The sequence below is a fragment of the Chrysoperla carnea genome, chromosome 2, assembly GCF_905475395.1.
Source record: "Chrysoperla carnea chromosome 2, inChrCarn1.1, whole genome shotgun sequence".
NCBI classification, from domain to species: domain Eukaryota; kingdom Metazoa; phylum Arthropoda; class Insecta; order Neuroptera; family Chrysopidae; genus Chrysoperla; species Chrysoperla carnea.
The window spans coordinates 91,946,137-92,063,546 of NC_058338.1; the positions used below are offsets into that span (position 1 = coordinate 91,946,137).

The following is a 117,410-nucleotide window of genomic DNA, read 5'->3' on the forward strand; positions in this document are numbered from 1 at the left end:
CTTCATGCATATACCATGCTCTATACCAGCCTATCACAACTATTAATTACATTAATTTGTATCGTGACGGCGGGAATCGAACTCGTTACCCTGGGTATACCGTGAAGGGAATTGGTTTCGCTGTTACCAACTGAGCCACTAGGGGTGGCTAATTGGGCAAAAATATGATAAAATTTTCTATTGCTTCACCATAACATACATAATACCACATCCCCGTAATAATATTAAACAGTAGGTTAGGTTAGGTTATATTGGCTGTCCACGAAGGACACACTTAGGCTATAGAGCCCATTGTGATACAATATATGTGTTTTACCACCTTTCCGCTGATAATTTCATTTATCAGATCCTCAATTTCAGAGGCTGAGTACACCTCCTTCATGTATATACCATGCACTACACCAGCCTATCACAACTATAATTAAATTATTTTTGTGGCGACGGCGAGAATGGAACCCACTACCCTATGCATACCGCGGACGGAATCGGTTACGCCTTAACCAACTGAGCTGATATTATTAAACAGTAATTAAGATTTAAAACTTTTGTCTGTTTTAATGTGTACCTATTTAATAATATAACATGTACACACATATGTAAGGGGTACGCTTATGACATATAATATCAATAGACAAAATAGTTAAGGTATTTATTCGTTTTAATAATTTTTTTTTCAGTGTAATTTCATAATTTTTATATGCAATAAAAAAATTAATTCATTTGTTAATTTTTATGTATTTTATATGTTTTTTAAACTGCATAATATGTTTGTTGTTTTTATAGGTAGGTAGTTTTACACAGGTATATATGAAATAGTTTTGGCACGTTTATTTTATTCTTTTTTTTTGCTAATACTTTCTAAATATTTGCAAAGTAAAAACTCGAATCTATGCTAGTATTGCTGCACTTTGAGAGTTTCAAAGACAGAACTCTGTTTCACACGAGACTGATAATTATATTGGTTTTATCTCAGTCTTACCTAGGAGCCGTTCAGAGACGCTATGAAAGTCTCGTTTAAATATTTATAGAAATAGGAAGACACAAATTATCGAGATAGAAGATACAAATCAGGCTCGTGTGCACGGGAGGGGTTTCGGGAGTTAAAACCCCTTCCATTGAGAATTTGTCCACATAAATTTTGAATTATCAATATAGTTCTGCAAATACATCTATTTATGAGACTTTTCCCATTGACGAATCTTATATCCATGCATATTTTGAGCTCGGTACATTCTTTGACTTTGTCTTTGAGTCGAGTAGTTCAAACAGATTACCTGGATCTTGGCGAGGCTATCGAACTGGCTGATGCTGCGAAACATATTTTGATTGAAAGAAGAAGAAACGCTGGAGAAGAATTAAGGAAAATTTTCAAAATAATGAGCGATGTTTGTGATGTATATGACATAGAAGTGCAGAAGCCAAGCTTCGCGTCATAACAGACTGATTCAGTTGAAGATTGTAGATCGATTTTTGAATCATCGCAATATTTTATCAAATATAACTTGTTTCTTTCTTAATAAAATCAAAAAATTTGGTCGAAGTTCAACTTTAGCGAAAACGTATTGCCGGATGGAATGCCAAAAATTCACTCAAAGCACTCCATATTTGCAATAAAGATGCAATTCCGAATGTCTACAAATTGCTTCGTGTTCTGGCAGTTTTGCCAGTGATAAAAGCGATGCTCGTTTTCAACGTTGCGTCGTCTCAAAACATACCTTATATCGACAATGTCTGAATATCGGCTAAACGGTTGAGTCCTCGCTCAATATACATCACGCTGTAGAGGTCGATGCAAACAGAATTTTGAAAAAGTTTTTTTCTGTATCTTTTAGAAATAACTTATTGAAAAATAGTGACCGACATTTTGACGTAATTAAATGTACTCTTTCTCGAAAAAAGAATTTCTTGTTTTTATTGACTTTATGATCTAACATGGTGAATAAAAGTTTGAACCCATCCCTTGGATAATTATTGTGCACGGGGATGATACAAACTATCGAGATTTTTCGATATCGACAGTAAACTCCAGATAAATCTCGCCTTGTCTCGCCTTTTTTATAACCCTGTTATGTTATCTAACCCAAATTGATCAATTCAATATTGTTTATGTTCGTTTACTAACATTTAACTTTGAAAGAAAATTATTTTCCATTTGTTTTTCTAAAATCGGGTTGTTTATAGAAAATGCTCAATGGATTTTTTTTCTTAAACGCACAACTGGTTCTCTTGCCATCAATAATCCCAAATTAGGGCTTTTGTATAGTTACCTATAGTTCTCCAAGTCCCAAACATTTTCAGCAATCTGCTTTTTTGCTCTTTGTGGTCCTTAAGATTGTTTTCTGAAACAGGTCTATTTAGGAATCCATTTAGATAAGTCTTATTCTTTAGATACAGTGAAATCTTAATAACTCGAACCTCAAGGGAAATACAAAAATTTTGAGTTAATGAGTTTTCGACTTAAGTAGTAGTTCGAGATTTAGAGAATTTAATTGATAAATTTCGACTTAGAAGAACTACACTGTAAAAAAAATACTGGATTGAAGTAATCACGTGATGTTCTTATAACAAGTAAATATTATATTTATCGTTTAAAAAGAATATATACCCTTTAAAAAAATTGCAAAAAATCGTGAAAATTTTTTTGTTTCCAATTTCGAAAAAAGTTTGTTTATAAGATAATTTTGACCCAAAAACTATTGAGTAAAATCGGATTCATTGGATGACTGTACAGTAAGGTTTTGATATATCCACCAAAATCGGATATTGCAATATCCCATAAAATGAATTTTATCAAATTCTAAAACAAAATATTTTACTTGATTTTTTCAATTTTTCCTAAGGGAATCTTTTTTTTTTTTGATTTCGATAAAACTTACTCTAGAAGGTAATTTTGACCCAAAAACTACAAAATTCGGGTTGATTTGATGTTTGGGCCATTATGTTTTAAGATATCGACCAAAATCGCTCCGAATATGACAATATCTCAGAAGCTATGCATCCAATCGTAAAATAAACTCAATTCTTGTATTTTTTAAACGAGTTCGTCGTTTAAATTTCTCTCATCCAAGCTTTAACTATTAAGATCCTAAATTGAAACTTTCATTAGTTGCATTGAATACCGTCTACTGGAAATCAAGACAATTGATCAACAATAAAGCAAAATCGACGGTTGTTCATTATCCTTCAATACTTTTCCTTGCGAGTTGAGTTTTGGAGTATAAATCCGATATATTCGATCTCAATAAACTCTCAGATTTATCTCTCTTTTCAAGGACAAGAAGACTGATAAAGCTGTAGTTACTTTTGAAGTATTACTGACAATACTTTAAAAAGTAGGTCTCATATTTGTCGGCTATAAATCGGATGGTATTTTAGTCAACGATATAGTTTTTGCTGCGATAAAATTAATTAGATATAAGGATAGGTTAGTTTATATTGGCTATCCACGAAGGACACACTTAAGCTATAGAGCCCATTGTGATACCATAAATGTGTTTTACCACCTTTTCCTCTGATCATTTCATTTATCAGCTCCTCAAATATTTCGAGAGGCTGAGTGCATCTCCTCATGCATATACCATGCACTACACCAGCCCATCACAACTATTAATTAAATTAATTTTGGCTGTGACGGCGGGAATCGAACTCGCTACCCTAGGATAAGAAATCAAATATACATCAGAAATAAGATATATAAAACAACTTTCAGCAATATTTCTTAATATTGACGTGATTTTTAACTGACTTCAAACAAAAAAGGAGGAGGTTATCAATTCGATTGTATTTTTTTTTATGTGTTGGCTCAGAACTTTCGACTGAATGAACCGATTTTGATGATCTATTTGAAAGATGGTGCTTCCTGATTGATTCCATTTCATTTTGGTACAGTTCTGACAACGCCATTCATGAGAAAACCATAAAAGTCTTAAATTTGCATTAAGTATGCACAACAAGAGGACGAATAACTCAATATCACGCGAACCGATTTCGATGATTGTTTTTTTAGTGAAAAATTAGTTAGTGTATTCATAAAAAATCACAAAATAAAAAACACTTTTAACAGAAAGAAAACCGACTTCAAAAGAAAAACTTTTCCAAAACAAAATAGTATGCACTAGAAAGAAAAAAACACAACGATAATATAATGTAATTAAAATTATTGTTATTTTTGGAGTCGGTATCAGCCAACTTCATGTAGCAAACTGTTCTGCCAGAGTTGTGTTCTTGGCTGACACCGACTCCTAAAATAACAATAATTATAACTAAACTATATTATCGTTATTTTTTTAGTTTTTAGTGCATATAAATTGTTTTGGAGATTGTGCATATAAATTCGTTAAAAGTTTTTCTTTTGAAGTCGGTTTTCTATTTGTTAAAAGTTTTTTTTTATTTTCACATGAATTACCATAAATAAATATCTAAATAAGATTCCCAAATTCTGTTAGTGATTCAAACAAGATTTAAAAGGCTTGTTTAAATCAATATCTCTTTTGTTCTTTGTACATATAAATAATAATAATAATGTTATAACCATTCATGGTATAAACATTTGTTTATATTTTTTATAGTACACAAAACACAGTACAGTATGTATGACACAAATTCTTGAAACGTGAGCATGAAAGGGTTAATTATTCAAAAAAAATTAAAATCATTTTTTCAAGACAAGAATCACAATTACAAAAAATGTATTTAGAAAGTAAGAAGTATATAATAATACAAAAATATATATATATTCAATACTGTGTGTTACAGAACTTTCACTGTTCAATTAAAAGATGAATTTTTATTTTCTTTAATAAAATATATATGATCTTATAATATTTCGATTTTTGCCCCAATTTTCTAGATCAGTTTTTTGTATTTTATAAATACGTATTTCGACTACCAAGTAGTCATCATCAGTATGAATTAGCTGATACTGACGGACTGACCGCACGGTGCAATACGCCACCAAATTAGCAACGAGTAACATACACAATAAGAGTAATTACGACGTAACGTACTGACGATGACTACTTGAGAGTCAAAATACGTATTTATAAAATACAAAAAATTGATCTAAGAAATTGGGGCAAAAATCGAAATTTATTTCGAAATATCCTGATCCTGTATCATAACAAAAGATATAATATCATAATAAGGCATGCTGGATCATAATAGGGGATTCTACTATGTTTGCAAAAGTACTTCAAAATGTTGTTTTTCCTAATAAAAAGCCACAAAAAATATATTTTGACAAAATAAACACGCCATAAAATTAAATCTTGCCATAAAATTAAATTAAATTTCATTTATTCTCGTAAAAACGCTGTCAGCCATTTTGATGACGTAATATTGGTAAAAACAACAGTCGTGTACGTAATTATTATATGTATAAATAAAGTTGATGGTAACATAACCTATAATTACTATGAAAGCCATCAACAAATTAGTAATTAACGCATATTATTTTTGCCTAAATGATGTCACATCATGGTGGCTCGTGTTTCAGTTCACGTGATATACAGATTAAAAATTCCGATGTGCTTTTATGACTCAAAATTAGAATATTTAAGTATATTTCTACATAAATTTTAATTTTTGTCAAATTTCATAATTTATTTTTACTACCGAAAGTACTTAATTAATGATCCAGTACCATAAGAGATCATGGAAGATGGTCTATCATACTTTTAATTTCAAAACTATAACTAAGTTATGTTTAGCTAATTTAAGCAAGTTTAAGGCTGGACATACACGTAACGTAAATCGGGCCGGTTGACCTGTACAGGTCAGCTGTACAGATAAACCGTAGCGTTTGTTCTATCCATTGCAACCATACCTATGCAGGCGACCGGTGAAGAATCGAAATTCGATTCTTACTACCGGCACAGGTGAAGGTACCTAACCGTTTGTGTGAGTGGTCAGGCAAACCTATACGGCCATAAGGTTTGCTCTGGCTAGATGCTTGGTAACAAGCCACAGGCAGAAGTCACGTCATTTTTGTATTTTTCTCGGCTTAGTAGAAATCTTCTTATTCACCACAGTGTTCTAGCCTGTGCTCTATACCTGTCCCGTATACCTGCGCAGATTTAACTGTACAGGTATACTGTAACGTGTATACTCAACTTAAAAGCTTGATTGATACATTTTTCTTGCAACATACACTCTTGCGAAGATTAGACTCGGAACAAACTAGACAAATATGTCTAGGTCGTCTAGGATACTATTTTACTTTACCATCACTTATTTCTATAAAATTCAGGTAGAGAATAAGAGTCCTTTGTAGAAAAATTTAACTTGTGTAGTTTGCTCAAGCTGGAGTTCTTTAGAAAAGCCTGTTCACAGAGTTTAAAATTCGATGAAGAGCAGTTCGATGACAAGTCTAGACTTAGTAGAAAGACATCATCATACTTTGAAACTATGTTGTCGATTTATTCATCTTACTCATTGCCACTGCAATATATTGTATATAATTTCAAGATTTCTTAATCCGTCTTAATTAACTTTTAAAAGTCGTTTTATTGGATATTTCGCCATTTCAAGTAGAATATTTCCTTATGTAGCTTGCTAGGCGTAGCTAAATTAGCCAGACCGTCGACTTGGCCACTGATTCGTACACCTAATTTTGTTTTCTGCCGCCAGCAGGCATCACATGGGAAACTCCTTGTATTTTAAACTGCACTGTATTCACAATTTCACAACCCTAATGTAGACTTAAACTAACATCTTGAAATGCTTTGTTCAAGCAAGCATAACACAAGTTCAGTTAAAGCTCAAAACCATGGAATACTATTTTCATGCCTTGCATATGAGCCTTAACTATCGCCATTCATTGCTATGTACTTATTCACAGGTTGTACTAACTTTAGGACAATCTAGATTTAGTATAAATCAGATATCTACACAATCAGGATGTTAGAAAATAGTTTGGCTTTTATTTCGAATGTAAAATTTTCGAATCCAGAAGTACTTTTTTAAAACCATTAAAACTACTCAATTTCATATTTCCATTGCGACAAATTAATTTTTTTAATGAGAAAGTGAGATGAGAGTCGTACATTTCTTTCAATGACATGCTTTTGATTCTGTCCAGCTCATTACAGTTTAACCTTCGTAGACATCTTTAATTACGGGTAACAAACGAAAAGTTTTAATTCTCTCTCTATCTCTCTCCTCGAGAAAAGATGGTATCACAATAGACCTTCTGGCCTAAATGTGGCCTTTTCTCTCCTCTATTTTCATACAAAAAAATATCTTAAATTTTCGTTTCATAAATAACACTTTGAGCTTTCAAAAAATTGTTTATTTTATTTTAATCGATGATAACGAAATAAAAACAAAGTTCTTTGACATGATATACAGTAGAATCTCGATAACTTAAACCTCGGTAACATAAAAACCTCTGTTACTTCAAAAAATACTATGTTCCCTTCCCATCAGAGCCCAAAACCTCTATAACTTAAAATACGCAACCTCTATAACTTAAATAAATAATCTCTGTATAGGCCCTCAGTAACTACATAGAAACATGTACATACCTCTATATTAACTAGGGTACATAGAAACATGTACATACCTCTATATTAACCTTTACCTAACATAGCACTTGATAACTTAAAACCTCTATAACTTAAAATATTTTGTGTTTCCCTTGGACTTTAACTTATCGAGATTCTACTGTATTTTAGATTTTAGAAGATGACACATAAAATTTCTTACAAACAAAATACCAACCTTTTTTTAAATCAATAAAAAACAAAAACTCTTAATTCACAACAACGTAAATCCAAAACGAAGACACCCGCAAAACGTTAATAAATTTTAAGTTGACCTTCATTCAAATTAACATAAAAAACTTGATTATTACAAGGTATCAGAACATCATCACACTAGAAAAGCAAAAACAAGCAAGAAGTTTACACCATTCACAAAAAAACTGAACACCAAAAAAAAAACTCTGTTTTAGAAACTACACCGCCGCGAGTAAGATTATTTTTTTCAATTGTTGCGCGACGAATAAACAAGTTACTTTATAAAGTAAAGAAGATGGTTGATATGTTATTTCTTCTTAGCAAAGCGAAGAAGAGGTATTCATTATTATTATACACAACTGAGTATTCACACATACAAAAATAAGAATATCGATGTGACTGCTTGTCCAGTCACAACACAACTAAACATTCTTTACTTGTTGATGAAATTCGGTAACAGTCGTTAAATTTCGTCAACTCTCTAATAGATTTTTTTTTCACTACTATTCTTTTTTTTTGTATGTCTTTTGTTTTAAAGTTATTTTTATTAGTTTTATGTAAATGACGTTTGTGTGATTGTATTAATTTTTTGCTGAGCTTAAGAAGAAGAAGAAGAAATCTCATCAAATTTTTCTCACAGCACATTTTTAAGAGAAATTTGAATGAAAACTTACTTTATTATATGGGTTAATAAAAAAAAGTGTATTTTTATGATGATAAACTTTCGTGTATATGTTTAACTTCTTCATTGTCATTAATGTGTTAACATGAATCGTTTTGTATTTGAGAGTCGGTGTTAGTATAACAACAATTTTGAGGTCAACTAATGAAAGTAATTAAAAGAATGAAATTTAAACAAAGAAGTGATGAACAAAGAACAATTTTTGAATAGTTTATTTACTAAGGGAAAAATATTAATTTTATAGTTAAGTGCAGGTTTTTCCGTGCTTTTAGAGTCTTACATACGGACACATTAGAGAGAAAAATTTACCTTTATCAATGCCTTGTAAAAGGGTAATCGGAAAAAGTTACCCGGAAAAATAGATCGAAAAAATGGACCGAAAATTTTATAGACTCTTAAAATTTTATAGTATTGTTGTAATTAAGTGCTAAACGGCCAGGATCGTGAAACTGTCTAATTAATAAACGAAAGCCTCGAATTTCGCAAAACGACGGATCAAAAAATCAAGTCTCTCTAAAAATAGGACGAATACCTAATCAGGTATAAACTAAGCGGGGTAATTAAGTAATCATATATAAGCGGGGAAGAAAAAATCATTTCTTATTTTATTTTTTGATAACTCTTTATTGTTTTAATTACGAGTTGGTTGGGTTGAGTTTGTCGACAATAGAGGAGTTGGTTGGATTCTAAAGTTTTCAACTCTTGCGTGGGACACTATTGCATAAATTTTTTTCGGTCTGTCTTTTCCGAGTCTACTTTTTCCGGTCTTTTTTCCTAAATTCTTGTAAAAGGCATAGAATAATTTGAAAAACGTTTATACATCAAACATGCCGGCTATCCTATTTAGGCAATGAAAATAAACTGGCTGAATCAACAGACTAAAATTAAATTGACAGTTAGAAATCAATTCACAGCCTTTCCTAAGTGTACTTACCAAGTGTGTATAGACTGTAGATAGAATAAATTGAGCTGGGATATGCTTAGCCTGATGAATAATTTTCTAAATTTGAATTATACTTATGGCATATTGTACATGTGGAGTTTGTTGGTAAAAATACTACAGATTTATATCAAATTTGGACGTATCCAATCGATCTAAAACATTAATAAATATAGTAAAAACTGTTTATAACCCTAAGGGGTTGTATAAGTGAGGCGAACAAAAGCAAAAATGCTAGCGAAACAAAGGAAAAATACTACAGATTGCAATCAAATTAGGACATACATCATCATTGGATCTAAGACATTCTTCAACACATTAATTGTTTCTTCAACAAATTAACAGTTTGTTGCTCCACGGGATTGCATAAGTGAGACGAACAAAAATAAAAATGTTCGCGAAGGAAAACAAAAATAATACAGATTGTAATTCATTTTGAACGTGTGTCATTATTCTATCCAAGATATATATCAGCACATTAATAATAGTTTACCTATACCCCTACGGGGTTGCATAAGTGAGACAAACACCAGAATGCTGGCGAAGGAGTGGAAAAATATTACAGATTGTAATCAAATTCGGGCATATATCGGTCAAAGGAATTCATCAAAGAGTATAGGATGGAGGAGAAGCAGCCCATAAGGGCTAATGTAAAATCGCAGTATACGAGTTTCAGCGCCTCTACCGAGCAAGACTTTCGAACTTAATAGTTTATAGTCAACCCCGCAAAATAGTGAAACTTAATAGTAGCCCCCGCAAAGGCCAACAAACTTAATAGCTGATCGCTACAGACTCCAGATGTCACGTATAATTATAATTCTGCGTTGATTGTAATCCAATTCGGACGTATCATTCGATCTAAGACATTCATCAACACATTAATAACTGTTCATAGCCTTATGTGGTTGTATAAGTGGGACAAGCAAAAACAAACTGCTAGCTAAAGGAGTTGATAAAATGGATCTACCTGTGAGAGTAAATCTGTAGTTATTTTAAGAATCAAACACTCCTGGACTCTTTTTACAATAATATTAGCATCTTCGTCAACACAAATATATAAATGAGTTAGTCGAAGAAACTTGAGAATTTTTTTAAGTAAACAGTATTTACATCAAGGCATATAATTATCACGAGTATGGCAGAATACTTGCGTTAGGCAATGCATCTAAGTGAGAGGTATCATATACATGTATTGGAGGTTCGATATGCATTGAGATAGTTGTAAGACGCTCGGAGAGTGGGAGTTTCTTAGTTGAATAGATGAACTACAACAGATAAGCCACGATACAAGTCACTTTTGCAATTTCATATAACATCTATAATAACCTCTTACTTAGATACATTGCTTAACGCATATACTCTGTCATACTCGTGATATTTACATGCCTAGATGTAAATCGAACATTCTGTATAGAAAGTTTCTCGTTAAAATTATGTTTGCCGTACACAATTTCCACTGTAAATAAAGTTCGTCAATCGATTCTAAAATATTAATCAATAAATCAATATATATTGTATGTATACATCTCCCAGTAAAACAAGTTGTAATTATTAATATTAATAATAATATAAATGTTATATGTATGAATTGAAAATTTATTTAAATCACAATATATAAACAGTATAAATATTATAATGAAGACATTATTAAATTTTACTTTTATCTTTTAACAAATTATCTTTACTGATGATGGAATAGAGCATCGGACTACATTTTTCTTATCACTTCAGATGAAGAATTCTCACTTCACGAATAGAAAAGTGAAGTTGGTTTTTAAACATTTTAACTAGTATGCAAGGTATGAACATTTAAAATTCCTAATTAAACAAAGAGGAAGATACCCACTAGTGACGTCATATGTGGGTATTGCCATAGAGATTACATATAAAACTTTATTTGCTAAAAGTAGATGGGGAACCTTTGAATGCAATCTTTGATTGCTTCTAACTTCTTTGTTTTTTAATCAATTTTAATTTCTCTTGCAAATTTTGTCATGGTTTCAAGTCTAGTTTTACATTTGTATGGGTAATATGGCCAATTCGACAACAGGATTATCCCCTATTATACAATTTTAGTTTTCGCTTAGTCGTTTAGACTGGAAAAACAGAGAAGAGAAAGTTTAAATGTTATCAAGGTGTATCAAAATGCAGCACTTTCGCCAATGGCCATAGAGAAAAAGTTTGGTAGATTCGTCAAAAAGAAGCCATTCACGAAGTTTAAAATATTTATTCTTCATTTAACATAAAGGGTACGGGTGTCACCAGAGGGGGTAGGTAGAGGAAGCTGTCTCCCTCTAGAGTTCCCTCTAGAGGGAAAAAATTTTTTCCCTTCAGAAAATAGTATTTTATCAAAACACGAAATTCCATTTTTTCCATTTTTTTCACAATAACAAAAGTTGCTTCACAAAAGACGCTCTATCTCACAAACTAATTGACTTACAGACGTCAAATTTTGACACGAATCATTTGAAGGTTGGTACTATATAAAAATAATATGCATTTAATACTAGCGACGCCATCTATGTGTCAGACCGGGGACTTATCAGCCAACCTGTTAGATCTAATTTTGAAATAAAAAATAAATTTTGCGTTTTTTCTCCTATATTTTTACTTGAATATACCTAGAATTCATACTTTTCCCATTCTCCGTAAATAAACTTGCCCCCCTCTTTGCTATCGACTGGCGACGCCCTTGAAAAAGTGTGCTCTCCCGCGAATTATAATTGAAACTAAAGATTGTCCACATTTTAATGTACTTCTTACATTAATATTTATATATAAAATTATATTGTGGGTGTAAAAGAAAGATTCTTCTCGCATAGACTACACATAACACCAAACAATATACAATGTATATATCTATTGATATCTAACATATCTATAATGAAAAGCAGTTTAAGACAGTTATATTATTAAAATATTAAATATTAATATTAATAATAATATTATACAGTAGAGAAATCAATATTTCATTTAATATAGAGACAATTATATTATAATATTAAAAATAATATGTGTAATGGTATAAATATAAGTTGAAATCTCATACATTGAATCAATAAAATACAGGTTGATGACAAATTGACGAAAAAAACTTAATATAGAAGACTTAAAGATAGTACAAGATCCGAATTAAGGTCGACCTTCACGCATCTGTTTGCCGAATGAAAGTTATTTTTTATGAAATGTAAAAAATTTACAAATATCCCTGTAGTGGGTTGCCTAAAAAATATGGTCAAGATAACTTTTAATAAAAATATCAAAACTTGGAAAGCTTGTAAGCTTTTGACTGATATTTTGTGGACAATCATATAGCACCGTATTTGCAATAAAATTATGTTTATTTAGATATGCGAGTCAATGAATTAACAGATGAACATAATTATTATTCACAACCTGTATAAATCCGATAATCGTGAAAGAAAAGAGGCAGACAACATAGCTGCTGCATATTCTTTCTGGTTTTTACTTTCGAGTAGATCAAAATTCGTTAGATATGCAAAAATTTTACTCTTGATATTTTCACTAAAAGTAGTCTTGACCACATTTTTTAGGCAACCCATTGCATGGATATTTGTAAACATTTTATATTTCATAAAAAATATCTTTCATTCGGTAAACAGATGGGTGAAGGTCGATTCGAATTGGGATCTTAGACTAAGAGAAATAAAAATACTTTTTAAAGAACAAGCTTTTATTGTACTAAAAAGTAGGAAATAATCACTCTTGATTCCTATGAATCAATCACTCATTCATGACTATTTAAAAAAGCTTAAAGCGTTCAATTTTGAAATATCAACGTGGGATCTGTAACAAATTGAATTGAGTTAATTTGACATTATTTCGAGTCGATTGGTGAAAATTCCATCTTTCTAGCATGTATAGAACAGAAAATCGTTATTTTTGGGTGGTTTTTCACGCGCTCTCTTAACAATTAACAATCAAGCACTTAAAATGTAGCTAGACTAAAAATTTTTGCTTGATGTTGTTGAGTAAGCTTTACACTACAAATAAAAATTGTATACATATTAAAAGTCTGATTTTTTCATAAACTTTTTGGGGAATGAAAATCGTAAAACTTGTGTTTTTTCAAATTTTACGAATTTTTTACTCGAAAACTGAAGGGTTTAGAAAAAAATATCTAGGAACAATTTGTGTTAATTTTAACCTCAATTATACGAAAACACTTTTTCCCAAGCCGATTCGGTCAATATTATATATTTGTTTAAAAAACGGAAACCTGCACTTTTGCGTTCAAAAGAATTTTTTAAACGGGATCCTGGATTTTACCGAATCTATAAAGGAATAAGGAAGATAAGTATGGACAGAAGAAAACATGTTGGAATAAGACATTTCATTTTCTCAGACAAAAATGTATAGATATTATATCGATTAAATTGTTCGATTCTGGAGACCAATTAACAGGTCGATTACGTTAACTCATAAATTTTCATAACAAGTGAAATTTATAAAATTTTAAAAACCCTTGACAAATTTTTCGGTTACGGAACCCTAAACTCGCACTTGAAACATATCTAGGAACACTCTCTATTAAATTATTTTTTAATCTTAGAGACTTCTCCAAACTGATCCGATTTTGAAGATAATGGTCTATTTTTTAGTTGTTCCGGGTACGGAGCCCTAAACTCGAATAACTAATAACACTCTCCATTAAATTACCTTTCAAATGAAACAAAAAAATCAAAATCCGTTCATCAGTTTATGCGCTACGATGCCACAGACAGGCAGGCAGACAGACACACATGCATAGCGATCAAACTTAGGTATAACCCTCTTTTTTGATTCGTTTCATTATGAAATGGCAAAACCAAACTAAACACAAAACAATTATCTGCCATCAAATCGTTTATTAAATAAAAGAGTGCGGCCTTTTCATAGATGTGAACCTCTAATAAAAACATCCTTTATACATATAAAAATAAAGAAGAAATAATCAGAATGAATACCGGTAATTTATACAATGTGGACATGGACACCTTACCATATGTGTAGGTTCATATATCATAAAAACTTTGGGTTTTTTTATTTTAAAATAAAAATAATAATACATATTAAATATTAAATATATGAAGAAGAAAGTTCAATGATCGTAACAACGACGAACCCATATGAAATCATACGTATAAATATCACTCACTATATCACTATGTTCAATATCAAATCCTGATTATAAATAAATAGCTATGGTCTCATATTTTAGATTAGGTAGATTTCATGCTTTTGTGTCAATCCTATCACTATACTCCCTTTTTAACCGACTTCAAGCAAAAAAGGAGGAGGTTATCAATTCGACTGTATTTTTTATTTATTTTTTTTTTTTATGTTTGTTACCGCAGAACTTTTGACTGGGTGAACCGATTTTGATGATTCTTTATCTATTTGAAAGTTAGTGCTTCCCGTGTGGTTAAATTTGCGTTAAGTATGCACGACAAGAGGACGAATAACTCAATATCACGCCAACCGATTTCGATGATTCTTTTTTTAGTGATAAATTAGTTAGTGCACTTCAGATTCACTAAAAATCTCAAAATAAAAAAAACTTTTAACAAAAAGAAAACCGACAACAAAAGATAAATTTTTCCAAAATATATTAATATGCACTAAAAAGTAAGAAATAACGATAATATAATGTAGTTAAAATTATTGTTATTTTTGGAGTCGGTGTCAGCCAAGGAAACAACTCTGACAGAACAGTTTGCTACATTAGCTTGGCTGACACCGACTCCAAAAATAACAATAATTTTAACTACATTATATTATCGTTATTTCTTACTTTTTAGTGCATATTAATATATTTTGGAAAAATTTATCCTTTGAAGTCGGTTTTCTTTTTGTTAAAAGTTTTTTTTATTATACTCTGTATATCCAACTTAATTTAGCTCTAGTAAGTTTCAAGAATTAAACACATAAGTGAAAGCTAACGAAAAATAAACATAGCAACTGAAAAGAATGTCCCAAAATTAGGAGGTTTCAAAAATAATTCCAATAAGATTGGATCAATCTTACCTGTGTTGTCAAAAAAATCGAATTTTTTAACTTTAAACGTCATCAGAATCCAAAAAATTTAGCTTTGCTCTATCACATTCAAATTTTATCCAATTTTTATAAGCCAGATATGTAATCATACTAAATTCCTGATCTATGAATTAAGCACAAAAGAGATAGATAGGAAAAGGCCGACATCACAGCTGGATAGCATCAAATTTGGCTGTGTTATCAAAAAAATTGAATTTTTAAACTTTATAACGTTATCAGAATCCAAAAAATATAATTTTGTTCTATCACATCCAAATTTTATCCAATTTTGTTAAACTTAGTATGTGTAATCCTACTAAATTTGGGTCATACTTTTCAAATATGTGATCAAAATTAACTTAGCTCTAATAGGTTTCAAGAATGTGGAATCGTGGTCCCGGAATTTAATACATGATTAATAGCTGGCGAAAAAATGGTATCACAAGAATGGCCAAAATTAGTGATTTTCAAAAAAAATTCTAATAAGATCGGATCAAATTTGCCTTTGATATCAAAAAAATCGAATTTTGAACTTTATGACGTCATCATCATAATTCAAAAAAATTAGTTTTGCTCGATCAGTGCCTAGTTTGTAGAACAATCCATATACATTTTCGCTAGTTATTCAGGGTCAATAATACGCTATCATGATACAACATTACCTTGCTCTTTTCGTTAATCTGATAATTAGTACGAACATATACAAGCATATACTGGGTGTTCCAAACCACCCGTCCAGGCTGATTATTCTGAATAGTTTTTAAAAAAAATTGAAACGAAAAAACACGTATCAAATATTTTTTGAAACTCTATCTAACCATACCAAAAACATGGGTACATAGTACATACCAAAACACCCTCCACCCTCAACCCCTGTTAGGGGTAGGGGGTGTAACTTGAAAAAATCAAATGGAAACCCCTATTTTTTTCTGCAGATTTGGATTCTTCAGAAGAAAAGACATTAACATTTTGTCTAAGAAATTTTTCCCGATTTTCGGTAGATCGCGCTACAATCGACAAAAATCGTTCTTTTAGATTTGGCATAAGAATTGCGCCGTTCAATGACAAAAATCAAAACGAAAAAGTAAAAAAAAATAAAAACACAAACACACAGAACCAAAACAAAAACAAAACAAAAGCAACACAAAAGTTAGAAATTCAACGAAAATAAAAGAGAAGCGAAAATGTCGAATTGCGGTAATTGAGGTAAACCACTAGACAATTGGGAGGATACTAAATAAAGCTCTTAGAAAGAATTAGATATGAATCATTTTAGATTTAATTTTTTTTCAGACTTTCCAAAATTAAAAAAAAAACATTTTTACAAAAATAATTTTTCTAAATCATAATAAAATATGAAAAACAAAACAGAATAGTCTTTTCTTCAAATAAAACAAAAACAAAATTGAAAATAACTATTCTCGACTCAAAAAACTTTTCTCGCCTTCACTTGAACTGCAATTCTAATGCCAAATCTAAAAGAACGATTTTTGTCGATTGTAGCGTGATCTACCGAAAATCGGGAAAAATTTCTTAGACAAAATGTTTGTCTTTTCTTCTGAAGAATTCAAATCTGCAGAAAAAAATAGGGGTTACCATTTGATTTTTTCAAGTTACACCCCCTACCCCTAACAGGGGTTGATGGTGGAGGGTGTTTTTGGTATGGTTAGATAGAGTTTCAAAAAATATTTGATACGCGTTTTTTCGTTTCAATTTTTTTTGAAAACTATTCAGAATAATCAGCCTGGACGGGTGGTTTGGACACCCAGTATAAACCATAGAAAAAAAATACTATAAAAAGATATTTCACGTATGATTTAGAAGAAATACCATTTATGGGTAAAACCAGTTTCTGGTCGGTGCTGTAAAATTTACCTTTGTGATGCTATGTTTATTACAATAATAAGTCTACATATTGAGTTGATTGTCGTGTCATTTTAAATATGAGTTTCACACCTAATTATCTGGTCTTATATGGTATTCACACTTTTCCCTTAATTTTTACTTCGATAGACTACTGTCTACCATATATATAATGTCGGTGTAATATAATTGTAATGTTTGAAATGGAAATTTAGATTTTTTGAATTTCTGAATTATTCTGAAAAATTTAATAAAAAATTCGATTTTAAAATATATAGTCGCAGAAACGAAACAGTAAAAACGGGCAACGTTCGAAAAATTTGATTAGTAAGACGGATTTAAATGCGGTTTTGTAGTACATTCGATTCGGTAGAGTTTCAGGAAACTATATGACCTAATTTGATTTATAAGAAATTAAAAATATGCAATTTTCGTAATGGGCCAGGAGCCACCAATCCTGAAAGTTCCGTGATACGGATTCTAATATTTTTAATAAAAAATAAAAGTTAACATTTAGACGAACAAAATTTGCTCTGTCGACGCTTTTCCATATTAATTTGTATAGTATATAGCTGAATGAAAACTTAAGGAAGAGACCAGAGGTAGAAGAAAGACTCTAAAAAAATGCGCAATACTTTCGGCAGTTTGTAAGCACGCTACCAAGATAATTATGAATGTGATATTAAAACGCGTGAAATGACAAAAAAAAAAGGTTTCCGTGATAATAGATAAATTTTACCGCATATCACACCATTCAAATAGGTATTCGTGACATTTTCAGCTAAAAATCATTGGTCGGCCGGATTTTTTTCTTGATGAACATAATATTTCGTACAAAATTCTATATGAAATTGATCAAAATCCGTTATGACGGAAAAAAATTATGGAAATTTAATAAATACATAATTTATTTAAAATATTTCCGGCCAATCAAATCCACGCCAACCAAGCAAACCTTGTTCGTCTAAGTGTTAACTTTTATTTTTTATTAAAAATATTAGAACCCGTAATCACGGAGCTTTCAGGATTGGTGGCTCCTCGCTTATAAATAATATGTATGCATTTTATAATTGCATTTTAAGTTTTCCCAAAGATTAAATTCACAATTCGGTTAATAGTGATGAAAATGATTTCAAACTTGTTACACGGAAGTTTACGAATATCGTGACAGAATTGGTCTCCAAAGTACCTGGTGCAAAGGGTGAACGGTATCCTCGTCGTTTCCTGGAGTTTTCCGGAAATTCGTTATAATCAGTCCAAACTTGTTTTTCGAAGGTTTTTGAGGTCGCTGAACACGAATATCGCGATAAAATTGGTTTCCGAGGTACCTGGTGCCCAGAGTGAACGGTATCCTTATACAAAGTTATGATCAAAATCACTCTCGAGGCACCAGGTACCTTGGGGACAGGTTCTGCCTCGATATTCGAGTTCAGCGGCCTCAAAAATCTCCGAATTGACTTTATGGCCTGATATGATGAAGTGTTGGTGGCATCCCCCTCCCGAGCTTGGATGATTCCTGTACATGGGCCTGAACATTGGGTAATATCAATAATGTTTAAGCGATTATAAAATAGTAATTGAACTTTTATAAAGTTGCAATGAACAGCAAAATACATAAATAATTTTAAAAAAATAATAATAATAATAATGAATAAATTTACAATAAATTATAATGGAATCCAAGTCAAGCCGGTGAAAATATGATGTTAAAAGTATATTTATAAAGTTACCAATCAGACAAGCAAGTATGTACCTATAAGAAATATCTACTTACCTACCTAGTGCATCAGAGAAGAGCATACACAATCATCTTCAGAGTTTACTAAGTTAGTTTACATAGTAGTACTAGTAAAGAGTAGTAATCTGCAACAAGTAATGTAGGTAATTGGCACAAAACATGGTATTATTTTATTATCTTTCAATATACACTACTTTAAAGTAGTCCATATACGTTTAATTTTTTGTCCGGATTGTATCTGTTTATAATCTAAGAGACAGACAGGTATTAGGCAGGGTTCGAGGATATATATCAATGGATATATATCATGATATATAATATCCGATATATATCACGTGAATTTTTATGATATATATCAATACAAAAATGATTTTAAAAAATTTAATATTATTTAGTAATTTTTGGCGTTTGTTACCGTAATTTTTCTTTCCAAATTTTGATGGCATTGGAGTTAAAACCTACTAATACTAAGTTCAAATCGTGTCGTGTCAGAAAAAGTTCGTTACTAAAGAGTAAGTTTAAGTAAGATTCAGAATCGAAAGATGATTTAGCTTTATCTTCCTTGCAGTCAAACCAAGTACAGTCATGAAACGACAATTTTTTTTTTTTTTTTTTTGATAATTAACAGTTTATTACGAAGATGACTGATTTGATAATTAAAAGACTGATTATACTCTAGAGTTATTATTTGTAATGTTTATTATTTTGTTGCCTAAGTGTAGGTATGACCATTGACTGATAACAATTTATAAAATTGTTTTTTGTTTTAAAGTTGATTAATATTTATAAAAGTTTTATTATTTTTAATTGATTTTGCCTGATCTAGAAGAATATTTTATGTTTTGGTTTCATTTGTCTGATTTGAAGTGCCTAAGTAAATAAAACCATTAAAACATTTTAGTTTTTTTTTAATATCAAAATTTTGATATATATCGGATATATATCAAAAATATCCGATATTTTGATATTTAAAATAAATATCGGATATTTTCGAACCCTGGTATTAGGTCGATCTTTACCCATCTGATAACAAGATGAGACATATTAAAAAGAATACTTTAATTGACTATGTGTGTATAGGTACTAAGCATGTGTACTGTTGCTTTCCATATAGTACACAACATTTTTACAATATTGTACGGAGACAAACACCTTAATAAACAATAAATAGGAGATAATCCTGATGTCGAATTGGAAATATTACCCATACAAATGTAAAACTAGACTTGATACTGTAGCGGACTTAACGTAATCAAATTTGTGTAATAAAAAATTGAAGTGTTTACACTCAAATAATTATACGAATTTTTATTGTTAAGCTTTTTTACTACATACAAATATAATAACACAATAAGATCACAATACTTTTGTTTTAATGTAATGGAGATAAATGATAAAACTTCTGTAGTTAACTTGAAGAGTCTGTATTGTAATCTGTGTCGACGGTATCGCACACTGCTGTTTATATAGTTACAATCCATTGTTAACATACCGTCTAGCAAATTCTAGAACTGTCACGTATGTTCTATTGCATATATCTTACTTGTAATTGTTACCATACAGTCTAGCAAATTCTAGAACTATCACGTTTTGAACTGTTTAGAGTCCATTTGTTTTTAATATAGTACTGTATGTGTGTGTTAATTGTTAACACCACAATACCATGACAAAATTTGAACGTGAAATTAAAATTGATTAAAAAACGAAGAAGTTATAAGCAATCAAATATTATTGCATTCAAAGGTTGCCCATCTCCTTTTAGCAAAACAAAGTTTTATATGTAATCTCTATGACGATAACCATGTATGACGTCACTAGTAAATATCTTCCTCTTTGTTTAACTAGGAATATTAAACGTTCATATCTTGCATACTAGTAAAAATTTTTAAAAACTAACTACACTTTTCTATACGTGGAGTGAGAATTCTTCATCTGAAGTGATAAAAAGATTTAGTCCTACGGTACATGTTAAAGTTGGCTTAAAAAATTAATAAATAGGCAACTTTTATTATGTATATGTTATACATTATAAAATTGTGTTTTTCATATAGTACAAGAGACAGTATAAGGTCGAACTTCATTCATCTGATAACCACATGAGATATATTTTTAATGAAATTTTATTGATTTATTAACACGCCTATCATAGTTTTTCAATCCAAAACTGTTCATGGTTATTTTTAATTTAAATTTTTTCCATAAACGTTTGTTTTCAGGTAAGCCTATATTATTATTGTCATAATTAACTTTACTTATTCTTCTTCTGATACCAATTTCGATTGGTTAACACATCGGTGTAGTTACCTGAATTGACTTACCTGTTCATATGCGATGAACAGATCTACACCGATCAGTTAACAAATCCAAATTGGTACCGCAAGAAAGATAATTTAATTACGAACACAATGGTATAGGCTTGCCTGGAAAAAACCGTTCATAGAAAAATTTATTATAATAAATTTAATTAAAAATAGCCATAAACATTTTCCGGTAGAAAAACTATGACAGGAGTGTTTAAAAATCAATAAAATTTCCTGAAATCGATTTTGAAATTTTATTATATTTTTTCAAAGGGAAAGACGATAGAAAAAATTGCCAAAAATCAAGAATTTCGTGTTCAATTTCTATTAAAAAATGAGCTGTATTTGACGATTAGAAACATATTTAAACTTACTTTCTGATATATAGTCCAAAATTCCTTGTGAAAATTGGACAAATCGATTTGGTACTCTAGAAGGAATAGTATTTTCTCGTCTATTTGCTTGATCTTTAAAAACTAGATACCAAAAATGAAAACAGAATAAAAAATACTAAGTGTATAGACCACTTGTTATTATTCACTGATTATAATAAATACGTATACATGTAGGTATACGACATTTAGTTACAAGTTAACGTACGTGCAGAATTAAAAAAGACATTTTGAAGATGATTATTGCACTTTGTGCTATTTTGCATAAACATTGTAATATAATTTAACTTGGTTTGAATTAATGAGTATATATTGAACTGTTATTTACCAAACTTGAACAAGTGAAAACAAACAATTGACTTAGTTAATTGTTGAAATATCCTGTATAAAAAGTGTTGAATATCAGTGCTTGCATTATTTTTTTTATAAATTAGAAGAGTTTAAAAATTGTAAAAATTTTCGAAAATATAATCTAGATTTTAATTTTTTTTCAAAAATATTTCACAAAAACACTAGTTTAAGCTACCTGCAAATTTTCAACTCCCTATCTTTTATAGTTTTGGAGAAAATGAATATCAAAGTTTTGTCTTAGTTTACGCCTTCGCGAGTAAACAGTGACGTATACGAAAAAATGTTGAGAACAAAAGTTGTTTATTTTTTTATATGGAACATTTTTTATATTTAAACTCTTATTTAATCGCTATCGGTTTCAAGGGTCCTACCCCTTCGGATCCAAGACCTTGACTCTTTTGCTCATTTACGAACTCAAACTCTCTTTTTACGTCTTGAGCCATTATGTATTTAAATATATGTCTTCAGTACGCTAAAAAAATGTCAGCTCGATATCTATTTTCGTTTTTGAGTGTGTGTGTTCACAAACGGACAGACAGACAGACGTACAACCAGAAATGGACTCTTTAGATGATTTTATGAACATCTATACCAAAATTATTGGTAGCATGAATACTTTTTGAGCGTTACAAACTTGGGACAAAACTAAGTATACCTTGGTATATAATACATATATACAGGGCATAAAAATAATATATGTGTTTTCTATAGAAACTACTTCTTGCGTAAATTTTGGGACACCCTTTAAAAGACAAGAACTAACTTTTATTATGTAAAATTTTCCTAATAACACAAGCTTCTAGCATTATTCGTTTAATTCAATGCAATATTACTTACCTGTTTGTTATACAAATTGCCTATATTCTATTACCAAGAATAATTATGCATCAAATGTCTAGTTTTCAAATCTATCAAAATTCATTCAACTGTAGCTTCTGAATTTATTGGACTGATTTTTTTTTTTTGTAAATGCCTGTATTTCATCGTTGAGAGCAAGTGTACGCTATAGCAACATTTCATTTATCTACCCTTAGGTTTGTAATTTCATAAAATGGCTCTGTATACGATGAAAGTTAACAAAAAAGTTTCAGAGATATCTACATCTACCATAAATCTTTTATGACGTTCTCAAAAAATCACCTTTTCTTAGGATCATCGTGTATATGGATTATTAATGCCCTTTATAAGCAAGGAAATTTAAATTTAAAGATTTGAGTTGTTAAAGTTTACGTTTTTAAACATGTAAATCCTACATTCAAATGTTTTTAAAGGTATGCTTTATAATGCAACAAGACGATTTTATTTATGATTATTTTGGAAAATTAATATTCATTAGTTAAATGCATGACAAATATTTTCGTATATAGAAAATTATAACAAGCGGCACTGGTTTTTCCATAAAATATATTTAAAGTAATGAAATGAATGGCATTTGTGTCTTATTTCTTTTATAAGTGATTTTCTCTAAATATTTAGGCATCAATATTTCAAAAACTATGGTATATATTGAAAAATTGTACTCTTAATTTTCGTCTAGTTTTCCCAAGTTCTAACAGAATCCAATTTTAATTTCTGTACGGCATTTATGTTATTCGCTTCGAATATTTATGTAAAGTATCCAGCATAATATTCGATGGTACAAGGGTGAGACACCAAGGAGTGTGACAATCATATTTTCAACTGTACTCATCTGTACCACGCAAAACTGACGCCATGGTTCTTAAACTTACTTTTACATATAGGATCATCTTTTACAACATGATTCTTGGCAGAGCATTTCACTCAAAAAATTTCAGCATGGGCTTGTAGTCTACAAGTAATGTAATAAAATTTAGTAACGCAGATAATTGCAGAACCTTAAAAATATCAACGTCTGGGAAATTGATAGAAAAATAAAACAATTTTATATTAAATGGATTAAAAATCATTATATTTTCGTAAAAAATGTAATTTATAAATAATATTACTTTAAATAATTAAAATTAATCTATTTTAAAAACACTTTTTAAAAGTTATAAAATTTGAGACGTTAACATCATTGAGCTTATGTTTGTAAATGTTCAGCGTGCGTCAAAGAATCAACCAAAAAGAAAAGCGGTTAGAGCCAATGATTTAATTTATAATCGTTATTAATTGAGCATCGTTTTTCTTACTGGTTGAAATTCGCCGCGATGAACAAACTAAATATCTACTAAACAAGCACATTAAAATTAAAATTAAATTGAAACTATGATTCTGATGAAGATGGAAATAGCGATAAATTTGGTGCAACTAATTTGGTATCTTTAAAATAAGCGTGTATTACAGCATCGCGAGCTGAGACCCGTATTAATGGATCGTATGTTAATAATTTCTGAAATAAACACAAAATAATTTAGTCATATTATTTAAAAAGAAATCTCAAAAAAAATTTTAATTCAAACATTGGCGGATTTAATGATGATGCCGCTCTGGATCTACGACATTGCAGGGCACCTTTTTTTAGCAAATACAGGACTACCATTGAATGTTTTTTAGTCCTTGAACCAAAAAAAGAAGTTTGACCGCTTTGTGTGTCCGTCTGTCTGTGGCATCGTAGCGCCTAATCAGATGAACCGATTTTGATTTATAAATTATTTTAAATAGGCAATGATCTTCAAAATCGGTTCAGTTTGATCTAAGGAAAAGCTCTAAGGAAAAAATAATTTAAGGGGTTATAACCAGTTGCGAGGGGTTATAATCCAAAAATCATCCTTTAAGGGGTTATATAAAGTTGCGACGCAAAAAAACACGAGTTGTTTTTGGGAAGACCATGTATTTTACATAAATATAAAAAACGTATACATATAGGACATTTCTTTAATTTTAAGATCCCGTTGCCCGATTTCAAATTTGATATGGTACTTCTCCTGTAGGCGATCTCCTGGAGATCCTCCAAAAAAAGGTGTCCGGTGATGAACACCATATCGCTGATTTCGATTATTTAAAATAAAAAAATCCAGAAAATTTCTTCAGTCGCTAGATGAATACAGGTATTCATCGAAAGAGTAGTCAAAATTACGATTTTTAACAAAATGGTGGCAACCAAAAAAAAAAAATTCAAAATTCTTCCAAATATTTCTTTATCGATCGAGCCGTTTCGGAGAAATATTGCTCACCGACTTTGAAAACGATGTTTCGATCAAAACGCATTTTAAGTTTCAAAAGACGTTTACAATCAGTTAAAAATTTTTTTTAATTCGTTTATCTGTGTGAATTTTGCTCGGAACAACTTGAAATTTTCAGAGAATATACTAAAATATATGTATATATATTCCGAGAATTCAAAAAAAGAAAAAATTGATTATTTGAAAATTCTAACTGGATATAACCCCTTAATGGAAAGTGTTCTGATATGTTTCAAATGCTTGATCGGATGTTTTTTTTTAATTTTATAAACACTTGTTTTAGTATTCGTAAATCGGCATGGTGCCCTTCCCCTTGCATCACGTCCTTCTCCTATATGCCTCTACGTATTTTTTTTCTTAGTAAATCAACGTGACTCTTCTAAATAACCTAAACTTTTTAAATTTCAGTCTTAAATGTTGCGGCCCTAGGTATGTTTCTAAGTCTAAATCCTCCTCTGTTCAAGCATCTGTTAAAAAAACGCCCGGCATCACAATTAAAATATACTTACAAGGCACAAATCAATTCCCTGTTCATCTAACAATGGTAAAATATCATTCATTTTTCTTCGCGGCCATTTTGGAAACATTGCTTTATAATTAGATAATTGCGTTACACCCGGCCAAATAGCTTCATCTGGTGTGCCCAATGTACGAAATATTCGAAACAATTGATCAATTTCTGAATCGCCCGGAAACAATGGACGTTTTGTAAGCATTTCAGCAAAAATACAACCCAATCCCCAAATATCCACTGCTGACGTATAAAATTTACTACCCAATAAAATTTCTGGTGGTCTATACCATAAAGTAACCACTTCTTGAGTGTAACTTCGCACCGGTAAACCAAAACTTCTTGCTAATCCAAAATCAGCAATTTTAATATAGCCTTGACGGTCTACAAGTAAATTTTGTGGTTTAAGGTCTCGATGTAGCACGCGACGAACATGGCAAAAAGATAACCCGTCTAATAACTGCCGTAAATAGCTCTGAAAGAAATAAATCCAATTATTTAGGAAGATATTACAAATAAAATTTTTTTTAAATATTCATACCTTAACTAAAGAGGGTTCTAAAAGAATTTTCGAAGTATCCATTAATTTTTTTAAATCCATATCTAAAAATTCGAAAACTAAGTACAATTTCCGATTAGCAATTAAAACATCTAACAATCGAACAACGCCAGGATGTTTTAATTCTTTTAATAATGAGATCTCTCGAATTGCAGTTGATGGTACTCCTTCTGATTCTCTAATTAGACAAAAAAAAATACTTCATTTGAATTTGCATTTTTGTATTATTATTACATAAACGAGTGGAGGGGGAACAAGTAATTTTTTTAATAGTCATGAAAATTGGATTCATCAATTTGGGAAAATCATTGGTTTAAGGAATCAAATATTGAAATATAAGCGAGAAAAACGCATATTATGTAAGAAATGAATCCTATAATTAAATTCCTAATCCTAATTGAATCCTAATTAAGTTAAATTTTAACTTCCTAGTTTATTAGGAAGTTATTATTGTAATGGGTCCGATCATAAAAATTGCGGTTTTCAACATACTTTAAAATTTCCAAGTAGAAATAGCAACACAACTTAATTTGGAGAAGATGTTTATGGGTGTGTTTTAGAAAAAAATGTATCTGATATATACTCTAATTCAAAATAAACGCAAAACTTAAGCCATTCTAAGTGCTAATACTATGTAGTTCGCATATAATGTTATAGTTATGACACTTAGAATGGTAAAACACGTGCAGTTTTGTGACACAGAGGTATCATCTTAATTTATTTAGCCAGTACTATCAAAATCAATCCTGCAATTAAAAAACTAAACTACGTTTAGCTTTTTGCGATGTGGTGCTGCTTTTGGAAGTTTTATTCCAGATGGCAGCAAGGCTTACACTGACCACGTGACCTAATTTGACGCTCAACCTCGGCGACAAGCGCCAACATGAAAATACACATTAAAACCTATTTTGATTCACACTTTATAACATTAAGAAGCTCAACCACTCCGAAACACGTAATTTTTATAATAAAATTAAAATATATTATATATTTTTCATGAAAATTGTTAATATATCAAAAGGTATCAAATTACTTTGAAATATAAAATATTCTTAAAACAGTGAAGTGACTATTAATAATTAATTATTTAAATGTAAATTGATATTTTAATGGAATTGCGTTCTTAATTTGTTATTCTACTTATATTATACAGTGTGTCGCATTTAAGATGAAGACAACCTCATATTTTCGTTATTTATTGGAATATCGATTTTCAATTTTGATGGTGAATTATGTTATAACTTGACAATTAAGATGAAGAGAATAAAATTTTCCGATGTCTGGAGTAATTAGAAATATCGAAAATTTTGTTTAATTATTAAGCTTTCGATATTTCGAAAACCAAGGCAGATATCGAAAAATTTTATTCATATTTTTCGTCTACATTCATGAAGTTATAACAAAATTCATCACCAAAGTTGAAAATAAGGTACAAATAATTTCAACTCTAAATCTAAAATTACCTTGGTGCTCGTACTACCTTAAGAGGGCAACTTAATCAATTGTTAAAGTAGCTTGGTTTTTTTGGGTATTCTAATTTTTCGTCAAAATATTGCCCAATTGAGTGTCGAATATTCGAAAAATCCGATTTGATAGTTTTCTGTTTGATAATTTTGACAGACAAAATAATTTGAAAAAGTTTGTTTTGTTTGTCCGTTTAGTTGAAAATCGAAAACCGACATAAATTTTATTAAAAATGCAATCCCGAAAAATAGCAAAAGCACTAAATTACAAAAATGCTGGAAAATTGTACAACAAATTTCGGATGAAGAACATACTTAGTGAATTTGAAAGCATATATATGAAAATAGCAATGAAAAGACCAGAATTTAGCAACTACTTTCTTAGTTTCATAATAGTCATTTTCAAACCATAATCGGAGGTACAAAAACGTAAATTTCTTCAAGCGGCGTTTAAAATTATTTTTATTCAACACCTTAAGATAGTTTTCTAGTGGAAATTGAAAATAAAACTATCTGATAAATATATTATAATCGTGAAAGTTTGGATGGACGGATTGATGGATGTTTGTCACTCAATAACGCCAGAACGGATCTTTTTTGGCATAGAGATAGATTATAGTCTAGAATAGCACATACGCTATCCCGGTAAAATTTATAATTCCCGTGGGAGGCTTGTTTTAATTTTTCAAAGTGTAAAGGATCGACATGCATATTTAGTGATCGTTTATCAGAAAATGCCATAGACTAATTATATCCCGGAAAAATGCACGGTTCATATGGAATAGCATACAGGAACGGTTTTTTTTAAGTTTTTTTTTAAAGTTCGTTAAATAGAGTAACTTTTCTCAAAAAGGCTTCATTAATTTACACAGTAATGCTAAAAATTATCAAAATCTCTTTTAATCGCGGTAACACCGCGGGGCTATATGATTTTGGAACTTATTTAAAACCGAGTACATTAATATCATCACAGAATTCAACTCTATCCATGAATCAGACATTGGCTGTGTTGGGCTGAACCGCGCGCGTCGCTATGGAGGGTTTCGGCGCTAGCTGCACGCAGACATACAAATACACTGCAAATGACGAAAACGAAAAGCATTTTTATTTAAATATATTTCAGGTTCATTGAACTTAAACGTGGGTCACCAGAAATATTTCCTGGTTTAAATCCAAAATTTTTTTCATTTTTTATTTGTACAGCTCAGTTTTATAATTTTGTCCTGTTTAAATATGTTTTATTAAGATACAAATGGCAAAAAAATTATGGGTTTATTACTTTCGACTTTCGCCCGAACCTTTCCAAGAAATAAATCATCAAATAAAAAAGATACATTTTAGAAGTATGAATTTTCAGACCGCTCTCCAGAAAGTAAATAAGTTAGCATACCAAATTTTGTTCACAAAGATTTACGAATGAACTAATTGAAATAATATGAATTAAGGAAAAGCTTACCTCAAAATTATTAAAATGTTAAGCAGAATTGGAAGCGGTAAGGCAAAATAAGCTGAATCATGTGGTGCTACGATTACAAAACAACGCATCACCCCATAATACAACTAATTAGACCACCCTGTTAGTGAAAAGCGCAGAAAAATGTAAATATTAAATAACTTAATGGAAATGTTAAAGCCGAAAAAAAAGTTAATCTTGGGTAGAAAATAACAAAAAAAAAAAATTTTATAAATTAGTTGAGTTATGTGATAACAAATTAACAATAAAACCATCCCCTTAATTAACGCACAATCGAAAAAATATAATGAAATTTTAGTTTACCGCTAAAAAATTTTTACCACTTACGTTTCTAATCGAATTCGTTTTAACGCTACATTTTTGCCAGTTTTTTTATCCCTAGCTTTGTACACAACACCATAAGTTCCTTCACCAATTTTTTCTACTCGTAAATATTTCTCCATTTAAAATAAATTTTCAAAATAAAAAAATTTTTCATTCAAGTTACAGAATCAAGATAGGCTGCCCACTTCACAACTGCAATTACGATATGTAAAACACAGGCCATCGTAGTTTTAAAGGGCGGGAGTTTACTGTTTTATTGTGAACACATAACAAAACTCAACAAAAAACAATACTCGAATATTCGAATTATATTTTCTATATTATTGAACTCAATATCGATAGTAAAACCGTTGTATTTTAATAAAATTTCATGACGTTTCGTTATTAATACCCAAACAATTCTCTTTTTGTAGCTTCATTGATTTTTTTTTAATAACTTTAAGTTGGTACTCTCTGAATTTTAACCACTTGTCATCTTTTTAAAATGGGATAGCAAATGAAATGTGGGGTAAAGAAAAGCAACGGTACATGTTAAAAACAAATTTAAAGCTATGTTTACACGTTGCAACAACTTTTAAATTTCTAGATTTCATTTGTTTTCTTTGTTTTTTAAAATTCACCGTCATTTGTTTTTTTTTTAAACTCTTTCATTTGTTTTTTTTTTTCATTCAAAATCACCGTCATTTGTTTATTTAACGAATTTTATTTAAAAAAAAAAAAAAATGAATAATTAATTATTCGAAAGTAATTTCTTAATTACATAGCTATTACTCGGCCATTTTCTAAGTAAACACTAACTAGCCGTTTTGTACCTAAGTGTTCGCATTTCTTAAATACGTGTATAGAGAGCATGTAACATATTTCTGAGTAGAAATAGTGGTCGCAATAAACAGGTCGACAATTTTGTAAAAGAGTGAGAGATCATTTCATTGTGTGTTAAAGTGTAAACGAAGATGGTCATATATTATTGAAATGATTTTCTAAATGGTGAAATAAACTTCCCTAAATATATTCGTAAATTAGATCAAATCAAGTCCGGCATATTTGATCATTAAATTATTTTTTTTTAAATTTCTAATTTATTCTTTCAATTTAATTACGTTTTGAATCTCGTTTTCACCGTTAGTTTGTGTATTTTTAAGAAGTTTCTAACGCCATTTTTGTACAAAAAAAAAAAACATCTCACATTCCTCGAATTTATTTTGAAATTTGGTAAGTTATTTATGGTTATCAAAATTTAATTGATTTTTTGGATTTTGAATTTTAAAATGGCATGGCATATTGGATTTTTTTTTCGTAATTAGTTTAATGATTCGTTAATATTTTAATACAGTTAATTGGGCACGTTTTTTGCCAACTTTCTAGTACAGTTTTATCATGACTCTTTTTATCTGGCTCATATAGGAAGTATTTTTTATGCCAATTTCTAATTTCATTTTGCTGAATAGTTTTGTTAATTTGCTAATTTAATTTTAATCGATATTATATTTAAACAATTCTAATTGGATTTTCCCAAAATTTCTTTTTATCTATGTGAAATTTTTCTGGGGAAGGAGTTTCGCTTATGGAATTATGTGTCCTACTCTCTCTAGCTAATTGACATGCTTACGAATTAAATTAGAAACTATCATGAGTTTGGTTTTGTGCTATTTAACTACAAGCAGACGTAGAATATTGAATTTACGATAGTACTCCATGTTTTTTTTTTTGTGGATTTCAAAATTTTGGAAGTGTTGTTTTTTTTTTTTGGAGGATTTGATTTGTTATTTTTCTTACATTCCAGAATAATTTATTAAGAAATGGCTGGCGAACAATTTTCATTAAGTTGGAATGAATTTCATAAAAATTTAAGTGTTGGTTTTATAAATTTATTTGAAGATTCCTCACTTGTGGATGTGACTTTAGCCGTGGATGGTCGTAAAATACAAGCACATAAAGTTGTGTTATCCGTATGCAGTCCATATTTTAAAGAATTATTTAATGAGAATCCGTGTCAACATCCAATTGTATTTTTAAAAGATGTTAATTTTTCAATTTTACAAAATTTACTCAAATTTATGTATCAAGGGGAAGTCAATGTCTCACAAGAAGAGCTAGCCGATTTTATAAAAACTGCTGAAGAATTACAAATTAAGGGCCTTACAGGAACTGGGAATAATGATACGGTATGTACATATTTTATTTTTATTTCTTATTTGCAGGATTACAAAATCCGAGACAACTGATTTTCGAGGCTAACTTTTTTTTGGAATTTTACATAATGACGATAAATCGTTGCTTAACTTTAGAAATTTTTCAATTTGATGATTGGTAGAAGAAAAATTAATCCGGTTTTTGTATTTTTAGGTCAAAATTACATTTTTTTCAAATTCCATATCCAAATGTTTAAATTATTTTTTTCTAAGTGGTATTTTAGAAATTCGAGAAATTTTTTTCAAAAATTCAATACAAAGGATAATTTTGACCAAAAATTATACCCCTTTCAGGACCTACTATAAAATTTTTTTATCCTATTACTGTGGATCTTGAAGGGGATATATTATAACAAAATACATAAATATAATTCATTTGTTAATTTCACGCATTTTCTAGATAACGCACTTTGCAGTTTCTAAGATAACGCCCAAAATTCCGAACAAAAAGTGATTTATCCTATTTATTAGAAAACATTTGTCCTCATTTAGTTAGAACTTTCGTTGACTTTTGGGTCTGAGTTACTCTTATAATTTCTATTTTTGGGGGTTGAAAAAATTAGTTTTTTACAAAACACATTTTTTTTCTCGACTTTCCAGCTTTAAAATTGCCCGAGATATGCCATTTTTAAAATGGGACATTTTTTGCTCATTCAATCCGATGAAAAACGACCCATCTTGTAAACCGTTCGAAATAGAACATAAGTTTAAATATAAAAGTTATTTCTTATAAAAATATAAGTAATTTTTATTTGAAACATTTTTTCGTAAAATACCACTGTTTCGAAAGTGTTTTCCTGAATATTGTTTCGTTTTTTCAAGAATGGTTCACAAGACCACTATTTGAAGCTGCCTGCAAATTTTCAAGTCTCTATCATTTAAAGTTTTGTCCTAATTTGCGCCCCCAAGGGTAAACAGTGATGTTTACGGAAAAATGTCGCAAACAAAAGTTGTTTATTTTCTTATAAGGAATAACTCTTACATTTAAACTTTCGTTCTATCTCTAACGGTTTACAAGATGGGTCTTTTTGATTTGATTTGATGGCATATTTCGGTCAATTTTTAAGCTAGAATGTCGAAAAAAACAAAAATAGGCAAAATTACTTCAGCTAGAACTTATTTGAACCTTTTGTTATTTCATGCGTATTTTTTTTTTTGTAATTTGTAAAAAATTGTTCATTTTAATCCTCCAAAAAGGGGGTTAAAATGTTTTGGTATGAAGTTTTTACTCTCAAAAATTGTACCTGTTAAAATTCTGATTAACTGTCATTTTTAAAAAGATATTCTTTCAATTTTCACATTTGGCTTAAATTTTAATTATACTCGCGCCCCCTTTTTAATGGTACTTAAATAAAAAAATTTCTTTTTTTGCAGGGGCAAAGTCCTCGATACATTCCACCCAAGTACAAACAAGAATTCAATCCATACCATCCATATAACAACTCAAATCGGCACAATAATCGTATGGTAAATCCAAACAGATATAAACCATTACTCCCAAATAACAGTAATCTACCCAGAAGAACATTGCCATCAATGTTTCATCGTAATTTAAATAAAGGCACCAAATTTCAAGTGGTCAATACACCGCCAGAAATTAAACGACAGTGTGCGGATGTCTCAAATTTGGAATTAAGAAATCAACAACAACTTCAGCAACAACAATTACAGGTAAATTATATTTCAAATTCGCTACAAATCTTATATCCAAATTTTAGGGAATGTTAAGATACTATATCCGATGTGTCGGAACTCTAACGAATCCGTTAGATTTGCGAAAAATAGCTTTAAACAAATTTGTTAACTTTCAACTTTAAACAAAAGTTGAAGTCGACATCATTGTGGTTTAAATCGAAGCGTATTAACGGCAATATTACCCGAAAAGAATTTCATAACATTCGGTCGAGTCGTTTACTATTTATTATGCTGGGGAGTTATTCGTGTGGACCTCAAGGGTCGCACTAGACCCTACTAACGGCTTATTTTATACGTACACGTTGGTAAACACACTAATTTAAGGTTCATAACTCGAGACCCAGAATTGATTGCTTCACAGAACACTACCACAGAATTTGCCTTTGTGTTATTCTGGAGCAGCCCTATTGATACCCCTTCTTTATTTGGTAAATTTTTTTTTCCAAAATATACCAACTATTTTTGACAAACCCTGCGAATTCAGTAGAAATTCGATACGTAATACAAAGTTTTTAACGCCTGTAGCTCCGAAGAAGAACTTTTCCAACTACATGGTCCCTAGACCAATATTCTTGTTTCGGTATATCCTATCACCTCCTACAATATTGACTATTTATTCTGAAACACTCAGTAGATACAGAGAAGTAATTCCTATCTAGATGAAGCAAGTCTAAAAACCACTAGGAGCTTAATAATGCCTAACTGAGGTATTATGGCTTATTTATTTTTATTTATATTTATTTATTTGGGATTTAGGAAAAAATGGACTCAAAAAGACGACAGTACGACAATACAGTCTCATGACAGTATGATCTTCTTATGGCTGTTGATCCGGGCGTGCCAACTGTGGCATAACCAAATGTTACTAGATTTAAATTTGGTTTTTTCTGGGTTTATATTTTCCAGGACTATTTTTCCCGATTACCGTTTATTCGCTCTATAGAATCTAATTGAGGTACCTTTCAAAATTGAAGAAATACTTTATTCTAAAAAATAGGAGCGTAATTTTGTACCTTTTTCAACAAAATACATCCCTTGCTCCAAAATTGTCCTGATAATTTGATAATTTAATAAACAATTACAGGAATTAAGGAATCAGCAACAACAGAGGAATAATGAAAGGAACGAAGATCAACAAAGTAATGAACCAACACCCACACACACACCGACACCCACTCCAACACTTACTAATAATGATGCATCATCGAATGAAGACATGGTCGTGAATGTGAAACCAGAACCACAAGATTACGATATGGACGATATACCTGTAAAAAATGATGATTCTTTTCCAGCGGATGAAACATTTGAAGATTCTATGGACGAACCTCAAGCTGGAACGAGTATGGACGTGAAAGTGGAAGGACAAGATGCTGTATCACAAGGTTAGAATTTTTTTTTATTTTATTTTTTTTTAAATATGTAGTTTATTTCTGTAAATCATTATCGACTTAGGACGTATTTCGTAGATACACGCAGCAATAAAAAAATTTTATGTTACTATTTTGCCTATATTTAAAAATGAAAATTAAATTTATTTTGATAATAGTTCCCGAGAAATTCCAAATTTTGTGTTTTTGTCTTCCGTTTGATAACTGAGAGTTGCAACCCACCACCAACTGGTGAAAATAATTTGTACTTATTAAAAACAGAAAGTGAACTCGTTTTCAGTAGTTAAAATTTAGACTGCCAGGTGACAGTACTTGCACTTACAATTTTTAAAGGCCAATCAAAACATTCAAACTCAAATCATATAAATCTCGCCAACAGGCAATAATACATCATACTAATTAAAACAGGAAGTGGGTCCGATCCGTTGTCAGTAGTTCCAATTTAGAGTACCAGGTTACTTACCATAAATCAATAAACGTCAATTTATTTCAATTCTTTACGTTTGCCTATTTGCGAAAAAGAGGATATTAGATGCACAGCTGGACCTTACAACATAATAAACCTCAATTAAAAATTAAATCTGCTATAATTTGCGCTACGTATGGAGTACAGACGTCAAGCAGGAACTAATCAAAATATACAGGGTGTTTCTTGTTTTTTAAGTTTACATATGCTTGAAATTCGATAAATTTAATCGAGGAACTGTGATTCAAAACTGACAAACATTAAATGTAACACTTTTTTCCTTATTAGTATGATTTTTCAAATAATTATATTCTACTATTCCCGTCTGTGCTGTTCGATAAAACAACAAAAACAATTTTATCTAATGATTATTACATAAAATTTGTATTATTTATCGATTTCGATACAGAAATAAACTCATATTTTTATTATTTATACTTCTTCTTTCTTTCTTTTTTTTTTTGAAATTATTTGTTATTAATCTGCAATATCTTTATCGATAGAAATTAGTCACTATTTAAAAATGTGTTTAAAATTATCATAGTTTATGTTATGTGTGGATTGAAGCGATTCTTTCTGGAACATTTTGAATTTGTAAAAATTAAAAAACCTATATTTTGCTATATTCCACCTATTTACAATGATTTCGATATATGTTTCGTCCATTTCGGTCATTATCAACCCTGTAAGATAGGTTCTAAAAGTAGGGTTTTGCCCTAAAATAATAAAATCGACGAGTTTGTTAACAAAAGAAGGATAAGTGACGGCATATGAAGTTATAACACAATAATCTTTGTATTTAAAATTGAAGTTGTCCAGCAAAGCAAGTGGTTCTCACTCTCAGCTAGTACTTTATATTTATAAATATAGACCCAGCACTAAAGTACGTTAAGCTGAGCGCAAAATATATAATAATATCAAAAATTGTCCAACGTACAAAAAAATTTTTTGGTTTTGTAATAAATGTAAATACGATTGAAGGCAAAAGAAACTCTGATTTTCGCAACCTTTGACTTCGAATATCAAGGGGCGCGCACACTTGTCTATATGTGACTTTTGTACAATCAAAATAAAGGTTTGTACAAAAATTCAGCTTTTTCCGCCGACAATGAAAAATAGACTTTATTTCCTGGAGGGTGATTCGCCGGTAATAAATATAAATAAATTAGTAGATAATTAACGAGACATATTATTATATCAAAAAACAATACTTTGGGTATCTTCCCGATCAATTCAGAGAGTAATTAATTAATTAAAAATAAACTAAATACATATCCTGTTATGCGGATGGTTATGTTATTTAGTTTATTTTTAATTAATATTTACTCTCTTAATTTATCGTTAAGCTATCCAAATTTCGGATCGGTATCTACTAATTTATTTGTTCTTATTACTGGTGAGTCACCCTCCTTAAGCTGTTAAAATAAATCACCTAATAACAAACAGTCGATTTTTGAAACACATTTTTAAATGGTTAATTAAATGAATCATTAAACAAACATATAAAAACGAACCAAATATCGTCCTTAAACATTTTTATATGATTTTTAAGTCACCATTAAATTTTATAAACAGCCCGTAAGCTAGAAATATTTTAAATTCCTCAACTACCTGGCAAATGTTGTAGATCAGATCAGAACCATAATCTTTTAAATAATTTCCAATCCTTCGAGTGGTACTGGAGGGTTTTCAGCCCCCCCTCTCAAAATTGAATACTTTTATAGAGAATAGCTTCCTCCGGTACCTCTCGTGGGAATAATCTATAAAGCTATACTCATCACAGGTCTTAGGTCATTAATATTTTACTACAACTTTGAGGGGAAGAGCTCGAAACGAGTATCACTCCGGGATTGCAAATCATATGAAAAGTGTGATTTTGATCTGTTTAAGAACATATGCCCAAGCCAGGTTTTTGAAAGCTGATGCTGTTTGGTGTCATTAGCTCACGGGCTATAACTCAAAAGAATTAAGCAAAAAATGCATTCGTTTCATAACACCTAAGCTTAATTTTTTAATTTGATCTCCAAAAATAACAAATAATTTCATAAAAAATATTTTTTTTTAAATACACAATGCACGTAGTTTTTGTTTTTATTTTTTTGTTTTTGAAAAGAAAAATACACCAAATATATTACAAAAAATATATTTTTTCTATTAGAATTCTTTTTATATTACTCGTATTTTTGTAATGTGTTGTTTTCTCTGTTACTTTTGTCTCAATAATATTCGGCCACTAATTTTTAAAAACTCGGGTTTTCTTAAAAAAAAATGCAACAAAGTTTTTGTTTAATGAAATAAAGTGAAACGATTTTGTGAGGGCTTCAAAAAAGTGATCCAAGAAATTAATTTAAATCTTTAAAATAAATAAAAAAACATTAGTAGGTAAGTATAAATATAAAATATTAATTTTTGTGACAATAAGCTCCATTTTTTTTATTTTTTGTTGTTTTTTTTAAATACTTTTCCCATTGTAAAACAGTGGCGGCCGTATTTTTTTTTAAATGAAATTATTTTTATTATTTATTTTTGAAAAACAAATTGGTGTAAAGTCATTAATTACGTTGCATTTGTATTGTTTTTATGATTAATTTATTTTTATATTTTTAAATTAAGTATTTTATTTATATGTAAGCCGTCACTGTTTTGATTATACTCCCTTTTTCGTTTTTTTTTTTCGATGATCGTGTTTGATTTCTGACAGGTACGAAATTTTAGGTATATTTTATCATTGAAAAATTAAGGGAAACAAAGCGCTCGTTTATAATAGTGGTAGTTTCTTTTCTAGGCTAGCAGAAAACGAAGAAAATCTGAAAAGCTAGCGATTTGCTATTCTAATATATATGAGCGCTAAGAAAACATTTTATGATACGAAATTATTCCAAATTACGCGACAAGACAATTCCATCCAACAATTTTCCCTGAAATTTTATCGTATTTTAGAATCAATCGCGTTCGTGAATATATGAATTTATGTAATATTTTCGAAAAATAGTGAACTTATTGTGTTTTCGGAACAACGAAAAAACACGGTTTGGTTTTTTGATTTAATGGGGTACATCTACCGGATTTTGATAATCAATTCGCAAAATTTTGGGAGAAAGTTAATTAGGAAGTTTTCCGGTTCTGAAACGTTCCACACGACCTTCCGCAAATGGTTTTTTGATAATTTATCTCTACATTATTTTCTTTAGTGACGCTTTCTTGAATATCTCTGCTTCTATTGATCGGATGAACCTGAACTATGAAATAACCTCAAATTCTTAAGTAACCGGTGGCACTATCTAAAAGTACATATTAAGACCCGCAATATAAAAAAAAAGTTAAAATCCGATAATTTGCTTGAACTGTACGAACTGTTGAAGGAAAATTCGTTTTTCTCAAAATTGAGGCTATGTATCGAGCTTAAATTTACCACACTTTCTTATGATTATAAGTTACATTTTTTTCCAGAATTTTAATTCAATTCCTTCATTTTTCGAAAAGTTATCAGAGAAAGTTAAAAATATGAGGTTACTGCAGTTTTCTTGTGATTTTGAGGTTATTTTGCTATGTTCGGGGTTTGATAGCAGGCAAGATCAATGCAAAAATTCATAACAAACACTTTTTTTTTATTCGCCCTAAACCGATCAATAGGTGCAGAGATATTCAAGAAAACGTCACAAACGAAAGCAAGCTAGACATAAATTGTGGAAAACTTCTTTTCTCTGTTTTTTAAAACGATAGAAATCTCTTTAAAAAAATTAGCCTTTTTTCAAAATTTTTTTTTTATGATTACCACACTATTAATGGAATTACTGACTTGAAACTAAATTAACAAAGTATCGAAAACAAAAAAAAAAACAGTTGTATCCGACTAATTTCGGATGTATGAGCACGGAAGTGGGGACACAAATTAAAAAAATTTATTTCTTTCAATTTTGATGGTGAATTGTGTTATAACTTGACAATAACTAAGACGAAAAGTAAGAATACAATTTTTCGATATTTGAAGTCGTTTTCAAAAAATCGAGAATTGAAAATTTGTTTTAATTATTTAGCTTTCGATATTTCGAAAATCAAGATATATATCGAAAAAATTTTATTATTATTTTTCGTCTAAAATTCATAATCAAAGTTGAAAATAAGGTACAAATAATTTCACCACAAGTCTAAACTTGTCTTGGCGCTCGTACTACCTTAAACTTTAAAAAATTAATAAAAAAGTAATTATTTTTTATTTAACAAAACTGAAAAATCAGTTTTTTCTAATTGGCTTACTACATTTTTTTGACAATTTTTATTTTTATAATATATGAAAATTTTTTGTTTGTTTATATTTTGATTGGGAGCACAATTTTTATAAAAAAAAAATAAATAAATAAAATATTAAACAATTGATTTAAATAATTTGTGTAAAAAATTAAATTTTGATTTCAGATGAAGTATATTTCATACGAAGTTTACGTGGTACACCAATGCTGGTGGTGGGTGATTATACATTCAGCAGGAATAAACGAACAAAATCCAGGACATATTGGGTGTGTTGTAAATCAGAGACCAGTAAATGTAAAGTATCGTGTATAATACAGGATAATGGTATTATACGAATGCCACGCGGACAAGTACATAATCATCCGAATGATTTTGAGAAAATTATCAACAGTGAAATTATGAATGTTTCATATCATGATATATCTGCTATTTTTACACATCAATAAAACTTTGGAAAAACTTATTTTTTTATATATATACTTTTCTATTTACGGGAGCAAAATTTATTTATAAATGATTAGAAAAGGCCTTTTCATCTATTTTTTTTTTTAAATATATTATAAAAGGGTAATTCAGTAATATTTCACGTAATATAAGCAGCTTACATTATTTATTTTGAAGTTCAAGAGAAGTGAAGGCTATAACTCGATGTTTTTTATCAGCCTTTACTTATAAACCCAACGAAGCGGGGGGATATTAAGCTAGTTTGAGTATAATTATCAAAAATGACGCATATTGTTATTATATTCGCATCTTCCAGTCTTCAATTCCAAATTCGCCGAGCGATGTTCTTGAAAACTTGATTTTTAATTCAAATTCCTGAATGAATTCGTTCTTGAAAACTGAACTTTCATTAAAATTCCTGATTTAAAACCACTGAGTATTTAAAAGAGGGTAATTAAGTAATATTTCACGTAATATAAGCAGCTTACATAATTTATTTATTTTGAAGTTTAAGTTCTCTAACCTACAAAAAGATCGATTAATTGCTTTATACGTTTACTTAATATTGTGAGATAAAAAAAATAAAACGTGCCTTAAAATAGAGTCTATTTTTTACAGTTGTAAATTTTTTTTTTATATGGAACTTTAATGCTAAGAAAGACTCTATCTAGTGATAGAAAAAATAACTATATATGTTATTCCGCATAGATATATAATATTTAACAGAAATGTTGTATACAATGTTGTATATTTGTGCAAATCTTTAAAACTGTAAATCTCGATAGCTTTGATAAATCTCATAAGTATAGTGAGAGAATAAAAATGGGAAGTAAAAAATGCTTAACTGAAAGCAAGTTTAAAAACTTAAAACTTCAAATATGATACATCTTTTGCCTTTTCATTCAATGAAAAATCTCCTGACTCAAACAAATATGGTTAACATTTTTTTTTCATTACGTGGCGCATACATCTTGCCGTTAAAATCCTATAGAACATGACCACTTTTATTCAATATGGTCCTTTGCAATTTATTTGGACTAGTTTTTGAATACAACATCAATCAATTGACCAAAACAAAATGTGCCCTTTTCTTGATTTGGTAACTATCCGAAACAAAAGCTAATCGATGAAAAGGCCTTTATTTTATCTCGTTCAAATTCCGATTCAAAAAAATTTTGTACGATATGACCAGCGGATATATAATCCGTTGATTTTTATTTAGCTTAAATCGATGTTCAATTTGGCCTAACATTAATTTTTTTTTATAGACGACTGAATATATATTCTTGAGCTTTTAACAAAACTCGAAAAAATTTATGCCTTAATAATGCTTTTATATCGTTATTTATTCTTAGTGTCAAAAATCGTTTTGGATAAACCTAATTTTGCTAAAAAAAATAAATGTGTCACATGTGCCTTTATTGAAAAAATTATAATAAAAAACTGTCAATATCGAAACTTAAAAATGATGTTAAGATAACAAATTCGATGTGTTAAATATAATTATTCTAAGATGAAAATCTATTTTTGTAATTTCTTAAGGTAGTATGGCTGTATCGAGACGGGAAACAATTTAGTCAAATCGGCAATCATTTTTTAATTTTTTTTTGCAACAAATGATAAAAAAGGTATAATGAATTAATATAACAAATACAGTGAAACCTGGTTAAGTGAGACATCAAGGAACCTATCTAAAACCTGTCATAAATAAATATCTGTCGAGAGGTGCGATTATTAAATAAAATAACGTATTATCAAATTAAATATTGCTGCTACAAAAATTATAAATAACGATCCTTCACGCGAAATGTTGTGCCTTTTCTTTAATCATTGGTCCTCTTGCCGGAACGTTTTTGTTACGAAGTTGCTTGACCCATCTTAATTTCAGGATATTCTGATACTGGTATACTACCTTAACATCAATTTAAAATTGAAATCCAAAATAAAACCTTTTTAGTGCGCTATCGAACAAAGATTATAAAATGAGTGGTCAGTTTATTAAAGTTTTTTCTTATTTAATTTAATCAATCGTTAATTTTTCTATCTAGTAACACAGGTCTCGATACGAATATATATATTGTTAATATTGATAGAAGAAATTCTCTCTTATAGGCCCTAAAATCTTAGAGCTCCAATGAGAAATATTTTTCTTCCATAATCGTTTTTTCACCCATCTAACATAGGTGGTTAATTTAAATTACAAAAGAATTTAAACATTCAAAATCAGTTATAACGACATTGAAGTAAAACCTGTAATTATGGTCGTTATATGCAAATATGTGCATATATTGGACAACTTGACCGTTTAGTATTCCATTTTGACTTTTGACGACCTGATTTTTCATTAGAAACATCTGTTTTTCATAAGAGACTCTATAGAGACATTTATAAGGAAGATTCCCACCAAATTGCAAAGAATCGTTCGAGTAGAACTTGAGATATCATGTCAACCACTTCCAAAATTTTAGTTTCAAGAACGTGTTTTAAGTTTGAGAGACAATTCCGGCAGTGGAACTCGGATAATAATGTTACTCACTTTGGATTAATCGGCTATCCCAAATCCATTCATTGGTCCTTCTTCTTCTTCATATGCAATGGCTTGCAAAGTTATTTCTGTAAACCGAGCTGTGCATTACTCTCTTAATTTATCGTTAAGTTATCCAAATTTCGGATCGGTATCTACTAATTTATTTGTTCTTATTACTGGTGAGTCACCCTCCTTAAGCTGTTAAAATAAATCACCTAATAACAAACAGTCGATTTTTGAAACACATTTTTAAATGGTTAATTAAATGAATCATTAAACAAACATATAAAAACGAATCAAATGTCGCCCTTAACATTAAAGAAAAAAATAAATAAATACCTGTATATCGCTAGATGGCCTGTTAAAGTCATCAACTAGTATCATTCGTTTGTTTACAGGAACTTTGCCATCCAAAGTTGCACATTTAATACCTTTTGAGACTAAATGTTCTTCAATAATTTTTCAACATACTTGTCCATTGTGATACAACAATTGCCTTTTCACCTTTAGCTAGGGCAGTTTGTTTTTAGTTTATCAATAACGATATTAACTTTTGAACTGGGTTAATTAGTGTGAAAGATAGGATTGTTTGCTGGCAGCAGCATTTAGATTATTGCTTTCCCCAGCAGCTGGATCAACACTTTCATTTTGGGTATCTTCTTCTCCATCATTAATGTCCATTTTTTCTAATTGTGTAACAAGCTTCTTCATTTTCAATCATCTAAGAGAATATATAATTCATTATATTTCAAGAAATTAAATACTGCCTTCTTTTGAAGCAGCAGAAGAGCTTCGAGGGTTTATATAGGCAAAAATGTTTAAAGCGTGTATTAGTCGTTGTAAGCGGATATATATAACCGATAATACAATAACCACTATAACCGATATATCATTTTATCTAATGTTTTTATAGACTGTTGTATATTTAATATATTTATATCTAGATTCAGTTGTTACCTTGCCAATTCGACCTAGTAAGCGATGTCGTTCGACGTAATCAGCGATTTGTTACTATAAGCGATGTCGTTATAACGAATTTTGACTGGTAATTGTAAATATAAAAACCTACGTTATTATTATTATTTTTTTACGATTTCTTTTTTGTTTTGTTACCGTAAAATAGAATTCGTGGCGATTTTTATTCTATTTAAAAAAAAAATAATAATTTTATTTAAATAAGTATGTTCTAAATACGGGGCTAGAATTTATTATGGCAAATAATCTTAAAATAAATAAAGCAAATCAAATATTTTTATAAAAATTATATTAAATTCAAAAAAAAAAATACATTTTTTTATTAAACATTTTTGTAGATTTTAAAAATTATTAATTGTTAAGAAAAAAAATTATATATATAAATAATTATTCGTCAAAGAATCTATTTTGTGTACAGCTTAATATTAATTTTTTAGATTTTAAGATAATTGTTATCCATTTTCAAAAATATCAATAATTTATTTTGTGTCTATTTACGAATTAATAATTTCTTTTTTATTATTACTAACTGAGCGCAATTGTCTTCTTTTAAATCCTCAGTTAGGTTGTTAAAATACTTGAACGGTGATACTTCAGACATCTACAACTTCAATTGAAATCAGAACACTTGTCGGATGATGGGCGCTTGTGCAATGTCAGCTATTTTTTAATTCACAATAAGTGAAATTTACAAAATTTAAAAAACCCCCGACAAATTTTCTGGTACAGAATCCTAATCCCTTTTCCTCAGATGCTTCTCCAAACTGGAATGATTTTCGAGGATCATGGTCTATATTTTAGTTGTTCCGGGTACGGAACCCTAAACTCGCACTTGAAACATAGCTAAGAACGCTCTCCATTAAATTACATTGCAAACGAAAAAAATAAAATCAAATCGGTTCATCCGTTTACGTTCTACGATGCCACAGACAGACAGACAGGGACACATACAAAGCGATCAAACTTATAACACCGCTTTTTTTGGTTCGGGGGTTAAAAATGTCGTATATTGCCTATGAGTTAAATATTTGACAGACATCTTCCGACTTCAATTCAAAATTCACCGAACGACGTTCTTGAAAACTTGATTTTAATTAAAATTCCTTATTTAATTCGTTCTTGAAAACTGGACTTTAATTAAAATTCCTGATTTAATAACCACTGAGTATGTAAAAGAGGATAATTAAGTAATATTTCACGTAATATAAGCAGCTTACATAATTTATTTATTTTTGAAGAAAGATCTCTAACCTACAAAAGGTCGATTAAAATTGCTTTATACGTTTACTTAATATTGTGAGACAAAAAAAGAAAACGTGCCTTAAAACAGAGTCTATTTTTTACAATTGTAAATTTTTTTTATATGAGACTAATGCTAAGAAAGACTATCTAGCGATAGAAAAAATAACTATATATGTTATTTCTCATAGATATATAATATTTAACAGAAATGTTGTTTACAATGTTGTATATTATATATATACAAACGTATATAAAATAGGTGGTGTGCCAATGTGCAAATCTTTAAAAACTGTAAATTTCGATTTAAATTTCCATAAATCCTTAAAGTATATTAAGGAAGTAAAAAGCTTTACAGAAGGCAAGTTTTAAAACTTAAAATTTCAATTATGATACATCTTTTGACTTTTCATTCAATGAAAAATCTCCTGATTCAAACAAATATGGTTTACATTTTTTTTTTACTCGTGGCGCTGTGACATCTTGGCGTTAAAGTCTCATAGAACTTGACCACTTTTTGATAACATGTATATGACAATAATTGTTATTACAATTTTGATTGGTTATTTTTTTTGGAATTGATTGTCGAGGCTTCAGGTTTGCAAAGGAAAAGTAATTTTAATTTCATAGAAATAATATGGAATAATAATTTAAAATTGTCTTTTTGATAGATCGTTTATCTCAGTAATGATTCGCTAAACGAAAAGTGCTAAAATGCTGTTTTTTATTAATTTTTATTTACCTTCAAAATTATACGAATAAAATTATAATCAATCAAAATTTATAGAAAATAATATTTTTTAATAAATTGTAATTTTGTACAAACAGAAGCAGTAGACGTTAACCTTAAACAACGACGAAAAATAAAACGTGAATTTTCCTCCCTCACTACTTCTGTGTTTTTAATACTTTTTTAGAGTATCGAATATTACCGATAAATTAGTTAAACAAAAAAAATTATATATTTAATTATTAAAACGTTATGTTATAAATAAAAAATTACTTTAAAAATTAATAAATTAACAAATTGTTTTTTATTTTTGATTATTTATTTCAATATTTAAACAAGTTGTAATTTTTAATAATTGCTGATCTCAATCATAATTTCGGCAATTTTCGAACAAAATTTTATATTATACGGGGTAATTAAAAAATTTATTTATAATATCAAGAGAGTACATTTTAATATTAAAAATACGTTAATTGTTTAAAAAAATTTCTTCGAAATTTTGTAAATAAATTGGGTAGTTTCAAGTTAATAAAAATTACCCCAACTTGTTGTTAATAACTTTAAAAAAATGAACTTTTAATGTTTTTATATATATTTGAAAAAAATATTTGATTATGACAAAAAATTCTTTTGAATAGAATTGAGACACATTTAAAATTCTTTTAAATTTCATTTCACAATCTCTTATTAAAAAAAGTTTTTCCTCCTTTTCAACAAAATCATTTATTGTATTTTTTCTGAGCATAGCTAAATAACATTAAAATCTCAAGAAAACCGCAGTAGCCTCATATTTTCAACTTTTTCTGAACTTTTCCAAAAGTGAAGAAGGAATTGAGTTGAAATTATGGAAATAAATGTCACTTATGGTCATAAAAAAGTGCGGTAAATTTTAGCCCTATACGTAACCTCAATTTTGAGAACAATATGTTCAGGGTTCGATAGCAAGCAAGGTGGATACAAAAATTCATAGCAGGTAATCTTTTTATTTTATTCGCCTCAATCTGATAAATAAAAGCAGAGATATTCAAGAAAACGTCATCCAACAAAACAATGTAAAGATAAATTGTCCCAAAACCTTTTCTCTGTTTTTTACAACAAAAGAAACAATTTTTTTTTTTTTTAAATTAGTCTTCTTCCAAATTTTTCCTAATTGATTATCAAATTTCGGTAGATTTACCTCATTAAAATTTTTTTATCAATACAAAAAAATTTCTTTTTACCGACTACGATTTCTTATAACTTTTTTCATTCGCTCACAGATGGCGAGACTATAATTCACAATATACCTTAAACAAATATATCAGAAATTTAGATTTGAAAATTTTAATTCCACAAAAATAATTTATAAATATATTAAGAAAAGTTTATGTATTGTTTCAATAATATTAAAAAGAATTTTTTGTAGTACTAATATCTTGAATAAGCGCTAAGGGAATAAATATTTTTTATAAAAATTAATAATTTTATACAATTTTTAAGTGGTCTTGATATAATTTATTTTATTTTTAGTTAACGGTTTAGTTATTAATAATTATTAAAACGAAAAAAATTATTATTTTTTTTCTTTGTTAATTTTTTTAAATTTTCAACGATTTATATAATAAAATTTATTTTTTTATTTAGTATATGTTTATTGTTATGATTTATTTTACATTTTTTAATTTGTATCCCTGAGAAAAGTTTATTTAGAGTAGTTCGATGCCGTAAATTGAAAATGATACCACAGATGTAAAATTTTATTTATCAATTAATAATCCTTTTATGTTTTTTGTGAAAAATTCATATCGATTCTCAGAACGTTTTTGGAGAATTTAACCATCAAAGTCAGTTACCAAAAAAAGTTTTTCATTTTATTCGCAGTTCTTAATTTTGGTTTGATTTTAAAGCTTAAAACTTGAGAAAAATTAATAAAAGTTTTATGTAAATGGTAAAACATTTTTAAAAGCACTTATTGGCAAAAAAATCAACATTTATTACGACTTCTTCATGTACCATCATGTAAAAAGGGCTGTTTTTAATAATTAATTTATCGTAAACCGTAAAGAGAAGCGACTTGTAATTTATACAGAAGGTGTATTAAATACTCATTAATTGACACACAAAATTTCAGTTTTATGGTATTACTTTCGTTTTGATATCGAAACACCTTAATTCAATAATTCCGAACATGTTATATTTCCAATTTAACCATAAATTTTGTAGATCTTAAAAAAACCACAAGTGCTCTGATTGTAATAAAATTTAGCGCCTTCGATTATCTTTCGTCGAATCCGATGCTATTTTATTCGTTAAAAATTATCGAATTAATTTTTTTTTTAAGCGAAGATTAAAGTTTTATTATCGTAGATCTGATTTTAACGCGTACTGTTAAATTTATTCGAATTAGAAATATATGGTGAAACTTTTTTTATAAGAAATTTATCGATCAAAATATTTCTTAAATCGCCGTCCAAAATATGTGTTCTTTTATGATTATATAAAAACAATTTCCTAACAATAAAATTATGTCTTCCATATTCCATGGTTTCAAAATTTCAATATTTATCATAGTTTCCTTCATAATCGAACAGATTTATTAATATATTCGAAAAATTTGTTATTATTATTTGATTTTTTATTCATAAAAAAGGAAGTAACATCCAGAAAATTTATATTTCAGTTGTTGCTTACTCTAAAAGAAGTTAGAATAATGCGTCTTTATCTTTAAATATTAGAACAAGTAAAAAGCCTCAAATATTTGTGAAATAGGCTAATAAAGCCTTTTTGAAACACTCCCCGAAGTTTTTGGGATAATTACGCTAAAAAAATAAAACTCCTCACTTTTATTTGTAAGTTTGTCTGGTCTCAGGCGATGTTTTTGGTATAATTCGCCCGCCCCGATTGGTAATGACGATTAAAATTTTGACCCACTCCTCGTTTTACCAAGAATCGATGCTAAAGGGTTCACCTCGTAGTCTTGGTGAAACACTACGAATTCTAGACTGCCCCAATAAATAATTAAATTTTAGGAAATATCAACAATTTAAGAAAAGTTTTAAGACGTTAAATTTGTTGAAATTCACCTCCTCCCTCGTAAATCCGCGCTACGCTTAGTAATATCAACCCTCCCCCTGTTTGTGTGACTATTTTTGTTGTTTGGTTTATTTATAATGCGAAAACTGAGTCTGCAACTGACTCAGACGCATAAATAACTGATTTTGCTAAATTAGTTAAATGTTTTTCTTTTTTTTTTATACTCATATGTTGTGCATATCCTGACTTGACTAAAAATGGCGTCGTTATTCCAACTCTTACTAGAGAAAGGAAAGTAATTGTCTGAAGTTTTATTAACGAATATAATTTTATTCTCTGTTATAAAATCCTAATAATGATTGTAACGAATTGTAATATTTAATTTATATTAAAAATTTGTAATCTTTTATAATTTGTAAATGGTTGTATTTTTGAATAAAAAAATTATTTAAGTTATTTTTTTAAAAAGAAAATAAAAAACTAATTGAAACTTATAAAAATCCTTTTTATTTATTATTTTGAGTAATCTTTTTTAAATATTTCTTGCGTCTGTGAGTCTCTAGGAATAGTATTCAAGGAAAAAAAGTAGTCAAATATTTGCTGATGGTGTATTACTTACTAACTTACTTCTATTCGTAGCGAAATCACTATATACAGTGGAACTTGGTTCAGTGGGACCTGAATTAATGAGAATACTCCATAACTGGAACTCATGCTGAGGTCCCAAAACTTTGGCACTTAATTACCTCTGTTAGTGAGACGAAGCAAATCTCTATATCTAAAATTGGATCTTTCGATTTTATCGTCATAATTAACTCTACTACTAAGGCAGCGAGCGATTTTATATGAATTAACCCCTGTAACTGTGAACAGAGATAACATCGTTTTGTTTGTTTACTTACTTATTCTTATTCTACTCGCAAATTCCGCACTTAACTAATTTTGAGTCTTAATGACATTTTTCCCAGTTTTAGTTTTTACTATCTATACGGATGCTTATTTGAAAAATGCCGAAACGAAGGCTCAAATCGTTATCAGTACGTGAAAAACTGCAGTTAATATTCGTTTATGCATGTGGGAAGATACTCGGTGAAGTCTGTGTCGAATTTATTGTGCGAAAAATTACTCTTTGTAGAATAATTCAGAATAAAGATAAAATTTAATCACAATGTTCTGAAGGATAAGGAAAACTAAAACGTGTGCGTTTATCAGAATATCCTGAACTTGAATAGTGTTTGCTAACATGGGTCAAGCACCTTCTTTACAAAAACGTTTCGGTAAGTGGACCGATGATTAAAGAAAAGTCACAAGATTTGGGGCGAAGGCTCGGTATTCATAATTTTTGTAGCAGCAATGATATTGATAATACGTTTTATTTAATAATCACACCTCTATAACTGAAATAACCTGTATTCTGACCTCAATTAATGGAACCCTCTGTATATGAGACATAATTTATTTATACCTGACGTTTCACTTAACAAGGTTCCACTGTATAAGAGATTTCTACAAAGAATAACTTTTTTTTTGTAAACCTTATAATAAAAAGTTTTCCATATGTGGCCAAGTTAAGAAGCATCCTGTATATTTCATATAAAACTGTCTTAATAAGAATATAATATACTTAAAAATATATAAAAGCTGGAAAATTTTATGTAGAGAAATATGTATGTGACATCTGAGATATCTGGTGAAAAATATTATTATATTTTAAGAAAATGTTTTTACAACACTTAAGTTTTTATTTCAAAGATAAGTAGTTTTTTTTTTTTTCGTATTTTTATGTACATTTTTTTCCTACACATTTTATGTCTTTACTAGAAACAGTTAAGACAAAATGGTTGGTATTTTAATATTTCTATTTACAGAAATTTTACCATCAATATCATATTCAAGAACGCCACGTGGAAATCCACGTTTAGTTGTCAACGGTTTTGTATACGTTGTTAAAGGCAACTATGGTATGACAACATTTTGGACATGTCAAAAACGTGGCTACGGGTGTCGTGTTTCATGCAGTACTAAAAATGGTGCATTACGAATGAAATCTGGTCAAAGGCATAATCATCCACCGCCTGATCTTATCTAAATCTAAATCTATATTTAGTTTTTTTTTTTTTTTGTATATAATTTATTTTTTTTGTATAATAATTAATTTATTAATAAAAATAATATTAATATTAATTAATCTAATTCTAATCTATTTAATCGCCTATCGAAATCTACGCACAAGCCTATATGCTTCTAATTTAATTTCACTTTGGAGCATAATTCACTTCACTCGATTAATCAACTAAATGGCAGATCTAAAACTTATATATACTCAAGAAGAAAATAATTTAGAACCAGAAAAATAACACTTATTTTGATAGTTCCATTTTACGCAACGCCTCGAAGCGCATTCTCTTAAAACACTCTAAAAGGTGTTTATCTTCAAATAAGCCTCCATAAACGTCGTCACAATTGCTACTGTGGTCAAAATTGAATTATCGGCCTGCAAGAACCACAAATTAATCCACAATTCTGGCCCTTTTTTATTAGTTTTCTCAATCAAGCTCGTCTGAATTTTTGAGAAACTTTATCGTATTTTTAGCCCCGCTTTTTTAACGCTTTGTATGACATTTAGCCTTGTTTTCTTATAAATCTGATTCATTTTTAGTCTTTTCTAACATTTGGAACGAACTTTCTCTCGAAAAACAAATTTGGGGGGCGAAATTAACTAAACCAATCCGTATATTCTGGATATTGGAGAGATGGATAAAACCAAGGTCTGTAAACAAAAAAGTTAGATTCATTCCCATTTTCCCAATCGGTCGTACAGGCGAGGTCTATTACCCATATTTGACCGCCTTTTCCAAGATGGCGGTGAAGGGGTTTATTTCCCGAATACGCAAAATCAGATTTAAAGTCTCCAAACAACCCCCTATTGAATAAATGAAAAAAAAATGTAGTGTCATAAACTTTTGAATGACTCCTTACCCACCCCTAAAAAATTTTAACGGGCTTTAAAGTATATCGTTTTACAGCATTAACCGTAGTTTGAGAAATAGTTTTGTTTGTTTTACAGTTTTCATTTCGAAAACAAAAAGTGTAATTAAAATTTTTTTGAAATATTTTGTGAAATTCCGACACACAAGATTTGTTGCATGTTTTCTAAATTATCCTAAAAGTTGAGTAATTTTAGATAAAATTCTGTATTTTTTTTTTAAATTAAAATTTATAATTTGAAAGCAAAAGTATATAAAAAATATTTTATTTGTTTCAGACAATTCATCACCATATTTAATAAAAACTTCGAAAGGTTTCTCACGTTTAATAGTTGAAGGATATGCATTTAGTATTAAAAGTCGTTACAATACAACAATCTTTTGGAATTGCTGCAATAAAGGACGTGGTTGTAAAGTTACATGTTCCACGAAAAATGGTATGTTACGCATGAAATATGGACAGGAGCATACGCATCCACCGAATGCGCATGAACAATAATTTAAAAAAATTTTTCCCTCCATAAAGAAAAATTCAAACACAATCAACAATATTTTGTAAAAAGAAAATGCTGTTCCAAAATAACTCAGGAGGTAAAAATAAAGAAAAAAATAAAAATAAAAACTTCAATATTATTCGTCATTGTGTTAAATAAAAAAAATTATTTTATTTTGTTTGGTTCAATAAAATTATAGAGAATGGTTATAAAATCGGCAAAATTGATGAAAACAGTTTTTAGTTTTTAAGTTATGATTGTATTTACTTCAGAATTTGTCATAAATAAAATTGGAAAAGGATTGACATTAATTTCCTTACTCTTGGACAAAGAGTATTCATACCGACATTATGAGGCAATTTTAAAACGAAAAAAGTCGAGAATATGCTTATCTAAAATCGACAACATACACCGGCTGCGGCAGGCAGTGCCATAGGTACGGTTGCAAGGCTATCTGCTCCACCCAAAGCGAGGCGTAAATATTTATGGCCGCATTCAGTCTCCGTAAATTCTTCAATATAGCTAAACGTTGTTCTAAAAAGATAATCTTCCCAGAGCTCTGACTGCGGCAAACAGACAACCTAGTAAGCGATCTCTAAGTGCAGACGTACAATTCGAATATCCCCTTACTAAAAGTTTCATAAAAAGAGATCTGCTTCAGTATGAAAATGGCGATGTTCGACGGCTTTTTCTAAAAAGAGAATTCATTAAATCTATATACATTTGGAAGAGAGTCCATTAAATCTATATACACGTTACTTTTATTCCAGCTTGGAATTATTTCTATATGCCTTCACGCCGGGAGGCTCCTATAACATTCGAGAATGTTTTAGAAAGATATTTAAGGGGTGTTCTGGTCTAGAAGCCTAAATTGTAGGCATTTTTCAAACTAAGTTTAAAAAAAAATTGAAAAACATTTTTGCAGCCAATTTTTTCATATTATATTAATTGACATTTTAAAAATACAAAATGAAAATTGTAAAAAAAAGTAAAGATGTCGTTATCGTCTGAACTTCGGTCAAAAAAAAGGAAAATTTACAAAATGGTGTCAAAATGAAAAAGAAAAAAATTCATTTTAACCCCTTTTTTACATTTTGGATTTATTTAAAATAGAACTGGACAGAGGAACTCGGATAATAATATTACCCACTTTGGATTAATCAGCCATCCTAGATCCATACATTGGGTCTTCTTCTACTTCATATGCAATGTTTTGTGATTTCTGCTAACCGAGCTGTTTTGCATTCTTTTGAAGCAGCAAGAGCTCACTGTACAGAGAGATCAATTTGAGTTTCGTTACCAGAAAACTCGCTGTATCTCCGAAAATAATTCAATTTTTTTAAAATTCGTTTAAGGACATATTCAAAGGATCCAACCTTTAAAAATATGCAAAAAAAAAAATCGTTTTCTTCAAATTTCTAGACCAGAATACTGTTTTTAAATAACCATGCGCCAACAGTGCATATAAGATAGATATTATTCTTTCTTCTCAGGCGGCCTTTCTATTAAATGCTTTAACCTTTTAACCATTCTTTGAAAGGATAAAATACATATAAAATGCCTTAAAAAGCAAGGACTTCTTCATTTAGAAAAGGCCATCGACTACAGTCGACATTTTTTTATTAACTACGTACATATTTTAATTTTCATTTAATTTGTAAAAACTGTCCCAATAAAAACACACACACAAAATCAATCATGTTTTTTTATTGAGGCATTTTTTATTTATAAATAAATCACAGATGTCTATAATAAACTTAAATCGCTTATTTTTATTATAACAATCATCAATGAATGGGAAATACGTATAAAAACCAAAATAGATTGTAATTAGAATATTATATAGAACTGTTTCTGTCGCGATTTAAGTTTAAGTTAGACATTTGGAAGAACATTTTCAAATAATAGTGACCTTTTATATAGTTTTATACGATTTATTAAAATTAAGTAAATGATGCAAAGACGACGTAATAAGCTTAGGATATTATATATATTTTTTTATTTTAATTCAAATCGAATTTCATCAAAATAGTTAATAAATTTTATAATCAATCTGTATAAAATATTGTAGATACCATCGTTTTAAAAACGTTGAAGTTTTATTTTAAGTAAATTTTATATTTGAACATAATTTATATTATGTTTAAGAGAAAGCTAAATAAGCTGTTCTTACGATTCATTCTGAATTATTTATGGATAAGACAAGTGAAATTTACAAAGATGAAAAACTCCCGATACCCTTTTCGGATACGGAATCCTAAACATGCACTTGAAACATATCTAAGCACACTTTCCATTAAATTACCTTTTTCCTTAAAGCCGTCTCTACACTAAACCGATTTTGAGGATCATCGCCTATTTTTTAGTTGTTCCGGGTACGGAACTAAACTCGCACTTGAACCGTAGCTAAAAACACTCTCCATTAAATTACCTTTCAAACAAAACAAAAAAATTTTTTAATCGGTTCGTCCGTTTAGGCGCTACGCTGCCACAGACAGGCAGACACACATTCATAGCGGTCAAAGTTATAAGACCCCTTTTTTTTAGTTCGGGGCTACTAAATATTGCACTGTCAAAAAATTATTGAGAATTTTTAAAAGGAGGTGGAAAAACTATCCTCATTTTTGTTTACTATGCTGAGTTTAGTGCGTCTTAATGTTCCTGATGGTCTAAGAAAGGCGAACAAATAATAATTTTTGAAATCGGAGCTGTTCCACCACTTTTCCACCTTTAATGATATTTTCCGGCTTATACGTCATAGGCAGTTGAATTGACTCAAATTTTCCATAAGTAGTTCAGAATTAGTGGCAAGAACATAACGAAACCAAGACCAAAAGTACAATTTTAATTTGTTTTTCTTTGAACTCAATTAATTTTTTTTTTTTACAAAATGTATTCAAAGGTATTTGTTAGTTTTTAAAGAAAATAGTATATAATAAAAAATAAAATAAATTTTTTTGTTTTTTAGCGTAGAAACAAAAAAAATAAATATATATATATAAATATATACCTATGTATAGTGTGTTCCATTTCAATCTCCTCAGCTAAATTTTTTTTGCAACAAAAAAGTCTTCGGAAAAAATGACCCAAGTAAAAATTTTTCTAATTAAAGTGGGTCGTCTTTCACAGGTCTCAAATTTCACCTTGAGTTTCAGGATCTTTGCAAATTCAACTAATGTAGGAAAATAGTAAAAGATACAGAAAATTTTTTTAATTAGAAAGTTATTCTTTAAACAGGACGAGTCGTGAGGATGCACTGAACTCCAGGAGTGTCTTTTACACATGAAAATAATGTAAAAAAACCCAAATATTGTCATTATATGATTTTGTTTTCAAGAACCCGACAAGCAGAGGTTTCTGTTTGTCACGGTTTTCGTTGAAATAACCTAACAAGTTGTACTGTACAAAATTTCCTTTAATAAAGTACAAGAGATGCAATTGAAAATCTTGTCTCCTCCCACCGAAAAAAAAAACGAAATCGGATAACAAGATTTGGCCTTTTTTACATTGTATTCACGTGTACAAGACTCCTGAAGTTCGATGCATTCCTCAAGACTCACCCTGTATAACAGAACAAACAAAAATCTATTGGAAACATTTTCTTTTTTAAAAAGCTTTATCACAGAAAAATTTAGCTGATGAGATTAAAATGGATCACTTTATATAGCAGACAGGATTATTAAGGATAATTAAAAAAAAATGAATATGCCTTATATTTTGTCTTTCTACAAAAAAAAAAGTAATAAAAGAATAAATTTTTTATAAATGCCACACAAAAACCATCCAAACTTTTTTTCCCCTTGAAATATTTTTGTGCAATCCACACACAATAAACTAATTATATTAGGAACTTGATAAAATAATTTTTAGATGAAAACAAATTGAAGAAACCAATTTTTGTTACCAATATTTTTCATATCAAATATAAAAGAGCTTTAAAATGTTTTTTTTTTCTTTTTTGGAAAAATTCATGATGTATAATTTTGGCATAATTTTCAAAGTAGAATATACAGAACTGATTGGATTTATATGACGTAATTTTTTTAGATTTAAGTTAATTTGATAATTTTTTTTTTGTCGAAAACTGTCATTGTATTTAAAATTATGATTAGGTAGTTTTATAGAGTGTCTAGCGATCGAAAAAAACGTATCAGGTAAATTATGCGTAATACGAAAACCCCCTAAATTAATTGATTTTCAAGCGACTTGAAAATTAAATTCAAAATTTCCAGACATTATCTTCGGCATTCAATTTTTATTTTAGATTTCCCCATAAAGCATCTTCTTTGAAGAAAAATTCAGCTGCCATTTTTAAATTGAAACACTATGTATATTTTTGTTTAAGAGATTATATCCAGTAGCGAGCACAGAGTTTTTTTTGGGAAGACCGTTTATTTTACATAAATTTAAAAAACGTTTACAAATAAGACATTTCTTTAATTTTAAGATCCCATTGTGCGATTTCAAAAATTTAATATGGTACTGCTTCTGTAGGCCATTTTCTGGTTTCCAAAAAAAAATGTCCGGCGGTGAGGACCATATTTCTGATTTGGATTATCCAAAATGAAAAAATCTAGAGAAGTTCTTTAGTCGATAGATGAATTTATCATGAATTTATGAACAGGTATTTATCGAAGGAATAGTCAAAATTATGATTTTTGACAAATTGGCAGCTTCCAAAAAAAAATCAAAATTCTTCAAAAATTTTCAATTTTCAAACTTCAAAGTGGTCCGAAGTATCGAAATAATTTTCAGAAATCTTATTCCTTCGATTTATACCTGGGGTAATATCTAAGAAAAATGTGTAAAAATTCGATACCGATCGGTCGAACCGTTTCGGAGAAATTTTGCTCACCGACTTTGAAAACGATGTTTCGAGAAAAATGCGTTTAAAGTTTCAAAAGACTTTGTTTAGAGTTTTGATGCCTTTATCTTCGTGAATATTTTTCGGATTAAATTTAAAATTTTCGTAGAATATACTTAAATATATGTACATTTCGGAAATGCAAAAAAATCGATTCTTTGAAAATTCTAACTGGATATAACCCCTTAACAGAAATCGTGGGCAAAATTGGTGAGTATAATAAATCGCTAGATACTTTTGTGAAGAATTTATTTTGGTGCATAAATTTTTACGACAAAAGGAACAGGGTATTTTTGTAAGGGCATTGGAAATTAGAAAGACTGTTAAATTGTAAGAAAAGTTGGGTCTCGTAATTTATAATTTTTCGAATTCGGGGGATTAATTTATGATTTTTAATTGTAAAAAAAATGTAAATACGTCTTTAATTTTATTTAAAAATTATACGTTTTTTTGGAAATTATGCCAAAGAAAAATGCAAATTAAGTAAGCTGTCAACTAGATTCTATTTAAAATTAAGAACTTTTTAAGGATATTTTTTTTATGAGTTAATCCTTATTTTTTATTAAATTATTTTTTAAAAAGCAATTTATAAGAGCCAAATTTTCGTGAATATTTATATTAGATAAAAAATATATATATTTTATTTTTTAATTTACAAAAACAACGTTTATCACCAAATATTAATTTATTAAATTAAAAAAAAAGTCGAAACAAATTCGTTAAATTATTTAAGTAAATTCATTAAATTTTAATTATTAATTTATTTTCGACGAAAAAATATTTTTGATGTTGACAGGATAGGAATATTTTGTAAGTTCTGTAAAAAAAAATTATAATTTATAAAAAAAAAAAAAAAAAAATACTGAAGAAATCATAGACTTACTTTATCTTCCATTAGGTCAGTTGATATAGCGATTAGCGTGTAATTTCAAATTTAATTAAATTCTTCCCAAAACTCACAAAAATGTGAAAAAAAATAATGCTTTTAAAATTAGTTTTATAATGCTACAAACTGTAAAAATTGAGAATAGTCAATTTTAATCTGATTTTTGATCTTATGATTGTTACAAGAAATACAAAATTATAGTTGCCTCTGTTTTTGAAACATATCGGCTAAAGCTTAAAAATATACAACTCAAAAGTATAGGGCTTGCTATCGGATTTCGGGAAAAACATTCGTCAAATAATGGATGTACTGTGTAATGTAATGTCATGTGTTTTAAAAAATCTTACCATTTGGTTATGTGGGGGGGGGGGGGTAAATATATTCTTTCGTAAGATTTTATGAGTTTAAATTTAATATTAGAAATCATTTATGCACTTCGCGAACTGAAGTGTCTGTGCTAAAGAATAAAAAGTTTTAATTAACGTCAAACTCTGAGTTTTAGTGTAACTGATCCTTTTCTAACAACATTTTATTATTCGACAAAACTAAATTGAATCTTACGTAAGATGGGGGAGGGGAATTCGAAAAATCCTTTGTATGTTTACGTGAGAGGGAGGGGGCTTCCCCTTATGAAGATTTTAATTAAATTTAAAAAAAAAAAGAAGAACCGAGATAATAACTGATCTAATCCAATTATTGTAATTTACCTTATTTTACGATTTAAATAGTTTATATTTATTTAATTTTTTTTTTATTTTTCAAATATTTTGTTTTTTTCTTTTCGATAATAATTTAAAAAATTTCTAGTTCAGTAAGTTTAGTGTGAAAAATTTGTAAAACTGTAATTTATTTTTTTTAAATAAATCATAAATGTGTGTGCATCGTTTTAATGTTTGACTTTAAAAAAAAAATACTGTGATAAAGCTTCGTCTCACTGCTATTAATAGAGCATTTGTTGGTATGACGGCCTGGTTGGTTTGAAAATTAGTGGAAATGTCTCCAAAGCAAAATAACTATGGGCACGCATTAATATTTAATAAGGTTCCAAAGAAAAATAATAATAATTTGAATATTAATGCGACCATAACATCGAAAATAATTAGATTAACGTTAGGTCGCAATGACTTGTAAGAAATCGTTGCCATGGTTCGGATTGTGGCGGCTGTGTAAAGATGAAATATGATGGGAAACTATATATTTTCTCAAATGCATTTAAGTATAGGTAGAGTAAGTATACATCAGTCTTTCTCAAAGTGGGCGATAACGCCCGCTTGTGGGCGCTATAGGTCTACAGGGGCGGTAAAGCTAATTTGAATAGAATGAATGTAATAGGATAAGACTTAAATAACACGCTTTAGGGCGCTGAAAAATAATTGATTCTCGCTTATCTTTGAAATCAGCCCCCCAAAGTGTGTTATATAAATCTTAACCTATTGCATTTATCCTATACAAATTAGCTTTACCTGTGGTATACACTTTTGCAATATTTTAGATAGATGCGGATTAAGAAATTTTGGGCCCGTAGGAAGTTTTAAAAATTACCATCCTCTGTAATAAAAATATATTTTTTATAGTTCTTTAGTTTCAAGACCTTTTTTTATAGTTCTTTAGTTTCAAGTTATTTATTTTTTAGAACCTGTATAATGGCTTTGATTATTCGGGGAAGTTTTCCACTGTATTTAGCAAAAATTATGGTATTTTGTAGTATTTTGCCATGCTGAAGGAAAATAAAAAAATGTATAATTAATTTTTTTTAATATTCTGATACTTACAAAATGCTTTGTCCGGAACTATTGACTGCCTGACTGACGGATCAACGCACAGATTAAACCGCGGATCGTATAGGCCTGAAACTTGGATGGTGTGTTCTTTGTATTATGTAGGCATCCGATAAAAAAGGATTTTTCGAAATTCTACTCTAAAAGGGGGGGGGGGGGTGAAAAACTAGGGCAAAGTTGGTATGGAATATGATTCATTGATCCAATCTACTTCAAATTTTACAAAAACATTCATTGATGGAAAACTTATTTCGTATTTTATTGAAACTCATCGCCTAACGGAGTATAAAGTTATTTTATGGGTGATTTGCATAGAAATTGATATTCGTCATTTTTGAATTTTCATCTGTAGAAAGTTACATTATCAGTGAGTATAATGGGCTAAATTTTATTTTCATAAAATTAAAATCCATAAAATTGTGAACAAAAAGGAGGATAGGTGAGGGCTATAATACGGTAGTCTTTGAAGTTGAAATTGTTCCAGCAAGGCAGGCGGGTATATGCTAATTATTAAATTAAAAAAAAATATTTAAGAAGCAATTTCTAACATTTTATTTATATCAGTAACTTTTTCTCTACATTTTCCTAATTTTTTACCCTCATTTATCTCATATTCATCGATTTTCTCCCAATCTTTCCATTTAACAACTTGTATATTCTTCTCTTTCAGAACATTCAACGTATATTCCGAACCTGGTTTATTTTCCCCTAAACTTTTATTATTATTAAGATCATCACAAACATGATTAGCTACAGCAAATGCATTATTCATTGTGTTTAATATAACGCCTGTAGGTCCATGGCCTAACCATCCCGTTGTATATAATCCAGGCGCTACTCGACCATCTTCATTTTTAATACACCCTAGTTTTTCATCGAAGGGTATTGATGGATCGATATTTATCGATTTATATCCGATACTACGAATAACTAAGTCAGTTTTTAAGAATTCGACATCGTTTGTAACTACAGCTCGAGCACTGGACGATGAACTATCTCCCATTAACATTGTTTTCGCTAGTTTTACACTCGATTCAGATATATCAATCGGGGAACGATAGAAAATTGGTGAAAATATTTTTGGACATATTCGTTTGATGTCCTTTTGACTATTTAATGAATTTAACATTAATTCTGTGATTCGTTTTCGGGGTCGTTGTAATTTCGTTACAATTTCTTCAACACCTTCAAAATCAGTTTCCCTCCATAATGTAGAAACATTTGGTAGTTTTATCATTTCACGTAATTCTTTGATTGTAAATGCGGCTTGAATGGGACCTCTTCGTCCGACAATGTTTACCTCTCGTACCGGACTTGTTATTAAAGTATAAAGTGCTTTGTCTGTTATATCCGTTTCCTGAGGAGAAAAAGAAAGTAAGTAAAATTTTCGTATATTTTTAATTTTAAAATATTACTTTTAATTGATCGATGGGTGATAAAAGAATCCGAGCAACATCAATTGCTACATTTCCTTGTCCTAAAATTGTTATTGATGGTTGTAAAGTGGGATTTAAATCTTGATCCTCTGGATTACCATTGTACCATCCAACAAATCTTCTAGCTGAGATTACATTATCCAATTTTTCACCAGGAATCCCTAAAGTTTTGTCTTTAGCAGCCCCATACGTCTACAAGAGAAATAATAATAAACTATAAATTGTCATGAAATAATCTAAAAATCATCCTTTAAGGGGTTATATCCAGTTGTCAGCGAAAAAAAAAAACGTTTTTTTTTGGGAAGATCATTTATTTTGTATAAATATAAAAAACGTATACATAGGACAACTCTTTAATTTTCAGACCCTGTTGTCCGATTTCGAAAATTTGATATCGTACTGCTCCTGTAGGCGATCTCCTGGATCTTCTATAAAACTGAATTATACTATTGGCTGAAAATATTTCCATCAGGGACCTAGTGAGCGATCTCTAAATATAAACGTACAACTGGAATTCCCCTTAATAAAAGTCTCATCTATCTGGTTTTAGATTGGCTTTTAGAAAGGGTACATTCAACCATATTTAAAAAAATTAAATTGATCCCTTAAAAATTATTCTTATAAAAAGAGATCTGCTTCAATGTGAAAATAGTGATATTCGACGGCTTTTTCTAAAAAGGGAATTCTCTCTAAATTCTCCAACATAGTTCTTTTGGTTTTATATCATATTTTAGATTTCAGCATTTTCAGATTTCATGTAAGAGCAAACTCTTACAAGGTCTTCCAAAAATAAATGTGTCCGGCGGTGAGCACCATATCTCTGGTTTGGATTATCCAAAATGAAAAAATCCAGAAAATTTCTTTAGTCGCGATATATGAATACAGGTATTAATCGAAGAAATAATCAAAATTTTGATTATTGACAAAATGGCGCCTTTCAAAAAAAAAAAAATTCTTCAAAAAATTTCCAAATTCAAAGTGGTTTAAAATATCGAAATAATTTTCAGAAATCTTATTCCTTCGATTAATACCTGGGAAAATTATCTACGAAGATTGTGTAAAAATTCGAAACCGATCGGTCTAGCTGTTTCGGAGAAATCCTACTCACCGATTTTGAAAACGCTGTTTCGAGGAAAACGCGTTTAAAGTTTCAAAAGACACTTACACTCAGTTTAAATTTTTTTTTTATGCGTTTATCTTCGTGAATATTTCTTGGATCAACTTCAAATTTTCAGAGAATATACTTAAATATATGTACATTTCGAAAATGCAAAATTCCAACTGGATATAATTCCTTAAATTTTTTTCAAACTTTTTTTCTCAAACACCCTGTACATTTAGTAAAACTTTATATTAATTATATTAATGATCTAATTACCAATAAAACAATATTATAGGCATCTTGTAATTGCTTAATATTTAAGTCAACTCCTAGTGAAACATTACCAAAAAAATTAAAATTCGAATGTGATGCAGTTTTATTAAATGTATTAATAACATTTTTCACTTCGGGATGATCGGGTGCCACTCCATATCTAACAAAAAAAAATTGAGGTTATCTTTTGTTTTATTTAAGTTTAATAATCTAAATCAAAATTTCTAATACCTGACTAAACCATAGGGCACCGGTAACTTTTCATATAAATCAACTTTCGATGTCGGTAACTTTTTTAATAAATGTTGAGCTGCGTAAAATCCTGCAGGACCACTGCCAACTATACATATTTTGATGGAATTCATTTTTTGTGTATCTCAAGGAATATGTCTATTTGAATTCACTTAGATTTTAGAATGGTTGAAGTTAATCATTTTTATTAAACAGTAATACCCCTTTTTTGGAAATTTCATATTTTAAGATGGTTGAACCTTAAACCGTTATGTGTACTTTTTAAGTTCCAAATCATAGGCTAGACAAACATTAATTATATTTAAATATCTATGTTTAGTATACATATTTATTAGGTTTATATTTTAATGCAAGATGTGGTAAAAATAGAATTTTTATGTAAATTATTTCATCTTACAATAACTCATCTTTCTAGTCAAAATTTTATTTATACAAAAAAATTATTCCATATATACAGAGTGGGTCATTTTAATCTATAATGGTTACTAGCTCGTTTTGTAGTTTTTGTCCAATCAAAAATATTTAAGCAAAAGTTGTAGAATTGGATGGGGGACATCATGTTCTGACCTCAAATTGGTTCTAGTGACCTAGGGATCGATGCCAAGAGTGAATAGCTGAATGTTAATATTTTCGAAAGCAGAGATTTTTATAAATAATAACTTTTTTTCGTGAATCTTATAATTAAAAAGTTTTCTATATGTAGCCAACTTATTTAGGCATCCTGTATATATAATAGAACTATAATCTATTCTAACCAGAATAAAATATCCAGCAAAATTTATCGAAGCTCTAAAAATTATCCTTGCATTGAAACAAACTTGATACATCTTATACATTATTATTACTCTAGCTAGTTTTTTCTGCCCTATTCTTATCTTCCTTATTCCTTTATCAAATTCCATGATTCACCTCTCAATTTCAAGCTTTTCATGTCCAGGTTTGATGAAAAATATACTCGCGGTCTAAAATGTACCGCTTAGGAAAAAACACGCTAGACAAATAATTTGAACGAAAAATATCATAAATTTAAATAATAAGTTTATTAGGCAAACATGTTAGTTTTAACAGATGCTCTCCTAATACTCTAGACATATAATTACTATTTTTAAAACATGTTCTCCTGATATTGATTTAAGAACTTTTGATTTTTTTCACCACTTTTCTACGAAATTTATTGTTTGTTGTTAGCCATGGATACACTCTAGTTATGGATACATTCTAGCCACGGGTGACTGTAACTACGGGAGCGGAATTTCTCACGGGTCGAGCTAGTTATTATTATGAGCAAAACTAAAAGAAATTCTGATCACTATGAAACAATGGAAACAAATAAAGACAGAATATAATTTTTAAGTTTAATTTATTGGGAATTAATAATACAAAACACATTTATTCTTTGTTTTTTAAGTCTTAAAAAATAATAAATATACACTAAATTTAAATCTAAGGTTTCCATAAACGCAGAAGACCATCTTCACTGTATGTACAGAGTAAATTCTGATGTGGATGATGCGTAATACCGATGACATCTTTTTCATGAATCTAAACAAAAAATAGAAATGTATGTAAAAATTTGATCACAACAAACAAAGATTTATACATTTTCATTACATTTAAAGTTCGTTCCAATTTTCCAGACTGACTTGAAAAACAATATAAAACCAAATCTTCACCAACACAGTATATCCAATCTCCACGTGGCGAAACAGTTGCACAAACAAAGTCACCATCTTCACGTTTACCACTTGAAAATGATCGTACAATCTAAAACGAAAGAGCGTGCTTCAAAAAAAAAGGTATCACATAATTCGAATAAGTGGTTCTCGAATTAATATAATAAAACGTAACGGGGATGTTGCGTTTAGAGAAGAAACGGTCCAATTACTTACTTGACCCTGCATGTTCATTATAACGACAGTGTTTGAACGATTACAAACAACAAAATGTTCAGGATTCTTTGGTAGTAGATGAATGGAATTTACAGCAACATCACCAGCACCTAGTGATTTGTATGTGTGGGTGCATTCTGTTGTCTTTAAACTCCATAATTTTACGGTACCATCAGATGAAGCACTGAAAAAGTAAACAAAAGAAATTAATCGAAGGGTAAATAAAAAAATTGACTTGCTGAGTCAGGCCCGTACGCACGGAATGGGTGGGTTCCCCCATTGGGAACTTCTCCGCATATATACGAACTAACAATATAGTCATGTAAATGCAGCCATTTATGAAACGCATTTCTATTGACTAGTTATAGCTGTTCACGATGTTTCGACATTCGGACAGCTTCAAGACAGACTTAACGCTCGAATGTACAGACTGATTCAGTTGAAGATTATTTCGGGATCACAATCTACATACATATGTCCACTTGTTTCTGACACATTTACAGGATCGATTTTTGAATCATCGCAATATTTGATCAAATTTTATCTATTTCACAACAAAATGAAAAATTTTGATGAAGACTAACTGCGCCCAACATTTTGAACTATTCAATTAATTGTAGAGAGCTTTACTTTGTTGAACTCCATAATTTAGGATTTGAAGAAAAAAATTTCAATTTTCTTTGCTTAGTCCACTTGCATTTTATTTTAATATTTTAATAATTTAAAACAAGACATGTTTAGACTAAGCAAAGTAAATATTCTTCAATTTTGCACGATCTGGGGCGGCGTATGATAAGACTTCAAAAATTCACTCAAAGCACTCGATATTTTCAATGAAGATGCGTTTCCCAATGTCTATCAAATGCTTTGCGTTCTGGCAGTTTTTCCTGTGACAACAGCGGTAAACGAATGCTCCTTTTAAACTTAGCATCGGCCCAAAATATATCTTAGAAAAGTTTTTCTATTCTTCGTACAATTAACTTACTAAAAATAGTGACTGACACATTTTGGCATAAGAAAATGTTCTCAAAAAAAGACACTTTCATTTTTATTGACTTTATGACCTCACATGATCGAATAAAAATTTGAACCTGCCTTGGATGATTAGTGCACACGGGCCTGTGCTGAGTTAAATCCCTTGAAATAAACTCATTTTTATACGAACTTACCTAAGAATGCTGTGTCCATCTTGAGAAAATGTAACTTCATTAACAAATGAAGAATGTCCTCGAAATTCTTTGATTGTTTTACCAGATTTTAAACCATGAATTCTGAAAATAAAAAACCAATAAAATAAAGTTTATTTTACCAATAAACTCAAAAAAACAATGGGCAGAGACAACTGACCTGATCGTATAATCAAATGAAGCACTTAAAATTTGACTATTGTCACGTGAAAATTGAAGGCAAGTTATGCCTTTATTATGAGCCTTCTCAAATTTTCGCATACATTGCCCTGTAAGAATTTTCCATACTTTAATTCTACCATCCTGTGAACCAGTTGCTAACATTTCACTATCACGTGAAAATGCCATACATAAAACCGCTTGTTCCATCATCATAAAATTATCCTGAAAATTTTGAGCCAAAATTAACATTTATTGAAATTTTCTTAACAAAATTAAAACATACATTTGCTTGATATTTTAAATCTTTACGAATTTTACCGGTTGTAAAATTCCATACTTCAATAAAACCATCTACACTGCCAGTTACCAAATACTGACCATCTGGTGAAAATCTTGCATATTCAACATGTGATTTTTGTCCAAATTTAATCTGTTTGGATAATTGTGTGGGATACTGTTCGTCTTCTTGGTCCTTAATAGCTGCTTTACCACGGAATAAATCAATAGTTGTGCCGGGTGGTAATAATCCTTGATGCTGTTGCCATTTTAATGCTTGACCTAATAAAGCTAATAATCTGGATGAAGGTACTACGGACACTTCACCAGATAATGCATGTGCGATTGCAGCTCGACGTTTTTCTTTACTACTTCCATCGGGATACGCTTCACGTGGATCGAAGTAGGACCGTGCCAAAAGATTTTCTATAGAGAAACAACATCAATAAATACCCGACTGTCAAGGAGGAGACATTTAAGGTATCGTTATATTCGTCATAAAAATCCAAGTGTCCTTAGGTAGGTGTTTGAACAAAAAAAAAAAAAAAAAAAAAAAAAAATGATGAATTTTGTGCTTGAAATAGTCATATGTTAATAAAAAAAATAACCAAACCTATCGAATAGGATATTAAAATAGAGGAAATTACAAAGGGATTAAAAAATATAGATAAAATGTTCAAATTTAATTAGAAATGAAAATGATAAATTGGATAACAAATTTTAAAATAGTATAATAAGAGAATTTGTTTTAGTACCGGGACACTAAAAAGTCTAAAAAAATAAATAATTTGAAAAATCAAAAACCCGACTTAAAATCTGAAAAGAAACTAGTCCAGTAGTTTACATAGTGACATTCACAGTCGGGGCCCATAATTGGTACGATTTGAACCTAGCCTAGATTTTAATGGACCCCGACTGTTAAAGTCGCTATGTAAATTGCTGGATTAGTTTCCTTCTTTTCAGATTTTATTTAACAGAGTCGGGTTTCTGCTTTTTACCCGCTATTAAAAGAGATTTTGAGAGTTTTTATTGTTACTGTCGTTACTATTTCATGAACTTTTAGAAAACTCTTTAAAAAACACGGTATGCTATCCCATAGGAACAGTGCATTTTTCTGAGATACAAATTAGCCTATGTCATTTTCTCTGACCCCTAAACTACCATTACCTATGCAAAAAAAACATGTCGCTCCTTTGCTATATAAAAAATGAAAACAAATCTATCCCACGGGAACCATACATTACCGGGATAAAAAGTAGTATATGCGCTATTTACCCCAGACTATAATATATCTCTGTACCAAATTTCATTCAAATCCGTTCGTAAGTTTTTGTGTAAAAGAGCAACTAATATCCATCCATCCAAACTTTCACGATTGTAATACATATATCAGATTTATTTTATTAGATTTATATAATTTTCCACTTACCTAAATGAATATATCGTTCTGGTTCATTCTGTTTCATCATAATCATTGGATCAGTTTGTCGTAAAAGTGATCGGGCTGCTCCAAGTTCCCGCAATTCTATAAGTTCTAACACAACTTGTTCATATAAATCGATTAATTTTTTGTCTGGGAGCTTCAAAGACTGAATAGCCTTTAAAACTGTATCCCAATGGCCATTGTTTATGTCTGCACAGAACCCATCAACACTGTCTACCGTATTCAAGGATACCCCAGTCTCTTCCTTTAATAAAAACCAGATAATGAATAAATATTAATGTAAATTTTACTTAAGTTTAAGATATTACCTGTAACGTTTGTAATGTTTTAATAAGATTTGATTCCTTTAAATATTGTTGAATTAACCTAATCACACTAAACAAAAATCAATGGTTAGTCTTTCCTCTAAATTTTCAATTTAACTTGGGAGAATACTTACTCCGCTGATTCAATTTCTATCGACATTTTTAGTGAATTTTATATATACACATGAAAAGATATTTAAAAGTTTGACATTTACAAAAATTCTAGGCTTTTAAATGCAAATGTTGACAACACCAGTGATGTCTTTGTTAAACTTAGATTGCTGGATGTAACACAAACATGTGTTTCGCAACAGTATGCATTAGGCTGCCGATACCAACTGTGATGTAATCGAATGTTATTAGATTTAAATTTAATATTATTTAATTTTTTGCACATTACTCAATTGACTATATTATATAATATATTTGCACAAAGAAAATATCGGGAGAATATCGTTTATGATAATATCTCCGTTTTCTGAAACAATGTACCATTTTTGAAAGCAAGGGGTAAAAACTTCAAAACCCAACCAATATCTGTATAGTCGACAAACTTAGCCCAACCAATTCGTAATTACAACAAGAGTTACATATGATAATAAATTTAAAATAAATAAATGATAAAAAATCTGAAAAAAATTTTTTTTTTGATCCTGCTGTTGGATTCGAACTAAGTAATCACTAAAATAACAAAATATATAGCCACGTCCCGACACGCCTCTACTGACAAGCTATCCGTGTTCCAAAATAAAAGACCATATATAGTTAGGTGGGTCATTTTAATCTATAATGGCTAATAGCTCCTTTTGTAATTAATCAATCAAAAAATAACTGAAACAAAAGTTTCTGAGTTTGATGGGGATCATCATGTTCTGACACCAGATTTGACCCAGGTCTCCGGTTTGCTTTAATAACCATTTTAGATTCTAAACGTTAAGAGGTAGAATAATACTTTAAATTAGAAAGTTGAAAAGGAGCTATTTCTATTATAGATTAAAATGACCCACCCTGTATAATGCTAAAATACATGTCATAGGATATGTAAGCCTAATGCATACTGTCACGGGACACTGAATTTATGGCGCCTATCTAAGCGGAGTCTAGTCATCGGTCGTTGCGTACTTTGTATTGTGCATCAGGCTGTTTAAGTGATTGAAAACAAAAGACAGTCTGATGCATAGTATAAAGTATTCAACCAACTCGGACTATACCTCGCCAACAGGCGCCTTTTTTCCTGCCACCCTCTCCAATAAGTTCTACGTTCTTATAAACATACGTTCTTGCCTATACAGCTCTACGATATTATTAGCTCTATGACTAAAATTTTTCAAAAACTGATAATAAAACGACGCCGTTTTTAGCCAAAAATATTTTAAAATTTAATTTTGAGACTTAGATTTGATTAATCAAAAATCACGTGATCAGGTATTTTATACCAAGACTTGCCTCGGGCCGATTTATTTCTTTTTACTTTATCTTAATATAAAAACTAAGCTTACATCTAGCGAACTCTTCAATCAATTGTAACTTTTTTTAATCTCTATCCATCATTTAATACGAATAGGTATTATGAAATTAATGGACATGATTGTTGAACATAATTTTCAAGGGCGTTAATTAAATGCAAATGCATTTAATATTGCTTGTCTCGTAATCCACGTGACTTCTATTATTGCCAATTTAGAAAATAAACTTAAATCAAATGTTAAATATAGTTTTAAAAAGTGTAGGGTAAATAAGGGATATGTAACTTCTGATAAAAATAAGAATTACTGATGTTCCTGAAAAATTATCTTAAAAAAAACAAAATTTTCTTAAAAATAAATGTATTTTATTTAAATTAACAATCACAGTATATAAATTTTTTTGTTATTTTTCTATCGTGTTCGGACATCAACTATTTTATGAGCATTTTGTAAATTGTGTGCTGTATTACAGTTCTTGTCATTAAAATTTTCCAGACTCTCACCCATACGAATCTTTGTGCCAGCTGCTATATTAAATTCGAAATCTGGAGGAGCTTCAAATATTAATACAATTGTCGAGCCCATACGGAATTCACCGAATAGATCACCTTTTTTTAATTGAATCGGATGATTAAAATCATGATGAATTTTTTCATCTTTCTGTTTACGATTAGTTGTTAAACAATCATCGAAAAATACCCGTATTTTACCAACATTTGTTGCACCTACATGGAAACAATTTAGAAAACCAATTATTTAATAATACATAATCAATTTTAATGTGATTCAGGGTTAAATTCATAAATGTGGTATGATTTTATATTGTCTTAAGTATAACAGATAAAATTTTAGAATTATCGTGGATAAGTTAACACGTGCTTTCATCATGTGGGATTTCAGTACAAATGAATTCAAAAAAATTGATTCAGTTTTATCATATGTATATTTTATAGGCTTTTTAGATAATTTTCTTATTAAGAACTTGTACAGGTATTCTGATGATTAAGAAAATGAGAAAATAAAAACAAAACAATATTAGACAGACAAACAATAGACACACAGTGTCGGATTAACGCATGTCGAGGCACTTAGGCGGTGTAAAAATCAGAGGATGTTGTGTTTTTTTCAGTTTTCCTTCGTAAATGAACTTGGTAAACCCTTGTATGTGGACCTTAAAATAAAAATTTGCTTTTTCCCCTTTTTTCTTTTTATTAGTCTTCATAAATCATATTGGTTCCCCCTTGTGTGCGGCCCTTTTCAAAAAAATTTGCTTTTTCTCTTTTTGTCTCTTTTGATCTTTCCTCGGGGCCGCTATCCGATGCGGAGCCCCTAGAAAGTTGCCTAATTCACCTAATGGTTAATCCGTCACTGTGTACATTTTATAATTTCTAAAAAATATTATTGTAGAAATTCTAAGCTGTATGTGTTAGATTGTTGGTCCAGCACATACGAATAGTTGGGAAATACTTTCCCAAATTAATTCTCGTTTTGTTGCTTTTTAGAGGATTAAAGCCTTAGTTATTTTTATTACGCAATATGAGCCAGGATACGTGGACGATCTACCCTAACATGACAACACGTGTTAAGGTACATGGGGAAGGGACGTTACATCATTATATAAATTTAATTTGGGAAAAAATAATTTTTTGGGATTCTTACAATCGATTTCTAAAAATAAAGGAAGGTAAATTTGCAGTAGTAGCTGAAGGATATATAGGCAATTTTAATTAAACAGACGTGGAAAAACAGAAACAAAATATTCTGGATATTTTTTTTAAATCAATTTCGAAATCTTCGAATTTTTTTTATCGTTTAAACATTAATGTATGTAATATTGTTTTCGTGGCGGGTTTTAAGTGCAGGAAATCAAGACTTTATTAAATAATAAATCAGTTCAATTTTATTGAACAAGAAAATAATATTTTAAAAAAATTATGAAAACTAACCAACAGCTGTCATCGAAAAGAAACCATGTTTCCACGTTCCCGTATACACAGCTCGTTCATTTAAAACAAATAAATCAGGTATCCATGACGCAATTCCCGGATTCACTGATAATAATTCACCTGAGAAATGTTTTCTTTGTCCTGGTTGCCAATCAGTTGGTGAATGAAACCTGAAGATTTTTTTAAACTTATATTTAAAACAATTTTAGAATACATGTTGAGGAGACAAAACTTAATTTAACAATAAAATTATCCTTAAATCATGGATAAAATGTAATTATGGTAGTTTTGTCACCTGGTCGATATTTTCTAGACTCTTATATTACCTGTGATAATCGCCAGGAGCTAAATAAATTGTACATTGGTATAATTTATTATTCTTATTATGTAAAAGATGTTTATCCGGCGTTAAAGGATTTTCATCCGAATAATAATTATTTTCGCCCAAAAATTTATTTAAATTATAATTAACTCCTTTTACCTGAAAAAGATAAATTAATATTTTATTTTGAAAATTACTTATTAAGCACTCGATCAGCGTAACAAACAGGATGGCGATCGAATCCTCTTTATGAAATACCCTGGCTATCCTATGATTATAGGTCTGCGGCCAAGCGTGTTTTAGTGAGCCATTTCAGGTAGGCTGGAAATTTCGTAGATATTAGCCACCACCCCGTCTCCAATCGTAAGTCTCCTATTCCACATTCTCAAAGCGGGGGGCTTTGACCGAATAGAGTGCCATAAATTTAGGGTCTGTCTCAACTGATTCCAGAAAGGGTAGGAAAAACTTTAAATTATAATTCAAAAAGTTTTTTCCACCCAACTACATTGCAGACGATATGATTTTTAGACTCAATTCTTCATATGAGCAGATTTTCAGCCATCCTGAAATCATTTTTCTGATGAGACAGGCCCAACTTATTTAGCGTTGCAAACTAATTAAACCTCCCCACTACCATTGCCGACGTTCTCACATATTCGACTATATTCTTTTGGAATCAGTTCAAACTTGAGACAGACGCTATATATTTAGCACTAGCCGTTTTGAGAACGCGGAATAAGCTTGTTAATATTTTAGAAATTTTCGCCTTTTTGAAATGGCTCACTATAACTGCACTTGGCTGCAGACCAATGTTAGCAAAAAGTCCCTGGCTGTTTTTAAAGTATAACGTAAAATTCTTCTATTCGATAAATACAGAAATCTCTTTTTGCATCATATTCTGATAAAAAACATTCAGTAAGATAAATCGAATCCAATTTGTTGGTTAGAAGTGATGCAGAATATATTTCGCCCGAGAGAAACTCGAATATTTTTATATCATTTTTCCTGACCGATGCTAAAATGCTCTGAATTTTACGGAACATCAAAATTTCCTGACAATTCCAGGTTAATTGATTTCCACCCTGCATAATTTAATATCTGTCTGTTTTCGAAAAATTAGCCCACTCTGTATATTTGAAACTTATTTAAAAAATTTTTGGAATATAAACAAACTATTTATTTACAAGTATTTGCGAACTCAATAAATATGTTTTCACCAAAAATTTCAAATTTTCCTTTGTCAACAAAAATATTATTTTGTTGAATTCCATGAAAAACTTATAATAATAATAAAAAAAAATCTTTGTTTGTGTTTACTATAACTAAATCAAATATCCTGGTGGAATTTTCCACTTTAAAATCAATCATTTTAGTTACTCTATGACATCATTTCAAAGAAAGTAAAAGTGAAAGTGTGCTTTTATCAATTACTATATGCGCGCTATAAAATTGACTAATCACAATTTTACTCCCAATCAGAATAAATTTTAGAAATCATATGATTAGTCGGGGTTATTGAATTGCGCAAATAATGACTTCATAAATTTTTTAAATATCTCCCACGATTTTTCAATCATATTATGAAATTTTATACTAGACCGAAGATTTTCTCCAATCAGAATTAACTTTTGAGTCTGATGATGTATCTTGGGGTTAATTTGATTGCGAAAAATTGTCTATACAATTTTTTTTTAAATAACATTTTGAACTATAATTATGAAAATAATACAAAGGTTTTTTTTTTTGAAATTATGGAGGCCAGCAAAAATTTGGAAATAAATTAACGCTTGTTTGAAAAAATGGAAGATTTAAACGATTTGTGAATTTTAAATGATTGTGTTACAGCCACGTTTATTAAAAAAATTTCGGCATAAATTCAACGTAATTTTGTTTCTTCAACTAAATGCGTATCTGCGGAATTTCAAAAATTGGGAATTTTATCGTAATATGAATATATTTTTGAAATCTTTAGTCCCTGGTTTTATTTGCCAGACTTTTCGGGTATATATTTAAAATAGGGTTGTCACCTATCCACAATTGATCGATAGACTTCCGAAATCTCCAATTGTTTCATATTCAATTCGACAATTATGGTCTATCTCTCGGATTTTCGAAACTTTGAGATGGCATCCCTAATTAGAAAATTCTGGTAAAATAGCCTTTGATATTAAATACGAGTGACTATTCGCAAATACACTTGTATACGGACATGACGGGGTTTTTGGTACTTAAGTTTACCCTTTAATCCACGGCTTGGCTTTTAATAGGGTCGAGTTAAGACGGATCTGTGGGTATTTTGTCCCTTACGTTCAACTAGTGATCCATGACGGGCACGTACAAATAGTCACACCATATTAAATAAACAAAATGAGAATTTTTGAAAATGGGCAAATGTTATTTTATTAGAATAGCTTTTACTGTCGAAAATTCGGCCTCCAGTATAACTTATATACAAAGTCTCTTTTTTTAGATGACATATGCTTGAAACTCGATAAATAAATATACTCGAGGAAAATGCTAGTTTCCTAGGCACACATCTTATACCGGCATCGAATTCAATCTAGGTTTTCAGGTTCAATTAAAACCTCACTCTGATACATAACTGACAAACATAAGATGAACGCTATAAATTAGAAAGTTGTTCTTTATAAAAACACAAGCAAATTTTATTTGTTAACATTTTTTGTAAACCGAATAGTTTACGACAGTAATTGATAGCAAAAATCTAGCTTTTTGTGCATTTGTTGATTCAATTTGAATTAAAATGGTTTTTAAAGAAAAACAAACCTTTTTTATTGGATTTATTAGAAAATTAGCCTAATTTTCACAGAAACAATTATACGAAATAACAAATTTGATACGAAAAAACAATTTTGGGTAAAACTTTTCAGCCCGTTTTTTACCTGAACTGTACGATTTACGGAAAAATGTTTCGATAAAAAAATGTTACTTTTTTATTAAGAACAACATTCTTAATTTAAAATGTTCATCTATCAATTATCAGTTATGGAATAGAGTGAGCTTTTTAGAGTGAGCTGCGTAAGATGTGCGCTCACATACCAAACATTTTTCGCTTAAACTATTTTTGTCGTTAAAACTTTTTTTTCGAGTAATTCGTAAATTAGTAAAAGAGTTATTGAAAGAAATACCACGATACTCGAAATAAAATTTGTATTTCGAGTATCATGGTATTTATTTCAATAACTATGTCTCAACTCGAAGCTAACAAAAGTTCATCCTTGTAGTAAAATTTATTTCCAACCTTTTTAAGATTAACCTTTTATTATCAAAAAGTCTAACTTTGTGAATCGTACTTTCGCTAAAATTAAGGAAACCAAAAAGCCGCGGATATAATCTAGTGAACTAACCTGTTCAACAACACCATTTTCAGCCAAACTACAATTTAAAACAACACCATCACATGGTGATACTAAGGAACTATTTTGATCAATTTGACGTGCATCTTCTTTCAATTCACGACAAAAGAAATCCGATAACGTTGAATACGCTCTTAAATCCGTTGTTTTCGCTTCCATTAAATTTACACCAAACGTTGAAGCATAAAAACCATATAACCATGGTCGTAATACATACGGTAATTCAATATCTAGAAACAAAATTCATCATTTAAAAAAATCTACCACAATTTTTTTGTGCAAATCTCGTAAAATATTTTACCTGCAATCCAACCCCACCATCGACTCATCGCCCGTAACGGTAACGCACAATAACATCGTACTTCGAATTGTGTAGCACATTGATTTTGTCGAGTTGTTCGCCAATAATTGTAGCCATAAAATCCAGTTCCAATCGGTATTGTTATGTAAAATACTTTACGATATTTGATACCTATAAACAACGCCCAAGATTAAGATTTAATGTTTTCGAAAGATTTTTCGAGAATAATTCATGTACCTTTTGGTGTAATAATACTTTTATTGTGTAATGTTGTTCTAAAACGAACATTTTCTATTTGAAAACGGCCTTTAAAAATATATTTGACAGTCGTTTGTAACCTGTGAAACATATAGGTTATTAAATTAACAAAGAACATTCTTTGAACTACCACAGCCTTTGTTCCGAATTCAATTGAAATGATGAGTTTTATTTGTATTTGTAAAGTTTATTTTTTTTTTGTTTCAAAAGCTAACTTACAGCTGCTGTGTATTTCTTGATAATAATATATGATGACCCTCCATTTTTCTCTTCGTATCTCATTTAATAATTTTATATTACGTATGCAGTACTATGATGAATGCTTTAAAACCTTTTATTATTATTTTATCAATCAACGACATATTTTCTTATCACTAAGCGATATTCAACCGTAATGACATTTGTATTAAAGTTTAATTTTATTGTTAACATTTTTAATCAAGCTAATTAATTTTTAATTTTTTATTACTTTATATACATTCTTCCTCTTATTTAATATCAATTGTTCATTTCATTTTTATGATGTTCTAATATAGTTTGTTAATGGCATTGAAAAATTGTTTTTGAAATAAAATTCTCTGGCAAATTATCAATTTTCTAACGATTGGATTTGGAACTACAAGATTTTAAATTTAGAGTGATCATAGAAAAGAAAGGGTTTTTATCAACCTTATTTTTTAAACCCTTTTTGTTTTATCTTTTTTTTTTATAAGGTCATTGAACTCTGGACCTGTCGTAATAAAATCTGTGTGGGTCAAATAATCTGCATCCATTTTTTATTATGTGGGTTAATGACATTGCATTTCTTAAAAATATATAATTTTTGTTACTGATGTCAACAGTCACGAAAATTTTATGATCTGGCTCATTGATCTCTATATAATTGGACTTGCGACTCCAAGATGTACCATAGAAGGCACTGTAATGGCGGTTGAGATGACAAAAAAAGGGAATTTCTTCTAAGAACTAGAGTTGTGATTGATATAAAAATCTTGTGTACACCAGTCTCAATGAGTCACACTCATTATAGAAGCCGTTTAGAAACCAGATGTTAATGTATGCTATTTCTGGGTGCAGTTATTTTTTTTCTAAAAACGAATTAAGTAATTAGAATTTAATTAGAATTATTTAATTTTTATTGACCTTGAGAGTGACACCAGGATTGATACAGTCAATAAAGTTAGTTGTCATGTAATATTAAAAGAAAAAGAATCTGATGGTGCATTTTGGACACGGGTCCAACACCATAGAGATCATACCATAGAGCTGCAAAGTTGCCGTCAAACGGTAGATGGCGGTAGAGAAAGAACAAATAAAGCAGGTGCTTATAGATGTATATAGAGACGAAGTACGCGCGTATAGCTGTCTTCGTCCCTCATATACGCCTACGTCATTCTGTTTCTTTCTAACTCTCTCCCTTGTTCAAGAATTCAAAATTATTATGTTTCCTATGTCTGTACAGCTCTATGGTATTATCTCTACAGCTCTATCTCTTTAATTAACTAAATTTATAATAAATTTTAAGCTTCTAACTAATTTAAATCTAATTTTATAAATAATAAAATTAATGATATTTTCTATAAAGGATACTTTATTTTGATCAACAAACTTTCAAATTTTTACATTTAACCACTGTTTGATTTAATTCAATCCTATTTATTTTGAAAGAAAAAAATGGATAATTTATCCTTTTCTAAAATTTTTGGACACTGCGGTTCCAAACTCAATGTATTAATTACATTTTCACTAAAAGTATAACAAAAAAATTGTGATTGAAACATTTTTATACATGAATTGGCACCTCCAATGTTATGAAACGATGGTTTTAGTATAATTGAGTCCATGATTGCACGGCAGGGGTATTTGGTGGTGTTGGACATTTATCAACATTATCAACATAATCAAATGTAAATAATCTTTTACTTCTACTAAAACATTTTGGACAAGAGGATAATTTTTTTAAGACTTCTCGAGTTAATCCCAAATTCTAAAATTATAATATATTTTCTGTAAAATAAATGCTTTAATTGTAAATATATACAGATATATCTCACAAATTACTCATCAGATGAACTCGGAGAAACATTTTTTTAGGACAAAGGTCGAAATAAGAACAGTGTAACCTAGGCATGTTGCCTAAATTTTTTTATCACTTCAGGTGAAGAATTTTTACTGCACGAATAGAAAAGTGAAGTTGGTTTTTGAAAATCTTTAGAAGTACGCAAAATATGAACGTCTAAAATTCCTAATTAAACAAAGAGAAAGATATAGGTTAGTGACGTCATTGTCCGATATCACCATAGAGATACATATAAAATACATATAAAACTTTGTTTTTGCTAAAAAGAGATGGGCAACAATCTTTGAATGCTTATAACTTCTTCTTTTCTTTAATCAATTTTAATTTCACTTTCAAATTTTGTCATGGTATCAAGTCTAATTTTACATTTTTATGCGTAATATGGCAAAATCGACATCAGGAAACTACCGTATTGCCCATCAGATGAATTCTAAAAAAAATTTGTTTGGGATAAAGGTCGAAATGAGATAGAACAGTGTACTTGATCCCCTTACCTACATTTTTCTTTAATTGCTGATTTATTTTTGAATTTATTACATTTTGACTCATCAACTCTCGATTATAAAAAAATAGGTACTTTAAGGGACATATCCCTGTTTCGGACTTGGACTTAACTTTAACAGGTAGGTATATTTTGAGTAATGTTTAATACGTACAAATCCATTAGTTCTAATTTGTTGATTCATAGTTGCTTCTGTGGGCGCAGTTAATCTTTCAATTAATGCGTCAACTTCAGCTGGTAATAATGTCGTCTTAACTTTCATGGGTTCGGATAATTCACGATGAAGTTCCTCATTGATCCATATATTTTCGTAGAATGGATTTTTAATATCCTAAAAATTAAAGTGAACAATTTGTTTAATTTTCTATTCAAAAATTGGAAGAACTACTTGTCCCTTCACGTAAATTTTTACCGTATATACTTCCTAAAAATAGTGATGGATATTTTAAATTACTATTTCTAAAAGCATTCAGTTTATAATTTCAGCTTTGTAACAATAAATAAATAAAAAAACATTAAATAAAAAAATATTTTTTATTTTATTATTCAAATAAATTCATACAAAACATTTTTCATGTAAAGATTTTAACAATTATGTAAAAAAATATAAGAAATTAACAAAATAAAATTATTAAACAATAAAAAAAATTGATGATACAATATGAAATAAAAAAATCTTGCCTATAAATTTAACTTTTTCTTTTATTAATTATAAATAAGTTTTTATTTAATCGCACATGGTACTGCGCATGTTACAAGCATTGCGCAACTGAAAACGTATGACGTAAAAGACACTTAATCGGCTACATTGAACAAACCTAAAGTAATAATAACGACATAACGAACTTTTTTAAGCGTAATTTTAATTCTAATAATAAACTTAATAAAGAAACTTTTACATGTCAAATGCGTTCAATGTCGCAAGTTCAAATAAGATTTTAAGTACTTTGTAAACATTTATAAAAAATTCAAAAAAATTATTTTTTATATTAAACGAGCAAATTTTGGCATGACAACAGTATTCACATGTAATGGAACTGAAATTTTCTTTTTACGGGTTGGCGCGGAACGAGTTAAACGTAATCGTGGATGTGATAAACAACTATCACTTAAGACTCCAATGGAGGATGTTGAACTATCTTGTTTCGTTTTTTCATCATTTGAAATATTATCATTGTGATGTGTCATAATATGTTTTGTGGTTTCTTTCCACCATCGAAGAGCTCGTGGCAATTGTGGAGATGTTTGTGGACGATAATGACGCCGTGGACATAAATTATCTTTAGAGGAACTATTTTGTAAATTTAACAGTTTATTATAACGGCATTTTGAAGCATATGTTTGTGCTCCAATTCGTGCAATTAGATCACCCTGAAAATAAATAGTTTTTATATCAGTATTCTAATTAAATATGTTCCAAAAAATGAAGGTAATTTGGGATTAAAACTTACAAAGTATGTTGAGGATTCAAAATTGGGCCTTGAGGATTTATTAAGGAATTATTATACAATCACAAATTGATTAAAAACTCAATAAAAAATCCGTTGGGATTCTAAAAAGTGCTATTAAGTGTCATTGTCTTATTAAATTATTATTTTGGTGACCAAAAGTCTGAGAGATACATATATTATCTAGCTAAAATTCGTTAAACGAATATTTCTTCTTTAAAAATTTTATTAAAACAAATATTTTAATCAGAATTATCTAGTTAGAAAATACTTATCAACATAAGTTTATATGAACAAAAGTCCATAAAAGTTTTTCCAAAAAAGCCCGTGTTCTTCGGTTTTTGTTTAACTATAATAAATAAGTCAAATCCTACATTAAAATCGATGTAAAGCTACTTTTTTAGTATGTTATTAAGATCCCTTTCAGGAGTGTGAAATCATGTTTTGTAACTGCAAAATTTTCGGACTTTTTTCAGTTTTTGCAGTTTAATTTAAAAACTATAAGCTTTTGACATAAGATATCGGGATCATTTTTAAAGTATATTAAATATGAAACAAGTGAAGCTAACCCACAGTTCCGTATGTCTAATAGTTTTTGAGATACGATGCTTGAAAAATTTCAGAAATGCTAAAATTTTGAGTTTTGCTTATGCTAAACCGTTAAAGATAGAACAAAAGTTTTAATGCAAAAAATGTTCCTTATACCAAAATAAACAACTTTTGATTGAAAAGTTTCTTTTTTCGTAAACATCATTGTTTTCCCGTATAGGGGCTAATTACTTAGGGCAAAACTTTGTTGTACATTTTCTCCAAAAATATAAAAAATAGAAAGCTGAAAATTTGTAGGTAGCTTCAACTTGCGAGCCTTATAAATCATTTTTGAAAAAAATAAAAAAAAGTTTTCTAGAAAATATTTCGAAAAATTTTCGCACAAATGGGAACGGAATGCGATATAAAGCTTCTTTGTTGACTCATGGGGTGAAACAGGTCGTTGGAAACTCGTTTGGGAAAGTTAGCTTCAAACGAAAAGATAGCGTACGGAGCTTATCGTCAGAAGAACACATCATGTAACGTATAACTATTAAAAAAGGATTGTTTTCTAAAGAAGATTTGTCTAAAAAGATGGTCAACCGGGACCCTCAAAAATGAGTAAATTTTAATTTTTTGTGACCTAACATAATTACTATTTTTTTACTGGCGTATAATTAGGATTCATGAAAGTAGTGAAATCAAACAGAAAAAATTACAAATGCTAAATTTAAAAAAAGTAACAAATTATTGAATCTTTAATTTTCAGGATAGGCATGTTGATTACATTTTTTTATCGTTTCAGGTGAAGAATTATCACTGCATGGGCAGAAAAGTGAAGTTGGTTTTTGAAATTGTTTTGAAGTACGCAAGATATGAACGTTTAAAATTCCTAATTAAACAAAGAGGAAAACATAGGTTAGTGACGTCATTACTCGATATCACCATAGAGATTACATTTAAAACTTTGTTTTGCTAATAGGAGATGGGCAACTATCTTTGAATGCTTTCTTCTTCATTTTTTAATAAATTTTAATTTCACTTTCAAATTTTGTCATGGTATCAAGTCTGGTTTTACATTTTTATGCTCAATATCAGGCAACTACCGTTTTGGCAAAAATTTTTGGACCAATGTTCATAATGCCTGAAAAATATTTTTAGTTAAATCTAAAGTCTTACCTCTGAGATAACACTCTTCTTTTTATTTTTATTTGGAAGTTTAGGCTGTGATTCCTCTTTCTTCTTAACAGCTTTACTGGATACTGTTTTTTTCGCCGACGAATCCTTATTATCTACTCCAAATAATCCACGTGATTCAGCAATGTTTATCATATATTTATCATTTAAATGAGTTAAATCCTAAATATAGTTAAAAATGAAAATTAGTAGGGAGAAAACATTAAGGAAGAAGACAAGGAAGGATTATTAGGTTTTTAATAGGGTATTATCGTTAGCCAAAAATAAATCATGAAATTTGAAAAAAGTTAAAAATTATGTAAAAATATACTAAAATATTCTGATTTCGAGTCATAAAAGTACTCTTTTCTTTTAAAATATTAAAATTAAAAATCGTAATTTTTAAACTGTATACCACGTGACATCAGTTAGTTCAGTGTAGACAGTTGGGTATAATATATACATAGATAATAAGTATTTATATTTATTATAATCAGATGTCTATGAATATATCTGTCAAAATTATTTGTGTTATTTCGTATAGTGATACCCATATTACGTCATAAAATTGGATGCCCGCGTTTTTGACAGTTTAAAAAAGGTTTAAAATTTAATTTAAGTTTTGGCAAGAAAGCGTGTGTATTTTTCCGAAATAAATTTTTGGTGGCTTTTTATTAACAAAATCAACATTTTGAAGTACTTTTTCAAAAATAGTGGAATACCCTATTACAGGTTTATATTTCATATAGCGGAATTTATTGCCCGAATAAAAACTTATTGCATGGTAAATTTAGTTCTATCTACCTTGATATCTATTAAATCTATATTCAATATAGGTACCTTTCGTTTCAGCAATGCTAAATAACATCCTTCTTCCTTTAAAATAGAACAGCAATCTGCCGTTGAGCAAATTTCTGGTAATGTCGCTTCTTCAAATACATCGCAGTCTGGAATCTAAGAATCAAAACCTACTGTTAAAATATTCTAATACCCTGGTGGAAAAAATATTTGAATAGAGAAGAAGTCTTAATGAGTCTTAGAAACTCTGAAAAAGTCTTAGGAACTCTGAATAACTCTGAATTTCTAAACGTTTTTGGACTGCCTAATTCAGACTTAATAAATCCGGATAACTCGGAATTAGACATTCCAAAAACGTTGATAAATTCGGAGTTATTCAGAGTTACTAAGACTTTTTCAGAGTTTCTAAGACTCATTAAGACTGATTCTTCCTTCAAATATTTTTTCCAAAAGGGAAGGTAATTCTTCAGATTTGCATAATTTTTAATTTAACTAAGATGTGAAGTTTCGTTGGTATAAGAAAAATCCTTTCTAAAATATAATTGTTAATCTATTCTTATCCCGTTTCTGTGTCTAATAGTATCGAAAAAGATAGAGATACGGCATGAATATTCCATTTTATACTTATTGCAAACTCATGTCGAATCGAAAAATATTACTGCGGTTAAGGCTAGTACATTCAAAATAATTTTCAATTCAAAAGAACTTGTGACTCACTTCAAGATCTCTATACGGATCAATTTCTGAATCCAATTTTTCCGCTACAAATGAAAAACGTTTATATTCCGATGTTTTAAATTCTTCATCTTCATTTTCCAAAGTATTTGCATTATTATCAGCATTTTCTTTTACATCAAGTTGTTGTTGATCATTATTTTCATCATTATTATTAATATCCATGTAATTATCACTGGCTACTTTATATGGCATAGGGATTAATTTCCCCTGTTGTTCTGCATGGCGTTCACGGGTAAAACGATTTACTTCATACACAACACGTTTAACCATATGTTGATTTTCGGCTTCGACCACAGAATGTGTTTCATATAATACAAATTGAATCTAAAAAAAAATTGTTTCAAAATTTTATGTCCCAAATTTGCATTACCAGGTTTTTTTGCCAAAACTGAGACCTCAATTATTTCTAACGAGAAGGACAACTGACAAAAGCGCTCATCGCAAACCATAGCACGCCGTGGATACAGTTTGGGGCGATCCTTGAGGTACACACGAATAACTTCCCAGCATAATAAAAAGTTATAAAAAATTTAAAAAATAAAAACTCAACCGACTCGATCGAATGTTATGAAATTTTTTTCGGATCATATTGCCGTTAATATGCTTCGATGGGCACCTCAACGAAGTCGATATTATTTTTGTTCGCGCGATATCGATGACGAAAAAAATGTCTACGGACGTACACACACATACTTCTTCTCAAAATTAGTGTTAATACCTTACCCTAACCATGAAACGTAAAAATATGTTGAAAATTTCGATTTCGAAAATCAGACCCATTACAATAACTTCCTATAGTGGTAAGTGAAAAAAAAAATAGTGCCAGTCAGACGTCGGAATAGACAGAACATACGTTGGTGAAGTGCTAGGAAGAAAAAGGAAAATCGAGGAAAAAGCTGGACAAAAAATATGACTCTCTTGTGGCAATATTTCAGACAAAAGACTTAAAAAGCCTTACTAACATAAAACAAAAGTTTTTGAGAATTAGTCAAATTTTTTAAGTCTTTTATCTGAAATATTTCTACATGGACTGAAAACCGAGCTTTAAATTTCAAAAGCTTAGTTGAACACGAGCTCTAAATTTCCCTTGACGCTTGTGTTCAACTAACAAGTCTAAGGCGATGTTAAAAAAGGCTTCCTAGATATGGAAGTAGAAGGATCGAAGAAAATTATGTCTCAATCCCCTCAAATTTTGGAGAGATTTTTGTAGAGAGACTAACAAGAAGATGTTTGTACGCTATGTGTTGTACCTGTAACTCGTCAAATTTTACCCAAATTTGTATTATTGGGTTGGTTTGTCAAAAGAGAGCGGTTGTCCTGAGACCTCAAACTTTGGAGATCACATATTATTTCTAAAAAGAGAACAGCAAAGCACTCATTGAGACATAAATTTGGCGTAGAAAATGGAAATGCCTTAGTCATACTTTGCAAACCATAAAAGTTGAAGTGTTGGGAAGAAAACGGGGGAAAGATGGAGATAGCCGGATAAAAAATAAGTCTGAAAACCGAGCTTTATTTCAAAACTTCTTTGATGGTCGTGCTCATCTTAGAAGTTCAAGGGCATGTTGAATAAAGCTTTGTACAAATAAGGAAGTAGAAGGAGCGAAGAAAATAAATCTCCATATATCCCCTCAAATTTTGGAGTGATTGGCTAACAAGAAGGTATTTGCACAATGTGTATTGTAGCTGCAGCTTGTCAAATTTTATAAAAAGCAAAAACAAGATCCTATGTTTTTCTCACAGCTTTAGTAACTTACTTGAGGTCTTGACATAGCAAATTTTAGTGTTAAGCGTTGTTCTTCTAAAATTGCAACCACACGTTTTCGGCCATCTTCGTTAATATCTGATTCGGTTAAAACTTGAAGCATTGATAAATCACCTCCACGACTGCATACCTAAAATAAAAATTTTCAATAAAAAAACGTATATTATGAAATATTGTGCTCAACTGGCTTACGTACTAAGTCAATTGGATCCGTTACAGCTGAGTAACTATTTGGTGGAGTTGCAAAAACAGCGGTAACATGTTCCAGAAAACTACTATCTGGTGAAACATCGACTAATCGTTCAGCATAAACATTTATATTATCCGCTCCGATATTATTCATATAATTTTCAAATTCTTGTTTTCTGGAATAAATAGCAGAATAGTTAATAGAATCATGAAATTGAATTGCTGAAAAATGCTGAAAATGCTGCAAGACTTTTTTTGTCCACTAAGAATAAATCGGTTGGATAAAAGTTTCAAAACACAATAAAAATTAATTATTATTTTTATAAAATAATTTTAGTAAAGTTAGGCATTCAATCACGTGTCAGCAAACACCAATCAGAAAGTATTACGTCACGCTATGACAAACGCTGTGTAAATAACATTACATTTTAATAGAATGAAGCAGGTTTCTTGATTACAATTGCTTAAACTTGCATGTACAAAAATAATTGTATGCGAAATCGTGATGTCATTCAAGACGCCATGATACTCTACACTAATACTTTTTTGGTGTAAATCAGATATTAATGTAACGTATAAACTAATTTTTCAAATTTAGGACAAAAGCGTATTGGCTAAGGATAAGCGTTCAAGGAAGTTGATACTATAATTTCAAAAATTACATTTTTAACCAACCTTGATCCGGCTCCAAATGCATATAATTTCGTAATATTTGAATTTTTTGATAATAATGATCCAAGATAAGCTGTTGCTCGTGGTGAATTAATATGTGTTTGAATCACAGATCCAACTAATTCTAATTCTAATAATAATTTAGTAAATACCACTGGACCCAAACAAAATGCACGATCCTTGAAGAAACAATCAATTAGATCTTGAAGAAAAAATATTTGAAGAAAGAATAAGTCTTAATATAAGTCTTAGAAATTCTGAAAAAGTTTTAGGAACTCTGAACAATTCTGAATTTCTCAACGTTTTTGGAATGTCTAATTCAAAGTTATCCAGATTTATTAAGTCTGAATTTGATAGCCCAAAAATGTTGAGAAATTCAGAGTTATTCGGAGTTCTTAAGACAGAGTTTCTAAGATTTCTAAGAGTTTTTAACACGCTTATATTAGTTTCACGTGTATGTATGTTTGTATGTAACTCTCTAATATCATACCCATGCATAGGACATCATGAGTTATATACATTTATTATACTACCGACCCATAACTATACTATACATATATACTTAGAACAAGTAACAAGCGTGTTTTTTAGTTTTTTAAACTATATTTTATTATTAAGACTTATTAAACCTTATTATTTCTTCAAATATTTTTTCCGCCAGGGTGAGTCGTCCTGGGTCGATTACCTGTACAATCATATTATTGTGATCAACTAACTCAAATTGTGATATTGCGATACGTTGCGAAGGATGAAATGCTATAAATTGTGGACAAATTGGATCCCAACGATATTCATTTACACCAAGAGCTTCACCTTTACCTTCTTTATATTCCGTAAAGTTATTTTCATGTAAAATATCAACTATTTCTTGTTTTTCTCTAAAACAACAGTTTTTTTATGATTGGAATCTTTTTCTATAGATTTTCTTTGGAAAATATTGCAAATAAAAAGTGATAAGTCAGTAATTGGGTATTTGCATAAAAATGATTTTGCAAAAATGGAAATTTTAGAGAGGGTTGCCCGATTATTTAAACATATAAATGATTTCAAAAGTGGGCATATTTAACATTGGTCTTATGGGAAAACGGTAATAATGGATATGTTTTCATAGATTTTTCCAAAACTAGTCGGTGGAAATTAAAAAAAAAAAAAAAAAAAACTATTTAAATTAAAGTTAAAACCTTAATAAATTATTGAAAACAAAAAAAAAAAAGACGTTGTGTCCGATTAATTACGGATGGGGACACAAATTTAAAAAATATATATTTTCAATTTTTATGGTGAATTATTTTATAACAACATAGGACGAAAATTATGATTAAATTTTCGGATATCTGAAGTAATTTTCTAAATATCGAAATTGAAAATTTTGTTTAATTGTTTAGCTTTCGATATTTCGAAAACCAAGACAGATATTGAAAAATTTTATTCTTATTTTTCGTTTAGATTCATGAAATTATAATAAAATTTATCATCAAAGTTGAAAATAAGGTACAAATAATTCCAACCACAAGTCTAAACTATTCAATGGATTGGAAAATCTTAAAATTACCCAATTTACTCTATCTGTACAGTGTAACCCAACATATATTTTATCTGTACAGTGTGTATTAAGCTTTTCTTGCGCACATTTTCCAAGTAGCCTGGTACATTCTGTACTTATATGTAATTTTGGAATTGTAAACATACTTAACTATGTACGTGTTTATCCAACATGTGACAGAAGTAGTTTCTGCGGCATTGGCCACGCGTTCATCTTGTAAATGCGGTGGTAAAAGTTGACTTAATCTGTAAAAATTTGAAAATTGCACAAAGTTAATAATATTTTGGAAGTCTATTTGGACGAGTTTGAGGAGTAAAGAGAATGAGAGTTAGAGATAATTCGTTTGGAAATTTCAAAGATTACAATCCAACTATTGCACTTATAGTACAGTAAAAGATATAACAAAAATCAGCTAATTAAGGAAAATGAAATAAGCCGCTTACTTTTTGCTAAAACTTGCTAAAGCGTTTCTTAGATGTCAAATATTATGACTTAAAAAATTAATAAATATGCAACTTGTATTTCGTATATGTTATACATGTATAAGATTGTGATTTTCATAGCTGAGTGTTTGTCAAATAATCAAAAAACTCTTATAAATGTATAATATATACGCGATACAAGTTGCCTAGTTATTAAGTTGTATAACGTAAATGTAATAAAATGCTCTAAAAGTATCATAAACTAGGCAATTTGTATGACATAATTATAATAAAATGTTCTAAAAGTATTGTAAACTATGCAATTTGTATGACGTAAATGTAATAAAATGCTCTAAAAATATCGTAAAAGCGTCAAAAACCAAAGTTTTTTTATGTTTTCTTTTTGGAAAGCGCCGTAAAACTTTTTTGAAGCTCATTCAGCGATTAATTTTTGTACAATTAACATTATTGTTAGATCTTCCATAACGTACTGTTAAAAATCACAATTTTAAAATGAAATTATTCAAAATTTTGTCCCGCAAGAGGCCCCAAAACTTTGTTTATTATGATAAAGGAACTATCATTTACTGCAAAAAAAAAAAAAAAAAAAATGAACATTTACTATACTTGCTCAAACAGTCGGACTTAACAGCTTGTTCATGATTGACTGGACTATACTAATAAAGTTCAAGAACTTTACCTTAAAGCACTATTTTTTATTCGAAGTCTTGATACAGATGCCGCTAATTTAATACGATAACGCCATAAAGCATCATCAATATCAGTTAAACCATAATTTGCCGTGTCAATTAATATTTTCTCATGTGGATCACGTTTTGCAAATTTTCGATGATATAAATCGTATAAAAGTAACCATACTTGTGCGGTTGAATCTTGTAGTTTTGGAAACTTTTTAAAAAATGCAACATCTTTTAATGCTTGATTTAAAATGTTTTTATCTAAAAAAGACATAATTATAATGCGAGAATTAATTTTCTAATTTTTAAATTATTAGAAAAAATTTGGCTACATCATCACATTTGTGGGGCAAGGAACCTAGGTGTTTTGGACAAAAGAACTCATGTTGTGAACAATTATCACATGGAAAATTTTTGCAAGATCCCGTTTTAAAAATTCTCCTGATCGTAAAAGTGCTGGTTGCCGGTGGGTAACTCGGTAGGATATTGTTTAATCTAATTTTTAACAAATAAATAATATTGAACGAATTGCTTTGGAAAAATTTTTATTGGGTTCCAAATTTAAAAATACTGTTCTTAAAAATTTTTCTCTAAACCCTCCAGTTTTCGATTTAAAAATTCGTAAATTTTGAAAAAACGCGATTTTTACGATTTTCATCCTTCAAAAAGTGTATAAAAAATCAGATTTTTAATTTGTATAAAATTTTTATTTGTAGTGAAAAGATTACTCAACAACATCCCTCCTATTTTTGGCCTAATTGAATTTTAAATGATTGATTGTTAATTGTTAATTGAGACCGCGCGAAAAACCACCCAAAAATAAAGATTTTCTGTTCTATACATGCTAGAAAGAAGGAACTTTCACCAATCGACTAAAATTAAAGTCAAATCAAAAACGGTTTTTTTCGATTTTCCGGAGGGTTTGGATTTAGGTAATGAAATTTGACTTTATTTTCAGTCGAATGGTGAAAATCGCATCTTTCTAGCATGTATGGAACAGAAAATAGTTATTTTTGAGTGATTTGTCGAGCACTCTCTTAAAATTTAACAATCAAGCACTTAAAATGCAATCAGGCCAAAAATTTTTGGGAAATGATATTGAGTAAGCTTTATACAACAAAAATAAAAATTTTATACACATAAAAGATCTGATTTTTTTATACACTTTTTATTTTGAGGGATGTAATTCGTAAAAATCGCGTTTTTACAAATTTTACGAATTTTTTACTCGAAAACTAGACGGTCTGCAGAAAAATATCTACGGACATTTTTTATTAATTTTGACTCTAATTATATGATTAGGTTCTACAATATCCTACCGGGTTACCCTCCAACAACCTTCACTTTTACGTTCAGGAGCATTTTTTACAGGGGATTTTTCAAATGACAGATTTTCAATGACAGATTTTGCCGGATCTGTATAACCAGGATAAAAATTAATATACATACATCGTAATACGTCATATACCAATGAAAACACACGTCGCATTTCTTGTTCATGCTCAAATTGGACATCAATGGATGGAACAGCCAATAAACCACCAGCTTTAATAATATCACTAACATTCCAATCGACTTGTCCACTCTTCTTTGTAATTAATGTTTCTGATTCGATACGACATTTTTGTGGTTTTGTCTCATTTTGATCACATGTATCCCAACCACTCTGCTCAAGAACCTTCGATATCAACTTCTCTTCGGTATTTGTTGGGGTCCATCCTGACGGTACTCTATACATATTACAAACGAAATTTTTATTAATTTTTTTTTTCGTGAAATGATAATGATATTTATGAAAATGTCAGAATTTTTTCGATTTTATTATTCTGACATAATAAAGATTTTTTATAATTCCTGTCGTTTAATCATAGATCTTTATACAAATAATGGACTGAAAGATTTTCTAACACTTCGTAATTTCGTTGTAATTTTTCGATTTATCAGGAGTTTGACAGATTTTTGAATAAATATTATTTTGCTTAAAAAATTTGAATATATGGTTGGCTGTGGTTTTTTGTTGGGAAAATTTTCGAAAAAATTGTGGGAATATTCAAAGTTCAAATTTTTTCAGAATTATTTTTTGTGAACTAGTTATTTGGGTTGTTCAATGTAAATTTGGGGAAAAGAGTGATTCCGTACAGAAATTTGGATAAAATTTGTCTTGATATCACTGATATCGTTTAATTATATTAGAGAAGTATTTCAGATAGAAAAATTCTACAATTCTGTGTGAATGCGAAACTCTTTCACTCTCAAAAGACACCATCGCCTGGGATGAACTGATGATCTCCACTCAAGTGAAATATATCAAATGTCGCCCAGAAATATCGTTAAGTTTATTAAAGCTGTAGTAGTTGGGTAAATCTACCAGATTTTGAATTCGGAAAATTTTATCATACTTTCTTATGATCATAAGTTACGCTTTTTCCAGAATTTCAACTCAACTCCTTCATTTTTCGAAAAGTTATCAGAGAAAGTTGAAAATATGAGGTTACTACGATTTTCTTGAGATTTTGAGCTTATTTTCTATGTCCAGGGTTCGATGGCAAGCAAGGTCAATGCAAAAATTCATAACAAATAATTATTTTTTTTATTCGTCTTAATCCGATCAATTGAATCAGAGGTATTCAAAAAAAAACATCACCAAAGAAAAACATTGTAGAGGACAATGATTGTCCCAAAACCACGTGTAGAAGGTCGTTCCGGAACCGGAACGCTGCTTTTCTCTGTTTTTTATAACGAAAGAAACCTATTTTTTTTTTTTTTTTAAATTGGCCTTCTCCCAAAATTTTCCGAATTCATGGTAAAAACTGATAAATTTAACCCACTATAGGATTTCTCCGAGCATAAGAGAATTACTGAAACTGATCGCATTATAAAAAATCTTCTAAGACTTAAAAACCTCTAACTTAAATCTAATATAATTTAATCTCCAAAGATATTTTTGCATGTGGAGGGGGCAATCAGATTGCCGAAGAACATCCCTGTTAACGGGTTATTTTGCTATATTATAAGTCATAGTTTGGAATGATGAGAAACTGTGAGAAAAAGTAAAATTTTTTTTTTTTCAAAATCCCAATTGTATTGTTTTTAAAATTTTTCAAATTTTGTAAGAAATAATGCAAGCACTGACACTCAACATTTTCTAGGGTATTTTAACAATTAACTCAGTCAATTGTTTCTTTTCACTTGTTCTCTCAGTAAATCAGTTGAAGGGTGACTGCATTGCAGATTTCAGAAAGGCATGTATGCCAGTCATATCCTGATATTTAATTTTTGTACCATTTCATTTCATTTCATTCTTGTTAAAATCCTTGATAATATCCTGTTTAGAAAATACATTTTTTTTTGTTGATTGTTGTCAAATATTTTACAAAGTTGAAACAGAAATGAATAATGTTTTTATATCTTTGGAACTTACTTGTATTTCGTGTTTTCAAGAGTTCTTTTTTTTTTTAAATAAATATTATAGATAAATATTTCTAAAAAAAAACTAAACTAGAAATATAAAAAAATTCGGTTCAAGTTTGTGTATATATATCTATACAGCTTTTTATGTCATTCGATTTGATATATGATGAACTTTTGAAATAGGGTGGTATTTGTGAAGACGAAAAATATGTTATAGGATAGCACGTTTTTTTCTACTATGGTTAGGTTAGGTTAGGTTATATTGGCTGTCCACGAAGGACACCCTTAGGCTATAGAGCCCATTGTGATACCATATATGTGTTTTACTACCTTTCCGCTGATAATTTCATTTATCAGCTCCTCAATTTCAGAGGCTGAGTTCACCTTCTTTATGCATATACCATGCACTACACCAGCCTATCGCAACTATTAATTAAATTAATTTTGTTGCGACGGCGGGAAATCGAACCCGCTACCTTAAGCACATCGCGGACGGAATTGGTTACGCCTTAACCAAATGAGCTAATAGAGCGACTTCTTTCTGCCATGAAATTAAAAAAAAAAAATTTTAACGCTTAAGTTATTCGTTCATGAGATATCGTCTTAAATTGCTTATTTTTAGATGATATTTCAAAAATTACTCGACTAATTAAATGCACCCAATTTCTGTATCTTTTGGATCACTATAATTAAAGAACTGCAAATTAGTCATAACAGATTCCTTTATCGCCAAAATTTTTCACTGGAAGCGCTGGCATCGATTTTATTGTCCCTACCATGACTACGCACACAACGAATAAGACAATTTGTCTTCGTTTAAAAGACAAAAAGGATGGGCCACTCAATATTCTTTTGCTAACTATGAATAGAATATATTATTAACTAACTAATATTTTCAAGGTAATGAAAGATTTTTTGGTATATATGGGATTGCGTGTCTATTAAAATATTATTTTGTTGACGCTATCAACTCTAAAAACGCACGATAAAAATTATCATTTTATCACATTTATATCTTGCGTAAAAATTATAATTTATTTTTAGTGATAAAAGGCCATTCACTTTATAATGGCAGATTGTATGGTATTGTTCTCACTTGACAAAATATGAAATCAAATTGTTTTTATTATTTTACTTACCTGGCAGTAATTGCAAAATTAACATTTTGTGTATTTTTATACCATGCATATATTTAATATGCAAGGTATACTAACTTTAGTCCCAAGTTTGTAACGCTTAAAAATATTGATGCTACGAAAAAAATTTTGGTATATATATTCATAAAATCATCTAATTAGTCCATTTTCGGTTGTCACATATATCAAGCTGATATTTTTACAACGCAGTCAGGACGTAAAAAGTGACGCCGAGTTCGTAAATGAGCAACATAGGTCATTGGGTCTAAGTTCCGTAGGACTCATCATGTAAACCGTTAGAGATAGAACAAAAGTTTAATTGTGAAAAATGTTTATTATCAAAAAATAAACAACTTTTGATTGAAAGATTGTTTCGTAAACATCGCTGCTTACCCGTGAGGGTGTAAATTAGGCGTAAATTGTATAGTATGTATTATATGGGTATATCAGTTATATATGTATATCACTGGAATGCATGTTATTTGTCAGGAACAACTTAAACTTGTTCAAAAACCACCACGTCGAACATCCATATTCTACTAGGAATAACGAAAACTTAATCGTTATGCAAACCACCAAAGGGTACATTGACAGCGGAACACTGAACACATCCATACGCATTTACAAAAAAGATCATTGCCGGGCAAATTTTTCGTTTTTTGTTTTTGATAACATTACGAAACCATAGACCTTTTCATTAAAAGAAATAATTCTTTTTTATTTCGGACAGATGTCAAAAAAACTGTTCAAGTAAAGACGATCACATATCTTCTATCTTTGTCAAAAAGCGTTGCTTGATAAAGGTAAAAGATATTTTTTTTTACTTGAATAGAGAATAGTTATTTGACAACTGTTACTGTTTGAAACAATAGCAAATCGATGAAAACCCCTTTTCGCTATGGTCACGAAGTGCGTATTTTAAAAAAGTTGGTTTCCAAATTGAGGCTCTGAACTTAGTATATAATCTTAAGTTCTCACTTGACAAAATATTCTTCAAGCTAATAAAGGCAATAATAATTCATTTTCCTTTTCCTGCTCATAAAGTGATTAATATCAGTTATTTTTGGAATAAATTACGATAAAAAAAGTTTTTTGTAACAGAGAATGAGAGTGTATTACAATTTCCTACGAAAATATAGTTAATTTATGATAAGAACTTCTTACAGTTGTGAGAAATGAATTATTTTTGTTTATTATCAGGGTACCTAAAGATTATTATTTCTAGAAGGGAACTTTTATGATAATGGGAAACGATGGGCATCAGGACATTAGTTGTAATCACGTTTATTTTTGTTATAAATTTTTAATAATAATTCCATCGTGGTAGTGTGTATAGAATTTCCATAAAGATAATACAATCATATCTCTATGAGAAGATTTCATAAGAAAGCAACGAATATAATAATAAGAGAACAGTAAATGATAATATAATATTATTAAAAAAAGATAGTAGATCAAAACATTTAAAATTTATTAATAAGAGAACACTAAATACCAAAATAAATGTTCTAAACTAAGATAGCTAAACAAATATTAAATACATATATAGACAGTAACACACAAACATTTAGTAAATAAAGATCGACATATTGGATATAAGATAAGTACGCTAGAACGGTCCTTGTTTAATAAATGGCATGTGCGTATTTTAATATTGTAATAACTAGTTTTATACAATCTAAACAGTGATAGCTATATTGAAATATTTTCTATTTCTCTTTGAATTTGAATAAAATTGTTGCTTCTCTCACAACCAGTTTGTAGAAGTTCGTAATATAAATAGTCAAATTTTGTTGTAGAAATCATACTTACCTGGCGTAGGGGTTACCGTGATCAACAAGGCGGTTCCCCCAGGGCGAGGCTTTTCCATTGCACTACGGTTAGGCTGACCCTTGCGATTATCCCTAATGTGGATAACTCGGGCGCGTAATTTTTGGTAGTCGGGACTGCGTTCGCGCTATCCCGGTCTTATTGTTAATCAAAAATATATTATAACATTTTCTATTCTACGTCTGTACATGTAACGAGAAGTAGCGGGGACCCGTAATTTAATTGTTTAAAGTGTTAGTAATCGTAATAAATATTCGTTAATTTAGCATTCTGTTACCTAGTATATCGTTTCGTTACACGTTATACTCGTTACTTTTGATACATTTATTTTTTACATAAAATAATATTTCAATTGGTAAGATTCTGAGTCAGCTATCGTTCAACTTAAAGGCTTATTTATATTTTCTCAAAATAATGTAATCACAACAGCGCTTCCACCAATTTTGTAAAACCAAATTCAATTAAAAAAAACTTTTAACATAAAGAAAACCGACTTCAAAAGAAAAACTTTTCCAAAACGAATTAATATGCACTTAAAAGTAAAAAAATAACGATAATATAATGTAGTTAAAATTATTGTTATTTTTGGAGTCGGTGTCACCAAGCTAATGTAGCATACTGTTCTGTCGAAATTATTTCCTTGGCTGACACCGACTCCAAAAATAACAATAATTTTAACTACATTATATTATCGTTATTTTTTTATTTTTAATTCGGTTTTCTTTTTGTTAAAAGTTTTTTTATTTTTATTTTGTGATTTTTAGTGAATTGGAAGTACACTAACTAATTTGTCACTTAAAAAAAATCATCGAAATCGGTTGCCGTGAGTTATTCGTCCTCTTGTCGTGCATACTTTATGCAAATTTAAGACTTTTATGGTTTTCTCATGGATGCCGTTGTCAGAACTGGCCCAAATGGGATAACACGGAAAGCATCAGCTTCCAAATAGATAAAGAATCATCAAAATCGGTTCACCCAGTCGAAAGTTCTGAGGTAACACACATTAAAAAAATACAGTCGAATTGATAACCTCCTTCTTTTTTGATTGAACTCGGTTAAAAATAAAATAATAACAGAGTGAATCAATCCATTTTTATCCATCATCAAACCATCATCCTCAAGTGATGGACTAAAATTTAGACTTTGTTAGATACATAAGCATTTGACCTATTTTTATTTTTTAAATAAAAACTAGTTTTATCTTGACGCTCTTGGCACACTAATTACTTTTCAATCAATTTTCTAAAGCCACAATATATGTTTAAATGAAATTGAACATATAAATATCTTAAAATTGTTCTTTTAATAGTATTATAAATGTTAAAAGAGCAAACAACAAACACTATATTTATTAACTAATATTATATGTATAAATATATATTATTAAATACACGCTATATTGGTTTAAACTATAGTATCTAAGTTATGCATATATTATTTTTGTATTAGTGTGTTGAATAACACTTTGGAAAATTCGCACGCAATATAATTAATTTAATTTCTATATTACCTATCGAATATCTGAATAATATAACAGTCCGAGAGCCCACTGTAAAAATTCATGTCTAGCGAGTACAACAATGAAATATAGTTTCAAATGGTAGTACATTCATCAAGTATTGATATACTACATTCCAATATGGGGCCGGGGGCAATGCTGAGTGAAGCATATTCGTTGTGTGTGTAGTCATGGTAGGGACAATAAAATCGATGCCAGCGCTTCCAGTGAAAACTTCTTTACATGTTAATGTTATAGAAATGTCAAATTAAAATTATTGAAAAACACGAATTAATTAAACTTAATGCATTAAAAATTGTGAAAATAAGAAATCAAATTGCACAAATATTATTTTTCAAATGTAAATTTTCATAATTATTTATTTAAATTTGTGAGACAATAATATTAAATTTTCAATGTAAGTCTTAAATGCAATCCATACAATTATATATGCATCCATACAATTCTATAATTAAAGTAGTGTATCGTTACCATGGAAACGAAACTCACGCACGGAGCGAATAAGCGTTATAAATATTACAGTAACTTTATACTTTACAGTCAAATTCGGTACTTGTGATTTTAATAAAACTTGTGTATGATGTTGTCCCAATGAATAATCAAAGTATGTGACCTTAAGCGACGAACGCAACTTTATCAAAAATCGAAAAAACCCGTAAAAGTTTCAGCTTTTTTTCAGATTTTGGCGATTATAACCCTAACTTCGCTGTTTCTGAAGTACTTTTACAATGCTGTTTAAATATAAAATGGTTCTAACGTTTATAGACCGACCCACGGCAATTTAAAGTTATTTTACTTCGAAAATTTCATGTTTTTCGAATATGGCACTTTTTTCCGGGCCGAAATTGTTTGCAATTCATATTTTTGTACGGTTTCGAATGTTTTAATAGATATTTTAAATTCAATGCAACGTTTTACATTCGTCGGTGAAATTTTTCAATAGAGCCGCAATTTCGAGTTTTTCGAAGCTTCCATGTTTTTTCGAGTAGTAATTCTATTTAATTTTTATTTCTTCATCATTTTATAACTTATTACTCCAGGAAAAGCCCCAAAAAAAGCAAAATAAAATTCGTTCCAGGAACGTTCCAAACTTCAACCACATACAAAATTGACGATTATCGTATGATTGTAATCAACTATTTGATTTAAAAACGGCTGAAATTTTTATTTTGGACTATTCTAAGAACTTTTTGTGTCTTGTCGTGTTAAAAAAAAGCGTAAGGTGCTTAAATCTCGAAATAGCGCGGAAACGGTTAAGTAAGTTGAAAAATGATAAGGCACAAAAAGTTCTTAGAATAATCAATTTTATTGGTGACAAAATTTTAGCTTAAAAATCGACTTTTTGTTTTTAACGGTTATATTTTAAAAACGGTGAGTAGAGAAAAAAAGAGTCAGGCGACAAAAATTGTTTAAAATCATCCAAAATAAAAGATACAACAAGTTTGAAGTCTAATATTTGATCGTAACTATACAATAGTCGTTAATTTCAACAATACCAAATTTTCATCAATATTAAAAAAAAGGTTTTGTTTTTTTTTTTTCAATCACTTGTATCTCAAAAACAGTGAGTTTTAGGAAAAAATGTCATGAGACAAAAAATGCTTAGATGACTGTTTACTCAAATTTCATGATTTAAGCAAGTGATTTAAGCAGAATTAGCTTGAGCGAACAGTAAAAGCACACTTTTTAATTAATATGACTTTGTTCTATATACTCATACGAACTTTTTGAGTCGGATCCCATAGATAGTCATGTTGTTCCATAGAACTGCAACCTTACGACCTTTTTCCGACTTTATTTCCTACAATAATTATGTAGTACTTACAATATCATTTAAGTGGTATGTATGTAATTCGTGTTAAACTACAATTTAAATGACATACCTATTTAAATCTTCGATCTAGGTTAAAGTTAAATTAAAATCCAGATTAATAATCTTTTTCTTTTTTTTTTTTTTTAATTGAATGTTACACAACACTAAGAAATATTTTTATTATTAATATTAATAATTAAACTTTTCTTGGTGACTAAATCGTTAGGCCGCTATAAAAAAAACTCTTACGTATATGTTTTTTCTGCAAAAACTTTTAATTAAAGTTTTTTAGATAACCTTGAAAATTTAATTGTCCTCCTTGCTATTTAACTTTTCAATTATAAACTAAAATAATAATTTTTTGATTTTATCAAAAATTATTATGAAATTTTTTGAAAAACTTTTAATTTAATGTTAGCTATTATAACATTATGTATTCTTGGGTATTAAAATTGTGATATTTATGAAAAGTAATTGTAATTGGGATTTTAAACCAAAATTTTTTTTTTGAAAAAATGGAATAATCATATACAAGTTTTATATCAAAATTGTTTTTATTTTTTATTTTTTCATGATAATTTTAAAGTTACAGGCACAGTTTTAAAAGAACTTTTCAAAAGAGAAACGAAAATGCCCGACAAAAAAAAATGTTCGTAAAAGATCGTTGTGACGTAATAATGTTAATTGAATAACACTGTATACAATTATTAATTAACATTATGACGTTCACGATCTTTTACGAACATTTTTTTTGTCGGGCGCTTTCGTTTTTGTTTTGAAAAGTTCTTTTAAAACTGTCTGTAACTTTGTTATCTTTCCATTTTTGTCAAAAAATTTATTTCAAAATCCCAATTGTTTATTTTAACTTGTAAATACAAATATTGGGTATCTATAGGAATTAGCATGGTAGAACTAGACAAGGTATGCTCTTACGCAGATAGGAGTAGGATGAGGACATTCTCTCACTCTCTCGCACGATACCCAGTCACCGCCATATTGCATTTAATCCGATTTTTCAGCTTGCTCATCGCTCAGAATGGGGGAAAATTTGTTATAAACAAATTAATTGTTTATTCGGCTCCTAAGCTATTCGAAATAAAGCAAAAAAATTTCGTACCAACCAATTTTTTGTTTACATGAAAAACCAAATATTTCCTTTTTAGTCGTCTTGATACGACCAGTAGAACCGGAGATATGGTTAAAATTGTAAACAAAAATGATATTGCATAAGGTCGGTGCAAACCGCTTGGTTTGGCACGGCCGTAGATTGGCCAATTAATAATATTTTTGTACTTTAAGATACTCATTTTAAAGGTATGCACCGATTTATCTATATTTTAATGTTATATGCACATAAAAATACGTTTTATGAAATAAGAACGAAGCTAGCACGATTGTAAGTGTTAAGTTTTATAATTTTTCCGGCCTACTATTAGTTTATAAGTCGAAAGCGAGCCCTTAGCGAAAGAAAACCCCGAAATAATTACATATAAGAAAATTGCAAATTTGTTCTAGTTTAAGAATCTTTTTGCAGGCACTCTACATGTCAACTTTTGCAGGCACTCTACATGTCAATCTACTTACGTGTCAAGTTGGCCTATGTTTTGTTTACATATTTTAAATGTCAAATTGTCTGATAAAAGATTGAAAAAAACTGAGGCGGAAAAGTTCGTTAATCATTAATTATTCATTCATTTTAAGGAACTATTTTTCACACAAACGTATTCACGTTTCTTACAACATTTGAATCAGGAAGCGGGAACAAGCTAAGATGGCGTCGACTGGGTACATGCGCGAATTGAACCAAAACTCGTCCTCTATCGGGCATACCTTGTCTAATTCTACCAAGGGAATTAGGACGAATTTCAACGATCACTTTTTCCAAAGTGTAAAAACTCTTGTAATATATTGTGTATCCTGAAGAGTTTCAAAACATGTTAAAAAACATTAACATTTGCAAAATCTAGGTAATATGGATATATAAATGTATTTACGTTACATAAATTATAGTTTTATTAGTGTATCAGCCTCTATTTATAGGAAAAATTGTTGTTTAACATGAAAATTTCTTATCTATATTTGAACACCATAATATACTTAACCTATACAAGTAAATGTATTGAACATTTTCACAAATCACTCTGACATAAATATTATTGTACCTTCAACTAAAGTAGATTTTTATAATATGATGATAGGATAGTAACTAACGATTTATAACCAAAACATGAACCATCAAATGGAGAATATAAAGAAAAGTTTTATCGATGTCGAAATATTTTTGAAAGATAAGTGACCAAAAAAAAAGATTTTCTCGTTTTTTTATGAAAAAATTGAAACAAGTGAATACAAACCATTGACTGAGTTAATTGTTTAAATACCCTGTATAGATATTGTTAAATGTCAGTAGGTAACTGCATTATTTTTATAAATTAGAAGAGTTTAAAAAACAAAATTATTAAAAACTAGCTTGATATTCGCCCGCTTCACTGGGCTTAAAAGTAACAACCACCGCTTTATAGTCTCTAGCTCTCTTGATCTCACTTATCCCCCTTCCATAACACTCGAAGAGATTGTTTTACACGTCTAAAATATATATATTTTTAAATATATCTTTATAAATTATAGCTCATGTGTTATTCTGATGTATGAGCTATATTGTTCTACAGTTTCATTGAAATCCATTCGGTAGTTTTTGCGTGAAAGGGTTACAAACAAACAAACAAACATTTATAGGGAAACATAAAATATAGCAATTGGTTTGGATAGAATGATTTAAACAATCCGTTAAATTATCTATAGAGACAAGCATAGCCAGAATATAATCGGGATTTTAAGACAATAATTCAGGATTTAGAGAAAAAAATAGCCAAATTATTGTAATTCTCAATTTTTTTTCGATTTTTGCAGTTTTTTGCAGTTTTTTATCGATAACGCAAGCAGCACAACTTTTTTTCTTGCAAAACGAAGTTTCCAAAACTCCTCTAAGGGGTTCAAATTAACAATATACCAAAAAAGCAGTTTTAAATCTCGTTTTGCGATTTTAGTTGTTTTTTTTTTTTTTGTAAGATTTTACTGGCGTATATTTTCGGAGTTGACTTTTGATAAAACCACCAATTTCATGTAAATGTCGAGTGTTTAAAAAAAAAAGAATTATTTCAATAACAATGATTCGTGATTGAAAGACATATTATTAGATTTTATTATGATAACATTTATTTTTTAAAATTTTAAAAATAAAATAAAAAATTTACCTAAATAAACTGATAATTTTTTTAAATAATTTTTACAATACTTGTTTGTGATAAAGATTTTTGAATAAAATATATTATTACTATTTTAGATACAATTTTTACGAGCATATATAAATTATTTTTTATTTTATTTATATTGTATTGGAATATGAAATAGTCACGCTTCCCTCGAATATTACTTTATTCGAGTTATTGGTAAAACATAAAAAAAATGAAAATTATTGACATTGGCATACATATCAATAATTTATTGGTTTTCGTTAAAGTTTTATTAGAAAATATCGAATGAAAATTTATATATTCAAGCATGCTTTACAGAATTAGGGCAATATTAATATAATAAATTTTGATAGTCTTATAAGCGATAATAAGAAAATTTAAGGAATAACTGCAATTTACAGAAAGTTAAAACAAACAATTGACTGAGTTAACTGTTGAAATAACCTGTATAGAAAGTGTTTTATGTCAGTGCTTGCATTATTTTTTTATAAATTAGAAGAGTTTAAAAAACCAACTAAATTATGGCGGATTTGATTTTCGAAATTATAAATTAGAAGAGTTTAAAAAACCAACTAAATTATGGCGGATTTGATTTTCGAAATTATAAATTAGAAGAGTTTAAAAAACCATCAAAATTATGGCGGATTTGATTTTCGAAAAATTCTAAGTACTTTTTATAATTTTTCGAGAATGTTTCACAAGACCGACTACTAGTTAAAGCTACCTGCAAATTTGCTTATCCCTCTATCTCTTGTAGTTTTGGAGAAAATGAACACCAAAGTTTTGCCCTAATTTACGCCTTCATGAGTAAACAGTGATGTATACGAAAAAATGTTTCAAGAAAAAGTTGTTTATTTTTTTTATAAGAAACGATTTTTACATTTAAACTTTTGTTCTATCTCTAACGTTTACAAGATGGGTTCTATGGATCTAAGGCCCAATTTACCACTAATGTTGTTCATTTACGAACTCAAACTCACTTTTTACGTCCTAAGCACCAAAGCAAGCCATACAAATTTTACCTTTCAACTTTCTTTGCGTTTTCTTAAGTTATCGTATTGACGGATAGACAAACGGAAAAATTCCAACCGATCTGTATATTTTTTTTCCCAACCTTTCAAACTTTCGGCAAAGTCGATACTTCCTAAAATTTTCCGCGTTTTCTCCAAAACTATCAATTTTAAGAAAAAAATTCTTGGCAAAAGTTGTAGAACGTAAAATTTCAATCGATATGCGTATATAGTTTTATACAGCCTTTAAATTTTAACATTAAAGGGCGGAAAATATACATAAGCAAGTATGCCTCGCAAATAATTATTTAAATATGGATTTTTCCGAAATACGAAAGATTGAGAACAATTAAAATTAATACAGTAACCTTGTCGTTTGAAAGTACGGGGTAGTCTGCATCAAATCCGGTAGTTCCGATTTTTTTTTGGTAGGATAAGTGAAGTCAAGCAAAATGAGGGTTATAAGTATAACACAGTAGTCTTTGTTTTTAGAGTTGAAATTTCCCAACAAAGCGGAAGGATATTCGCTAGTAGTCTTATAAATCAAATTATCAACATCCGATTGAATGTTTTATATAAAAATCAGTCTAAAGAAATAATTAGTTTATTTATTTTTATTATTATTTTGTAAATAGTTTTGCATGCTATTACAATATTGCTCCGGATACATGATTGGAATTTAACCTTGCTAAAGGATTATTAATAAATATATATAGGTAGATATATATTTAGAGTAAGTATTGTTTTTCCAAACAGTGTCATGTTTACCATTTAAATCACTCATTTAGATTATATAGCACGATATTTGTACATTTGAACAAAGTGTTCGAAAAACTTCTTAGACCGGAGACTACACTCCTCGACAAAAATTCCTAAACCTACAAAAAAACTAGTGATAAGTAAAAATTTAAAAAAAACTTTACCAATCTGATTTGAACAAAGTGTCTGTTGGGAAAAATATCTAAGAACGGAAACTACACATCTTTAAAAAAAAAAAACCGCTGAAAATGAAACGCGAAACAAACCCTTTGACAAAAATTTTTAAACTTAAAATAAACCAGAATTGAGTACAAATTTTAGTGTCTCAAAGTAAAATAATCTACAAAACTGATCAAGATAACTCAATTCAAATTAAAATTGATTAGCTCAAGTTATATACAACTAGTAGAGTAAGATCCCGGTGCCCCCAGACGTTACTTATTTTCTCATAAGAAATATAAATGGGATAAAGTAGTGTTAGTACGAACTTTGAGTGTGTGCATACCTGCTACCTTGGGTCGACGGCCAATTCATAGGTACCAGGTGCTAAAGGTAGATAAATACAGTACTGATTTTTCTCAAATTCTCAGTGCTGATTTTTACATATGTTTTAGATATTTTTGTTAATAATCAATAATCATTATTGCCAGACACTTTCCATCGGCGCTTACCCTTACCAGACGCTTTAAAGCTTCAAAAAAAAAACATATTCTTACTTATAATCTCACTCTTGATTTTTATATATGATACTCAGGGAACTATTTGAACACCCCTGGTCAGCAGCCAGACCAATTGGAGGGGTCAAACATCCCCCCAGACACACATAAAGTGTCGCTATGTGTATAAGCGCGAGGGCATTATTTGTACGCTTGAGTGTGAGAGAGATATCTATTTATGGAAATCTTTCTTATACTTATTGTCGTCTCTAGGCTACTCTATTCCGTGCTACTCGATTCAGTGCATCTGTGATTTTATTTACAACGTGTTGAAATAGAAAAACTATTTATAGTATTCTAAAAAATATAATGGCAGAATTATTAAAGTGTGTGTTTTGTGAGAATTCCGATGTGAATTTAATGTATTGAAAAAAAAAGCAGAGTACCAGATAGCATTTATGAAACTCGGCAAAGTAGACTTATTCAGTGACTTAGAACTGGAGCAAAATGTGTTTAACACTATACAAAAATTTATTTGTGAACTGTACAACGTGGCCGGAATAATTGACGTAGATGCTGCCCGACTCCAACTCTTCATCAACACTTATATGGTTTGTGACGTAAATGAAGAGTTCAATCGAAAAAATGTGAAAAACTTTGATGCTAGTAACTTACCACCATGCAAAAGTGAGCTTTTACAACAGTTTCGACGAGCTAATTATATCACTAGTCTCTGGAAGAATGTTCATATGAAGAAAATTAGTATTTTTAGTCCTGACAATAATGGGTGGACGTTGGAAGATAATAAATATCATTTTAACTGGTTTGATGGGGACCAATTGCCGAGCTTTGTCAATGAATCGCTTCAAGAAGAATCAGGTATTATACTTTAACTTTGAATAATTGATATAACCGTGTAAGTCTTTGATTCTTAATTATGTTATTTTTGTTACAGAAAATGAAAGTAATAAGGATGATAATGAAGATAGTCAATGCCAACATTGGGTTGATGATGACTTATCAAACTTAGACGATGATGACAGTAAAGATCACGCTGAATTGTAAAATGACATGTATAGCTTTGTATAATTTTAAGATTTAATAAACATGAATTTTTTAAATAGTAGTATTCAATTTTACTCGATGATAAGATGTAAAACATAGGTTAAAGAAACTCATATTTATTATTCATAAAATTTTCTCAACCCAGATCACTTTAAAATACCTTGTAATCTTCAGGTTCGATTCCATTTTGCATGTAACGAATCTTTAATCTCTCTTGATTATATCGAACAGAGCAGAATTTTAGCGACACTTTATGTGTGTCTGGGGGGATGTTTGACCCCTCCAATTGGTCTGGCTGCTGACCAGGGGTGTTCAAATAGTTCCCTGAGTATCATATATAAAAATCAAGAGTGAGATTATAAGTAAGAATATGTTTTTTTTTTTTTGAAGCTTTAAAGCGTCTGGTAAGGGTAAGCGCCGATGGAAAGTGTCTGGCAATAATGATTATTGATTATTAACAAAAATATCTAAAACATATGTAAAAATCAGCACTGAGAATTTGAGAAAAATCAGTACTGTATTTATCTACCTTTAGCACCTGGTACCTATGAATTGGCCGTCGACCCAAGGTAGCAGGTATGCACACACTCAAAGTTCGTACTAACACTACTTTATCCCATTTATATTTCTTATGAGAAAATAAGTAACGTCTGGGGGCACCGGGATCTTGGTCTATAGCTGTGAACTACCCGCTTTGTTGGGCAACATCCCCACTTGCTCCCCTCCCTCCATATTTCCTTGCGTGGGATAAAAGTTTTGTAATGTACACGTCATGCTCTTTTATTTGATACCCCACTTAGGTATATTTGTAAATATTCGATAATTCCTTCCCACTTTCTCGCTACACCTTTCTACCCTCCGAAGGTTAAAAGTAGTATATCGTGTCAATATTTGAGCTTAATCGATGCACAACTTTTTTAGTTTTTGAAGCATTTCCCTTTCAACCCCTATTTCAACCCCTTACTCTACTATAATATGCATGTATTATACATTAAAACCTTCCTCTTGAATCACTCTATCTATTAAAAAAATCATCATCAAAATCCGTTGCGTAGTTTCAAAGATTTAAGCATACAAAGGGACATAGGGACATAGGGACAGAGAAAGCTACTTTGTTTTATACTATGTATTGATATTGCGAGAAGTCGGAAGATAAATATCACGTTTTCTGAGGAACATTTTTAAAATAGTGTATCCCTTACGTTATATACAAATCTTTACTGAAGTGTTTTTTAAAGGTATGCTTTATTTTGTAACAAATCTAATTTTCTTAAGATTAATTTGGAAAACTAATACTCATTTGTTAAAATCATTTAAAATATTTATTTTTAAAGAAAATTCTAACATGTAACACTCGTTATTCCATAAGATACATTTAAAGTGATGAAATAAATGCTATTTTTGTGTTATTTCTTCTATAAGTGATTTTCTCTAAATCTTTAGGCATCAACATTTCCAATACTACTCTCTAAAGGTTGAAATAGTGAAAATGGTGACTATTCACTATTTTTTAGTGAGAAGTATATCACTATTTCAAATAGTGGTATCCTTCTCACTAGCAAATAGTGAATAGTCACTACAAAATAGTGATTTGTTAAACTATTCACTATTTCGTTTTTAGAGAGTATGGTATATATTGAAAAATTTTACTCTTAATTTTTTTCTAAATTTCCCAAGTTCTACTAACATTTTATCCTCAAAATTTGAAACGTAATTTGGGTCGAGGAAAATTTTTGAAATCTTTCAATCAAATCTGGAAAGTTGGCAACTCTTCAATTATACAATGTTATAGTATACTACTTTTGAAACATATTGTAAATTGCCATTTTCTAGATTACATTAGATATTTCAACTTGTAGATAATTAAAATTTTTCATGTTATTCAATTTAACCATGACATCACCTACACTTTAAAAGTTAATAGAGCAAAAGTCTAGAAGCTATAAGATATGAAAACTTGGTTGCTCATTTTATAATAAGTAAATAATTTTGTTACTGAGCCTTTTGACACTATTTTTCCAACTTCATATAAAAAACATCAAGCTTCCCATTAAAAATTGTACATTCTTAAACACTCAAAAGTATTACTTTTACTTTCATAGTAAACTTTTCACCGCTTTCAAATCGTTTCAAATAGGCATCTACGTAATCAAAAAAATTGCTTATGAAACTTAAAACGAGTGATCAGTTAAATATGATGATCTTTTATAAAAATTTCATTTTTGTGTGGAATACTGATCGAAAAAATATACGTTTCAAACTATATTTGAGAACAAAATTTAAAATTCCTTTAGGTTTTCCAGTTTCGTTTAATATCTAAAACGGTAGATTGAATAGGGAATATTAATGTTTTTTTTTTATATTTTTAATTCATTGCTACACTGTTATAAATAACATAGTAAAAATAAATACTTTTTAAAAATGCGTTAATTAAGTGTAAAAAAATATTTAAAATATTGGCGCTTTATGTTGATGACGAATTAATAATGACCTGTCAATTGATGACAGTTCAATGTATAACTTACACTTTAAAAAAATGACTTTACAACATAGAATTTACACTCGTTATTATTAAGTTTTCTAATAAAAAGTCGTAGAAAAATATAACTCAATGTAATACCATACAAAATATAAGTAATTAATACCATACAGTATGCCAACGAATTTTACAAGCCAATACAATGACGTTATGTCCGTTTTAAAATTTGAATTTCTAAATTTTTTTTATTAATTAAGTTTAAGTAATTAAAAAGATATTAATTACTAAAATAATGGGTTAGTTGCAATATCCAGCCAATAAAGTTACGGAAAAAAAATTTTGAATCAAATTTAAATTTAATGAATATTCCCTATTGTGGAAATAATTTTGAAGACAAAAGTTGTTATTATAATAAGCTTGAAAATGAGTATAAAGCTCCCCAACTATAAAGAGAAGTTATTAATTATGTGTTGATTATCAGATGAAAATCCATGACATAAGTTTATAAACATTTTGTAGATAAAACTTACATATACTAAATTTGCATTCATTAATATTTTCCTGCACTTTTCAGTTATAAATAATGCATCAACAGTTAAGCTTGTTAACCCTCGACTTTTGTTTTAAAATGGTGGAAGCTCTGGGAAGTGTAAATATAGGAATATTATAATGTACTACATTGAATATATATAGCTTTAAAATATGCATTATGTCTAAAAAATTTGAGGGCTTATTAAAAACTTTCAAAAAGTTTTAACTTTCTTATTTTTGCTGTTTTCAAAGAAAATTAACAGTTTTGTTCGAATTATTATTCATTTAAAAGCTGTGTACATTATGTCATATACACGGTGTTTTTTTAAGGTGACATATGCTAGAAACTCGATAAATAAATTTAATCGAAGAAAATGATTCAAACGAAAAATGTTAGTTTCAAAGGCGCACATCTTATGCCGGCATCGAATTCGATCTAAGTTTTCAGGTTCAATTAAAACCTCACTCTGATTCATAACTGATAAACATTCGAAGAACGCTTTAAATTAGAAAGTTGTTCTTTATAAATACTCAACCATTTTTTAACATTTTTTTGTAAAGCGAATAGTTTTTAGACAGTAATTGATAGCAAAAACCTAACTTTTTGTGCGTTTATTCGTTTAATTTGAAAAAAAAAGATCTTTATAGAAAAACAAACAACTTTTATTGGATTTATTGGAAATTTCTTTTCGAAGAGTACCTAGATTTCGTAGAAACAATTATTCGAAATAACAATTTTGATAGGAAAAAACAATTTTGGGGAAAACTTTTCAGTCAGTTTTTGCATAAACTGTATACGGTTTGCGGAAAAATGTTTCGAACAAAAAATATTACTACTCTAACGATTACCAGGTATGGAGTAGAGTGAGTTTTTCATTGAGCTTGAAAACTTAGGTCAAGTTTAATGTCTGCGTAAGATGTGCGCTTACACACCCAACATTTTTATTGATACAAGTTATTTTTCGAATTTCAAACAAATATAAATTTTTTTGTATGCAATAAGATTTATTCGCAAAAATCGAATGAATTCGAAGCAAAACCATTATCAAAATTTTATTTGTTAAATAATACATAAATGTTTTGATAACGTTTTGACTTGTTGTTATTAATATTTATCTATAGGTACTTCCAATTTTGTTCATGTAATCGTATATAATTTTATTCGAATCGATAAACTAAATTTATTTGTTTTAGATATATTTACCATAAAACTAGCACAAAAAAAAAAAAGATTTTCATAGTCAAATTCTAGCAAATCAAAATATATTTACAATAATTCATAAATAAATTTATTGCATGTGCCTATTTTGGCTTATTATGCCTTTATGTAGTCTGTCTTATTTATCAAATATCCGTGATGAGTTTCATTATAGGTATATATAGGTTGCTTTTTTAAGGTAGTACCAGCATGAAATCACTTTTCGACAGATTTGGCCGAATTTTTTTTCTCGGGTTTATAATAGCTTTATTTATGAATTCCTAAAATTTCATAATTTTTGACCGTTTAGATCGCGAGATATTTAAAGACAAAGTTCGCGATTTTGAGGGTCATGTCCCATTTAAAGCATGTAAAATGTCCGGTCTCTCTCCTATTTTTTATGATATTATTATATATGGAAGAAAAAGTAGAAAAAAATGTTTATACAATACAATTCTAAAAAAAAAATTTAGAAATTAATTTTCACTTTCGAGATATTAATTTTGACGTAAATTGACCGAAATTGGGACGTTGGCATAATTATTTCCCATTTTAAACGGTCAAAATTTCTGAAACTTTGGGAATTAATAGTAAGCATTATTAAATTCTTAAATTTAATTTTTCGTTAAATTCTGTCGAAAAAAAAATTGTACCATTGCTTTAACATAGAAACTGCAAATACCATGCTGGAACATCCTTAACTTAACATTTGCAAAAAAATTAATCAAATACAAAAAATTTGGTTCCAAATACGAGAACTATTGTTTTTTAAGAAAATTCGTAGAATATAAGAATTTTTTAACACTAAATCATTGAAAATATTCACACCAGAACAACGCTTGCAAACTGTTGAAAGTTTTAAATTTTTATGAAATAATTTTTATGAATTTAACGTAATTGACCTGTTAATTGACCTCCAAGATCATGCAATCTAATTGACTAATTGTACGCCGATAAACCAGAAATGGTTGAACACTGGGAATACAATATTCAGCAAATTATTGGCGAAATACGAACGACAATTACGCCCCAGCTTCGCAGTCCACATGACCGAAATAATATTAAAACATTAATGATAAAAAATTATCTTTCCAATGGAGCCATGTTTAAGGTAGTATGAGCATCAAAGGAATTTTAGATTTAGGGTTGAAATTATTTGTACATTGTTTTGAACTTTGATGATGAATTTTGTTATAACTGCATGAATGTCGACGAAAAATAAGAATACAATTTTTCGATATCTGAATTGGCTTACAAAATATCGAAAGCTAAATACTTAAACAAAATTACCAATTTTTGATATTTTGAAAATTACTCCAGATATCGAAAAATTTTATTCTTACTTTTCGTCTTATATTGTCAAGTTATAACATTATTCACCATCAAAATTGAAAAAATATATTTTTTTAAATTTGTGTCCCCACTACCGTGCTCATACATCCTTAATTAGTCGAGCACAACGGGTTTTTTTTGTTTTCAATAATTTTTTAAAGTTTTAACTTTGATTTAAATAGTTTTTTTTTTTAATTTCCACCGACTAATTTTGGAGAAACCTATGAAAACATATCATCCAACTACCATAAAACCAATGTTAAATATGCATTATTTTGAAGCCATATTTATTTATTTAAATAATCTGGCACACCACTCTCCCCCCTTAAATTTTCAGAATTGAATTAGAGTTTTTATTTAAAATTGCCGTGGTGCTCGTACATCCTTAAATGATATTAAAAATATTTTTCTTTGTTTTATTTGAATTTCAAGTTGTTCACAAAACAAAACCCGTTATTTTGAATTAACAAAATTTTCAAAGCAATTTTCTGCTTATAATTTTATTATTTTTCAACAGTATTTTTCAAGAAATTATTATGGAGACACCTCGTACATGTTTTAAAAATATATTATCATTACGGTTACATAACAAGGTATATACAAATAAATGATTATTGTCATATAAAAAATAAATATGAGTAAAATTGATTTGTATTTTTAGAGTAGCTATAACTTGGTGGCTTATGGCTTATCGTAGTCATTTTGATTGTGTTATTTAGAATATTTTTCTAAATTATAATTTATAAGTATGATGATGATCGTGATTGAAAACTAAAGGTTATGTTTTTCGTGATGATATTTTTTTTATATTTGCGTTTTTTCTTCTTCTGCTTTTTGCTATAAGATATTTAACGAGTACAAAACATCGTATGACTAGTATCTATTATTATATTCGAAATAAATGCGTGAAAAATAGCACGCGAAACATTTAGGTAATGGGTAAAATTAAGAAAATTTTAGAGTAAAAGTTAATATCCTATTAAATTATTTGCTTGATGTAAATTTTTTTATATATAATTTTTCTCCCAATTAAGGATGTACATGCGCCAGGACAATTTTCGATAAAAGGCTTGATTTTTTTAAAATATGCAGTCTAAATCAATGCTGAAAATTTTGGTGGTGGGAGTGCCCAATTATTTAAATAAATAAATTACTTCAAAAGTAGGCATATTTAACATTGGTTTTATGGATGATATGTTTTCTTTTCAAGAAAACAAGAAATTCTTTTTTCGAGTAAGAGAACTTAATAATCTCAATTCAGTCACTAAATTTTCCAAAACTCTGTGTGCATCGACCTCCACAATCGAACATTTCGATGTTTATCTAACGAGGACTAAACGTTTAGCCGATTTTCAGACATTGTCGATATAAGGTATGTTTTGAGACGACCCACAGACAAAACTGCCAGAACGTAAAGCATTTAGTAGATTTTCGGAAAAGCATCTTTATTGCAAATATATAGTGCTTCGAGTGAATTTTTGGTCAGTGAAAATGTGTGTCATAAATGGGTGCATTTACAGGAATGCGAGTGAAAAATTTATGTGGACTGATTTTCAATGGGAGGGGTTTTGACCAAAACTCCTCCCTTGCGCACGGGCCTGGATGTTTTCATAGATTTCTCCAAAACTAGTCGGTGGAAAAAAAAAACCCACTGTGTCCGACTAATTAAGGATATATAACCACGGTAGTGGGGACAAAAATTAAAAAAAATTATATTTTTTCAATTTTGGTGGTGAATTATGTTATAACTTGACAATATAAGACGAAAAGTAAGAATAAAATTTTTCGATATCTGGAGTAATTTTCAAACCATCGAAAATTGAAAATTTTGTTTAATTATTTAGTTTTCGATATTTCGAAAAGCAAGACCGATATCGAAAAAGTTTATTAATATTTTCCGTCAACATTCATAAAGTTATAACAAAATTCATTTTCAAAGTTGAAAATAAGGTACAAAAAATTTCAACCACAAGTCTAAACTTTCCTTGGCACTCGTATTACTACTTTAGGTTAACATTTTTTCAGAAAAGTAATGATATTAAAACAATCATAGATTTAATGTTCAGGTAATTTAGTACCCAAATGAAACACTCCCCCTCAAAAATAACTTTCTTTTAAAGATTCTTAAGAATTTAAATAGTTTGTCATAAAAGAATTTCATAGTCTTGTCCATAAAGATTTTATTTCCATATATAATAAAATAATTACTATTAGACACGAAATAGAAGTACTTCCTAATTCAAATTCTTTTCGAGTTTTCGACAATAATGCAAAAGTATATTTATATTTTTGGGAAATATTTATGTATCTTTTCTTTCGATAAAAATAGGTAAAGGTAAATCTATGAAAAATTTTTATATAATTATTTTGATAGTTATAGCCTGACCTTGATAATGACTTAGAAAAAGCTTATTAAAATCGAAAATAGAAATAGATTAAAATAACATCTATTAGTTTTTCTGTTGACATTGATACATATGTGAGCCATTTATTTTCATATAAAGTTGACATTCATCAAATTTATTATGGATATTTATCATATATGCAAGGGTTTTTTGTACCTTATACAATGTGTTCTGTTATTGACTGCAGAAATTTAACCTCCCAAAATAGGCTCATCAAGAGCAAGAAAAAAACTCTTTTCCAAAATTGGATCTGAGGCCTAGTTTGGGAGATACGTGTATGGCAAAAATTGATACATTTGTTCATTCACTGACAATCATTCGATAACCAGTAGCCAATTATAATCAGTGGATATTAGTAAATTTCATTTAATAATGGAAGGGATTTAAAAAAAAAAGTATAAAATTATTTAATTGGGCCTGGTATAAATATCCCACTTTTTATATTTTTACTATATTTTTGTGACAAAACAACTGAATTAAAATTATATCATTTAACGTAAACAAACAAACCACGCCTATTGTGACGTAATTTAATTGTTATTAATAATCTAATGTTTTACGCCTAATTTGCGCCCTCACGGGTAAACAGTGATTTTTACGAAAAAATGTTCCAAACAAAAGGTTATTTTTTTATAAGGAATATTTTTTACATTTAAACTTTTGTTCTATCTCTAACAGTTTACAAGATGGATCCTACGGACCCAAATCCCAATTGACTTATGTTGCTCATTTACGACTGGACCTCACTGACCTCTTTACGTCCTGAGTACGCTGTAAAAATTTCAGCTTGATATCTTTTTTCGTTTTTGAGTTATCGTGTTGACGGAAAGACGGACAGACAACCGAAAATGAACTAATTAGGTGATGTTATAAACACCTATACCAAAATTTCGTTTATAGCATCAATATTTTTAAGCGTTACAAACTTGGGACTAAACTTTTTATACCTTGCATATTACATATATGCATGGTATAAATATAGAAAGTGGGATTTGACCAAAACCAATTAAATAATTTTATACTTTTTATAAAATCCCTTCCATTATCAAGAGAAATTTAGTAAGATCTACTGATTATTATTGGCTACTGGTTATCGAATTTTTCCTTACCCGTATCCCAAAAATTAGGCCCCAGATCGATCCAAATTTAGAAAAAGGTTTTTTGTTACTCTTATTTTCGGAGGCTAGGTTTCTGCTGTCAATAACAGTACACGTTGTATATGACATTTATATAACTCTATACCAGAATATATTAAGTTTAGTCTAAAGATTGCTAGAATTGTTCGATTGTTATGCTTAGAAATTTCGTTTGTCCGTCTGTCTGTTCGTCATCACGATAACTCAAAAAAAAAGAGAACCGTAACAGATAGAACAAAGTATTCTTTATTTAAATTTTTTTAAGTTTATGATTAAGCAAACATTTTTGAGCTTTCACTTATGAGAATTACTCATAGAAGAAAAAATTATTAGGCTAAGCTTAAAGCGGTATTCTAGTCTAGATATTTGGAAAAATTAATTTTTTTGCATATTTTCAAAGGTTAGACCCTTAAGAATATGTCCTTTAACGGATTTTCTCTCAAAATTATAAACGCGTTTTTCTGAAAATTACATTTTTTGCGGTGGTTGATATAATATCTCAAGTTCTACTCGACCGATTCCTTTGAAATTTGGTGGGAATCTTCTTAATAAAACTATCTATCGTCTGAAAAAATTTTAATTTAGAGTATTTACAAAAACAAAAAGGTCAAAAAAGGGGTTAACAAAATTTTTATTCTTCATGTTGACGCCATTTTGTTTTTTTTGTTTTTTTTTTTTGGCTAAGGTCCAGACAATAGCGGCATCTTTACTAATTAAGAATTTTTCAAATTTTTTGTTTCAGACCACTACAAGGGCTGGAATCGCGTCAAAAAGGGATGCTCCGGTTTTTTTTTTGTAGCCCTCACTTCACCGAAGTAATTAAAAAAATTTTTGATTTTTTTTACAATTTTTTTTTCTTGTATTTTTTTCTTTTTTTTTTTTTAATCTCAATTTGAAAAGTACCTAAAATTTAGGCTCTTAGACCAGAATACCCCTTTAACGAAACATACGAATTTCCAGGTACGTATTTGTCAATGAAAACCATGCCAACAGAGTGTTATAAAAAAGCTTTGAGTTTTGGCGGGAAAAATTCGTAAGCCTTGGTAATTTTTTTTTTATTCACTCGCTTATTACACTGTAATTTCTCAGCTGTTTTTAATTGTATAACGTATACCCGCCTTGCAATCCCACAGTAAAAATAAAATAATCTATAGGTTGGGTTTTTTTTCTTTAAATCTAAAAACTTTACTTGTTTTTTTAAATATAATTGGAGACAGAAACTATTTTCTAAATATTAGTTTAGCTAAATAAATCCAAATGAACTTACCGTGATAAATTTCGATTTTTGCCCCAATTCCTAGATCAGTTTTTTGTATTTTAAAAATACAAAAAACTGATCTAGGAATTGGGGCAAAAATCGAAATTTATTTCGACATATCCTAGAGTTCTCATTTATTATCTTCGATAATATTTATATGAACTTACCGTGGTTTTTTCCGTTGTTTTTCAACTAATTGATAATAGATTTTCAATCGCCAATCTTGATTACTCGGTAATATTGCTTTCTCAATAAACGCATACGTATGTCGATCATTTTCACCGGCACTTTCACGAAATAATTGTGATAATAATTTTGGATATATTGCAAAAATATTACCATCTCCAAAACCACTAATATTGACCCATAATTTATTTATATCTGCATTGGCAGTTATTAAATCCATTTTTATTTTTTTACATATTATTTTTATATGTGAATGTGAAAACACGTGAAAATTTCTCGTTGGTGAACAAATGATTTTTCCCAACGTAAGTGTGTAAATATAATAATACAGTTTATCGTTATAATAATTTTCTCTTATATATATAAAATTTATATGAGCGGCGCATGAGTAAAGACCATGAAAAAGTTTTTCGTGTTTTCTTCATTTAGTTTAAATATGTGGTGGATTTTTATCTATACCATGAATTATATTGGGGAAAAGTTTTTCGCAACACTTTTTTCTTTTAAATTTTGTATAAATATTAAAATATCTACTTTTTTTTTAAAATTATTTTGTGTTTTCTTGGTTTTTATAGCAAAAAAATTGTATTTAAAATATTTTAATTTGATTTTTACTTCCATTATCTTAAAGCTAATAAATCATAAAAATCAAGGCTTGATTCACTAGAATTTTTTAATGCTTAGGCAGAGATTGGCTAACCAACAGTGCTGGATTACCCATTAGGCCGGACTAGGTCATGGCCTAGGGCCCCCGACGGACAGGAGCCCCCACGAAAATCTGATATGATTATTTTTGAACAAAAATTTTCAATTTCAAGTTATTTTTTTTCAAATTTCGAAATGAGGCTTATTATAAAGTTTATGATTCAATATTTTGTTCATTTTATTTCATTTATAACCTTGGAATGATATGAATAGGCTGTACGAATGCTATGAATACACAAATAACGATTAATTTTACAATTATTCAAAAAAGGGGGGCCCCAAAATTATATTGGCCTAGGGCCCCCGATGGGCTTAATCCGGCAATGCTAAACAAGGTGTGATTTATTAGCCCTGGCGTTCAACTTACAGTAATCACATTTACACTCTGTGTCACAAAAAATGTACGGGTTACATCTAGTACTACATGTAATCCGTGCATTTTTTGTAACACAGAGATACCTATACTTGAGTTATTTTACCGAGGCCAACTTTTCTAACTTTAAAGCGTGTTTTCGAGCATAATACTACAATTTAATTGATTCGAATTTATATTTTTACTAAATATAAGTTATTTTAAAACAGAATCAAAAGATCAAACCGCTTAAATTAATCTGTGTGCTTTCAAAACGTACTTTGTTTTTCTAAATGTCGGCCTCGGTAAAACAACTCAAGTATACCTACTCGGATGCTGGTTGTGGCAAAATTATTTAGGTATTAAAAATCCTTTTCCCCTCCATTTTTATCCTTTAAGGAAATCGTAAAAGATCAGTAAAACATTTGCTTTTTTAATTTTCCCAAAAATTTAGTTTAAGCTAAATTGGATTAAACCCCTTCCGATTTGTAAATTTCGAGATATCAGCTTCACAAGTAATTTAAATTTTTTTTTTTTTTCAAAGTTACCTTAAATGTTTTTCTGCAAAAATCAAAAAATGTTAGTCTCAAGAAAATTGTAGTTCATATAATTTTTATAAAGAATTTCTCTCGCTATGAGAGAAAAACATCAAGAGACAGATCTGTGTTAATCAGAGAGAAAGTACACAATTTGTGTACTTCTTCGTTTAATGTAAGTCATACTCAGTAAATTAAAAAAATACATCAATATTTTGAAATTTATGGTATATATCGAATAATTTTACTCTTAATTTTCTTCTAATTTTTCCAAGTTTTAAAAGAGTCTACCATGAAAATTTGAAACGCTCTAAATAATTTCTACGAATAAAATATTTTTGTACACTCACTTATTTCGTGATTTTGCGGGAACTTGCTTTAGGATGGACTTTTAAAGAAATATATTATTTTAAGAAATAAAAAAATTACATATTGTGAGTCGGACTGACATGAAAAATGGAAGTTTTATTTGATGGCATGTATAAAATGTTTTGATAGTTTGTTTACTTTGTCATATGGTTGGTGGTGGTTGCGTGTATGAAAAGTTTGAAGAATACACAATTTTATTTTAGTAGTCCATTAAATAAAAGTAGAAGCTATATTCTGTATAATAAAGCTTTATGCGTTCTATACTATACTTTTTTTTTTCAAAATAATTTTGGAAAAAGTTTCCGACCGTGCGACACTTTTTCAACATTCAACACTCGAACCAGGACTCGAACCCGGACCTCTTGGATTCATGTCAAGTGCCCTATCAATTAGGCTATTTTTTTCAATTTTCTTTAATTAAGATTACTAGACAAGATATTTGTCAATATTTAGTTTACGCCTGAATGTA

The 117,410-nt window shown here is 29.4% G+C and overlaps 6 protein-coding genes and 1 non-coding gene across 9 annotated transcripts; 2 read left to right on the forward strand and 5 right to left on the reverse strand.

Moving 5' to 3' along the window:
- Nucleotides 1-24,067: 24,067 nt before the first annotated feature.
- On the reverse strand, nucleotides 24,068-29,917 carry LOC123291916 (cyclin-dependent kinase 2-like). The gene is made up of 4 exons (XM_044872378.1): nucleotides 29,519-29,917; nucleotides 26,237-26,432; nucleotides 25,694-26,170; nucleotides 24,068-24,391 (listed from the first exon to the last, which is right to left on the reverse strand). The coding sequence occupies exons 1-4, from the start codon at nucleotides 29,632-29,634 to the stop codon at nucleotides 24,266-24,268; spliced, it is 915 nt and encodes a 304-aa protein (XP_044728313.1). The 5' UTR covers nucleotides 29,635-29,917; the 3' UTR covers nucleotides 24,068-24,265.
- A 1,397-nt stretch (nucleotides 29,918-31,314) lies between these two features.
- Nucleotides 31,315-53,593, forward strand: LOC123291905 (protein abrupt-like). 3 transcript variants are annotated; one of them, XR_006534983.1, is made up of 5 exons: nucleotides 31,315-31,680; nucleotides 33,082-33,378; nucleotides 34,487-34,787; nucleotides 39,676-40,247; nucleotides 40,294-40,387. XR_006534983.1 is itself a non-coding variant. In XM_044872361.1 (4 exons), the coding sequence occupies exons 1-4, from the start codon at nucleotides 31,315-31,317 to the stop codon at nucleotides 51,921-51,923; spliced, it is 1,185 nt and encodes a 394-aa protein (XP_044728296.1). In that variant the 3' UTR covers nucleotides 51,924-53,593. The 3 variants fall into 3 exon arrangements, 2 of the variants coding, with proteins under 2 accessions (XP_044728296.1, XP_044728295.1); XM_044872361.1 differs by lacking the exons at nucleotides 39,676-40,247; nucleotides 40,294-40,387 and adding an exon at nucleotides 51,703-53,593; XM_044872360.1 differs by having other exon boundaries at nucleotides 39,676-40,441.
- A 6,381-nt stretch (nucleotides 53,594-59,974) lies between these two features.
- On the reverse strand, nucleotides 59,975-62,793 carry LOC123291899 (NADPH:adrenodoxin oxidoreductase, mitochondrial). Its single transcript, XM_044872351.1, has 4 exons — nucleotides 62,489-62,793; nucleotides 62,261-62,417; nucleotides 60,862-61,074; nucleotides 59,975-60,803 (listed from the first exon to the last, which is right to left on the reverse strand). The coding sequence occupies exons 1-4, from the start codon at nucleotides 62,620-62,622 to the stop codon at nucleotides 59,976-59,978; spliced, it is 1,332 nt and encodes a 443-aa protein (XP_044728286.1). The 5' UTR covers nucleotides 62,623-62,793; the 3' UTR covers nucleotide 59,975.
- Nucleotides 62,794-63,891: 1,098 nt separating this feature from the next.
- On the reverse strand, nucleotides 63,892-68,045 carry LOC123291891 (WD40 repeat-containing protein SMU1). The gene is made up of 9 exons (XM_044872338.1): nucleotides 67,907-68,045; nucleotides 67,776-67,842; nucleotides 67,453-67,711; nucleotides 66,031-66,449; nucleotides 65,746-65,969; nucleotides 65,568-65,669; nucleotides 64,399-64,582; nucleotides 64,121-64,273; nucleotides 63,892-64,051 (listed from the first exon to the last, which is right to left on the reverse strand). Exons 1-9 carry the CDS (start codon nucleotides 67,930-67,932, stop codon nucleotides 63,953-63,955), a joined length of 1,533 nt encoding a protein of 510 aa, XP_044728273.1. The 5' UTR covers nucleotides 67,933-68,045; the 3' UTR covers nucleotides 63,892-63,952.
- Nucleotides 68,046-69,620: 1,575 nt separating this feature from the next.
- LOC123291858 (phosphatidylserine decarboxylase proenzyme, mitochondrial) lies at nucleotides 69,621-75,797 on the reverse strand. The gene is made up of 7 exons (XM_044872289.1): nucleotides 75,662-75,797; nucleotides 75,422-75,522; nucleotides 75,185-75,355; nucleotides 74,875-75,113; nucleotides 71,511-71,665; nucleotides 71,185-71,354; nucleotides 69,621-69,963 (listed from the first exon to the last, which is right to left on the reverse strand). Exons 1-7 carry the CDS (start codon nucleotides 75,703-75,705, stop codon nucleotides 69,650-69,652), a joined length of 1,194 nt encoding a protein of 397 aa, XP_044728224.1. The 5' UTR covers nucleotides 75,706-75,797; the 3' UTR covers nucleotides 69,621-69,649.
- Nucleotides 75,798-78,884: 3,087 nt separating this feature from the next.
- Nucleotides 78,885-89,751, reverse strand: LOC123293051 (putative methyltransferase NSUN7). Its single transcript, XM_044873767.1, has 12 exons — nucleotides 89,451-89,751; nucleotides 88,004-88,262; nucleotides 87,028-87,126; nucleotides 86,941-86,981; nucleotides 86,024-86,199; nucleotides 85,342-85,517; nucleotides 84,674-84,842; nucleotides 84,470-84,607; nucleotides 82,692-83,036; nucleotides 82,017-82,130; nucleotides 81,180-81,359; nucleotides 78,885-79,395 (listed from the first exon to the last, which is right to left on the reverse strand). Exons 1-12 carry the CDS (start codon nucleotides 89,737-89,739, stop codon nucleotides 79,009-79,011), a joined length of 2,373 nt encoding a protein of 790 aa, XP_044729702.1. The 5' UTR covers nucleotides 89,740-89,751; the 3' UTR covers nucleotides 78,885-79,008.
- A 4,601-nt stretch (nucleotides 89,752-94,352) lies between these two features.
- On the forward strand, nucleotides 94,353-94,514 carry LOC123294353. Its single transcript, XR_006535099.1, has one exon. It is a non-coding gene; the product is annotated as a U1 spliceosomal RNA (small nuclear RNA).
- Nucleotides 94,515-117,410: the final 22,896 nt, after the last annotated feature.

Bases quoted from the DNA above. Each gene is read 5' to 3' on its own strand.
- LOC123291899 (XM_044872351.1), bottom strand. From the start codon at position 62,622: ATGAATTCCATCAAAATATGTATAGTTGGCAGTGGTCCTGCAGGATTT. The intron at 62,418-62,488 runs GTATTAGAAATT...TTTTTTTGTTAG, and splicing joins GTGCCCTATGGTTTAGTCAG to ATATGGAGTGGCACCCGATC. The intron at 60,804-60,861 runs GTAATATTTTAA...TTTTCTCCTCAG, and splicing joins CACCCATCGATCAATTAAAA to GAAACGGATATAACAGACAA.
- LOC123291916 (XM_044872378.1), bottom strand. From the start codon at position 29,634: ATGGAGAAATATTTACGAGTAGAAAAAATTGGTGAAGGAACTTATGGT. The intron at 26,433-29,518 runs GTAAGTGGTAAA...TTGTCTAATTAG, and splicing joins AAACGAATTCGATTAGAAAC to AGAATCAGAAGGAGTACCAT. The intron at 26,171-26,236 runs GTATGAATATTT...TATTTCTTTCAG, and splicing joins TAGAACCCTCTTTAGTTAAG to AGCTATTTACGGCAGTTATT.
- LOC123293051 (XM_044873767.1), bottom strand. From the start codon at position 89,739: ATGTATAGAGTACCGTCAGGATGGACCCCAACAAATACCGAAGAGAAG. The intron at 84,843-85,341 runs GTTGGTTAAAAA...TATTTATTCCAG, and splicing joins GCATTTGGAGCCGGATCAAG to AAAACAAGAATTTGAAAATT. The intron at 79,396-81,179 runs GTAAGACTTTAG...ATTTATTTTCAG, and splicing joins AGAAGAGTGTTATCTCAGAG to GGTGATCTAATTGCACGAAT.
- LOC123291905 (XM_044872360.1), top strand. From the start codon at position 31,315: ATGGCTGGCGAACAATTTTCATTAAGTTGGAATGAATTTCATAAAAAT. The intron at 31,681-33,081 runs GTATGTACATAT...CTTTTTTTGCAG, and splicing joins GAACTGGGAATAATGATACG to GGGCAAAGTCCTCGATACAT. The intron at 33,379-34,486 runs GTAAATTATATT...AAACAATTACAG, and splicing joins TTCAGCAACAACAATTACAG to GAATTAAGGAATCAGCAACA.
- LOC123291891 (XM_044872338.1), bottom strand. From the start codon at position 67,932: ATGTCGATAGAAATTGAATCAGCGGA. The intron at 64,583-65,567 runs GTAAGTTCGTAT...TTACTTTTTCAG, and splicing joins GATGGACACAGCATTCTTAG to TGCTTCATCTGATGGTACCG. The intron at 64,274-64,398 runs GTAAGTAATTGG...CTTTCGTTTTAG, and splicing joins TAATGAACATGCAGGGTCAA to ATTGTACGATCATTTTCAAG.
- LOC123291858 (XM_044872289.1), bottom strand. From the start codon at position 75,705: ATGGAGGGTCATCATATATTATTATCAAGAAATACACAGCAGCT. The intron at 75,114-75,184 runs GTAAAATATTTT...TTTTGTTTCTAG, and splicing joins ATGGTGGGGTTGGATTGCAG to ATATTGAATTACCGTATGTA. The intron at 71,355-71,510 runs GTAATATAAGAG...AAAAATCTTCAG, and splicing joins GCTCCTGGCGATTATCACAG to GTTTCATTCACCAACTGATT.